Here is a 141,167-nt window from a genome sequence, read left to right as displayed (position 1 = left end):
TTAATTTAATGAGGCAGAAAATAGCACTGTAGAGAGTGCAGCTCCACTGACCCACCTACTCACCTCATTTTCATCCTCAGAGTGCTGGGACAGCTGGTCGTGCTGGATGATCTCAGCCTCATCTTCCGTGGGCCCATTGCCAACCCGGATCGAACCAAATTTCTGTGTGCCCTGTTGAGTGATTCCGGTGCATGATGAGGACACGGTTGTTTGCTCTAAAGATTCTAGATTCTCAGCAGGGCTTTCTTCCCTCTTCTGGGACTAAATACAAAATCCAAAAGTCTTCTTTTGGCTTGGGGCATGCCTTGGGTTCATTTTAGTGAGAACATTCCAGGCAGTCATATATAAACATGACTACATGGATAGTGCTCATAACTTGCCAGAGAATGACAATATAACAAAATTCATACTACAATCCTAACAATTTGCTGAAATTCTGTTTCAAATTTGTCTAATATCTATTTTGAACTACCCAAGGGATGCAACAAGCATTCAGACAAACCCAGTTCCAGGTTTAGCTGCAATACTTTGAAGAGCCTTGTACAGTTCTTTTAAAAGACAAGGATGTCTGGCTTATATACAGTACAGATGGACATACCAGGTGCTTCCTCCACAGGTACTGACGCCGAAGCACCAATGTTTTCACAATCAGCATACAGGGAACACATGCAAGGGCAATCACCACCAACAAAGACTGGATCCCCATCTATGGATTCAAATAAAGAGAGGTTACAGTTGGCCCTTATTGTTAATCAACAGATACTCCATGCCACTGGGCAAATGGACATACTGGGGCTTCCGGTCACCTGTCCTCTGTAGAGAGGCTTGTTTGTAGGGTCACTGTAATTAAAGAGACACATGTTGATGAAGGCGATGAGCAGGCTCGGAGCATCTTTGGAAGTGGCAGCATTATAGGCAGTCCATTTGTAGAAGATGAGCAATATCAGGTATCCAAACAAGCTGCTCATGAAGACAATCTCAGGGATGAAACCAAGGAAGATGTTCAGAGGTTTTTTGAAGTATCTGTGGAACAATGAGTTGTCAGGCTGAGGAATAACCAAACATTTATTTCTAACATTATGACATCATTAAAGCAATTCTACAATAAGAACAGTGTTATAAATAGGACTCTGAAGCCCTGAACTTACAGGTGATTGAACAAGCTGAGCGTGACACCAAAAAGCATGTGGATTACACCCAAAATCACTGACATCTTCATTTTGAAGGAATTGAGGAAGGTGAGCTTGTTTTGGGCTATGTTCCAAATCTGCAGAACAAAATGTCACATGCATGAGACACGTGTATCAGAATGAAATAATAGCCCCATTCCTTTGGGACAATAGGTGTAGTTTAAATATAAACCACTCACAGGGTCAATACCCAAAGGATAGGGTCCACCAAAGACTCCCTCTATTGCTGGATCCAACTGTAAAACAGGATTACCTTCAAGGGTTTCAAAGCTGTACAGAAAAAGGAGGTGGAAATTTACCATAGAAGTACAAAAAACAGTAGGGAAGGGAGGGGGAAAAAAAAAAAAAAAACACACACACAACAAGATGGGAGCGCAGTAACACGCAGCGGCCACTTTGAGTTCTTACGACATTTTTCTTCCCCCCCACACAGTATACAAGCTATATAGAGGAATGACAATAAAAACAACTTGACAAATACGTACTCGGGCAGAAGACAATGAGAATGTGATCACTTATATTTACATACATTTAGATTTATTAATTTAGCAGAATCTTTTCTCCGAAGCAATGTACACCTCACAGAAAAATACAATGAATACATTACATCAACAGAGAGAGACTTGGATTCTAAAGTACAGCATAAAGGTTTATCCATTATTCAACAATTATAAACACTTACACATTTATCATACACTTAAGAGGGATCACTTACGACCAGTTGCCTCCCTTTATGCCGAACATGGGCCTGACACTCCAGCCAGAGCCAAACATATTCAATGACTTTGAGAAGCAGTCATTATAGATAATCCCAGTATAGACGGAGAAGATTCCCATAAGAAGAATGATGTAGCGTCCAGCAAATACCATATTGAACATCTAGAGTAGGCAAAAGGTATATGGGAAATTACATTAAACCCTGAGAACTATTCTGGCTTTGCAAACATAGGTAATATACAGAAAGCTATTTGCTTTCACATTGGTGGTCTATATTGCAAATTCTGATCTCCTTTGCCAGTTAGTGCTGATAGCTTTTCCTGGCTTGACAAAACCCGGATTATAGTCATTAACATTTTACAGACATTATTAATGACATGTTTACAGCAAAATTTTATTCAGACTGAAAACATTTGTCAGACATCTGTCCTTGGTGATATCAAATGGAGGTTTCCATCGTCACTTTCACTCTATGGGTTGTTCATATGCAACTTTAAGAAATGAGGACTAACTACATATGCGTTTATATACTGATCTCATTTAAACCCTTAAGTGAAAAAAATACCATGGAAACCATGTGGTTTCATCTTGACTAGTGAGGTGTATCAAAGCTGATCTGTACCTCATTGTCACTCTTCTGGGCAAGTAGTCGGCTCTCCCTCAAGACTAGGTAGAGGGCAGCGCAGGTCATCAGCACCCCATGTCCCATGTCCCCAAACATGACAGCAAAGAGGAAGGGGAAGGTAATGATGGTGTATGGGGCTAAAGCAGAGAATGTGGGAGAGATATTTTTTCAGACTGACATTAAAAAAAAAAAAAAGGCCCCCAATGCAATACGCACATTAACCTCACTGTATATTGAAGTTGTTATATTTATTCATTTAGCTGATGCTTTTCTCCAATTATTTATCAATTTAAACAGCTGGACAATTTATCTGGAACAATTTAAGGTAAATACCTTGCCCAAGGGTACTACAGCTGGAGGTGGGATTCAAAGCTGCGAGCTTTGGGTCCATAGGCAGCAGCTTTAACCACTATGCTACCAGCTGCCCTCATTACAACCATATTTTACAAACATGTTTATATTTGCTGCATGACACTAATTACTGGTGATGTACAGACAATTCAATACATCACTGGTCATTCACAGCACTTACAAAACGACATTACCGAGTGCTAACAACTAGAACAAAAATGCCCAAGAAATTGGATTCTGCACTTATAAAACTGTATAAAATTTGTAACATATTCAGAAGGAACAACCTGGCATGAACCTCACCCTTAAAACTATTCAGGACAGGATGTGGGGCAAATGTTCATGTTACTGTATGAACACAGGTATGTGTGCATTACCTGGATTAATCTCCCTATATGTTCCAATACCATAGGCATCAACGATATTCTGGAAGCCTGATGTGAACTTGTTGGTCTTGTTGAATGTGGGTGGTGTTTGTTTAGTCTGCATCCTGTTGAGTATGGATGGCACAGTGGAGCCACTCCGCTCCTATGGACAGAGGAACAAATGCTAATGCGGGGGTCTCCAAAGACAAAGAAAACCCCAGGGAGATGGTTCAACTATTTACACACACACACACACACACACACACACACACACCACTTTGAATTTTGTTTAAAAACCTCTGTCTTTGGATGATCTCACCACCAAGTCTTTTCTGACACCCTAGCTGGGTCACTGTCTTGTTTTCTGGAAAACTTCATATGTGTCTTAAACTGGCTGTTTTACATTATTGGCTCCTTTTGTGCCATATACCCATACGCAAACCTAACACAACCCATGCCTCAAGAAACACTGTAATCCTGACACTAACCATAAGCATCAAGCAGTGAGATATGCTTCAAAACAGAATGACTGAAAACTGAAGAGAATTTATGTGTGGAATGTCCAAGTCAGAGGTGGCCAGACCTCACTCCATTTGAGATGCCATGGCATGACCTGAAGAGAGCTGTACATGCAAGGCATCCCAGAGAAACAAAGAATTTAATCCTGAACTCAGAGTTTTGTTCCTTATTCATCCCTTGCCTCACCAAAGTGCAGGAAAGGCTTTTCAAAATGGTCTTTGACAAAACCCAACTCAACATGGTTGGTTTTCATGCAGTTCTTGGGCAGGAAGTCAGCAGGCGTTGCCTGAGACACATGCAATGCTACATGGAATACAAAAGATGAAGAAGTGGCACCTACTGACATTTCCTGTGTTGGCCAGAATGAAAACTTTCTCTACAGCTAAGCCACCACATTTGTGCAGGAAGGGTTTCAAACCAGAAATGGAGAGAGAACACTGGGAAGACTATGAATTCCTCACAGCTACTTGAACAATTAGTGAGATTCAAATGCCCCCTCTTACGCCAACCTTTAACCTGAAGGAATTCCACTGTCACAGTAGCAAGCTCAACTTTACTTTCTATGTGCAATGTCTGTTGGATGTCTGGAAATGATGAAAGGGAACAACCTCAACTGACTTGTCGATACAGAATGGCTGTGAGTGTATTCCGAGGCTCTCTTGGATCAGCAAGCTCTTCACTCTGTCATGGAAAGTGAGTCTAGCAATCCTGTAGAGAAACCTTATTTCGGTTGCTTCCATCTATGATATTGCTCTGCTTGTCGTTACCAAAATTCATGACCATAAGTGAGGATAGGGTCGTAGATTGCACAGTACATCAAAACTGCCGATACTGCATCAGTTCCTGTTCTCCAATTTCATCACTCATGAACAAGACCCATACATACATAAACTCTGTCACTTGGAGCAGTTATTCCCTGGAGAGAATGCACTGAGAAAGAACCATGATTTTAGACTTTGAGACTGTGAGAATATGAACACTTAATAGGTATGTTCTTAATTAGGTTAGAAACTATTTCCAGATCTCCTCTCCTCCATACCATAGGTGGCCTGTGCCACAATGTCTGTTTTGTTAGCCTGAATCCAAGGAGAATTCATCACATATATACAATCTTGCAACTTCTGCAAAGGATATTTTAAGAACACACACACACACACACTTTCTGAACCGCTTGTCCCATACAGAGTCGCGGGGAACCGGAGCCTACCCGGTAACACAGGGCGTAAGGCCGGAGGGGGAGGGAACACACCCAGGACGGGATGCCAGTCTGTCACAAGGCACCCCAAGCGGGACTCGAACCCCAGACCCACCGGAAAGCAGGACCGTGGTCCAACCCACTGCACCACCGAACCCCCCCCGAATAGAGCAATTTAGAGTAGGCACCTTGCTTAAGGGGTCTACAGCTGGAGGTGGTAAGTGAACCTGCAACCTTTGGATGGAGAGGCAGGAGCTCTAACCACTACTCTACCAGCTGTCCTATTTTAAGAACATAAACCTGTAATTCACAATCAAACTTCTAATGAGAATAAGGTAATCCAAACAAATAGCTGATCGTCAGTTCTACAGCAGCACAAAAATACTGTAGAGGTGCACATACATTTATACATTTAAAAAGGCAGCACTTATAGGGGACATAATTTACATATGTGGGGGAAAAAAAAAAAAAGGCAACCAAGTTAAATTATGAAAATGATATACGGCATGAAGGCTGAAACACCCAATAAAAAGCAATCTGTGTATGACATACAGCTCACTGGCTCAATCAGGCTTTTTTTCCCCCAGCAGAAAAAAGTTAGCTTCCGCAAACACACAAAATCCAAAACAAGTTGCTTAGCCCTTCTGGACACTACATGGTGGAAATAAGGAACAGGAACACCCTACTGCACTTTTTCTGTCATTAGGACTGAAGAGAGATGTTAAGTGTCCCTGTATTAAGTACAAAACCCATTCCAGGGTCAAACTACTTCCCATTCTGTTCAACAACCTGTGCATGCTGAATTTAGACAATTTCAATTTGCAAGCTTAGCTGAACACCATCATACTTTATGACTTCAAAGTATATTTGGGTCTCAGAGGAATCATTAACCTCAGACTAGTTGTTAAAAAGTAAAACACACTGCCCATATACCATACTGAATAACTGGATGCACATTTCGGCACACAATAAACGCCGTTTGCCCACTGGTGTAAAAAGTAAATCCTGTCGCTGTGTGCTTTATAACACTGGGAGAGACATCTGTACTGTTCCACTGGGTAAACAGACTGCTGCAGCTGGACATCAACCAAACATATGACTAACATTCAGGATAATGCAAGGAAGTGACATGAGGTTGGTGAAACAATTGTACAATATTGTTACACTGATATGGCTTTGTTATCTTTGGCCACTTTTTTCAGTATTATTTGACAGCCTCCCTCTTCCTTTCAAACCTGATTTGGTTCTAAAACAAAACAAAGCAAGACTCAAGTGTTTTTTTTGCACCTAACACAAATTCCGCTGTGTTGCATTACTGAAAAAACACTTGATCTAGCTAATGATCTGTCATTCATCAAGACAGACTATAATACACACTGTTACACTGTGTAGCAAAAAGGTCTGGCTTGATTTTGATATTTTTTATATGACTTCAGGGTGCTGATTCTATTAGTGCCGTTTGTTTTTCTGTACGGGAAAAAAAGTTTTCACTGGGAACAGTGGAAACGTGTTTTCCTGATACTTTATAATAATTTCCCTTGTGGGATCAATAAAGTATATCTATCCATCTATCTATCTATATGCATGTGATTGAAATGATTTTGTATATGAATGGCCCATGGGAACAACAATCAGTCACAATTTTGGAAAACTATAGTTATCCCCCTTACCTTGTAGATCATTGGTTCTAGTTTCTTCCTAAAATGCTCTCCTAATGAAAAACAGTCATAGTTGTGCATGGCGAAGCACACACACAAAAAAAAAAAAAAAAAAAAAAAAAAGCAGCCTAATTCCAAAGAACAATCAGAGTCCAATTTTCCCCTAGCGAAAAACAAAAACAATCAAGGTCCAAGTGGTGTCAGCTAATTATTGTGACAAAAACTGACCAACTGTTTACTTCGGTTGTGTTTTCACTTGTCAAAATGGCGGAAGCCCAGAGCATTAGAGCTCACTTATAAACCAAAAAAGTGGAATTTAAAGCAAGACAATGCAACATTAGACAAAATTTCTAAGCTTTAAGAAATTTCTGTTGGCAAAAATTGCACATGCCCAAGACTTCAATGTTTTTCTGTGACCTCTGAAGAAGGAGAAGCAGCATTAGTGAGGTAAGTGAATGAGATGAAGACAAAAGATGAACAAGTGTCACACTTAGACGTTTGCCTGTGTCAAAAACGTAACCTGAGGCCAGAATCCTAGGTTTCTGTGCTGAATGAATATTCTTACAACTATGATGTTTACGTCAAGCAAAATGAAAAGTGCATTAAGGTGCCCGTATGTAGAAAAGCGTTAATCTCCTTATTCTGGATCATCAAAGAAAGACTGATGACAATCGAGACATCCCTGACTACTGAACGTTCAAAGCACAATATTTTGTCAGAATTGTTCTTTTTCAGTTTGCTTGGTGTACAACTTGGCAAATTTAGCAGTCTACAGAATACCAAGAGAGCTGAAATTCTGCATTAACTAACCATTCTGTCAATTTTTAATGTTCTGCTTCATAAAAGATCCTATTTACTGCTATTTTTCCAATGAAATTGCAGGTAAATAACAAAGGACTGGTTTTGAAAAGCGAATTTTTCATTCACAGAGAAAAAAGGGGAAATTGATCAGTTCAGATTGTATAAGTTTTAAAATCATCTCCAGTATCACAATTATTGACTAAATGCACCAAAATGTAATATCCTACTTTCAAATACCATGTGTGTGTGTGTCATCCAATTTTTAGCCGTGGTAATTCTATATGTGGAATAAAATATTGTTTCAAAGTCTTTATATTTAAAAAAAAAAAAAAAAAAAAAAAAAAAAAAAAATGTTTTCTCCATTTTGACATTTTGTGACCTTGATCATTCTTCCCATGGACTCTTCATATGTATGCTGTAGAGAAACGCACTAAGGCTATAGAAACTCTGAAGTGATTGACAGTTCCATGGACAGAGTTAAATGTGTTTCCAAAACTTTCAAGAGTGAAACAGGCCACATAGGTTCCAGGAGTAACGTAGAGCAGGAGGAGTAAGAAGAAGCCTACTGCTCTCGATATCAAGAGCAAATCTCTAGTTCCCTACAAAATCTTGTTTCCACCACTGCACATCAAGCAGTTTCTAACATCATAGGATCATAATGGTGAAACATATCAGAAAGTTGTCCTATGATAAAGTCAGTGGCAGCATATTTGTTGATTTCCAGGTTAAACAGATACTGACATCACAGGAATTGGAGCTGACAACCACTGTAGAAAATAACCATTTCCTAGGAAATAATGCAGAAAATGTCAAGGATATGGTTAAAATATTGATTGACAGCTACAGAGGTCTCAAAACGCAAAGTGTTACTGAAGCCCTAGTGTTTACATGCCATTTTGGGTTTTTTTAGGTCAACTTGAGTGCTGTTAGTGAAGAACATGGACAGCATTTTCATCTGGATATTCAAGCAATGGACTGAAGACATCAGGGAACATGGGATAAAGCAATGATTGGGCTTAGTCAGAGAGAGATGAATCTTGATTTCTTGGTTTCCCAATGCCTTTATCCAAAGCAATGTACAACACCCTGGGATTTGAATTAGTTTTCAGTTTGAAAATCCATGCCCTTGTCAAGTGCAATACCTGCTGTTCATCTTTTTTTAGCCCATATATACAGTGCAGTATTCTTGTGGTATGGACAAACAGGAGAACTACAGAAAATACTATTACTTAAAATATAAAAGAGTGAGGAGTACAATGGTCACAAAGACACTTACCGTTCCTCGGCGAAGTGCAAACTGGATAGAATCCAGGTCTGAAACGGGGCACCACACCTCAGCAATCAGACACTTTTGGGTCACATCAATGTTGCAGAGGTTGAGAGTGTGGTAGATAGCCTTCATTTTCCGGACCTTGATAAACCAAACCCTTATGGTCTTGGCGGCAGCCTGCAGGACTCTCTGACGATGGTCTTCTGTCTGGTTCAGCACCTGAAGGTACATGAAGGGCAGGTCAGTGCAGAACAGACTAAATTTTAGGACAAAAAGACTGAAATTACAAGAGTTAGCTACAATGACAAACGAAGGAAAAACAATGCTAAATGCCTGACTCACTAAAAGTTTTTTTTTTTTAATCTTAAGGTAGAGATAAAATAGAGAGATGTTTATATTTATACAGACACTGAATTAAGTGGATTCTGAAAGAAAGAAGAAAAAAAAAATTTAAAAAATCCATTACATTTGTTAAGGCTGGAGAAGAAAAAGAACCAGACTGATAAATTCAGTAATTACTCCAATACACACAGAACACAAGTGAAGGACAGATCACTTTAGGGGCGCTGCATATGGTTACCAAGAATCGACATTGACTCAAAGGCACTTAACTAAAACAAGAGTCCTGTCACTACAACAGATATTCTAGCAAATGCGTAATGATGGGTTTGCTTCACTTTGCCTTCATCATGATCTTCCAAGTTTGGCTGTGAAATACGAGGTTATACCATCTAGGACATATAGGATGTGGTCCATCTAGTCTTATCATTACAATCATTAGGGACAGAAGTGGCAGCAACAATGCTTAAATCCACCCACTAACATGGAAATACATACGATGTACAGTGTGTTGAACTGGGTAATAAAAGGAGCCATTTTGGTATGCCTGCAAACAGTCCTTTAGGCTGGTGTTCCTCCCCTGTGCCCAAGACAGCAAGACTGATCCAAGTGGCAAGAATGCTGATGAATCACAGCTGGCTCAGTGAATCATCCAAGAAAAAGCCAGAAGAGTGTTGTACAGTACAGCCATGATAAAAACACAACCCAAATTCCAGGGAGAAGATCATCATCATCATCATTATGCAGGAGTAGAGCAGAGAGCATTAAGAAGAATTGCTAAAAAAGGGATGGAATGGCCCTCTATCTGGGTCACAAGCATAACCCTTAGTTTTGCATGTCATAAAGGGTTCCAGATCAGATTATGAGGCTTCCACACCCTGTTTATTTCTTCATATAGCAAAAGCAACGGTTGGGGGAAGGCAGTTTGTTGCCTCACCCCTCCAGGCTCTTGTTGGAGGCAAGCATTGCAATGCTGATAAACCTATCAAGCTCCCACATCTGGGCTAGGAAGGGCCAGAGAGGGCTGGTTACTGACTCAAAGACTATTGTTCAAATTCAGCTGCCACAGATGTGAAGGCTGGCCCTTGCTTTTTTGTTTATACCTGTATTAATCCTCAGGCTCTTCTGCTGACAGAATATACAAGTGTTGTAGACAAGGCTTTGTGAACATGGAGTAGGTGCCTACTTATTAAAAGAGAACGCTATATGAACGGCAGCCACATCCCTTGAACTAGACAATAACAATTTTTGGATTGGAACTGTTCAGCCAGATTGCACCATTTGTTTCAAGATCCTAAAAAAAAAACATTCCTTTTTAGGATAGGTAAAAGACTCCCCTTCTTATTTAAAAATGTACTAAACAACCAACCTGACCTACAATGAGTTAAGTATGTTCATTAATAGGACTTTGGTTATTGAATGCATAATTAAGAGTAATGTTCATGTTTCTGAGCAGTATCTCATATTAAATATTTAGCTTCAACTGTTTCAGTAAATATTTCCTTTAACAGCAATGACACAACAAGCCAATACAATGCATGATGTGATATATTTAAAGATGTTTCCTAAATGGCGGAGTGGGAATTGAGACATTCTTTTTAATATATAGAGATTGCGATTCTCCTTGACAATTTTAACCATGCCTGACAACTGGTAACAATGGTAGTGTACAGTACTTGTTAATTGGTTACGTTTTAAAGAATGGGTCTACAGCTTTACTATTTTCTGTGAAACCATTGGTTCAATGAGAGAACAATCAACACTGAATAGTCAGAAAATGGCAGCATTCCTCTTCATGTCATCCTAAATGTCTATTTGGCCTTGTGCAAGGAAGCAGCTCTGTGTGATTTTTGGTTCATTGAACTATGCAGGGATAACATGTGTCCTTCAGAGGAGGTCACTATTCCTCACTTCAAAGAACTTCTCATTGGCCTAGTTTTAGCTCGCACCATCTGAAGGTCGTCAATACGGGTGTTGACTCCTGCTGCCATCTCCTTCCTCTCCTGGGGTGTCTCGGGGCAGGGATACAAGGAGGCACGGAATCTGAAGGACATAGAAATTGATTTTTGGCTTCACAAATCAGATCTTTGCTGTGGTGCATCATCATACACAATATGGGAAATGAAACAGTTCAAAAGTTTTAAAAAAATAAATTAAAAACAATTTGGAAAACAGCATTCTAGTTTTAAAAAAAAAAAAAAAAAAACACACCACACCTTTATTTTTACAGAGAGCCCTGCCCTTGCAAAACTCATTGGAAGTGAGAGTTTGAGTTACTTGAAAAGCCTAGAAAAGTAAGGAAAGTATTGGGGCAGCTGGTAGCATAGTGATTAGAGCTGTTGCCTTTTGACCCAACAGTCACAGATTTGAATCCCACCCCCAGCTGTAGTACCCTTGAGCAAGGCACTTACCCTAAATTGCTCCAGTGACATTAACCAGCTGTATAAATGAATAAATAATTGTATGTCTCTCTCTCTCTCTCTCTCTCTCTATGCACAGTGTTGTGAACACTAAATTTTCATTATTTAAATGTATTTATCATACAATTATTTTACTCCATTATAAATAATGGGGCAAGCACTTTTCAAAGACTCCTCCGTGAACCGCCACCTTATCGTGGTGGAGGGGTTTGAGTGCCTGAATGAGTCCAGGAGCTATGTTGTCTGGGGCTACATGCCCCTGGTAGGGTCTCCCATGGCAGACAGGTCCTGGATGACAGACGAGACAAAGCGCGGTTCAAAAACCCCTTATGAAGGAAAAAGCAAGGCGTCCGTTTACCCCGCCCGGTATGGGGTCACCGGGGCCCCACCCTGGAGCCAGGCCTGGGGGGGGGGCTCGCATGCGAGCGCCTGGTGGCCAGGTCTATGCCCACGGGGCCTGGCCGGGCTCAGCCCGAAGCCATAACGTGGAGCCGCTCTTCGGTGGGCTCACCACCTGCCGGAGAAACCGTAAGGGGCCGGTGCATTGTGAGTTGGGCGGTGGTCGGGGCCGAGTGCCCGGCCGACCCAAACCTCGGGCGCCAACTCTGGTTTTTGGGACTTGGAATGTCACCTCACTGGCGGGGAAGGAGCCTGAGCTGGTGCGGGAAGTTGAGAGATACCGTCTAGATATAGTCGGGCTCACTTCCACTCACAGCTTGGGTTCTGGAACCACTCTACTCGATCGAGGGTGGACTCTCCACTATTCTGGCGTTGCCCAAGGTGAGAGGCGGCGGGCTGGTGTGGGCTTATTAATAGCCCCCCAGTTCAGCCGCCATGTGTTGGAGTCTACCCCGGTGAATGAGAGGGTCATCTCCCTACGCCTTCGGGTCAGGGAACGGTCTCTCACTGTCGTTTGTGCTTATGCGCCTAGCGGCAGTGTAGAGTACCCGGCCTTTTTAGAGTCCTTGGGGGGCGTGCTGGAAAGCGCTCCCACTGGGGACTCTGTCGTTCTACTGGGGGACTTTAACGCCCACGTGGGCAGCGACAGTGATACCTGGAGGGGCGTGATTGGGAGGAACGGCCTCCCTGATCTGAACCCGAGCGGTGAGTTGTTATTGGATTTCTGTGCTAGTCGCAGTTTATCCATAACGAACACCATGTTCATGCATAAGGGTGTCCACCAGTGCACTTGGCACCAGGACACCCTAGGTCGGAGGTCGATGATCGACTTTGTAGTCGTTTCTTCTGACCTTCGGCCATATGTCTTGGACACTCGGGTGAAGAGAGGGGCTGAGCTGTCAACTGATCACCACCTGGTGGTGAGTTGGATTCGATGGCGGGGGAAAAAGCTGGATAGACCTGGCAGGCCGAAACGCATAGTGAGGGTCTGTTGGGAACGTTTGGCGGAGGCCCCTGTCAGAGAGGTCTTCAACTCCCACCTCCGACAGAGCTTCAACCAGGTCCCGAGGGAGGTGGGGGACATTGAGTCCGAATGGACTATGTTCCGCTCCTCCATTGTCGGTGCGGCGGTTCGGAGCTGCGGCCATAAGGTCTCCGGTGCCTGTCGCGGCGGCAATCCCCGAACACGGTGGTGGACACCGGAAGTAAGGGATGCCGTCAAGCTGAAGAAGGAGTTCTATCGGGCCTGGCTGGCTCATGGGACTCCTGAAGCAGCTGACAGGTACCGACGGGCCAAACGGAGCGCGGCTCTGGCAGTCGCCGCGGCAAAAACTCGGGCTTGGGAGGAGTTCGGTGAGGCCATGGAGGAAGACTTTTGGTCGGCCTCAAAGAGATTCTGGCAAACCGTCCGGCGACTCAGAGGGGGGAAGCGGTGTTCCACGAACACTGTTTACAGTGGAAGTGGTGCGCTGCTGACCTCAGCTGAGGATGTTCTCGGGCGGTGGAAGGAGTACTTTGAGGATCTCCTCAATCCCTCCGACACGCCTTCCGTAGAGGAAGCTGAGGCTGGGGACTCGGAGGGGGACTCGTCCATTACCCTGGCTGAAGTTGCTGAGGTAGTCAAAAAACTCCTCGGTGGCAAGGCTCCGGGGGTGGATGAGATCCGCCCCGAGTTTCTCAAGTCTCTGGATGTTGTGGGGCTGTCTTGGCTGACACGCCTCTGCAGCATCGCGTGGAGTTCGGGAACGGTGCCTCTGGACTGGCAGACCGGGGTGGTGGTCCCTCTTTTTAAGAAGGGGGACCGGAGATTGCATTCCAACTACAGGGGGATCACACTCCTTAGCCTCCCTGGGAAAGTCTATGCCAGGGTACTGGAAAGGAGAATCCGACCGATAGTCGAACCTCGGATCCAGGAGGAGCAATGCGGTTTTCGCCCTGGCCGTGGAACACTGGACCAGCTCTATACCCTCACTAGGGTGCTGGAGGGTTCGTGGGAGTTTGCCCAACCAGTCCATATGTGTTTTGTGGACCTGGAGAAGGCATTCGACCGTGTCCCTCGTGGCATCCTGTGGGGGGTACTTCGGGATTATGGGGTTCGGGGCTCGTTGCTACGGGCTGTTCGTTCCCTGTATGACCGGAGCAGGAGCTTGGTTCGCATTGCCGGCAGTAAGTCAGACCTTTTCCCGGTGCATGTTGGACTCCGCCAGGGCTGCCCTTTGTCACCGATTCTGTTCATTATCTTTATGGACAGAATTTCTAGGCGCAGTCAGGGAACGGAGGGTGTCTGCTTTGGTGGCCGCGAGATCTCGTCTCTGCTTTTTGCGGACGATGTGGTCCTGTTGGCTTCATCGAATCAAGACTTGCAGCGTGCACTGGGGAGGTTTGCAGCCGAGTGCGAAGCGGCGGGGATGAGAATCAGCACCTCCAAATCCGAGGCCATGGTTCTCAGTCGGAAAAAGGTGGATTGCTCCCTCCGGGTTAGGGGGGAGTTGCTCCCTCAAGTGGAGGAGTTTAAGTATCTCGGGGTCTTGTTCACGAGTGAGGGAAAAATGGAGCGGCAGGTCGACAGACGGATCGGTGCGGCGTCCGCAGTAATGCGGTCATTGTACCGGTCTGTTGTGGTGAAGAGGGAGCTGAGTCGTAAGGCGAAGCTCTCAATTTACCGGTCGATCTACGTTCCTACCCTCACCTATGGTCATGAACTCTGGATCATGACCGAAAGAATGAGATCGCGGATACAAGCGGCAGAAATGAGTTTCCTCCGCAGAGTGGCTGGGCGCACCCTTAGGGATAGGGTGAGGAGCTCAGTCACCCGGGAGGAGCTCGGAGTAGAGCCGCTGCTCCTCCGCATCGAGAGGAGCCAGTTGAGGTGGCTCGGGCATCTGTTCCGGATGCCTCCTGGACGCCTCCCTAGGGAGGTGTTCCGGGCTTGTCCCACTGGGAGGAGGCCTCGGGGCAGACCCAGGACACGTTGGAGAGACTATGTCTCCCGGCTGGCCTGGGAACGCCTTGGGGTTCCCCCAGAGGAACTGGAGGAGGTGTGCGGGGAGAGGGAAGTCTGGAGTACTCTGCTCGGACTGCTGCCCCCGCGACCCGGCCCCGGATAAAGCGGAGGAAGATGGATGGATGGATGGACTTTTCAAAGAAACCCACAGATTAAATTTAAACTAATCATTTACAATTAAACTGAAAAGTATACTTCATGATTGTTTTTATATCTCCCATGTCGCTGAACCTTACCCCTCACATATCTTCTTGACTCTGTTCTTCAGCTGGTCTCCTTGAAAAAAGATGATGAACACCGATTTGTGAACTTGGTCCCCCTGCAGGCTCAGAAAAATGGAATCATGTTAACACCAAAGCCCACACCTGGTGCTGAATCACAGCTCCCATTCTCTGTATCAATTCTTGATGATAGCTTTAAAAGGAAAAGTTACTCTTAAATACCTAACAGCTCTCTTTTCATGAGAAATGAATGTTCCCTTTCTCCTGAAAGGATTATCCATCTAACCATTCCACATCATTTTAAACTCAGTCATGTCTGGCTTTCAAGCATCCCAAATACTGGTTCTCCCTTCTCATCCATTTTTTGTTTACTGATCTGTAAGTGCAGCTACATCAACTCACAGCACACAGAAATGTTGTAAACATTTTCACAACAACCTTAAAATCATTTAGTTACTCTTCTGTCATTGACATGTCCTCCATTAGAACACATGGATGGTCACTGTCTCCATCATGTTTGACAGCACACTTGACCATTTAAAAAGTTGGTTAAGATGTTTACTAAGCAAGACATGTGACATATTTAGCTGTAATAAATACTCTTGCACTACTTCTGACCATAGAAAACAGGAAAAAAAGATTTAATTCAATACAGATTCAAATTTACAGTGGATATCAAGAGTTTACACACCCTAATTGAAATTTCAGATTTAGTTGATAAAAAGACTGATATCAAGACAAACCATGTCAGCAGACCTTCTTTCCCCATTTAATAAGAGATGGAAACAAAAAAATATTTAAATGAAAAATAAAAGATTGACTTTTAGGAAAATTAAAAATACCTTTGTCACATAAGTGTGCACATCTTGACTGACACTTTAAGGAAACACCCTTTGCTTTCATTACAACTAAGTCTGTTTGGATAGGTATTCATTAATACAGTGCACTGCAATTTTCAGTTTTACCCACACTTTTTCACAGTACAGTTCAAGTTTGGTTACAACTAACAAGTAGTTTTTATTGTCATTCCTCCATACAGCTTATGTACAGTGCAAGGTGATCTCTTGTTAACATCCCTCCTTAGGTCAGTCCAAAGATTTTCAATAGGATTGACATCTGGGCTCTGGCAGGACACAGATCTCCCTTTTCTTAATTCCTTGGTTGAGTTAGCTGTGTGTTTTCGATCATTATTGTGCTGAAAGATGAAATTCTTAACTTCAGCCTTCTGGCAGAGGGAAACAGGTTTTGCAGCAAAATCTTGTAGTATTTGAAGCTATTCACTTTCCCCTCTGTCTTAAACAGAGCCCCTGTCCAAACTGAAGAAATGTCCCTATAGCAAAAAGCTGCCACCATCAGGTTTTACATTGGGCAAGTGTGCTTTGGGTGATAAGCTGTATTGCTTTATGCCAAAGCTTAACTTTTGGAATTGTGATCAAAAAGCTCAATCTTGGTCTCATCACACCATGAGACATTTTTCCCCACACAATTTTTGGAGAGAATATACTGTATCTTTTAGCAAACTTGAAATGGGCTTGTTTTCATGAACATTGGCTTTCAACTTGCAACCCTACCCCAGAGCTCAGAATTGTGAACCATATGATAATTTATTTATACAGGAAATGGCTACTTTCTGCCATAAATTCCTGAAACTCCTTCAAGGTTGCCACTGGTGTTTTAATAACCTCCCTGAGTTTTCTGTTTGTCTAGTCATCAACTCCAGAGGAACATCCTATTCTTTGCAAAGTATGGGTGGTCCTATACTTCCTCCACTTTTTATTGATGATCTGGACAGCATTCCATGATATAGTGAATGCCTTAGGTGTTTTTTGAAGAAGAAGGGGAAAAAAAAAAAAAAGAAAAAAAAAATTTTTCTCCTGATTTCTATCTTTCAACAATAAGATCTGCCTCTAGATCTGAAAGTCACAGGTTCAATCCCCACCTCTGGCTGTAGAACACTCCAAATTGCTCCAGTAACAATTACCCAGCTGTATAAATGGGTAAACAATTGTAACCTTGTAATACCTGCACTTAAGCATTCATGCCATCCTTGCTTGTTAGCTCTTAAAGTAATACAACAGTTGTTCAATGTGAGATTACATGAAACATAAGGTTCCAATGAAATCATCAACAATGTTTCAATGTGACCGACACATTCAGCAGGTCCACAACTTACAAACTCTCGAGTAATGTACTTTTTGCCGCTACAAACATTTTTGGGACATATATTATTTTATAAACAAGAGCTTGCATAACAATTCAAACACCACTACCGTATTTCCATCTGTAGCACCCCGTTCTGAGCCTACAGAGCTGTGATGCTGCTTATATTTACAACACACTATTACATTATTTCATGAATAAACATTCCTTAGCAGACGCTTTTCTCACGACTTACAATTCAGAGTAAACAAAAAGGCATTTCACAACACCAGTACTGTCACTTTGCTGGTGTACATTACACAAGTAGCTGCATCTAGAATTGATACGGAGCCCCTTACCTGCTTAGTGCTGCATTTGACAAACTTTTTGAGTAATGCGCCAGCTCTCATTCCCAATTAAGCTGTTACGTAGGGGACCTACGATCACAGAAAGCTAGCTGAAGTTTGCACTGACCGTGGTGGGGTCCTCCAATGGGTCCTCAATCTCCGCTTGGCGCAGGAAAACATTACCCCGGCATACTCTCCACAACATCCTCTCAAACGTGGGGATGCGCTCCCTGTTGATCACCCCAGCTACAAATCTGCAAAATGCAGCAATACTCAAAATTTAAGTTCATCCAATCTGGTCCTATTTCGTAATGCAAAATTAAGACTCACCACAAACATTTGCAAACATAGGCAAAGAGATTGAAAGAAAACTGTGTGGCAAGTGGTGTCGCAACAGTACTGCATTATTAACCTAGGTAAAATGCGTTCAGACATCAGCTTCAAACCCATCAAAGGCTATGATGGTTTTCAGACAGAGATCAGTAGTGTAAAGTCTCACTGTGACAAAGTCTGTAACAAGGCCATTTTGTGCCACTGGCCTCAACTTCAGAAAAAGCCTATATCACACCAGGACACACATTGATTTAATTAACATTTCCAGAAACTGACTGTAGCATTCAGTGTTGTGTATAGCAAATAGAACCTAAACATCATTGTCCTATAACTCTGAAACCAGCTCAGTTCAAAACAAAGTGCTTAAACATACATCATTATAACCTACATGTACAGCTGGGGAGTGGACTGACCAGGGTGGAATCCTTTAAAGGAGAAGACATGTTGTTTATTAAAAAAAATGCTTAGGGAGAGCTATATGCCCAGACTCACCCTAGTCGCAGAGGCGCGCCTCGCCCTGCCTCATTTGGGTCCAGCAGGGAGGAGGATTCCTCCAGCAGACTGGGATCCTCCATCTGAACATGACATCATACGTTACGCAAATTATGGCAATGAAAACAATCAATTATAACTAATCAAAGCTTGGCATTCTACTAAAATGCAAATGTGCCACACTAAAATAGCAGCAACTACTCCTATGTCATCAAAATGAAAAAGTTAGTCAATAAGATAAAGTCCTGCAGAACAACGAGAAGCTGAGACTTGTGAACTAAGGGAAAGACAATGCACCTCATTGAAGAACTGCTGGGTTCGCCGAAGGATATGCTTCAGCTCTGTCAACTCCAGAAAGTTCTTCTTCAGGGCCTCCTGATTGGTATTGATCTCCTTCAGCTCATTCTCCAGCTTTTCAAAGGTGGCCTGTCATTATGTAGAGAGAAAAGAAAATGGATTCAATACTACTACATGCCATGTGGTAATTACAAAATAAGAGAATGTATTGTACCAAAAAGTTTACCTCCAGATCAATCATGTCCCTTGGAAAGGGAACTTCAGGATTCTCCCCAGTGTCCACAATTGGGATATTGGCTTTCTTGATCTCCTTTTCCACAAACCCTTTAAAAAAATGGTGTAATATTTTCATCAAAAGCAGCCTATTTAAAAAATATTAAACCTGATCAGTTGTATGTAGCAAAATTAAGTCTGCAGACAGTGACTGTATACAAAAGTGCCTTGTACCTCACAATTCAAAATAAAGCATAAAGAACTTTAATGGCAAAAGGACTGAAAATGGAACCATAAAACTCCAGGATAGCTATTACAATCTTAATCAGAGTAATCAATACAGATTCCTTCAATAACTGAAGACATAATAGCTTTTCTTCATTTTAAAAAACCTGGCAATACAACAAATTTGTAATGCTGACATGAATATTAACAGGGGAGGGAAAAAAAAAAAAAAAAAAAAAAAAAAAAAACTGACGACAGTTTCCAGACCGAAAACACTGCAAAGGTTTACAGGACACTTTTCTTTAAAGCCACTTACGATGTTAAGCTAAGTCACAATTATTTACCCATTTAGAAAGCCGTGTAAATTTACTAGAGCAATTCAGAGTAAATACTTTGCTCGAGGTTACTGTAGCCAGAGGTGAGATTCAAACCTGCACCCTTTGGGTTCAAAGGCAGCAGCTCTAACCACTACGCTACCAGCTGTCCCCCAAAGAAGTGGCCACTGGGCCACTTCACTTTACTCTAAAACTCCTTCAATTCTGTGAAACTCAGCAATCGTGCCCGACACATACTCAACTTGCGGTCCATCTCTTCACAGCGTCTCACTTCATTCACAAACTTGCGCTGGAAGACGTTCACATCAGGGTTCAGCTACATGTCAGAAAATGAGGCTGTTAATGGTATCAATCACAGCAATATCTCTTAAAAACATTCTAATATAACAGACCCTGACCAGCAGCAATGTGAGCATTCACACAGCCAACTTGGTAGCTATTACTAGAACTAAAGTGTAGCTTTCACTTTCCCTCCTTTTTTTGCTTTGAATTTCATATTCATTGTAACACTGCTACATGACTCATCTAAAAGCTGAGTACAGTTATCCCACATTAACCAGTCCTAATTCATTCCCGAAAGCAGACAGAATATTGAAAAACTGAAAATGAAACAAATCCCCTGCTTTCACTTGGATAAAATTTTCAATTTATTCCAAGCCTATCACTAGTTCACCCCAAAATCACCATGTTTCCTAACGTCATAAGGAAACAGTTGTGCAACACACACAAAAAAAAGGGATTACTATTATGATTTAACTTTTTCTTTATTTGACTGCATCTGAGTGCATTTCCAAATGAGCTGCAGTTTTACCAGCATGCAAAACTACATACATAACTAGACTGACAAAAATTTCAAAAACCAAAATAAGTAATACAGGCCAATGTGGATCTGGGGGGGGGGGAGGGAAAAAAAAAAAAAAAAAAAGATGCCCTTTCATATGAAGCAGTTACTTACATCACGGAATTGGACCATCCCCAGCTCCCCCAGTTCACTGACGCAGCAGTATGCAGCCTCTGACTGAAGGAAGAGCTGCGCGAGCGTCATCTCCTCACTCCTGAACAGCTCTCCCATGGTGGCAGTGTACACAGCAGATCAGCCGAAAGATCGGTTAACTGTAGTCATAAGGAGAGAGGACAGGCATTAAAACAAAAGGTACAATTAGTATGGATAGCCACCCTAACTGTTAACACTTTTATAAAAAATTTAAAAAAAAAAAAGAAAAAAAAAACTTGGTATACATAACTTTCTAAAACACAGTAGATACCTGAATTTCTTAAAATTTCTAACCTGTCCAAAATTTACAGCATATTTATCTAGTACAAAGCATTGACAGGGTTCAAACTTGGAAAAGCAGCAAAGATAACAGACATATACATTTATTCATTTATCAGAAGCTTTTCTTCAAAGTTACTTCCAATGAACTATTTAGTATTTGGCACCTTTTCAACCAAGGTCAATTACAGTGTTGGATACACTACCTACAGTGACTCAGTGAGTATTAAAGAGCATTTACAGAGGACATCTGATTTACTCTTTAATCTCAATAGTGACAGACATGAATTGTTGAGATTTTATTAAAAGTGCCTTCCACTGTTTAAACTGTGGGAAATCACTGTGCGTATCTAATGCTGTACAGCATAAACATACCTATGTAAACATTTACAGTAGTGAAGAAAATTGCGGTCAATGGAGTGTCTCATTTGTAAAATACTTTCTATATTCGATCGATGAACCTTGGTGCAACAAGCGGTAGGTAACGAACTAGGTTCGCTTGAGACTCATGTCTGCAGCTATGTCTCCTTCTCTTAATGTAATGCATAAATTGTACTTTTACTGAGATGTACATCACTTTGGACAAAAGCATCTGCTAAATGAATAAATGTAAGTCTATATTACATGAAGTATTTAGATAACTTTAGTCCAATGTGACTTACAATTTTAGATATACCACACTAAATTCCATAAAATCATTCTCCCCTAAGGGAATATACACCATTTCAATGTAATACACACCTGTACATAGACTACAGGCCACGCAGGCTCACTAGTTTACCTGAAACACACAGCTATTGACTGTGGGAGGAAACCAGAGCCTGGATGAAACCCATGCAAACACCACACACCAAGCATCTTCAACCTTGGTAATCATGGTCCTCTTTGGACTAGCCAAAGTCAATTCATTCATTTGCATTATTGTGACTGATTTGTGTGTTATTGCTCTATTTTTTTCTACATTAAAGATTGACTTAACACATAGCACCAAAAGAGCAGCACAAGCACTAGTGGACATCTGTACAACACTACAGTAATTAATAACAAAAAACTGCCTTGTTATGTTGTGTTATGGTAAACATTTCTAAGTATAAGGTAACGCTGAAGAAAATACAAATAAATCCTTTACAAATGCAATAATGCAATTATTTACAGGAATGTGCATGAGCAGGTCTAAACTGACACTTTAATGTCATTTTTAATGGGCAATAGCCATTAGAAATTACATTATAGACAATCATATCGTCAAACCTATATTTTGTATTTTCAGTTCCCCTTTTTTGCTACAAACATTGTATTGCGAAGTCCTCTTCATAAACTGGCTATACGTGTAAATAACACAAACATTTCTTCATTTATGTCAGTGTAACTGGATGCAGTACACATAGAAACTAACTGCAGAGCACAGTAATTTTTTTACGTGGTGCGATTTGTCCTCTAAAGCCTACATGAAAACAAACAAGGGGCATTTCCCAGTGCTCTGCATTTGTAATCCAGCGGAGATTAAGAGTGACGTCTGTTAAGAGTAAATGCATGACCACGTGACCTTAGATGCAAGAATCTGTCAGATGACAAAATTGATTTTATCATCATGGAGGCCCATGAAGTACAGATTAAGCAACGGGCTTTGGAAATGGCGCTGACTAAATAAATATATTGCGGCGCGCAGCGCCATGGGTTGGATGGGGCGAAGAAGGACGCGAAGGCAGCGTTCATAACGAACGATTTGTTCGAACACCAGCGCAAGGGAAATAATGCTCTCGGTCCGACGACCCCTTTTCCTCCAGGACCTGCACTTACAGCCAGCCTGCCTTAGCGCCCCTCGGCTCCCCATAACACAGTGGCAGACAGTCAACCCACCATTTCCCCCGAAGTGGCCCCAGCGGTTACAGACATTATTTACAGATTTCCCACAATGCAACTATTTACATTAAATCAGTAACGCGGGTCGTTACAATATACACACACACACACACACACACACTACTGCTATATTTTATACATAAACACACCTACCTTTAGCACATTACACAGTACAGTATATTTTACGACAGTGAGTGTTTTCTACAAAGAAAAGACGTGACGATTAAACTTATGTAAACTCCTCGAAAATGTTTATAAAAATGACATTTGGTTCGGTAAACACTGACTGACAGAGTGCCGTGTTCAGTAGCAGACAGTAAAGGAGCGGCTCCGAGCCCCACTTTTTGAACGCTTTCGAAATTTAAACGGGAAGACAGGTGCCCCCCCCCCCCCGCCGCCGCCGCCGGTGCACAAAGCGGAGCTGCTCTTCTTTGCGCAGCGGCACGAAGATGATCCATCGCTGCCGTTTCCGCACCGCTCTCTCGACCTTGTGAAGGGCGCCATTTGGAAGATGCTCGCTTCTTCTTCCCGGGCCGAGGACATTTTTCATTGCGATCAGCTGTTTTAACCCTTATTTATTATCAAGCTGAGGCAAATGTGGACGGATATTAATTAATCGGCTGTTATTTTTATAGATCGCGGCGGTATCGTAATCCTGCCAGGATTAGCATTAGTTAGTGCGGACTGACTGACTAATATTGTCCTTCTCGCCCTCGAATATTCGCTACGATTTGTTGTGTTTGACGCGCGAAAATAAGTAACAGAGAGGCGCAATTTATACAGGAGAATGATGACGAACAGAAGGAAAAATAATAAATAAAAAACACACACTGCAGCAGCAGTCAAGAGGTACAGACTCACTGACACTGAGATATCACAAACGTTGTCTTCTTACCAAACTGAACGACAGCAACAATTTCATTTTACATTAATTTCGAGGGCAGAATATTATAATTATACTACACACAGTTTGTATAATACTGATCAGCAGCCGAGTGCTTGACACTGACAGAGTCAGTTAGCAGAGTCGTTACCGCACGTCGACCTCAAATTTACACACATAGTGACATACCGATTAACACCGTCACTTAACACTGGGGACATTTTTAGCAATTAATTATCATTAAGATCAGAAGGAATAGTCCACGCAGTCAGTGCGTTCTTCTAGACTAGCTGCTGCTGTGTTAGCTTCATGAAGACCAACACAGATATAATAATAAAAAAAAAAAAAAACGCACAATGGAAAACTCTAGACATTCACACCACGACAGCCGAATATAATCCTTTTCCAACCTTATGCAGAGAAATGTTATTAATTTTATAATAAAATAAAATAAAAAAAAATGAAGCGCATACGGAAAAAGGAAGCGTCCAGATCCCACGGAGCGCTCGAGCCTGGAACCACCGCCGGTAGGTGTCCGCGGGGGCGCGCGCAGTGACGTCACACGTTCGTTGACCAGGCGACGGAGTTGATCGTGTATGAGCTGATGACGTCACAGCGATGAGAAGGAGTCGCTCTGTTGAGAAGTTATTGTTGCTACGTATCTCAAGAGATCGCTGACGATCCTCGGAGATATGAGTGCATCTCCCTCATTACTTCACTACCTGCTATCTTGCTTAGCAGAGAGACGTGATTCGGCACAAGAAACACGTGAGGCGCACAGCACGTCCCGCCATTTACACGTGTAGCCTATGGACTTACTTTAATTAATGATTATTTAATTGCTCCGAGCTGCTCCATCCAGGCAAGAGGAGAAATTAGCCGGTTCTGCTAAAAGGATATTTTACTTATTCAGTAGCCATTGACACCTGCATATAACTTTTCCACGCAAAACATCTACAACATGACCACCAGATCAGTACTGTAACCTGGGTGCCACGGTGGCACAGCGAGTAGGGCTGCTGTCTCACAGTGCCTGGGTGGTGCGAGGATGTGGGGTAGATCCCCGCTAAGTCTGTGTGGAGTTTGCACGTTCTCCCTGTGTAGGTTTCCTCTGGTTGCTCTGGTTTCCTCCCACACTCCAAAGACATGCTGTTCAGGTTCCCCCACAGTGTGTGAGTGACAGAGAGAGTGTGTGTTCCACTGATGTATGGATGAGTGACCTGTTGTAAGTAGTGTATCTAGCACTATAAGCCACTGCGGTGAATAAGGTGTGTGGGCTGGTAACACTACATAGAGTTCATTGGAAGTCGCTTTAGACAAAAGCATCTGCTAAATAAATAAATGTAACCCTAACAGTGACACTGCACTGTGTTCTTCACATCATACTGATTAAAAATTGAGCTGGAAAAAATAGGGCTGGTGATGTGCAAGGCTTTCCTTTTTCACGCCTCTGTCTTCATGCATCAAGTGCTTCAAAAAAGAAGTACAATTTGAAGCGATAGATTTGTACTCAACACATTGCTGCAAGTAACTGTAATTTGATATGTTGTCTTGACCTACGTTAACCTACATGGCTAAATGGAAGTGGACCATGTTACCAGCTTGCCGTGTGAAGTTGCAGCATCGCAACTAGAAATTAATATTAAGAGATGCCTGGGAATCCTGAAAAGACTTTCTTTATGATCTTCTGTTGCGCTCAACCCAGACCTTCACCCAACTATTTTACAAATTGGGTCTCCAGGAGTGGTTATTTAAAGAGGTGTTGGGTATGTCATTTTTACTCATAGATCAACAAATGGTGAGTTTCAACCTGCTAAGAAATAACTTTCCAGAATCTTCAACGTAAAGTCAGTCCTACTTTACGGAGCAGAGACCTGGAGGACCACCGCCGCCACCACAAAAAAGATACAGACATTCATCAACAACTGTTTGCGACAGATTCTCAGGATTCACTGGCCTGTGATCATCAGCAATCAAGAGCTATGGCAGAGATCAGGACAACAACTAGTAGAAGAAGATATCCTGCAAAGATGCTGGCAATGGATCGGCCATACCCTGCGAAAGCCAGCTGCAAACACTACAAGAAGAGCCCTCATGTGGAATCCCCAAGGCAAGAGGAAGCGAGGCCGGCCAAAAAACACATGGCGATGCCACCTGGATGCAGAAGCCAAGAGGATGGGCCACACCTGGGGACAACTGGAAAAACTGGCCCAGGACAGAGATGCCTGGAGAGCCCTTGTCGGCGGCCTATGCCCCAGGAGGAGTAGTAGGCATAAATAATAATAAATAATAAGAAATAACTTTGACCCAATACAAGTTTCTGTAAATAACTGCAATTGTGAAACTTTACTGCAGCCCTAGAAATGGAGAATAGACTGCAGGCAGAATTAACTAAAAATATGAAATGGCGAATTACACCAAACAGTTCCATAGGTGTGATCTCTGCATTATCACTGTATTATCAAGTGTCAGTACTGCTTCATGTAATTCATTGAGGGAAACATGGGAACAGGACCTGCTCTTGTCTTTTAGTGATTATTCAATTTGTCATGGTTCGGTTCCGGAAGGAAGTGGCGGACCCAAGTGCGGAGTGGAATGAGGGCTTTATTATGGAAAATTCAAGAGAAGTCGTCACAAGACAGGCGGAAAGGTCTTCGAGGCGCAGATGTCATTAAAGAGGCAATCCAAAATCGAGGTCGGTATACAGGCAAGAGGTCGTTGATTGTTAAGAGACACAGAGATTCAAGGAGCAGGGTAACGGGACAGGGAGAGGTCTAGGAAAGGGATGAATGGTCGCAAGGAGATCGCAGTGACAAGGCTGAACAAGGTTCCGCGTCAGCTCCTTGTCTGATGCTGCCTTTTATGCAGCCGCCTCTGCTGTGCCCCAGGTGTTCCACTTGACTCGGCGGCGTGGGCGTGACACAATTCAATTCTATTTATTTTTATAGAGCGCTCTTCTCACGCAGTAACACAGAGCACTTTAACACAGGCATAAAGCAAGAAAAACAGATACAAAGAAGACAGTTGACTAATGACTACTATAATAAAGTACTTTTATAGGGCTATAAGTATGCCTACTGGCCACCGGGGAAAGGAACAAAAACTCCCAACTGTAAGTTGAGGGAGAAAAACCTCTGGGGGTCCACGAGCCAGTGGTTGTCCGCCCCTCCTGGGCATTCTAGATTAAGTAACAATTGTAAGCCAGTTTAACAAGTAATAATGCTATTGTTGTTAAATGGTATCTTGGATCCCCAGCTCAGCATGGAACCTCTCGTTCATCATGGCAGATGGACATCATCCTCTGTCAGCATAGGATTCGTCTGTCACCACTGGCTGGCCTCCTCAGGTCTTATGTAGCGAGGTAGTGCTCAACAAAAAGAAAGAACAGAGTTAGTAATGTGTTTCTTAATTTGTTATGCATTTATATAATGGTGGTAAAAAAACAACCAAGCCAAATGGAATTACATTTCGAGGTGGAACGCCTGAGTGAACATGTAAGTCTTTAGTTGGGATTTGAAAACAAAAACGGACGGGGCATTTCTCGCAGTAACTGGTAGACTATTCCACAGTTTAGGTGGCCTATAACTAAAGGCGCAACCTCCTACTGAGGTCTTATTGATTACAGGTACTTTAAGGTAACCTGCATCTAATGAACAAAGATATCGTCCAGGGATTTAAGAATCAATAATCTCACGAAGGTAAGGCGGAGCAATGCCATGTATTGCCTTATAGGTCAAAAGAAGGATTTTATAATCAACTCTAAATGTGACCGGGAGCCAATGTAATGATTGAAGTACCGGTGTTATATGGTCGTACTTCCTTCTACTGACAATTCTCGCAGCAGCATTTTGTACCAACTGTAGCCTGGATACAGTCTGGTATGGGCAACCTGATAATAAAGCATTACAGTAGTCTAGCCTGCTTGAAACGAAAGCAAGAACCAGTTTCTCAGCATCCCATCTACATAGGAATCACCACAATTTAATTATGTTTAACTGAAGGAAGCACAACTTAGTCAAAGCATTTACATGAGATACAAATGACAGCTTTCCATCCAGCAGGACATCCAAATCCTTGACACAATCTGTACGCTTGAAGCTAATACCATTCGATGTAAAGATTGACGTGATTATGTCGAGAGTTTTAGCATCACCATCCACCACAAGTACCTCTGTTTTACTAGCATTTAGAGATAAAAAATTTTTACTCATCCATAATTTTATACTGATAAAATAATTAGCTAAAGACACCACATGTGATGGATCATCAGGCTTAAACAATACATATAGCTGTGTGTCATTGGCATATAAATGGAAATTCACATTGTGTTTGCGAATAATGTCACCCAGTGGTAACATATAGAGTGAGAACAGTAATGGCCCCAACACAGAGCCCTGAGGCACACCATACTGAACCATAGTTGAGATGGAGGGGGGGGGTGCAGTCATCAGATTTTAGTACAAATTGTTCACGGTTAGCTAAATACGAGTCAAACCACTTCAGAACCATACCTCTCAGTCCAACCAGGTGTCCAAGTCCACTCAGTAGGATACTATGGTCTAGAGTGTCGAATGCAGCACTCAAGTCCAGTAACATAAGAATAGAGATCTGAGCAGCATCAGAAGAGGTGAGAATATCATTAACAACACATCTGAGCATCGTTTCAGTGCTGTGACCAGTGCAGAAACCAGACTGAAATTTTTTAAATATATTATGATGATTAAGATATTTTACAATTTGGGAAGCTATGATTTTTTTCGAATTTTGGATAAAAACAGTAGACTGGAGATCGGTCTATAATTACATGGGTTATTACAGTCCAGATCCGATTTCTTTAGTAGGGGTCTAATAACGGCGATTTTAAGGGCTTTTAGAACACAGCCATTTAGTAACGACGTATTAATAATATTAACAGTAGGTTCTGCAAGCAGGGAAACTGCGGCTTTCAGTAATTTAGTGGGGACTGGGTCTAAAGGACAGGTAGTACCTTTCATAGAGCAAATTAATACGGTAATTTCCTCTACAGTTATTACGTTGAAGCTACTGAGATGGTGCTGACAACCAATATTATCATCGGCAGAAGCACTTATGCTGGCTAAGACTGAACTAGAGGGCACCATGGATTTGCGGATATTCTCTAATTTATTATTGAAAAATTACATAAATTCAACATTAGTAATGGTAGTAGAAATACATTGTTTATCTTTGTGTTCACCAGTTAAGTAAGCGATGGTATTAAACAGGAAGCGAGGGGTCTTCTGATTTTCATCAATTAACTTTGCGTTCGGACCAGGCTGCATAATGAACGTTTAGTTTAGTTGAACACTATTTACGCTCTCATTTACAACATTGACATTCTAACTTTATTGCACGAGTTGATTCATTGAACCACGGCGAGTTTCTTACAGTTCGAATAAGTTTGGTTTTTGGTGGAGCCGCAGAGTCCAGGGCCAATTTTATCAGCGAATTATAGTCTAGACTAAAACCATTTCATTTGATCAATATCTACGCTCGTTTCAAAATCAGAGCTTCTAATATAATCAACAATTTTGGCAGTAGTATTTTCATCAATATGCCGCAAGATTTTGGACTTGCTGTGGTCGGACAGTACCGGCAGGTATAGATTAAACTGGTTAATAAGTAATGATCAGAAATAGCCTCGTTTAAAGGAATAATATTAACATGATGGACACCGTAGGTTATGACGAAATCGAGCTTATGGGAATGATAAGTCAGACCGGTAACACACACACACGCATTTTCAGAACCGCTTGTCCCATACAGGGTCGCGGGGAACCGGAGCCTACCCGGTAACATACAGGGCGTAAGGCTGGAGGGGGAGGGGACACACCCAGGACGGGACGCCAGTCCATCGCAAGGCACCCCAAGCGGGACTCGAACCCCAGACCCACCGGAGAGCAGGACTGTGGTCCAACCCACTGCATCACTGCACCCACCTCGGACCGGTAACAACTTTCCTAAAACCGACGGAGGTTAAGAGAGACAGAAAACTATTAGCGAGAGTATCTGACGACATGTCTATACGAACACTGAAATCACCCATCAGGATAATTTTGTCATGATTAATGACTAAATCGGTTATGAAGTTGCTAAATTCCTCGAGAAAAGTCTGAGGAGTACAGTCCAGGTGGATAGTAGATACACACACACACACACATCTTCAGAGCCGCTTGTCCCATATGGGGTCACGGGGAACCGGAGCCTACCCGGCAACACAGGGCGTAAGGCCGGAGGGGGAGGGGACACACCCAGGACGGGACGCCAGTCCGTCGCAAGGTACCCCAAGCGGGAGGATAGTAGATAAAGGAATATAATTATATTGGGTTTTGACTTGAAATCTAGCTCTAGAACTTCAAACGAGGTAAAATTATCACGAGTCCTCAGTGTCACTTGTAATGTATTATTGAAAAGAACGCCGACTCCACCTCCATGACATACAGAACGAGATTTATGGAAATAATCATATCCGTCTGGAGCGGCTTCTGTTAGCGGAATCACATCGGACTCACCGAGCCAGGTTTCAGTAAGTAAAAATAGATCGGACTTGTAACTTGACATTAAGTCGTTTACTAGGACAGCTTTTCTCGTTAGTGAACGAATATTTAACAGACAGCATTTTATGGCAAGTTGAGAATGTTTGTTTTAATGTATTTTAGGTTTCTGGTGCAAGCACTCCTATCACTAAGTCTAGTTAAACACTATGGCCTTATAATGGTTTGTATGTTTTGGCTGCACTTAACGACTTTATTTAAAGTTTTGAGGCCCACACTGGACAAGGCACAAGAAACCCCATCACATGAGAAGCGACCACTGGTACCAGAACAAGCAACAGACCCATCAATACACACAGCTGCTAAAGGAGATGATCCATGGACCATGAGTCAGTCCTGCAACTTGCAGGCCAAGTTCTGGGATAAAACAAACGAACCCCTCCAATTGAGGTGTACACCATCACGTGTGAAAAAGCTGGGCCTTTCCCAGAAAGCATCCCAGTTATTAACAAATGATATACGATTAGAGCAGCACCACATCTCCGACCACCTGTTAAGGGACACCAGTCTACCTTACACTATGTCCCCCGTGTAGAGTCTAGGTAAAGGACCAGACACTATTAAATTATGACTGGCCATCTGTATGTATTAAAGTCTTCCCTGCCTGTACCTCCCTGAAACTACAAGTTCATTCAGCAAATGTACTTCATTCCATTGCACCTGAAATGGATGTTCCCTGGGACCTGTCAGTTACATTTCAAAAACAAAGACACTGGTACGTTTATGTGTGGAACGTGATCAGATATGAGTTTACTGGAATTGGGATCACACAACCATTAACACACCTTTGACAAGAACTTTGATTTTTCTTCATCTGTCTTCTTATTAAAGCACAACCCAAATTCTTCTTTGCTGATGTTATGGTGTGTAGGCTGGCTAGTCTTACATTCCTTGGCAAGGAAGTGTGTTTTATTGTTGTGGTCCACCCCAGAAGTTCCTTCTGTAAATATGTGGATGACTGAAGTGTTAAAACTTCTTCCTTTGAGAAAGATTAACATTTGATGTGCACGACGGTTGGAAGGAATTCTGGAAAGTTTGGATACTTGTCTGTAAGTTTTGTAACTGAGCTTGACCTTTAGCTCAATGTACAGTATGTGGAGATTTTTGCAATCCCCAAACTGTTGAATTCTGAATGTACTGCAGCTTTGTTATAGTGGATTTTGAGACCCCAGCAAGCTGAGCCTCATAGTAGTCGATTTCAGAGAAGACAAGCTAACTTTTCAGCTGTAGAAAATGATAACATAGTATGCAGGCTGGCAATGTTCCTCAGGTGAACAAATGCAGTGGCGCAGCAAGTTTGGCCAGGTCCCATTCTCCAGTGGGTCTAGAGTTCGAGTCCTGCTTGGGGTGCCTTGCGACGGACTGACGTCCCATCCTGGCTGTGTCCCTGTCCCCTCCCGCCTTGAACTCTGGTTTGCTGCGACCCTGCTTGGGACAAGCAGCTTCAGACAATGTGTGTGTGTGAAGTACGACATAAGGGATTAAACATTTACATTTAGCAGATGCTTTTGTCCAAAGTGACGTACATCTCAGCAAAAGTACAATTTATGCATTACATCAAGAGAAGGAGACATAGCTGCAGACATGAAAGTTTCAAGCAAACCTAGTTTGTTACCTACCACTTGCTGCACCGATGTTCATCGTTCAAGTAGGTGCATAAAGCAGGATAGACAAATCCCGATACCCTCCTACCATCTTTTTTTTTTACCGTACACTGACACCTTTTACCTACAATAGGTAACTTACAATGCTGGATATACTTAGTGTTAACCCTAACCCAACAATTATTTACCCATTTATATAGCAGGCTAATTTTACTAGAGCAATTTAAGGTACCTTGCTCAAGTGTAGGGGGTGCGGTGGCGCAGTGGGTTGGACTGCTGTCCGGTGGGTCTGGGGTTCGAGTCCCGCTTGGGGTACCTTGTGACGGACTGGCGTCCCGTCCTGGGTGCGTCCCCTCCCCCTCCGGCCTTACGCCCTGTGTTGCCGGGTAGGCTCCGGTTCCCCCGTGACCCCGTATGGGACAAGCGGTTCTGAAAATGTGTGTGTGCTCAAGTGTAGTACAGCTGGAGGTGGGATTTGAATTTGCCACCTATGGGGCCAAAGGCAGCAGCTCTGACCACTACCAGCTATCCCACATTTGTACACATAAATTTATACAACAGAGTAATGAAACAAAAACAAGGCTCCACAAGAAATGTGAGGTCACTGCTCCAGCTATTATGTACATGTAGGAGGCCATGGTTGGCAGTGCCATCTGCTGGAGATGTGGTCAGATCATCTTTTGCAGTGCTGTTAACTATCATGTTTATGATACACACGAGGAGCTGTTTGAGGGTATGAAGTACCACACTGCCAATGAAACCGTAGATTAGGGTCAGAGTTATGCACATGAAATCACTATTGCCAGACACAAGCAGAAAGAAAAAGGATATACACAGTTATTCACACAATTTTCCTTTAAGGCAATGCGTGGTAAATAGCGAGGAGTGCTGGCCTACATGCAGCAGGAGAACCCCTGCTTTACTTTCTGTGGAATATGCTGCTGTCATACTGACCCTGCTGGTTGGAAGCTAGGGCAGCTTCACAAATGAGCCTTTCCTTCGTACTTTGAAAACAATGGAAAGAGTTGCACTGGGCACATCTGACACTTCCAGCTTAAGCTACATTTTTTGCTGGTCTCCCAGTCTCTCTCATTGCTCCTTGTGGAATACCACCATCCAGTGTTTACTCAAACTTTGGTTCTAGTGCTCCTTCTTCACCCCATATCCTGTCTTTTCTTTTGTATACATATCCATAAATCCCTACAGTCACCCAGTGCTACTGTAGGAACAGCAAAGCTCTACATTGCATCATTTCTCAGTTTTATTGTCTGTTTCTCATTTAAAATATCATGGGAAGTGGGGGGGGGGGGGGGGGGGGGGGCAGAAACTCTGAGAAAAAGATTGGAGCTAAAGCATTACATTCCTCTTTTAGCTGTGCCTGTGCTTGCATGTGAAAGATTCTCGAAACTCCTTCCTAACTCTCCCGACCATTGTGAACAAGGGGCAGGGTCAGCGGGCCAATGGGGCAGGACTGACCGGAGCCTTTCGTTTCATTGGGCGAGTGAAGAAGTTTGGGAGAAACAGTGGGAGGGGCATAGAGAGGGCGTGTAAAGGGAAACTTTCGGGCAAGTTTGACTGGACGCGTTGGAGGGGAGCTGTGCCATTTCTCTACAGGCACACATGCTGTGAGCGCTGTCTTCTGTATCAAGCTGGTTGCCTCCCACAGGAAAGAAAGGGGTTACAAGAAAAGGGGAAAGAGTAAGGTAGACTACAGGCTAAGGAATAAAACAAGACATCTGGTGAGCACATCAGAAGAGATACATTATTAAAAATCTTTGCATTTACACATTGGTTACCCATAATTTTTTTTCTCTTTGCACTTTTGTGTGACAGTTGTTTTCGATAAACCGCTAGCAGCAATGGCAGATTCAAGCTTGCAGCTGGAGCAGGCAGCCATGAAGGAGATGTCAGATGATGAGGAGGTGGCCTTGGCACCTTCTGAAGATGAGGAAGAAGTCACAGTACCAGCAAAAGAGGAAAAGGAAGATTCGCAGATGAACGGGGTGATGGTGCTGGCACTGCTTGACAAGATCATTGGGGCAGTTGACCAGATCCAGCAGACCCAAAGTGGGCTAGAGACACGACAGCAGGAAATGGAGAGGTCCGTTACAGGCATCCAGAGTGAGCTGACCAAGCTCTCCAAGAGCCACACGACCACTGCCAACACCGTCAACAAGATGCTGGAGAAGGTGCGCAAGGTCAGCGTCAATGTCAAGTCAGTGCGCACCAACCTGGAGAAGCAGGCCGGACAGATCAAACGTCTAGAGAGCAATGAGAATGAGCTGTTAAAGAGGCGTAACTTCAAAGTCATGATCTACCAGGTAAGGGCAATCACTTGCAGACCACCCTGTAGGGACTTGTTCAGTACTTCAACAAAAAACCTGTTTATGTACAAAGACATTGGGTACGTAAGGTTTTTGTTTTGTTTAGGGCAGCAGGGTGGGTAGAGCTCGGAACTGTCGCCTTGCTTTTGAAGGACCTAGATTTAAAATCGCTTCTGCTCTACTAGTCTTGAGTAAGGTACTAACCCTGAACTCCTCCAGCTAAAAATTAACCAGATGTGTAAATGCGCAAACCTTTAAATAACTCAAGTATCTTAACACTATAAGTGACTTTGGAGAAACACATGAGCTAAATAAATAAATGCAATATAAATGATTGAAGTTGCCAAATGATAGAAAAATAAACAATTACCTTGTTTCATACAATATTCCCAATGTTCTGTACAAAGAGAAAGGCGATGAAGTGACTGGCAGGACAGGGCAAACAGAAAATATTTGTCTGCAAAAAAGCACAAATTCTTTAGTCCTTGTTCTCTATAGTAATCACTGGTAATCATAGGAATCATTAGTAATCGAATAGTAATCATTTGAAATGACCAAGCTGAATCAAAATAGAGGCTGCGGTACTTCTGTACTTTCCAACACTTTTCTCCCAGACAAGCAGCTACACTCTCATTTGCCTCATATTGTGCACACGACTGTTTAATGTGCTTCTCGGCCTTTCATGTCCCCAGGCTGGGATATGCTCTACATGTTTTATTGCTTTACCAAGCATTCCCTTGCCGTCTTGTCCTCTTTAACTCTTGGAGGACTTTTGGCTGTTAGCTGAGAGGATAACGCACACATCCTAGACTGATCACTTCTCTTCCGTAGAAGGGTCATATTGTTACAGTCATGCTATGTGTTACTGGTTAAATTCTGTGCTTTTGTTACTTATGGAAACTCTGTTATTTCACTTGCATGTTGGCCTTAATTATTAAGTCATAAGGAACCAATTCTTGAGTCTTCACAAAGATGGAAAATACCATAAGCCCCTGAGAGCCCTGGAAAAGCACAAATGGGTGGTGAGAGAGGCAAGTCGCTCCAAGTGGCGGCACTTCGATTGAAAAGCTACTCTGTAGTTTCGGCTCCAAAGCCCAGTCTTTTTTTAGCCCGGCATACTGTAATGTCTAACAGCTTGCAGCTTGAACGGTGGTGCGAAACGTTCAGAGTTTCCACCCAGGGTCTGGGAAGCTTTCAGCAGCCTTCGTCCTCCCATCAGTCCTAGCACATAATGCGGAGCAGCAGGGAGCCATCTACCGGTGTGCAGTTGTAGCCTCTGCTCCTTCTGTCCAGAATGTTAAAGATAAATTATCAGCTCCTCTATTCTTAAATTTCTTTTACAGACGTCACTGTTTTGAGCTCTACAGTTCGTACACAGTTCATATGAAGTTTCTTAAAATAATTACTTTTTATCGTTGATTTCACTAACCAAAGCCTCGTAATGTCTGAGGAGCTCAGAATGACACTGAAGTTTCTCATCTTCTGCGTTCTGGGAGCCAGTGCCTCTGTGTGCCCATATTCGGAGCTCCTCGAGAGCGTCTGTTGTACCTCACCAGTTACACCAAAGCGTCTTGCAAGACATGCAGTATATTCATCAAAACTTTGGTCGTCCGTGTTCATCCAACACTTAAACAAAGCCTGGTGAGAGAGGTTGTGCGCTGTCCCTAGGCTCAGAGGGTTCCTATTGCAGAACAATGCCACTGCATTGTTCTTATTTGTACCAAATCTCTTCCCGAAACCCAAGGTCAAGTTTGAACAAAGCCACTGTTGGTGGAGAATGGGTTCTCCTCAGGCTCTAAGTTTTGTGTCAGTCTCTTTTTTTAGCAGAAAACATTTTGCTGCCTTAAGCCTGCTGTACTGTAAACGGTGTGTGCGTAAGGCTCAAAGAGGTGATTTCTAGTAACTTCGAAGGGCAAACGCTGTCCTGGTGTCTTCCGAATGTGATCAAATAAAGGAAACAAAGACACGCTAAGCAACCAAGAATCAAGGACAGACTGTCAGAGGTTTATCTTTTGGTGTCGTTTGTACCGCTTGTAAGATTGCAGTAGATGTGCCTTTGAATGGGGGCAATTTAAAGAAAACAGGTCCAAGTCCGAAAGACTGTCCCATTATAAGCTGCAAGGTATGTAGCCCATCAGAAAAGTAGACCGAATCGCTCTGCGTCAGCGTGGATGGAATGAGCAATCAAGAAGCATGTAGAACACTCGCAGCTCAAAGTCGGGATGGAGACCAGTTGTGCTGGAATACACCACAGTGTCACAGCCAGAGCTCTGTTTCTGCCCCGGAGCCACAGCACAGCGTTGTGTTATTTTACGGAGGAGCTGCAGCTGGGATTTGCTGGTTATCACTGCAGCTGGCAGGCTTCCCTCTCCACTTGTTCCATGATGGGGAGTGCTAGGACAGTGTGTCACCGGAGTCTGGGCAGAGACAGGTTGCATGCGGTTCACATTACTTCACATTACGTTGCACTGGTGCTGTTGTATTCAGCTTTCCATCTTTGCTAAATGTTGGGCAACAAAACATGTTTTGAATAATCATAGAAGCAGCAGGATCCTGGAGGCACTGAATTCCAGACTCATTACGTTGACCTCTTCTTTGGAGGTTCAGTTACTCATAAGTTTGCTATGCTTCTTAAACGATTCTTTGCAAAGCTGCCGTATCATTCTGTAGCACGGTCATTCGAAGTGATAAAGTCTCATTGCATTTTCACACACAGCTGTATGTAGCAGATGGATTGTCTTCCGAAGGACCTCTCAAATTGATGCAGTTGTTAGGTCATGCGATACCAGGGAACACAACATCCTCATCCTTTGTGTGTGTCATCACAGTGCTGCTCTACTCAATGACTGAAAACATAGGATTATGTGTAAAATGCCTCTGGTGTGTTAACCATTGGTATTTGTTTAAACGTATAATGTTCACCAGATCAGGTTGTTATGAATGTCTGGGTAGTTAACTTGGTGAACTGTGATCGCAACTGCTTTTGTCCATCAGGCAGCTGATCTACACAGCAGAGCAAGGACCAAGCTCAACTCTGGAAGGTTTTTCATGAGCTCCAGCTATGGGTTGAGAGGCTGATTCATCCGTTTGGCATTCCATCCACCCTCACTGCCTTTCCCACACTAGACAGCTGCAGCAGCGGTTGACAGGTTAAGCATTTCAGCGCTGCCTGTCAGTGTCCGCGAAACAATCTGAAAGAGTCAGGTACACAGGAAGACAGGAGCACTGAGTTTTAGCTTGGCATTCAAAACGTTTACATGTCAAAAGAAAATGAGGAGAACCAAGTAAACATGCAGAGGAGTCAAACAACATGTTTTGGGTTCATAAGTATGACGTTTATCACAAAAGTATGTGGATGGGAAGTGCAGCCAGAAAGCTTTGTTGCAAATGGTCTAGTTTCACTTCCTTTAATTTTGCAATTAAATTTATTTTCAGTCACGTAACGGTTGCAGTTTGCTTTTTAGTTCTGTAGAAAGATTCACAAATGACAAAATGCCAGTAAAGATGAACACTGCAATGTGTATGAGAAAAGCATCATCATACTGTTACCTTTAAATACACTTAATTACATGATTTATCCTGCATTTTGATATTGTCCTTCTATAAAATTATTCATAAAGTCACCCCTCTTTGTAAAAAATGTTCTTTCTAGGCAGTTTCAGGAACTTGTGAGTTACTCAAATGCCAGCTGACACAGGTTTGTTTCTGGGCTGCTGGCTGACAATCTATCCATAAGTGTGAAGCAGTTCATCTAGGGAGCGCTATGTCAGAGGACAGTGGAATTAAGTTGTGTCAAACAGAAAAAAGACAGCTGAGCTTCTGGAGATTCGCAATCAGGAGGAAATGAAGGAGCCCAGAGTGAAATAATTGGAAATCCTGCATGCTTTTTTGATGGTGCGAGGGAAAGCCTTGTTATCCCCCCATCAATTGCATGCATTACTCAAGTCCACAGCCAACAGTCCTTTTTGCATTTTTGCATATGGAGCCAGTCTCCATAACAGTGTAAAATCAGGGCGGAATCTGTCCTTTTTATTAATTGTGTTGCACACATAGAGATGAAGATGCACAGCAAAAACTCAAGGAAGTATGCTGTGTGGGCCTCGTATGTCATTTTTAGAGAAAAATGACAGTAGGTCCCCATTTTCCTGCAATGTCTTAGAGTCCATTCAACACAGGACCAGTCCGTGGGCAGCCGCACGTCATGCAAAAGAACTATAAATAAAATGTGTATCATGGTGGAGCTCGTGGCAGTTGAGGCGGACTCAAATGCGAGTGCTTTTCGTTGTGGGGAATCCAGGAAGAATAGTCAGGGTCAGGCGATTCGTATTCGTCGTTAACAGGGCTAGACAAGAGACAGAGTCAAAGTATAAGCAAGAAGTCAGGCAGCCAGGGAATCGCAAATGGGGAGCTAGGAGTAAGGAAAGAAGGGAAAACCAGGAGCAGGTTGAAAGCAGGGCACACAGTACAGGGCAGTGGTTGCTCATGCTGGTTCCGCGGTTTGCTCTGGCTCGGCTGGGTCCTTTAACACCGGGCTCCCGGATTAGACACAGGTGTGGAAGTGGGCTAAGTGGCTGTGGGCGTGACAGTGTCTCCTTGCTGCCGACATTTATCCACACCACTACCACGCTTCATTTTGTCACTTGCTCTGTTTTCATAAGGCCATCTTAAGAAAAAATCATTTTGAAAATGATGTTTTTGTCAGGCTGGCAAAGTGATCATTAGGGCAGAGCCAACCCTCCGCTGAAGTTTACACACAGTTTTCCTAGTGTAACTTTACACCGTTCTTCCTTAAGCTGGACAGAGACATTTTCCTGTTCCAACATGCACTCGACATGGAGCCAGCATTTTCCTGCCCTTTGCCATGTTTTACTTTCCTGAACCCATCAGCTAATCATCCTTGAACACTGGACTATGGAAAACGAACCAGCCTGGCTTCTGCTCTTCCTGCTGAATGAATATGGATCAATGGTTCATAGATTTAAGAAGATTTAAGATGATGGGAAGATTCCTTCACGAATGCCTAAAAAGCTAAATATATGTAAAAATCCCTCAGTACATTAATTAGTACACAAGAATTAGGGAATTAGGGACATGACTTTCCAGGAATTACAGACAGTCCGTTTCATTTCATCATAGTGAGAGGTGTACCAAGATACCCCCCACCCCCTTTTGTTCAAGCAAGCAGAATGTGTTCTCAGTATTTGTGCATAACCTCACTGAATATTATCGGTAATCATTTTGATCCCACGATACCCGGCAGCCTGTTGGGAACATGTGTTTTATTTTTCAGTGACTCAAAACTGTAGGTAACAACGATAGAGACTTGAGAGTCAATATGTTTTTGATGGCATGAAAGTAATCCCTCCATGTTGAGAGTCGGATTTGGTCATATCCTGTGTTTCCAGAAGGGAAGGGACTAGAATTAGCTGTTAGCACTTTCAATACACACCAGTTTGTGAAACCTGTTATAACGTCAAACATAGCATTATGTTACTGGGAACATTGAACACGATCATTGCTATTTTATGTAGCAAAATTATTGTTATTTAGGGTGAAAAAAGTGTATTAAAAGTATTTTCTCAGGTTATTCTGCAAACAGTCCAAGTTCTTATCTTATAATTGTATGTTTCTGTAAGTTTGTCATTGAGATGTAAGCAAAGGAAGTGGGTTTTGGCTTTGAAACTTTATCTGTTTGCCCACAGTACACATTATACCAGTTCTGCAGATTTATATTAGAGTGCTGTCCTACAGAGGAGTCCATGCAAATAAAGGGCAATGTATACATATCTTACAATTAATCTATGCAAATAGAGCAAAGCAGAGAATGTCTCAGTGCTGTATGCATAACCAGAAAAAGTGCCAGTGTCCCTGAATATGGGTGACAAGAAGGGGCAGACAGAATGGATCAATCCCTGTGACATGTGGTTAAGAGGTGTTTATTAAGTTGTCTTTCTCTTGAGGGCAGCTGGCCTGTTTCCACTGAAGCCAGGTGGAAATAACTAGGAACTTGTGGCTGGCTCTGCTCTGCATTCTGCACTGCCAGGTTGTAAGATATAAACTACAGAAGGAAAACTTTTGAGGCACATGCTGTATGCAGAGTAAACTTTCAAATGTTATGACTGGATTAAAGAAAATAAAACAAATACCTTTATTAGACTACAAAGCATAACGCCAATAGCTTTACGATGTCTCATCATTTTAGGAACCTTTACGTATGATAAATTGTGGGAGTCCTGGGTGTTAATAACCTATTGAATCTCCAAGATGGGTTGAACTATGGAAAAGGAAATCCCCAAATTCTTTGTGGTCATAAATCTTCCAGCAGGACCCACAGAACTCCCTTCCTTGTTATTGGAAAGTTTGACACCAGTTTGCCATGGCAACTGCTGCTCTCCTGGCAGTCTGACTCACAAAGGCAGCACATCAGGACTCTACAATAATGAAGAATACAAGGAAGGAAAAAAGTAGATGTGGAATGTGTCATTCAGTTATTCACATGTATTTTATAGTCTCACACGGCATTAATACACTGGCAATGCTTTCAGCATCTAGCGGAGTGCTGACATGTAACGTCTTCAGTACTTTTTTCTGTCTGTTGTGGCAGAACCTTGTAAACAACAAATCTGTTTCGCATTTAAGCCACATGGTAACTTCTCTTACTAATAAGATGGGTTTGCCTTTCTTGTGCTTGAATGTCTCAAAGTCTCACTGTGCTTAGTGAAAATATTTAGCAAAAGCACGTTTAAAATGAAGCACAGTATCGCGAAGCGGCAAGCCCTGGCTTGCAGAAGCCGACGGAGGAAAGCACAAACCGGGAAAGACCAGAAGCCCTAAGCAGAGATGTGCCAACGATGTGGGTGGCTCCTCTGTGGAGTAATGATCTTGCAGGAACCACCATAGTCCTGCAGCAATCTGACCTATGTGATGTGTGACTCAGAATCAGTCAAAGGGTCTGTTGTCTAGTCCTGGAGGAGAGCAGCATCGAACTTGTGGTTCATGGCAAACTGCTTGCTAAAGTTTTCCCTGGCGTTTCCTCATCTTCTATTAGTGTCATAGGCAAATGATGGCAATGGAAGAAAGTCCAGGATTCCCTCACAGTCACCAGTCGGGCTTGCTCCGCTCTCTTCTAAGTTACCTCCTCTGAAGCTTCAGCTTTGCTGTCACATTCCGCTGTGCACAGAGACACATAGGTGTCAGCAGCAGGGTGGGAGCGACCGCTGACCCTTCCGTACACACTAGGACAATTAAATTAAGTTAAATTAAATTCGTCCTCGATCATGTTTTCATACTGGGGTGAAATTGAGAAAAGAGAGCAGCCTTGGTGTTTCTGTGTGCTTTGTATGACATTGCTGGGTCACATTTACCATGGTTATTTTTATTTCTTTTAATTTTATTTCTTATTTCTTTACAAGTGAAAACTCAACAGGAAGACCTTAAAGGCAAGACCCTCATGTTTTTTTTTTATAAAGCTGGAACACTCCAGTGAATGATAATCATAAAACTGTAACTCAGTGAAACAATGGCTTGTTGTGCTTCTTGCCTTAATTTTATGGAAAAATCAAGTGATAAGTCATGTGGATTCCCTCTTGGTATTTTTAGTGAAAACCTCGCCTTCTCAGAGTCCAGCATGAGCACTGATGGGGTGTGGCATCGTCAGTGCAACAGGGTTCGTGTGTTTTGGACGATTGCTCCACTGAGAGAAGCCCAGTAAACAGACTGATGTGAATGAATTCCAGTCATGGCCCAAAGAGGCATGTTGCCACCAGTCAGTGGAAAAGTTCCATGGTATGTTTCTGCATTTCTGGGGATCCTTCCCCTTCCTTCACCGGGACCTCCCCATGTACTCCACACTGGTCTTTCCTTTGGCCAGTCAGCGCAACCTTCCACATGTCTCATGACACACAGTGCTGAGAAAAGCAACCATGAATTTCTTGCTTTTAGTCCTACAACGTTCGTCAGAGATTTGCTGAGGTTGTGGTCCTGTTATTTTCACCATCATATTCACCTGGCATCTTGGGTCTATCCTAGGATAGCTGCTCTTTGCATAACATGTGATTGACCACATGCATCATCACTCGACTGCAGACTCGTACCTTGTTTCTAAGGAAACTGCCTTTGCTTTCTTATTCCTGCCATGAAATTGCAGGACAGCGAAAGTGGCCAGAATTTGGAAAATATCTGTGAGCTGTTTCAGAGGTGCTGGCAAAACCCGCGGGGCAAAAAAAATGCACTGCGTGATGGTTTTGTTGTAGCAACGGGGCTCCGTTTTAGAACGACACAGCGCTGGTGACTCAGGAGAGGGGTATTTAAATTGAGTAAAGACTGCAACCACCTCAACCAAAAATGCTACTTTATGATTAAGTATGTGCCTTCCAAGAGCATAAAAAGAAAAGCGCTCCAATGTGGGATTTACTGTGGTTTACTGCAAAGGGATCTTCCCATTGCTCTGCTTATTTCCATCTCTGTGGTCTTCATACCATGATTCTACTGTAAAAGGAAACTAATTTTTGATGAACATCAAAGAAGAACAGCTGTACATAACAATTCTTGAACTTTTTTTGTTTTTTTCAGCCTTTCGGAGAAGCAGAGTTAGAAGGTTCTAGACATTTACACTACCTTTTTTCTGCAAATCTTGAGGGAAAAACTGATCGGAACAGCACGGGCTTTTCTTAAATCATTGCCTTTTAAACCAGACTTTGTGTGGCTGCAGCTGTGATCCTGACCTCATCTGTGATTGATACTGGGAACTGTACACATTGCCATATTTGGTGCTCGCCTCCCGGTGCAGATGTGGCCCGTGTAGACACACACTGGCAGAATCGAGCATAGCTGGGACCGCGAGTGTATTCAAACAGAGCTCTCTAGCACTGTAAACACTGTCCCAACCACAAGCTTCTCCACAAGCAGTCTGTCTCAGATGGCACACATTACCCTTGGCAACTGGTGGGAGAGGGAGAGAAATCCTTCTGCTCCCCTGGTTGCAGAGAGGGTGACCTGAGGTGAAGAAGAGAATTTGCTTTGATTGTGGGAAAGGCTAATATGAAGCCGTCTAAAAATCAAGGAACGCATGTTGAAATTCCGAGAGGCGCTTGACGATGGTAACGAAGGAGGCAGCGCAGCTCAATCCACTTCTATTACTTTTACAGCAAATCAAGGCGTGCGCTCATGTAATGCAGTAGATATCGGGGCTGCGAAGAGATGGAGCCTCTGCACACGGCGCACGTTAACGTCTTGTGCTCGTTGCTTCACCTCTTTGCTTTTTACGCATGTTGTCTTTGTGGATTATCCCTCTTAATGATGTTTCTGTTGGACCACATCTGTTGCCTTTTCCACTTTCATGGATACGTCATCTACTCACTTGCTGCTGCTTCATATTTAAACGCCAAAAAACAACAGTGGCAACAAATAACTGCCTCGTTTTGAAACTGAACAACCTTATGTTCAACATTATGCACATTTTATCTGTCCTCTAGTCGAAGCTCTAGTAATGGAGTCATTTCTGCTCATATGTTCAGGCTGTTTAACTTACTCGTGATCTTGTAACTGACTTCAAACTTGAGAAAACACACATAAGTGTAGAAATAATTTTAAGATTTGAACGTGTACAAATTTTCTTCTCTTTGTAGGGAGGAACCGAACCGAAATTGAGACAAAATACTTGTGATGAATGTCAGTGCATAAGGTGGAAAGATAAAACTCTAATTTTACTTAAGAGTCAAGTGTCACTTTCTCCTAATGTAACAAACACACTGTATTTGTGTGACGTGTGTCACTTTGGAGAAAAGTGTCTGCTAAATGAATACATGTACATGTAATGATCACTAACATTGCCACGTGAAACCGCCTTCTGTGACATGTGCAGTCAACAGAGGTCTGTCATTCAAATGAGAATAATAAACCAGCTGTTTCTGCTGCCACGTCTGCCTCTGATGCCTGTGTGTTTCCAGCATGGGGGATGGTGAGAGCCATTGTTACCATGAGCGCCAAGGGGCTTTGTGTTTCTCTCTCTGTACCAGGAGCGGAATGCAGCGGTGGCTGATGTCCAGGGACCACAGGCAGGAAGGCTTGCTTCAAGTAAACATGCGCAGTGGCACCTGCAGTTCTTGAACACAGCAAAGCACATTCACGTGTATTCATTTAGCTGATGCTTTTCTCTAAAGCGACGTACAATGTCGAGGTACTTACGATTATTTTACCCCTTTACATTTCTATGTTTACATTTATTCGTTTCCTGGAAGTACCAGATAAGGAGGAGCAGCCTGTGTGATGGTGACTTCAGTGCTCCGTGTCACAGTGTGAGAAGAGCACTCTATCAAAATAAATTGAACTGAATTGACTTTTAGGACCAGAGGAGCATGAGGGCCCAGAGCTGCAGGCCAGTTTTCAAGTTAGACCACAGCAATAACACGGACGTGTTAAAATGACTTGGTGGGCTACAAACACACACTTTCCGCCTTTTACCCTCTTGTTCATTAGCACTGCCTCTCAAACACCCGTTCTTCTTGGAAAACTCTACAGCTATTGGAGTGGCAGCGCTAATCAACAAAAGCATAACATTCGGAAAGTGCGTGTTTGTTGCCCACCCCAGGGGTCTTGCAGTGCTCCCCCTCCCCCATACGCTCCCTTACTGCAGCCCTTCTGGCTTGGTCATTATCTGCTGCCTGCCATGGAGCTGGAGCTCCCCTTCCTGTTCACCCTCCGTCTCCACAAACAAAGACAACAAGAAAACAGAGGGGAAGGGCTGGGTTGCTGGCCAGTCACGCCAAGGCGATTTCCTAAAGGGGCCTTTTCCATTTTCCTGGTTCCTCACATCTGCAGGTTCAATAAAACTTTATCATTATTTATCACAGTGATCTAATTCTCTAGGCCTTGGCAACGCTTGTGAGATAGATCAAATGTTTACTGTTTTCTGAGCAGATTTATTGTGTGGCAGGTGGTTTGGATAGATCGTCCCAAGTGCAATTGTACAAATCATTTTCCATGCTGCCTTCACTAAATAAATGCAAAAACTAAAAGAACTACAACAAAATAGTTCCATTTAATTAATGAATACTTTAAATACAAAAATGCAAGATGCTGGACTGAATTAAGGTCATCGAAGATCTGAAAGCAGAGAAGCTGGGAAGAAAGAACTCCTAAAGTAGCACAGTTCTGTTATATATGTATATATGTATAATAACGTAATGTTATTAATGGAACAGCAACACCTCCTACTGCACTCTGATCTCCACCCAATGAAGTGTGCAAAACACAGACCAAGCTGTGAGCCAGAATGCCCTTTATTAACCGTATTCTACTTTCGCACTAACTTTTACCCATTGTCTCTCATTATTCTGTCAGAGCAATCTTTACTTCTCCTGGGTATTTGCTGAACTGAAAAATCATTGAATCTCTGACCACTTGTTTTACAGTTAGTTATCCATCCCCTAATGAGTACCTCAAACAGACTAGTGCCAGCGCATGTCCTGCCAAGAGCTGTTCCTTTACAGCTAACCCTCATCTACCCATTTGTACCATCACAGCACCCATGGTGCCTCTGGTCAGAAGCATCTGCAGAACCCCATGGTTGTGTAACCTCATTGTACATACTGTATCTGGAACACTAGAATGCAGCCGGATGACAAAGGCTCCTGTTACTCTTCTTCCTAGCCCTAGGACATGGACCCTCCCTCTCTGTGGGCCACATGTTTTGCAGCTGTTCATGCTGTGTCGTGCAGAATAAAATACCTGCACTAGGCCTGTCCGGACACTCAGGTTTTCATTTTTGAACCGAACCGGCTCGGAACCCTAAAAAACCTCATATGCATCGGTCAGGAGTGTAACCTTTTCCTCCCTGTGAACTTGCTTGGGTGCGTTGGCCTTCTCAGGAAGGGAAACAGATGATTTTCCATGTTTACCTTTGGACAAATCACAATAGCACAAAGCTTGCAAAGTCACTTGTGGTCTAAGCCAATCGGTGTTTTTCTCATTTCTGCAATAATGGCTTGGGTGTTCCTGTTTTCTCTCAGAACAATGCGCAAAGTGGGCTCGGGGTCCACCAGGGATGGTTTTACAGTGGGTGTGCACACCAGAGCAATGACTCAACGGCTCAGGATGGTGGAAAAAAGGTGTTGTTTCCACAAACAAGTCAATACGTTGAATACAGCCTGAGCCCTGGAAGGACAGACACCTACGAGTGGAATGTACAAAAGGAGGGAGAGGCTGCAGGGTTGGTGCAAGCAGAGTACACACGGACGACACGGGACAGGGTGGGGGGTGTGATTCTGCTTTTCAGCTAGCCGGCTGCAAAATGAATATTTTCCACAGGAGTGTCACAGGAGGTGGACGTAGGTGTCAAGATGCAAGGAGTCCAGCTGCTTCTACTTTCTGTGTTTTTGTAAACCTGAGCGTTGAGAGGGATCTCCCTCCCACTCTTTGCATCATGGGTACTATTGTCAGGAGTGCTAAACAATGAAGTCATTAAGAGAGTATAAATAGAAGCTCTTCATTGTTCTCTTCACACTACTGGAGTCATGGGATCCTTTATGCAGAGTAGGTGGTAAAATGCTGGTAATTTCTTGGCAAGGGACACAGGATGGCATGAGGTTGTAGGGTCATCTAAGTGCCCCAGCATGGCTGGCATCCAAGGGAATCCCATCAAGGTTAGCCCTCCACATGTTCACCTTTTTCCCAGATACACATGTTGGGCTTTGGCAGGGACACAGGAAGTGTGTGGCTGGATAGTTTTACTGGACAGTATGACCAAGGGAAAATACGCACAAGCGTTGAGCTGAAAGAAGAAATATGATGTTTTAGGAAAAGAAAAATAGAATGTTTTCAAGACACCAAATGTCAGGCAATAAAGCAGAAATCATTGTATGTAGTTTTTGAGGACTCAGTTGTTGTTTACATGCAGGGAACCACAATTAAACACATGGATTCATACCATAAATTGTAAAATACCCTGCATAAGCAGCTGAAATAAAGTGATTTGTTTTGAAGAATAGCGTCAGCTAAGCAACATAAAATCTCTCTATTTTGAACATTCTAGTTTGGTTTCATTTACTGTTCTTACTACTTTTTATACCCAGAAGTATACCAAAACATTTATTTCTCAACTTTTAAATGACTATGATAGGAAACTCAAAGATGAATAATTTTATTAAATCAATCATTAAATGGTTATGCACTGATTAATTCTAAAGATCAAGACCATTATCTGGAAAGACTGTCTTGTCTTTATTTAACCACAAGAAGGGAGGCTTACCTAATACAGGTGGTCCCCGACTTACAATGAGGTTACGTTCTGTGAAACCCATCATAAGCCGAAAATATCGTAGGTTGAAAATATATTTAACACACCTTTGCCATCTGGCCGGCGCTACAGAGCATTGAGCACCAGGACAGCCAGGCACAAGAAAAGTTTCTTTCCTCAGGCCATCTACCTCATGAACAGCTAAATCCCCCCCCAGAGAGTACACCAGTGCAGTACATAATGCTATTTATATTTATATTTATAACTTTTATCACATCATATCTCTTACTCACACTCCCTTGCATTTGTAACTAGTGACTATTTTTGTATATAATATTGGGTACTGTATATTTTTATATATTTTTCATCCCTTATTCACATACTCTATCTTCTCATCTGTCTTGTCACTGTCATTCTGTCTGTGCTGTGGAAGTTCCTGTCACCAAGACAAATTCCTTGTATGTGCGAACATACCTGGCAATAAAGCTCGTTCTGATTCTGATTCTGATTCTGATACACACCGCTGCGTGACAGACTGGAAGATGCGGATCACCGTCGCCGCCCAGCATCGCGAGAGAGTATCGCATTGCATATCGTTTGCCTGGGAAAAAATAAAAACTCTAAATTTAAAGTACGGATTCTACTGAATGTCTATCGTCAGCTCACCACAGTAAAGTCGAAAAAATTGTAAGTCAAACCATCGTAAATCGGGGACCACCTGTATAGGGTTTCTGAAATAGCAACCAAAATGGAGTAAGAATCTCCAGGTTTGATGGAAAACCACTGTAATTTTCGGAGACTTAATAAAATAAATTTTTTATGCTGACTGCTTGATTCTCACAAAAACTGAATTTTAGGCTTCAATTTAAAGTATATTTTTTCTATATGCAATCAATGAGTGAGTTTGTGTCCCTTCATCCTCATGAAGGTCCTAGCGGTTGCAGAGCAGGCAGATGCAGGTCTTCTTTTACTCAGCAAGTCTCCAGCTCCTGCAGAGTGATCTCCAAAGATGTAATCTCTCCAAACGTGTCCTTGCTCTACCAAGTGTCCAAGACATGCCAGGTATAGCATTTTCCCAACATGCCCAAACCTCCTCAGCTGAATATGCAAGATTACGAGAAATATGCATTCCTCCACTAGGAGCAGTTGTTCCACCTTCTCCTGTAGAAAGCAACCCTCTTTTCCAGGAGAGGACCTTGACCTCACAATGGGTCGTGTGGAATTTCATCTCAGCTGCCGGCCTTTCAGCAGCAAACCATTCAAATGTATGCATGCTGAAGGTCATGGTCATATGAGGCCAAAAAGGATAACATCATCTGCAAACAGCAGAGATGCTGCCCTCAGTATGCCCAGCTATATACCCCTGAGCCTCAGTTGCACCTTGGCATCCTCTTCACGAAATCAGAAACAGGAGCGAAGACAAAATACAATCTTGGTGACAGCCGACACCCACAACAAAAGGATTCAAGCTAAAGCCCGAAAACGGGCACAATTCGTGCTGCACTCATACAGGGATCATACCGCACACATCAGAGCCTCATATTCCTGCAGTACCTCCTATGACACATGCCTTTGCAAATTCCACAAAGCACATGCAGATGTGGATTAGAATATTGTTATATCCCTTCAGATAGCTGCACCAAAAAGAAGAGCTGGTCCATAGTTCCACAACCAGGAAGATACTGTATACTATAAATACGACTCCTAAATTTGATGCTCGGCTATGGAGCATGGTGGAGTCTCATTTCCAGGTGTCACCTTGTACAGGGACAGTGGAAAGCATAGTGGTCAGAACTTCATGCTGAAAGAACCAAGGTTCAAATTGCACCTCCTGCTGTAGTACCCTTCAGCAAGGTACGTACCTTAAAAATGTATCCTGAAAATATCACCAAGCTCAGTAAATTTATAAATCAAGGTAAGTAGTTTAACGTGATAAGTCATTTTGGAGAAAATCCATCCACCATCAACAACCGCTTGTCCCAAGCGGGGTCATGGCGAACCAGAGCCGAACCTGGCAACACAGGGCGCGGCCCTGAAGTGGAAGGGGACACATGCAGAACGGGGCGCCAGTTCATCGCAAGGCACCCCAAGCAGGGCTCGAGTCGCAGACCCACCAAACAGGGGGCCCTGGCTGAACCTGAAGAGTTTTCTGAAAAGGGTATTTTTAAAAAGTGGCAACATATCAACATAGCCTTTATAAAATTTGACAGTTAAAATGAGGCCTTGGTTTATGTGGTCAGTAAATTGTGATTGCTTTCATTAGGTTCCTGGATATTTGATGGAAGCTACAGGGTCATGCAAGGCTTTGTGAGATCCACTCCGCCATCAACCACCTAAAGCCATTAGCTGAGTGTATGCATTTGCATAGCTTATGCATGTTAAAATAAATGCGGACATGGCCCTGCCCATTTCAGTACCAATAAGAACCAAAGAAATTTTTCAGTCTTTTCATTAAAATAATTTTCTTTGCGAACTTGCTTCTGACCAAACATCATGATTCACCCTCATATGAAAACGCTTTACAAACAGTGAACAGTCTGTATCTACTCTTGTAGTCTTGCAATTCTGTTTTGCCATAAGTAAATAAATTGAAGTTAGTAAGAATTTTAGACTCAAGCTTTTCACTCGGGTCTTCACAAAATATTGTTTTGTCATTTATGTTTTTGCAGGATGATGTGAAGCTGCCCTCAAAATTGTCTCTGTCTAAGTCCATGAAAGTTTCAGAAAGTGATGTGGCACAAGGGGAGCCAGAGCTGAAGGAGGGGGCTGAGGAGACTCAGGAGGGTGGTGAAAAACTCAACCTTGACCTATCTTCTGACGAAGAGGTAGAGGTTGAGGAGATCATTGAGGAGTCACGGGCTGAGCGCATCAAGCGCAGTAGCCTGCAGAGAGTAGACAACATCAAGAAGGTTTTCTCCAAAGAAAAGATGGAGAAGACAAGGCAGAAGACCAGGGAGAATCTGGAAAAGACAAAGCAGAGAACCAAGGAGAATTTAGAAAAGACTCGTCAAAGGACCCGCGAGAACCTGGAGAAGACCCGACAAAATATTGAGAAGAAGATGGGCAAGCTGGGCACTCGGATGACAGTGAACCCAGAGCGTAAAGAGAAGCTGAAGTCATCTAGGGATAAAATGAAGAAGTCCTTCACCCCTGACCATGTTGTATATGCCCGTTCAAAGACAGCAGTCTACAAGGTTCCACCCTTCACTTTCCATGTGAAGAAGATCCGAGAGGGAGAAGTGGAGGTCCAGGGCACTGAGATGGTCGAGGTGGCTGGTGAGGAAGAGGAGCCTGTGGAGGGGGGTGAGCTGCTGACTGAGGACAGCCCGGAGATGCAGGTCTTTCTGGAGACAGCTGAGGATTCAGAGCTACCTCTAGATGAGCAGTACCATGAAGATGAGAAGGACAGTGACTAGGCTGGGTACCTGTTGAGGGTCAGAGGGGTCCAGAGGGAAGGTTGTCAGGAGCTTCAATACAAATACAATACAAAAAGCCAATAGGGAAAACAAAGCAGGGAAAAAACAAAGAGCATTAAATATGATTCCATTTTGACTACAAAGTATGAATACAAATTAGGACACAGCTTCTCTCAGTTCTATCAGTGCTATCAGTAGAATTTAGTGTTATTATTTCAATCATATTGTCACCCTTATAAGAGAAAGTTTCTCTCATTCAGTAGGAAATTAAGGATACTTGCAAATGACTCAAAAAATGTTACTGTTCCTCCCCATGCTTTCTCTTTTTCCTTCATATTTTGTAAACTTTTTATGAAACATCCTGCAGATTCCAGTGACAAATGATTGCTTAAATTGTCAAAACCTCCAACATGGCATTGCAACTATAGGATTCCCCCATCATATTTGGGGGCTTGTTGTCAGGCAGAATGAAAACAAACAGAAATATCTTCATCATAAATTTGGAGAGTCTTAGGAAAAGGTCTCAGGCTTTAGTCTAGAATGCTTCATTTATGAAAAATACAGATTGTGTCCTCCTGATGTGAGCATCAATATAACCTGCAAAGCAATCCATCCCATTCAGCAGTTTTTGTAAAAGTGCTTCTACTTGACCTTATGGTGGATTCGCAGTACAAGTCCAGCCATATCAGCTGGAAAATGTTGCTTCATTTGACAATGATCTTGCATTTAACATGGTTCTATACAGTGAAAAACTGCTAACAGTTATAAAAATACATAGGCTTACCCTTTTTCAATACCTCAGGCTTACTAATCAATAAATCAGCAGGGTTTTTGCCCGATATGAGGTCATTGTAATTCCGTAACAGATGGAAAAAGAGCTGATGTGACAATGCCAGTCACAGTGGCTCCATGTCATGTCAGCCGGTGACAGGTTTTTGTGACATTGTTTCAGGCTCCCTTGCACACTGGTACAAAACAGTTGAGCAGTCACAGGAAGTGTATAATAAAGTACATAAATAAAATAATAACGGAAAGCCAATTGTCTACGTTCGGCGTATCAATCAGTAGTTTTTAGGGAAATCGTTCTATGGGCAATGCAGTTGCTGTTGAGCTTTCAGTGAAGCTGATATACAGACAGCTTGATAAAAACAAAATTAAAACATTAATAGTTGGGTTTTTAAAAATAGGTACAACACTTTCTTTTAGGAAAAAGCTATGTAGTTGTTTTTCATCTGGTGTTCAAATAAGTGAAAGAAAAAACTAAGTATTAATACAATATTAAAACAAAAACAATAAAAATATTTTGGTGCCAATATCATGAAATATGTTAGCGCTCTTGTCACCTATTTCTATAGATGACAAGAGCGCTAACATATTTTTAATAAATTTTTGGTGGCATTTTTTCTTTGGAGTCATTATATTTTCCGTAAGAAACAATGGTAATTCGACCATGTGAGCAACGGCTGTGTGTCTTTGCGCTTTGTTCATTTTCTTGGAAAAAGAACACGGAAAATGAGCACGTTGACCCACTTCATTCATAGGATCAATTTTCCTTTTGAAGACTGAGAGCTGTTAGTGATGTTAGATTTATACTCAGTTGTTGATAAAATGTTTGATATTTGACACTGCTGTGCCCCTCTTAAACTAAAGAACAGAGAATGAAGGATCGATGAAGGACCGATGACCTCTGTGTACCAACAACACACGTCCACGTTTCGGTGTCATGTACCTACTGTACTGTGTCATTATGCTGTTTAATGTACTTTTGCAGGATGGTTATGGGTCTAGTGGGGTTAGGGCCAAAGTGCTATTAGTGATTTTAAAACATTTAAAATATTGGCATAGTAGCTCACCTGTGAGTTACCTATAACATCTCATACATTATAGGAAAGACTACAAATAGTTAAATATCTAAATAGATAAATATGTCTTGAAGAAATTCTTAATTGGTTTTTGGGAGCTTTTATCTGGATGTCCTTAGACTTGGTTGGTTGAATAAACTTTGATCTTCTAAACTCATTAATACCAAGTGGAACAAATTTCCATTTTAATACTTGGTTGTTACACTGTATAGGTGACACTTATACAAGAAAACTTTTCACCAGTCTGTAAATATATAGCATGTATGCATGCTCACTTTGACAATGCCAATCTTGTGCATACAGCATATACAGTATACTGTATACAGGGTTAAGTGCAGTTTGTTGTTACTGTACTCTTTCTTACAGTTATGGTTGCTGAAAAGTGATCAGTTGCTACAAACCACAGCATCAGCCTCAAATCAGTTATATAAAACATGGCAGGAATATCTACTTACTGCTTTGTTTACTGTTATGTTTCATGTCTTCTTTATCCTTGATGTTTTTTTCTATTTTTATGGTGGCTAGACCTGAATATTCCTGAAAAGGAATGTAGTACAGTATATTGGCAGTGTGAAGAATTTCATCCATATTCACAAAATTAGTGTTATTCATTTTATATGTTTGATCTGAGTTTTTATGAAAGGTAAAGGTCGTCTTGTACTACTCACAGGACCACAGATTTTTTGCTCTTCAAACCACGTTTGTGAGTCGTTGTGCTGAAATTCCATGGAGCTAAACAATGAGAAATCATAATTCAAGTAACAGAGTTTTTTTTTTGAGCCTTCGGAGTGAAAGATACTACTTGGGGTCCATTAGGAAGACAGGACAGAGAAGAGGCTGAGCTAAATATACTTCAGATTACTATGCTTCCTTAAAATACAATAAGAAATATAAGTGTGTATTAAGAAGCTTTACTCTTGAGAACACTGGCTGTTTACAATCAGTACTTTAGTATTATATTTTATGTATGCATTTATACATTTACGTAATGTGAATCACTGCCACTACACAAAGGCTACTACAACCTTCTTACTCTTAAATAACAGAGGAGGACATTGTATTTTTCAGTTCTGTTGGTCCTCTTTGGCTCTGCTGAAGGGCTGCGGTTTGTCACTTTTCAATATTCAGAGAAATGAGTTACATCACATATGTGAGTTGCTTGGAATAATAGCAAGTATATGAAAAAGCAGTAATACTGCTCAACTCAGTTTCCAGTTTACTTCTTTCTAATTTAAGTTCTTCCAAAAACGTGTCACATTAAAGCATAGAAGAGCAGTATTTATATAGAAGATAATATCTGTATTCTTCATGACGTAAATAACCATTATTTATCGTAATTATAATGCAATGTCAAACTGTGCTATGTATCTATGTATGTATGATCATCATCAGGTGGGCAAAACTATAATCTTTCCAATGAGGAATAAATACCGAAAATGGTAATGAGCCAACAAACAAACAATGGCTAAAATAATCTTTCCCAAAAAAGATGGATGTTTAGAAATCAATTTCTTGCCATGACCTCATTACACAACGAACACCTGATGATTTTACTTCAGCAAGCTGTACCGATTTCATACATATAATACGCAACATTGTGAACTTGTCAGTGCTATTAATTTCTTTGATTTATCTCGTATTTCATTTAATATTCTTAGCTTTATATTTTTTTTAAATATACAAACCCTGAAACTAATTGGTAGTGACAACAAGGAACAGAGAAACAGTGCTAAAAAATCTGTTGTTTGGACCACATTCTTAAACAGCCTTTTATTATGTGTCACATAATCAGATGATGCATTTTGCTTTCTATTGTATGTCATATAATGCCATGTTGCCTACTCACCAGTATTTTAATAAAAGTATTGTGATTCACCAAGATGTTTCTCTTTGTCCCTCACTGACAATTTGATTCAGCCTTTGGTCTTATACATTTACATTTATTCATTTAGCAGACATTCTTCTCCAAAACAACATACATCTCAGAGAACAGTACACGGGGAGCATAACATCAACAGAACAAGCGATCTGGATGCAGATGTGATTCTAAAGTACAGTCAATTTGTCTCATCACCATATGAAGAAGTGTACGTCATATAGCTGCATAAAGGCTTGTCCATTATTACACAAATAATTGTTATTAAAAGTAAACACGTACATGTTTATCATGCACTTATGAGATCAGGAAGAAGTGAGTCTGAAAGGTGAGTTTTGAGATCCTTCTTAAATGTAGAGAGGGATTTAGCAGTTCTGAGATTTGAGGGGGTGGGGTGTCATTTCACCACATCAGAGTCACAGCTGAAAACCTTTGTGCTTTTCATTATGGAACTTTTGCTTCAAGAAGCAACATATGTTAGTATAATGATCAATTTTCCTATATATAGTGTCTATGTGGCAGTCTTTCTGTGCCATATAAAAAACCAGCAGTCATGGTTGTGTTAAGGGGTCCCTACAACTTTCTGACATATTTGATGCAAGCATCAGATTCATTTAGGTTGTCTAAAAGTTAGCTGCAAAACTGAGAGAATATGATCTTTAGGGCCCAATCCCTGACACAACTGACTGGTGATCGCTTTTCCCTGGAAAGGACTGGGTTCGGGTTATTGATGAGTGAACAGTGTACAATGTTCACTAAGCAATGCCTGTACTAAATGCCCCGTCTGTTTCTGTTTTCAGATCCCAACTTAAGACTTATATGTTCACTCAGACATTCCACCTCATAATGTAATTCGACCTGCCTTGGTTATTTATTTTATCACCTTTACAAAAATGCATTTTAAATTTACTGAAGTAACAAATTACTAACTCTGTCCTATCTTCTCGTTGAGCACCCCCTCGCTACATAAGACCTGAGGAGGCCGGCCAGTGGTGACAGACGAATCCCGTATTGACAGAGGATGATGTCCATCTGCCATAACGATCGAGACGTTCCATGCCGAGCTGGGGATCCAAGATGCCATTTACCAACGTTACCATTATTACTTCTTACACACTGGCTTACAAATTGTTACTTTCTAAAATGCCCAGGAGGGGTGGGCAACCACTGGCCCATGGACCCCCAGAGGTTTTTTTCTCCCTCAACCTTCAGTTGAGAGTTTTTGTTCCTTTCCCCAGTGGCCAGTAGGTATAATTATAGCTCTATAATAAGTTCTTCATTATGGTAGCCATTAGTTGACTGTCTTCTTTGTTTGTATCAATTTTTCTTGCTCTATGCCTGTGTTAAAGCACTCTGTGTCACTGCATGAGAAGAGCACTTTATAAAAAATAAAAATAATAATAATAATAGTAGTGGCAGGAGTGCAGAGAAAGTGTGAGACGAATGTTGATGGCTGCATGATTTACAATGTTCTTATATTGTTTCCTGCAAGTTATACTCCTCTATAATTCTTGTTATATTTGACCCACGAGCAGAATAATAACACAACAAGGACATCAAACAACATTTGCGTATTTGATGTGTGGAAGTAATTCCATACGTGAAGTATGTTTAATAATATAGGCAAGCAGTTTATGTTGCACTTACAAAGTTATCTTACATTTATATTTATTCATTTATCAGACACTTTTCTCCAAAGCAACATACATCTCAGAGAAAATCCAATTTGTGCAGGAGAAAGAGACAAAGTTGCAGATGTATGATTCTTAAGTACTGTAACAACCCCGTGTTACTGTTTTAGGAGGGAGGGTGTGCTTAATGTAAATAGTTGCATTATGGGAAAATTGTAAATAACGTGTGTAACCACTGGGGGCGCTTAGGGGGAAAATGATGGGGTGACCGTGTTCCCCAATCTCTTGGGAGGAAGCTGGGGGCGTTGAGCGGGCTGGTTGCAAGCGCAAGTCCTAGAGGCTCTAGGAACCAGAGGAACGTGGTTCTCGGAGCGAGAGCATTATTTTCCTGCTCCTGCAATAAATTGTTCATCATGAACGCTATCTCCGCGTCCTTCTTCGCCCCATCCGAACCCGCAGCGCTATGCGCCATAGTATAGTTAGTTTGTTTCTTTCCACTTTGTGCACAGATGTTCATTCTGCCTTCTTGATGTCTTCACCTTCCTCTTGAGTTCTGCTTTAATAATACTAAAAAAAAAGACAAATACTGTGGAGAAAAATATATGATAATGATAAGGGTATAATGGCTTTTCGGGTTTTGGTGGGGTGACCACAAAATAGTGCCGATACTGTAGTACTGCACACAGTAACAGTTACACACAGAAACTGTAGTGACGCATTAGGCTCCTTGAACATTACAGATACACGTCACTTTGTGATAGCTGTGACTAATAATGTAAGATGTGTATTATTTATAGGTGCATATATATATTATATATAGTCAGTACTGCAATACACACACAGAGTATACTGTATATTGCGTAATAATCACAACAATAACACAATGTAGCGTTTTCACAAAATAATATTATTACAACCCCGGCAGCTAAAGCAGTATAATTATTAATATACAAATATATACTACAATCGACACCCAGCTATGAGTTTCAGGGACTGATGATGTGACTCGTTCCGCCTTTCCGTGCCGGTATCCAGTTCGGTGAGTGAGTTCTACACAACAAACACCAGCGTAGTTTACATTTGTCTCATTAATCTGCTGCTGACGTCATTGCTGCCAGTAATTCAGATGACTTCCAGCTAGGCTGTTCTAAACTGAACGTACGGCCTCCCACCGTAATAAGACATGTGTAGTAGCAATGTCACTTTAAGGCGGCTGGGGTTAGCCCGAAGCGGAACAGCAGAAGACGTTTCGACCATAAACACGGAGCAAGACCAACCTTTGCTTCGCTGAATCCCGCCTTACGTCTCCTTCTGAGGCACCGATTTGTTTAGACGCACGCACTTCATGAATAATGGAGTAGACGGGGAGGTTTGTCCACTAGTGATTGGAGCGCAGGGCTGTCTGTTAAAAAGGTGTCTGCACTGTCCTGTTTGGTTGTACTTGCAGCACTGGAGACTCACAGCGCCTCACAGCCCACTTCCGACCCCCGAGTGGAAGAAACATTGCAAGAAAAACACATATATTTACAGCGTCGTGATATCGTCCAGGGTTAGAACGGAAAACTTTAACTTAAGTATAAAGTGAGACAAGTGTTGTTCATCTAGTACTGTACTAAGAGAATTTAGACTTGGACTTGGAGGTAAGTTCCCTTTTTAATTATACTTTACTTATCGACACACACACAGCACAGGACTGACAGGTGACGTCTGACGAGCGTCGCTTTCACTCACGGTCACGCCGGGCAAAAAAAGTTTCATGACGGCGGTATTTCTTCGGAATACAACGCGTAACATCCTTTCAGATTTAAGACGCTACTTTTTTGCCATTGACATCTTTAGTCAGTGCTGTGTAATTCTGAAACTAACTAATGGTGTATTACGATGATGGCTGCCGCAGTGAGAAGAGCATTTCCTCCTCTTCCTCCTCCTCCTCCTTCGTGCCAGTCGTTCGTGCAGCAGCAGAGTCACAGTGTGTGTTCGCAGGATTGATCACATGCATGATATCATATGGTTAAACACACTCACTGGCACTTGATTTATGAAAGCGGTTACAGTGAGTCAATTGAGTCCACTGACAGTGGTGGTAGACTCAGACTGGGCCACTGGGTGCTGCTGCTTGCTGGCTGGGTCAGCGGGCGGGCGGTCTTGCGCCCACGGTGACGGTGTGACGGGTGTCGCGGCGCGTTTACGCTCACGCTCACGCTCATCTCACCTGTCGGTTACTTATTATTAATTAATGAATCACTCGCCTGTCAGTCAAGTCAATTCAGTGTATTTTTAATGAGCTCTTCTCACACAGTGACAGAGCGCTGAACAAAGACGTAAGCCTAGGCAAAGAAAGAGGACAGTGAGTGAGTGACTGTACACCAGAGAAATACTGTATCCATGCACTTACAATTAAGCTGTGTGTATGTGTTATTGTGTACTACTAGTACTGGCCACGGAGGAAAGGAACAGAAACTTCCAACTCAAAGTCAAGCCAAGGGAGGGGGGGGGAGGAAAAAAAAAAAAAAAAAAACTTCTGGGGATCCGAGTGCCGGTCTAGTCGTTCTAGGTTAAGAAAGATTTTTAAGTCAGTTTACAACTAATAATAACGCTGTAGCTCACTGTTAACTTGATCATGGTATTTGTATTTTATTCTTTGGTTGGTCTGCCAAGTTTGTGTTATTGTGCAGCTCTGTTCTGTTACATATTTGAGTTCTAAAAAAAGTGCTGTATTGCTAACCTGTTCCTCATCTTCAGGCAGGGTGTCACTTTCTCCGTGGGCCTCCTCCCATAACGAGTACATAACTGTGTTAACAGTACAAGCAGAACGTCTTTGTTCAGCCAGTCACCATGATGGATTTTGTAGTATTACATTTTCATGTTTGTAAAGTAGGAACTACAGAGCCTAAAATGTAGAAAGCAATTACTCTGTATTTGTCAGCTCATATAGCACAGCTTTCCTTACTTAGCTTGATACAGGGGTTCGCACTGTGTGATGATGATGATGATAATAATATGGACCAAATCTTATAGTAAAACTATACAGCAGGGATATTTTTTAACATAAGAATGGGAAAACTTTGCTGTGGACCAAGTGTAGTGTTTATTGTAATATGTGTTACAATCTGCTGCTTAACCACTTGCTCTTTGCAGGGTTTTGTTGTTCAGAGCCTATCCTGGAAGCACAGGCTGCTAGGCAGAGTACACCCTAGACAGGATGCCAGCCCATCTTTGGACAATCACAGATACTCATTCACACATTAAAGGAAGTTAGTCAGGAACTCACTTGAAACGGGAGTCTCTGGACAATAAGAGGAAACCAGAACCCGCAGAGAAATCCTCTGCCATGCTGTTGAAACATATAAAGTCCTTAAAGACTGAGCCGGATTCGAACCCTCACGCAGACTTGCAGCCCACAGGCTGTTAGGCGTTACAGCTGGGCCACTGTGCTGTTCCCTTAGGCAGTATCCAAATGCCAGAAATGTTAAGAAAGAAACACTGAAGAGATTTTGATGATTTGTACAGTAAAAATATATTAATGATGCAACCTGTACATTGTGTTAAAGTGAAAGGAATGCATTAGTAGCAGGAGCAACAAACACAGTACTGTACTGTAAAGATATGTACTTGCAAAGTATTTTATAATCATTAAACTTCATATATAAATAAAATTATGAAAACATTTTTGTGTTTTTACCTCTAGATTTTGGGATATAATGTATCCCTCTGCAGGCCCAGTCACATATTTCTGGGGGTGAGGTATCTTAAGGAGCAGCCTGTCTCCACAGAACAAGTTATAGTGGAGCATTATGGGATTTCTGCACATAACAAACTACAGGAATGTGCATATCAGGAATATAACACAGAACCCAATACTTCATGTAATGTAAATGATTGGTTGATCTGCAAAGGAAAGATCATCTTCAGCATGGATTTGCTTGAACTGTAGAATGAAGCATATTGGTTTTGACTTTACAGACATCAGTGCACAACCTCAGCAAAGCCATAATGAACAATCAAGGATCAGCTAAGCCTAATCCTTAACTCTTGGTATATGCAGGAAATACTGATGAACTGTTATTAACTCTGGATGTCAGCTAACGCATAAAATAATGTACAGCCTGAAAATTTGATATGTATGCTTGAATGTTTGCATTCTTCAGCAGCCTGGTGTTTTCCTGCTTTCTTTGGTGTGGCTGCTGCCTGAATAAAATGAAGCGGTCACTACGGAATGGTCATTGTACCAAAGATGATGTTAAAGGTTAGCCGTTCCTTCTATTGGAAGAATTTATCTGTATCTGTAGAAGGAATCAGAATCAGAATCAGAACGAGCTTTATTGCCGAGTATGTTCGCACATACAAGGAATTTGTCTTGGTGACAGGAACTACCACAGCACAGACAGAATGATAGTGACAAGACAGGTGAGAAGATAGAGTATGTGAGCAAGGGATAAAAATATTTAAAAATATAAAGTACCCAATATACAAAAATAGTCACTAGATACAAATGCAAGGGAGTGTGAGTAAGAGATATGATGTGATAAATAGTTATAAATATAGATAGCATTATGTATTGCACTGGTTTACTCTCTAGGGGAGAGATTTAGGTGTTCATGAGGTAGATGACCTGAGGAAAGAAACTTTTCTTATGCCTGGCTGTCCTGGTGCTCGGTGCTCTGTAGCGCCGGCCAGATGGCAAGGGTTCGAAGAGGAAGTGGCCTGGATGTGAGGGGTCTAGAATGATTTTGCTAGCCCTTTTACTGACTCTGGACGAGTGCAGTTCTTGGAGAGCTGGGGGGGATGTGCCGATGATTCTTCCAGCAGTCCGAACTATCCGCTGCAGCCTTCTGATGTCTGACTTCGTAGCTGAGCCGAACCAGACAGTTATAGAGGTGCAGAGGACGGACTCGATGACTGCAGAGTAGAATTGCATCAGTAGCTCCTGTGGCAGGTTGAACTTCCTCAGCTGGCGAAGGAAGTACAACCTCTGCTGGGCCTTCTTCACAATGGAGTCTATGTGGAGCTCCCACTTCAGGTCCTGTGAGATGGTGGTGCCCAGGAACCTGAATGACTCCACTGTTGCCACAGTGCTGTTCATGATGGTGAGTGGGGATAATGCTGAGGTGTTTCTCCTGAAGTCTACGATCATCTCCACTGTTTTGAGCGTGTTCAGCTCCAGGTTGTTATGACTGCACCAGACAGCCAGCTCTTGGACCTCCTGTCTGTAAGCAGACTCACCACCATCCCGGATGAGGCCGATGAGTGTGGTGTCGTCTGCAAGCTTCAGGAGTTTGACAGAGGGGTCTTTTGCGGTGCAGTCGTTGGTGTACAGGGAGAAGAGCAGTGGGGAGAGCACACATCCCTGGGGGGCTCCAGTACTGATTGTGCGAGTTTTGGATGAGAATTTTCCCAGCCTCACTATCTGCTGCCTGTCTGTCAGAAAGTTGGTGATCCACTGACAGATGGAGGTGGGCACAGAGAGTTGGGTTAATTTGGACAGGAGGAGGTGTGGGATGATGGTGTTGAAGGCTGAGCTGAAGTCCACGAACAGGATTCTTGCATAAGTCCCTGGTTTGTCCAGATGTTGTAGAATGTAGTGCAGTCCCATGTTGACTGCATCATCCACAGACCTGTTTGCTCGGTAAGCAAACTGCAGGGGGTCCAGCAAGGGTCCAGTGATGTCTTTCAGGTAGTCCAACACCAGTTTTTCAAGTGACTTCATGACCACAGATGTTAAGGCGACAGGTCTGTAGTCATTAAGTCCTGTGATCTTGGGTTTCTTTGGGATGGGGATGATGGTGGAGCGTTTGAAGCAGGAAGGAACTTCGCACATCTCCAGTGATGATGTCAAAGATGATGTTAAAGGTTAGCCGTTCCTTGTATTGGAAGAATTTATCTGTATCTGTAGAAGGAAGACTTGGTAATTAACTTATAATAATACCTAATATTAAACATAAGCAGAGTAGGACAGCTGTGATGCAGCATTTTTGAATATCATCATAATATAGCTTTTTGAAATTCAGATGTTAGATGGTTAATATTAAAGTTTTAATGTTAATATTTGGTCTTTTTGGATTTAATTGTAAAGCAGCACCTAGTACTCAGAATGATGTTCTGTCAGTTTTTATCTGAAAAAAAGTCTTCTTCACAGCACCATTGTTAGCCTTGAGTATGTTCTTAATGACATAACCAGGGTTGCTACAGCAAAACCTCAGCTATTTGCAACAGTGGAATGAAAGTTGTGCAAGCTTTTTAATTTGACAGATGCATAATATCACTCATTACTCACAGGTTGTGTTCACAGTGGTTATTAAATTACAGGGTTTCATTTGTGCCGTGATTAATTGTTTCAACTCATCCATTGCTGAAACCTGACAATCGAAACATCCAGGAAGGGTGTGAAAGTAGAAAGCATCAGTTCCCCTTTGTTCTCAGATCAACGTGGCATGTGAGCTTGGAGTACTTCCTCATGTATGGAACACAGCAACATTACTGTAATGATAAAAACCTGCTCCACAGATGTGTGTGTCTTTATATAAATACACGCACACAGTGCTGCTTGAAAATATGGGAACCCAATAGGGATAGTCAGTATTCTTGTGTACAATATTAAAATAAACTTGTAAAATGTGAATCTTAAACTTGTCAAATGAAGGAATAATTCTGATTTACACATCTCATTCTACCTACCCTCCTGGTTTAGCCAGTGCAACTTGAGGTTCAGTTAATTTTGCTCCTGCACTACTTTTTTTTTTCCACTGCTAAATGTATGATTTCCTCAAAATGAACATGTTGAATTGATAAATACACACCTATGTCACATGAGAAAGACAACTTCTCATTAAATAATGATTTTTTTTTTTTTTTTTGGTGAAACTACAGGACACAGGGGGTTCACATACTTTTAAACAGCTCAGTCACTCACCCACTAATCCCTTTTCAAATGTGGTTTTTACCCTTGTGCTTACTTAGTGTATTGTACTTTTTAATTGGAGGGAATTACTTAAGCATCTGAAGTAGCTGAAAGTCTATCGACATAGACAATGATTTTATGCCATGGGAAAGTGAATAGTTGTAAATCAAGTTACTTTATACATTAAATTGCTTTTTTAGGAGTACTGGTGGTCCCCAACTTATGATGGGGTTACGTTTCACTGTATTTAATATACCTAATACACACCTCTGTGTGACAGACTGCGATGCTGGGCAGCAGCAGCACTCCACGAGACTGTATCGCACTGCGTATCGCTTGTTAGGGGGAAAAAAATTAAAATTCGAAGTCGGGCACCATCTGTATTAGGTGTCAAAGTTCCGATTTTGCCCACGTTTTGCTGATTCAGGGAAAGCTGAATGGGTTTCCCCTCTAGGGTCTTATCTTTGTCACTTCTCTTCCTCAGAAACAAGAGCGTAGGGAACACAGCTAGCCTTGTGGTTTACTATCTTTCTTGTAGGAAATGCATCATCCAGAGCTTAGCAAATATATCTGTTGGGCTGGCCTTTGTGTGTTAAAGAATCAGATAAAACTAACTCAGGACATGTACTCATGTCTTACTCTAAACAACGAACACGGTAGTTTTTGAAATTTGGTAAATAAAATGTGATGTTGATCTGTGATATTCATCTTATTTTGTGCAGCAATATGTTTTTCTGTACTCCATGGTAAACCTTGCATTTAATACAGCTGCCACACACACACACACAAAAATGCCACTGAAGTGTGTGTAAATGTGTGCATATATAGTCCCCATCTGTATTTAATTTTTGGCAGGAAGCACATGTTAGATATCTCCTTAAATGATTCAGCCATACATCTTAGCGAACTTCAATTAGAGAAGCCTGAATCATGTTGTTTTACAGGAACTGCCTGCTAAAAGCTGATGAGTACAGACAGTAAGGTGATATTTTTGACTTGGTGGAGCTTCACTGGTGGCGGTTGTTTGTTTTAGTCCGGAAGTTCCTGCACTTTTTTGGATGTAACACTGACTCTTGGCAGGTGGTTTTAGTGCTTGGCTTCCAGATTATTTGATCTTCTGTGGCTGAGCATTCATGTTGTTTATGATGGGTGTTATGGTTCAGATTAATGTTTTCCTTGATGTTTTGGATCTTGTCCCCCATCCCCAGGATACAGAAGGTCCTGGACACAATGGCCCAGTGGAATCAGTTACAGCAGTTGGACCCCAGATACCTGGAACAACTCTATCACCTGTACAGTGACAGCTTTCCCATGGAGCTGCGGCAGTTCCTTGCCCCATGGATTGAAAGCCAGGACTGGTGTGTACCATGTTTTGTGCCAAAGGCTCCACGCCTCCCTCGTTGCTCAGTGTGAAATGTCATAAATATGGTTGCTTGTGATGGCTGGCTTCTGTACACTCCCGACCTTTGGGTTCAAACGCAGAAGCTCTAACCACTACGCTACCAGCTGTCCCCAGGGGCATATTAAATACTGTTTATTGGCCCTGAGAACCTACAGAAGTTTGGTCTTTATAGCTTTCCCAACATCCACTTGGAAATTTATTAAGCCAGTTGAGTGGTGTTAGATTGCATCTCAAACTGCATTAACTGATCATGAGCTTTTAGCAGTAAAGCAGAAATTTACATTACTTAATTTAGCAGATGCTTTTCTCCAAACGGACTTCCAGTGAACTCTATGTAGTGTTATCAGCACACACCTTATTCACCAAGGTGACTTACACTGCTGGATAAACTTCTTAAAACTGGGTCACTCATCCATACATCACTGGAACACTCTCTCTGTCACTCACACACTGTGGGAGGAAACTAGAGCACCCGGAGGAAACCCACACAGGCACGGGGCGAACGTACAAACTTCATACAAACTGAGGGGGGATCAAACCCACGTCCTTTCAAACCACCCAGGTGCTGTGAGACAGCAGCTCTACTCGCTGTGCCACCGTGCTGTCCATATCTGTTTTAAAAAGACATTTTAGTCGTAAATTGTGTGTCTGAAGTGTCTAGGGACTAAGGAACTCTTTCCACTTATTCATTTCAGTAGGGAAAGTGGCAGCTAAGTTTGGAAAAATGTAGCGTAACTCTTGGCCCTCAAAGCAAGGTCCGGTAAATTATGTGCCTCTGCTCTAAATACTCTACTGAAGTACCAGTGCAGATAAGGTAAGAAGAGCTTTGTGAGGATGGGTGTAAAAGATAGTAAGGTGTTTGATATGGAAAACATGGTATTGGTGTAAATCCAAAATTCTGAGAGACAGGATGAGCACTTCTAGAACATGTAGCTCTAATTGTGTTTTGTTTACTTGGATTCAGCTTTATTTGTGCACTTTTTCTGCAACTGGCCTTTTACCAACTTCTTATCTAGTTGTCCTGCATGGTACAAAGAGTGGTGAACCATTAGGTGTCCTTGTATGAGTTCTGTGTTGTGAGCCACCTGTAGTACGAGATCCATCACAGAATGTAACGCCCATTCCTGTAAAGCCATGATAGGCCTGCAACTAGTATTGCCCCTGTTCTTTTTACCTGTACATGTACTAATTTAGCAGACATTTGAGTACAATGTGTGTATTGAGGACAATGAGTGCATCACCTCAAGAGAAAGAGAGACTTAGATGCAGATGTGTGATTCTAAAGTACAGTTAATTTGTCACTGTCCACCATTTGAGCTCATGTACATCACACAAGTAAAAGGTTTATCCTTTAAACCACATTTATTTCCCTCTGTGCTGTTAGACTGATTATGTTGCTTTCTCTTTTGTAAACTCATTTTCTGCTTTTTATACATGTTTAAAGCTGTGTTCTCTCCATAATGGGTATACGTTGTTCCACATATTTGTGCAGATTTTTATACTTCTCAAAGAGTAGAATGATGAAGACCTTCCACAAGTTTCAGTGCTGTGGTAACACTGCTGTTTTGGAGAAATGAATGGGATTAAACACCTGAGCACCAGTGTGAGGCCATGTAAAGCAGACCTGTATTCCCCAGGGCTTATGCCGCCAACAAGGAGTCCCATGCCACACTGGTCTTCCACAACCTTCTGGGTGAGATCGACCAGCAGTACAGCCGATTTCTGCAGGAGAACAATGTCCTGTACCAGCACAACCTGCGACGCATCAAGCAGCACCTACAGAGCAAGTACCTGGAGAAGCCCATGGAGATTGCCCGCATCGTTGCCCGTTGCCTGTGGGAGGAACAGCGCCTGTTGCAGACGGCTGCCACAGCTTCCCAGGTAGTGCTCCAAGATGCTTGTCTTTGTCCACCTCTTGCACAGCCTCCAACACCTTCACTCAGTTCATAGAACCACATGAGCTGCTATTCCCTTTGCATCTGTCTTTGTACAAGTGCTCTGGATGTATGAAATAGGTGCATTTCTAGTAAACTGATAAATTCATGTTATCTCATTGATAGCCAGCTGCCTAGAGCTCTGTTGCTTAAATTGTAAAGCAGACAAAACACTTTGCTCATGCATAGATTGCCTGGGAATGTATGTCTTCCCTTTTCAGTACATTTGTCATGTTATTTCTGCATTTATTGACACAATAAATTCATCTAGTGTTTACTTGGGGTGGTCAGCATATCTCTATATAATTAAGAGATATGCTGACCACCCCAAGTAAACACTAGATGAATTTATTGGACTGAACAAATGGACTGTATTGGACAAATGGACTGAGCTGTAGAAGAGAGTGAGAAAACGGTATTATCCTGCTGAGCTGAACCTTTCAAAGTTATATCTCTCAAAATGTTTTGTAATAGCTGTTTTTGTTCCTAGAAGTGCAAATAACATCAGATTGCTAAAATTTGAATTTACAGGATGCTGTTCTCAGTTTTAGGGGGGTGCAGTGGGTTGGACCGGGTCCTACTCTCCGGTAGGTCTGGGGTTCAAGTCCCGCTTGGGGTACCTTGCGACAGACTGACGTCCTGTCCTCGGTGTGTCCCCTCCCCCTCCAGCCTTATGCCCTGTGTTGCCGGGTTAGGCTCCGGCTACCCGCGACCCCGAATGGGGCAAGCGATTCAGACTGTGTGTCTGTGTGTGTTCTCAGTTTTGGAGGAATGATGCTCACAGTGGGAGGAACATGTCAGCTGTAGTCGTAAGGGGAAAAAAAACGTAGTTTTTGTTAACAAGTTCAGTTTTATATGGTATTCTCATTTTCTTTACTCATGGTCCTTAGAAGATATGTGACTTAGGACAGCTGTTCCATCTTCCATATTGTATTATTTTTGAGACTGGATGTTTAGACAGCTGCTCCATCTGCTGTACGATAACATCGACTGGCCGCACTGCTGCAGGAACCACATTTCTTGTTGATTCGCTCAGTTTGTCTATCAGCAGTTGCGTTCTCTTCACAAAAATGTTGTGTTATTTACAGAACGTTGCAATGGTGATTCCATTCAAGTTATTTTTTATTTTATTTTTCACAATGTCTAGCAAGCAGAAATGTGACTTTTTTGGTGGGGCAGAAAAGAATAAAGAAATGAAACAGATTCAGAAATGAAAGCAATAGTGTGGCAGGAAAAAATTATTATAGTACTTATCTTATTGATATTTCTGTTCTATTTTGGAATTATTTTTAACGCGAATGATTTGTGAAATAAGTGAAAAAACACTGGAGCCAATGTTTGTTGGGTCAGTCTCATGAACCAGTGATAAATGATCTCCTGATGATTTTTTTTTTTTTTTTTTTTTTTTAACTACAATCAACATTAAAATCTTGTTAAAATCAGCAATAAAACTGTTTTCGGTGAATTCATGGTGTCTGGTCACGTTGGTGATTACTGTTACATTTGAAGCAGCCATCGTAGTTACAGATAAGGCCTGAATAAAGTTTGATTCTTCTACGCTGCTTTATCAAAAATTAAACATTAAAAATGAAGGCAAGGTGTTTTCCTCTATACCTCCTGTAGTACCATAAGCTCTCATTTCTACTACATGATATTGTTAAGCTTGTGGAGGTTAAAATAATTCAGCAATGATTCAGCATGTCAGAGTCCTGAGATGTTGCTGGCAACATTTTTGCTGAATCATCATGGCTGTCACCATTGTGAGCCAAAATGCAAAGGACTTCTTCTTACCGTACTTGACAGTCTTCTCATCTGGTTTGTTTTAAAGTTAGTGCAACTGAGTGTTCTGCAGTTCAGCGTTCATGCATATTAACTCTTTATAGATCCTTATGGTTCATAAAATACAGCATAAGGAGATTTTGGACTAACCACGAACTTCCGACGATGTTTTCGACACAGAACCCTGTCATAAGTCAAGGACTACCTGTCGGAATTTACGTGGTGGTTGTAGTTTTTGTTTCCTTGAAAGTGTTAGTTGAGTAATTGCAGTAAAGCTGAAGACAGATCATTGCTGAGGTAGAAATCAATGTAAATTGCAGGAGCTATGCTGTGCATCCTATCTCTATTCGGGTCACATTTGATTCTGTCACATCAGTGTCACTAGAGTTCTTTAAGGTCTCCTCCACAGCAGAGTTGTGATTTGATTTTTGGTTGGAAAAAAATGTTAACCGAGTTATACAGCCTTTTGTGAACAATTGGATTTGTGTCTGTTCTCTCCAGGATGGTCAGGCTGCTCACCCCACAGGGACAGTTGTGACTGAGAAACAGCAGATGCTGGAGCATAACCTGCAGGATGTGAGAAAGAGGGTGCAGGTGAGGAGCCTGAGAACAGTGGTGGGCTTGTCCATCTTTACAGATTGCTGCAGCGTGGAGGGATCCTGGCTTTAACCCCTGTCACCGGCTTGTTTTCACTCAGTCACTGGAACATGATGCAATAACCATGGGTGTACACACTTGTATATACAGTTGTGCTTCCTTTTAATACTACCCTTCACTTACTGCATTTCATTTAAATGCAGGATATGGAACAGAAGATGAAAATGTTGGAAAACCTGCAGGATGACTTTGATTTTAATTACAAGACCTTGAAAAGTCAGGGAGGTAAGGTTGAAAAATACAGTGTCTGTTGCTAAGTGAAAGGGTATTTAGTCATAGGGTATTTCACTAGGGTAGATAAACCGTAAGTAAGTGCGGTTAAAAGTGTGTTTTGGTTGCGGTCTCTTTTGTAGTTAGTTTTGTAATTAGTTTAATGTCAGTGTCATTATAATAAACAGTGTTTCGGTGGAAGATGCTTTGAGATCTAGTTTGTGGAGAACTTTCTAGAAATGAACAGCAACTGATCTCCTGGCTACTGGGTTCAGAGCTGTCCCAGGACCTCAATGGAAATAGCCAAGCAGCAGCCACCAGGCAGAAGATGGCCCAGCTGGAGCAGATGCTTACAGCACTGGACCAGCTCCGGAGGGTAGGACTTCACAAACAAAAACATGAAGCACATGCAAAAGAGAATGTGTTCACATTTGTATCTCAACTTATAAACATGCTAGGGGCTGGGAGTCTGTTCATAACTCAAATTGGTCAATTATTCAGCTTAATCCTTTGATTTATTCATGGATTAGAGTCTGTATATTTAAAAAAAAAAAAAAAGAGTTGTTTATTTACTCTGTTTCCATAAACTTTTCATTCTAGGCAGGGTCTCAGTGCCAACTAGAAGCACAGGGTATAATGCGGGATGCAGCTTAGGCAGAACAGCGGTTTATTTTATCATCTCTTATTAACATGCGTTTACTATTCGTTATAGTATTTATTAATATTATTAATATGGGGCAGCTGGTAGTGTCGCATAGTCATTAGAGCTGCTTCCTTTGGGCCCAAAGGTATTAGGTTTGAATCTTGCCTCTAAGTGTAGTACCCTTGAGCACAGTGCTACCAATCAGTTGTTCCAGTAAAATGACCCAGCTGTATAAATGGGTTGGTAATTGTAGGTAACACTGCAAGTCACTTTGGAGAAAAGTATCAGTTGAATGAATAAATGTGAACATGATGCGAGACTACAGTGAGTACTACTTCAGTGACTTGGGGGGGGGGGGGGGGAGTCTCTTCAGCTCAGAAATAAATGGTATGAAAGCTTGAAAGCATATTTTATTAATGTGCTCCATGATCTCCTTTTTAATAGCAAATTGTGACAGAGATGGCAGGATTGCTGTCAGCTATGGACTTTGTGCAGAAGAACCTGACTGAGGAAGAACTGGCTGACTGGAAGAGGAGGCAGCAAATTGCCTCCATTGGAGGAACGCCCAACATCTGCCTGGATCGTTTGGAGACATGGTACGCCACTTCTGTCCGCTGTTCTTGGCAAAGTACCAAAAATTTTCATCTTTGATGACATTTTGTATAGGAGGATGCCATGAGACTGCAATTTTAAAGTGTTTCTAATGAGCAACACTAAGTATTATTGTACCAACAGTGTGTAACAGCCACACTGTAACACACCTTTATAAAGACTGTTGCGCTGCACCTGTTGGCTACTTGGAATTGTGTTTTAACTCACTTTATTTATAGCATGGTTTTGTAATCTGACTTTTCAAATTCAAATTTTGTCACATACACAACCATACGCAGTACGACGTGCAGTGAAATGCTTTATGCAGCTGTCCGACATAACAATCTAGAAAGACAAATAACAGGTACTAAAATCTAAAGGAAAAAATGGATACAATCTCTTTATGCATATGTAAGACCAAAATATATAAATATCTAATTATAAAAATATGTGCGGCATAAGATGTAGTGCAATATGGTGTGCAACAGTGCAATGTAATGTGCAAGATCGCGCAGGTGGTTCAGTTTGAGTTTGTATATGAAATGGAATAGCAGAGCTGGAGTGGTTCCTGGAGGTGACTGGTATTTAGTCCTAGGTGTTGTATTGGTTGAGGGCCCGAACAGCCTGAGGGAAGAAGCTCCTCTTCATCCTTTTGCACTTCTTCATGTGGCAGAAGTGTAAGCATGACAGTGTCAGTGGTAATCACAGACTCTTCTTTGTTTCTCTGACAGGATAACCTCCTTGGCTGAGTCCCAGTTGCAGATTCGCCAGCAGATCAAGAAACTTGAGGAGCTACAGCAGAAGGTTTCCTACAAGGGAGACCCCATCATCCAGCACCGGCCTGCCCTGGAGGAGAAGATTGTGGACCTCTTTAGGAACCTGATGAAGAGGTGTGCCTCACACACAAAAAACGAATTTTGTCTGCTGTTGTGAAATGCCCACCCCCCAAATTGTGTACTTTCTTCTTGTTCTGTAGTGCTTTTGTGGTGGAGCGACAGCCCTGCATGCCCATGCATCCTGACCGGCCACTGGTTATCAAAACTGGGGTACAGTTCACCACCAAAGTTAGGTATGTGATGTGCTTTCTGTGAACTCTTCACCAATTTGCAGTAATATGAACGGTCATTGCCTGTGTTGGGTTTTTCATTCTGTTTTATATTGACTTCTGTTTCTGTTTATTTCAGGTTGCTGGTAAAATTTCCTGAACTGAATTACCAACTTAAAATCAAAGTCTGCATTGACAAGTACGTTTCTTTGCCAGCCTTACATTTTCTATGTGTTTTCTAGAATTCTCATATCGATGTGTGTAGGTCAAAGGCTTTCAGCATTTACATGGCCTTGTCTTTAACTTACTGTGCAAACATAGTGAGGAAGGAATTCACAAATTCTCCTGTTTCAGTTCTGTATTTAAAACTGCTGAAATGTTTGTTTGTGGTTTTCTTCAGAGAGTCAGGGGATGTAGCTGCACTGCGAGGGTGAGTAGCGCTTTCTTGTGATGCTCTTGCGATATGTGAAGTAACCCTTGTGCTCTCACTCGCTTGATCTTCTTGAAAGCAGTTGAGTGTTTCATTTTATGACAGTTCTAGGTTTTCCAATGTCTAGGTCACGTAAGTTCAACATCCTGGGGACTAACACAAAGGTCATGAATATGGAGGAGTCCAACAATGGCAGCCTGTCTGCAGAGTTCAAACACTTGGTGAGTCCTAGTTATGATGTACAACCTTCAGTGATTCCCAGTTTTCCTTTTATCTTTGTTTAAAGAGCATGTCTCTTCCAGACTCTAAGAGAGCAGAGGTGTGGCAATGGTGGCAGGACCACCAGTGACGTGAGTATCTGCCTTTTCTAACTGCTGCATAGTTCTGGCCTCACAGATGTCTTGTTGCGATCAATGACTGTTATTTTTCATATCCTTCAATTCACTACATTATTTTCTAGTGTTACTGTTTGTTACAGCTCTTACTCAAATTCTTCTTCTTTTAAAGCTCTTTATGCAATTATTGCTGTCGTATTGCATTTCAGACAAGGTGCTTGCAAAATGGTCAATGTGTATGACACTTCACTAACATTTCATCACCTTCTCATTCAAGGCCTCCTTGATTGTAACTGAGGAGCTCCACCTTATTACTTTTGAGACGGAGGTCTACCACCAAGGCCTCAAGATAGACCTGGAGGTAGGAATGTTGCCCAGAAACGGGGCACACAAAAGGATGTGAAAAGAAGTGCTAGACATGTAGCAGTGCACTGATCTGGGACGGTAAACTTTAGTGGTTGAACAGTAGCCCTGGTCTGGACCAATTCATGATAAGCGGTATTAAGAGTAGCAGACTGGATATAGTGGGAAACCGAATACTGGAGGGAAGAACGCACAGTGAAGTTTTTCAAGCCTACAAAGGAAATGCAATTTTTTTTAAAAAAGCTAAAATAGGTTTCTTTGAATTGTCTTAGTGTCAATTTTACAAATGATTTTATTCTGTATGTTTACTCTTTCTGAGGGGGGTGCGGTGGCGCAGTGGGTTGGATCGCAGTCCTGCTCTCCGGTGGGTCTGGGGTTCGAGTCCCGCTTGGGGTGCCTTGTGACGGACTGGCGTCCTGTCCTGGGTGTGTCCCCTTCCCCCTCCGGCCTTACGCCCTGTGTTGCCGGGTAGGCTCCGGTTCCCCGTGACCCCGTAAGGGACAAGTGGTTCTGAAAGTGTGTGTGTGTGTGTGTGTGTGTGTGTGTGTGTGTGTACTCTTTCTTTATGCCTTTTTATATGAATAAACTTCAAAAGGGTTTAAAAAAAGTTCACATTTCTCCCTCTAGACACACTCTCTCCCAGTTGTTGTGATCTCCAACATCTGTCAGATGCCAAATGCCTGGGCCTCTATCCTGTGGTACAACATGCTCACCAATCACCCTAAGGTAACATAGCGTCTCCAGATCATGGTGTACTTTGTCGGTCCAACAGCAGTGCACAAGGCTTTACTGCAGTGTTACTGGGTTGGTGTGATTGAATAATTAATTGCCTTACAACAAACTCCTATATAAAGCATGTGTTTTCTTTTTTTTTTTTTTTTTACTCCTCTTGTTATTGTAGATCTGTGTCTTTTGTTACAGATGTGTGTTTGTAGCATGGTGTGCCAGCCAGTAGATGGCTCTTTAGTAAGAGCTTAGCAGTACCATGTTGTTGCAGTGAGGTGTAATGTCCCTGCCTGCTTCCTGACCACAGAATGTGAACTTCTTCACGAAGCCACCAGTGGCGACATGGGACCAGGTGGCAGAGGTGCTCAGCTGGCAGTTCTCCTCGACCACCAAACGAGGCCTGAACATCGAGCAGCTCACCACCCTTGCAGAGAAGCTGTTGGGTAAGGCATGGCAAAATGATGAGGAAGACCGAGGTGCTCAAGTCATTTTTGTATTTCACTCTCCTCCAGTGTCATTGACGACTTCAACTGTGAGAGCTGCGGTGTTTGCTGGTTTACATTCTTCTTTCTTCACAAGCTTTTGTTTAGTCCTTATTTCAACATAAACTGAGCTCATGAGTTGTTTTTTTATTATTGCTAATTCAATTCAATTTAATTCAGTTTATTTTTATAGAGCACTCTTCTCACGCAGTGACACAGAGCGCTTTAACATAGGCATGAGGCAAGAAAAACAGATACAAAGAAGACAGTCAACTAATGGCTACCATAATGAAGTACTTTTTATAGAACTATAAGTATGTCTACTGACCACTGGGGAAAGGAACAAAAACTCCCAGGTTGAGGGAGAAAAAAACCTCTGGGGGACCACGGGCCAGTGGTTGCCCACCCTTCCTGGGCATTCTAGAAAGTAACAATTGTAAGCCAGTGTGTAACCAGTAATAATGATTATGTTGCTAAAGGGTAGCGGACTGTGACCTAATTAAATGGTAAGTACAGACAGTGGGGTCCTCAGGCTCAATTACAACACCTTTTCTCTTCTCGACCCAAAACTTTTCCCATTGTTTTGTTCTCCATTGTTCTTGGCACTCTTCCACCGTATTATATTTTTTCTCTGTTTGCATTCCATGATCACTGCCTCTAGCTACAGTAACTTTGCAGTCCTTGTCTTTTTTTTTTTTTTTGTAATGTTTGTGTGTTTTTCCTGGCAGGACCATGTGTGAACTACTCTGGATGCCAGATCACCTGGGCCAAGTTCTGTAAAGTGTGTAGCTTTGCCATTGCTGACCATCTTAGTAATTTTTCCAACAACGCTTTCATTGGTTTTTTTATATTAATGTATATTTCCTTTCAACAACAACTCAGGAAAATATGGTTGGAAAAGGCTTCTCCTTCTGGGTTTGGTTGGACAATATCATCGACCTAGTAAAGAAGTACATCCTAGTGCTCTGGAACGAAGGGTAAGAAAACAATAGAATTTTATCAGTTTGGTGTTGGACTTGTGTCTACAACAGGGGTGTAGATAAGATGGCAGATAGTTGAATGGGTTAGAGGGGTTTGGCCAAACTAATGATTTCTACATAGTGTGTGTTATTAGTCATGAATCTAAGGTGCAATATAAGAACAGCACTAAACAAGCAGGTCCTTCAGCTTAGTGACTTTAAGAAAGGAAAATTTGCAAATGACAAAGCATGTTAAAGCATGTTAAAAAAAGCTTCCAAGCTCTTCCATGATGAGCAGTACTAAAATGGGAATGGCTTACACTGCAGGTACATCATGGGTTTCATCAGCAAGGAGAGGGAGAGAGCCATCTTGAGCACAAAGCCTCCGGGGACCTTCTTACTGCGCTTCAGTGAGAGCAGCAAGGAGGGAGGCATCACCTTCACCTGGGTGGAGAAGGACATCAGTGGTCAGTGCTGGTGGCATAGGGGATAGGAAGATGATCGCTGCTAGAAGTTGAATAAGTAGCAATATATTCTGCAACAGGCAGCACCTAGTGAACTTTCCATCGTGTACAATGGAGAAAGCTGTACACGATTGGACAACTTTCAACTTTGTACACAAGATTGAGATATTAATGTCAATGAAAGCTTTCACTCAATTTTAATGGCTCTGAAGTGCACTCATACCCTGGTTTACAAGACTCCAGTTTATGGGGACTTGCTTCAGTAACAGGTGAAAGTTGCTCTTTTCGTTTATGGTCTGCCTTTTGCAGCTATTGGAAATGCCTTGTGGCAAACTATAGAGAAGCTCACTGTGTAGAAGTGGAGGAGTACAAAGAGATGCCAACATCATGGCGGCTGCTGCACAAGGCACTTTCGTGATGCACAGCAATACACGAGGACCAGGCAGCTCGTATCAAAGCCACTACAGAAGCGTATTCTTTGCATCTCTCTTGCATTTCATGTGTAGGCCTCTTGTGTTTATTTTATGTTGTTTGATTTTTATGAATAATTCCTTGTTATACCTGTGTTTTACAATGTAAATCTGTAGTTTGTTTCTCTTTGCAATTATTTTTTTTTCTCACAAATCAAAGGCAGTGTGTGAACTTTATGAGGTACTAGAAGTGCCTTCTTAATTTTTTTTCTATAATAACCAGCATTCGGTAGTGAACTATTTCTTGTTTATGTAATCACCTGATAATTTCATGTGTTTGGAATGCATTAGGTTTGTAAACTGCACGGGTTTTCTGCAGAACTTTAGTTTTACACCAGCTGTAGTCAGTCTGTTTATAATGGCTGGGAGTTCATCTTATAAATTTGAGAAAATTGACATTTAAATTAAAATCCATAACCATAATAGGATTTGTCATTTTATTGATAAAATATATTTAATAGATTTTCAACATGTCAAGCAGTTTTACCAAAGAAAAAGTTTTAAGATTGATGAAATGATGGCTATGTAATTATTTGGCCTTGCTGACGGCTTAATTGCATGCAGTAAATTGCAAGCTTTGGTATTAACTGTAGTCAATGGTATGAGCGAGTGATAATCATTTGCATTTATTTGTATTGGAAAATGTACTACAGGTTGTTTCAGTGGTTCTCTGTGGAAATGTTACACCAGCTTGCACTAGACTGTGCCACTTGAGAGCAGAATGAATAAATCCTATAGAATGCAGTGAGCACAGAATTGTGTTTCTGTGGACATTTGCAAAGGTATTCATTTACCCAAGCTGACAGTCCTTTGCTTTTTCTCTGCACTCTCTCACCTGGATTTTGCAGGCAAGACACAGATACAGTCTGTGGAACCCTACACCAAGCAGCAGCTCAATAGCATGTCTTTTGCTGAAATCATCATGGGCTACAAGATCATGGATGCCACCAACATTCTAGTGTCTCCACTGGTCTACCTTTACCCAGACCTGCCCAAAGAGGAAGCATTTGGGAAGTACTGCCGGGCTGAGGCCGCAGAACCTGACTCTACAGACCCAGGTAGTCGTTGATTTTCCTTTTTGATGAAGTTAAGCAGCTTTCACGATGCAGCGACTTGAGCGGTAAGTAAAGTTTCAGAGGCAGTTAATGTAAATTAATAACATCATAACTACTGAGACTGTATCGTGGTGCCAAAACAGCGTGTTCAAACCCTTGCTCCCCAGTTTGCACTTTTCCTCTGCCACCTAGTTGGTGCTGTTTAAATAACAGTACAAGCAGTCTGCTCATGGCCTGTTGGGCTTCTGAAGTTGTTTTTGCTTTTGTGCAGCTTTTTATCTCAGGGTTATTTTGGCAAATGCACATTTGACTGTCAGATGTCCTCTTGTAAAAGGGTTAGCTATTGGAGCACTTTTCTGTAGCTTATGGAATAACGGCAAATTTTCAAAGTACTGAAAGTATTAAAAGTCTACATCTGAAGTTAGATGTGCTTGGAGTCCCCTGCCCCCCCCCCCCAGGTGCCACCTGGATTACTTTTTTCCCCATTTTTTTCTGTTAGTTTTGACTGAATTATTTTGATGCACAATTGTTCAAAATTCTGTGTCATTGCACTGGAAAATTGAATTGAATTTCTTACTAACGCAGTCAATTTAGGAAGAATTTTGACCATTTCGTTTTGTTCTTTCTAATAGGTGCAGTTCCATACCTGAAGACAAAGTTCATTTGTGTTACGCCGTAAGTGTGTTTTTTTTTTTTGTTTTTTTTTTTTTTTTTTAAACGTACATTTCATGTGCAGATACAATCAGTTTGAGGTATTACACCTTTGTGTGACACATTTTGCATCTTTTGCTAGTGGATTATATGCATTAGCCTGTGAGGAACACAGACAACTTGGGCCTCACTTATTTAACACAGCAATACACAAGTATTCAGTGTGATACTTATATAGCACATAAACAAGGCACAGTTCAGTGCATTTAAAGGAAGTAAAACAATAATCGAAACTTGCAATTAAATGAGAAAAACACTAAATTTGGAGCATGATCTATAAAATAAACAGCAGAGGGATTTAAAACATGACCTGTAAAACATGACGATAACACTGCATGGAGTTCGTTGGAACTCGCTTTGGAGAAAAGCGTCTGCCAAATAAATGAATGCAAATGTAATGTAAATGACCTTATGAAAATGGCAAGACGGCAACACTGATAAAATGCACAAGTGGCAGGTCTGTAAATTTGGGACTAATCCGAGGGAGCTTTGCAGGGAAGCTGGCGAATAGGTGTACCGTCGGCGCGGTGTGAGAAACTCGCCTGTCTCCGTAGGTGCCCCTCTGTGTTCATGGACTTGCCGGACAGCGAGCTCCTGGCGAACGGATTCCCCGGGTAGGGCAGGGCTGTGGCATGGAGAGAGCTGTGTGTGGGTTCACCGCTCGCGGCGCATGAGCACACGAGCGTCCCAGAGGGCGAGGGCAAGGGCTGTTGTGAGCCTCTCGCAGGCCATTCTCTCACTCATTGCTCTTGAGTTTTTTTTTCTATATTTCAGCTTTTTCACATCCATCTTTGTGTCACCTTTTGCAAGATTGTCTGTTTTCTTGTTTTTGGTTTTTAAATTCACATTCACCCTGCTCTGCAAAATTACATATACATATGTGTATGTATATGTATGTACGCAGGATATGTGTAAAACCTTGAAGCGTTTGAGTGAACCATTGCTGTATGTAAATCCTACATATAAGTGTGTGGTGATGGTGAAAGGCCAGGAATGTTGAGAATGACAGCCCTTTGGTGCTGGGGCTCTGCAATTTTTGTTTACCCTTGTGCCTTAAATGCCAAAACTTGTATAAAAATAAGCTTTGATGGTTTTGTTGTTCAGCCAGAGAATGAACTAGGGTGCAGTGAAAATGAGATTGAAAAAATATTTGGTGCATGAAATTTTCTTTTTTTTTCTTTTTTCAAAATAAGAGCTTTGACGTTTTATTGATTTTTCTTTTTTTTAAAACTTAAAAGTGACTTTGGAATTATGAACAGACATTCGGTCACAGTTGTTTGTAAGTTTAGGAGCCAGCATATAAATAAATTTGCTACTACCCACCTATGGAAAGAAGAGAACTGACATCTTATGTATTAAAAATAACATTTACAAAGGTCCTCTATATTTTTCATTACAACAATATCAGTTTTAAATTTTGGGATGGGTTTGATCTGTTGTGTTACTGATCTTTTGTTTTCATCTGATCTTACTTATCTTTGGTACTTTGATATCCAGCCACAAAACTCCTTTCACTAACAACTTTCATCATGTTCTCCATTTTTCTGGAGTTTTTAATCTTTGTAATGCTGTGTGTTAAGTTTGGATCTTAACACATGCTCCTTGGATGAGGGGCTTGTGTTCAGGACCAAGTTTGGCAATGCCTAGTTGGGAATGATGGTAACTGTTAAAACTGTATATGATCCCCAGATTAAAGGATGACTGTGTATTTCATTTGAGAATGATGCAGAATAATTCACATTTTACAAGTCACAGTTCACATCTGTCCTGATAGTCATTGTAAAACAGCTTGTTGTGATATCTTATTGCAGCACCAACTCTGGAAACACGAGTGACCTCTTCCCTATGTCCCCTCGCACCCTTGACTCACTCATGCATAATGATGCTGCCGAAGCCAATCCTGGGCCCTTAGGTAATGTTGAGCTTGTCTTTCTCTTCATCACAGACATTTCCATTGTGTGAGAGGCCTTGCAGAACTTCAGCTAGTGTAGCTTTGTTTAATGTGGTTGTTTAAAAAGTACTCACTTATTCGTTTTTCTCTGTATATTCCATTCCATACTGGGGGAAACATATGCAAATGTTTTATATCGTTCTTTCAGCCCATGTCTTGAGATAGGCACTTGTGTTATAATTTCATATAAACCTGAGATGAGTGGGGCAAGTAAAGTCAGGTACCATGAAAAACAGATAAATTGGATGTCTTGTCTTTTATTTTTTTCCTTCCCAGAATCTCTGACTTTAGAGATGGATTTCAGCTCAGATGCAGCAGCTTCGCCCATGTGATGGTTGAATCCCAGTACTGAGCCATAGGATCGATATTCAGTAATTCTGTCAGCTGTTGGCTTCTCATCCACCAGTCATCTTCTGTGCTATAGCATTACAGAAGCAAAAAGCTAGGATGTTATAATCATTATTTTCTGGTTTATTTTTTCTTTTAAATGCTAACGTTAGCATTTTTGTCCGAGCACCACAAATCTGTTAAACCTAGTGATGTTTTTCTAACTAGTGCTGACTCTAAAAATCAGAGATTAGTCAGTCATTTCACTGGGTACATTTCTACAGGAAATGATTAGCTTGATGATCTGTCACAGGTGTTAGCACTGCCACCTTTCTAATTAACAAATGTAATATGAAATGTATACTTTTTTACTCTGTGAGACTGAAGTGTCTTGGTTAGATTTGTTTGACGGTTCAAACGTCAGTGTGTTTCAACATCTGAAGCCAATGCAGCACAAAGAGAATGACCAGTGAGGGGACAATGAACGTGAACAGTTTATGTGGGTTATTGGCTAAGAAAAGTGTCTGCTTGTTGCTTGCTCATAGTAAGTCCAGTAACACTGAGCAAATGACCTCCTGAAACGCCTAATTGGGTTTCCCCTGTCTCTCTTTTTCCCCTCACTCTGCTTTCAACATGTGCCGTTTTCCTCAAATGCTTATTCTCCCAGGGAGCGTCCCCTGGGAATGCCAACGTCTGTTGTGTTCGGTGTAGCTGGCGCATTCACACAACATTTAATACTGTGGAGAGGGTCTGGGCATTTTGGGGTTTCCAAAACAATTTTAAAGCTTACTGGTATTTCCCAATATTTTTCAACGTTAATTCCATGTTGTCATAGGTTGAATATTGAATTGAATACTTGAGATGAGAAGATTTTTCCATTACACAATCACAGCTGTTAAAGTAGTGTTGTGAAATCTTGTGTAAACTTTTCTGTTAACTGGGTGTAATATGGTGCTCGTGGCTATGACTAGAGATTAATTTCTCATTCAGTGTAAGTGCTCTTCTGGAATCAGTCTGAAAAGTTTGTCATTCACTATACTCATGAGTAAGGGAGTATTTGTCAGTATTCGTACAATTCCTTTGTGTATCATGCACAGTATGTTATGTCCTTCCGTTTTGTTCACTTTGTATAATCTTTTCTTTTAACACGAGATTGCAGAGGTTTGCACTGTATGCAAACTGAAAATATAATTTTGTTTTTCATAGTTGGAATCTACTTTGCCTCATGACCTTGATCAGGTCTTTCTGAATGGTAACAGTGGTTTGGTTACTCCTTTGCAAACTTAGGGCTGCTAGTGATTTAAATGTAAATGCAAAGATGGAGGAGAAAGTTCTTCGGATAACTTGGTTGAATATAAAACTACTGTCTTGCACTCTTTTAATATAGCTCTTAATGCTATGTACATTTTGTGCTTGTCTCTGCTTATTGTTGTTTTTTTTTTTTTTTTTTTTTTTTGCATCAGTTCCAGTAGTGGTATTTAAGATATGAATTCATAACCATGTATAACTTTTAATGTCTAAATTATATTAGGAAGAAGATGGAAGAGCACACAGAGCTTACCAAAATAGGTGTTTGTTTGTAATAACATGGATCATGTCGTCATGAAAAGTAAAACCAGATTTTGGTGGGTTCTGTGTGCTCCCCCATTTGCTTCCTAATTTTGTGTTTACTAGCAGGATTTCAGCACATAGGCTCTTAATTTGACCTTTATGTTGAGCAAAAGTTTCTGATTGTTACTAAATGTCTAAATCGGAATAATTTCAACAAATGTCCCAAAACCAGACGTGTACCATACATGAGTGAGCGCTGTTCAGAAGCTGTGGGTGGAATATATATATTTACTGTAAAAACATTTAAACATCATGACTAAATAGATTAGTAAGGTAAGTGTGTTTTACTGAACTCAATTATTATTCTCATTTACTGTTTTGTCAAACTGACGCCATTAACGCAGTCCAGGCCGTGGTCATTTGGACAGTACAAGTTCAGGTGCAGGACCTGGTTAGGGTTAGATCAGCCAGTCTTTGGAAAGCAGAGGAAAAATGCCCTGATAACATGGGAAGAACATGCTCTCCTGGAGGAGTGAGACAACTGCACTTTTCACCACCTGTTCCAAAGGCAGACTTCAATTTGTGATTTTTTTTCTTTTTTTTTTTTTAAATAAATAATGATGCCACTCTTGCCCCAGTTTACCAACTGGCTTTCATTTGAACATTCAAGAATATGAAAGCAACGCGTTGTGTCCAAATTGGAAGCCAGGTGGAAGACAAAGCAGAAAAACCAACAAGCTTCAGAATTCTCGGCAGAAGCTGCTTGCATTGCAGGATCAATTAAAACAGCGGTCGACTGATTTTGCGACGCCCCAGTGTGGGTCACGTCCACTTGGGTGGGTGTAAAGCAAACCTGTCAGCTGCAAGAAGTTCATAATTGTAAAAATTGCATATAAAGTTTTCTGTAAATAAAGCTGTAATAACTTTTCCTAGTAATTGCCAAAAACTCTCTCGCTGTTAAAAGTACGTTCCCAGGTGCTATACAAGGTATGACAAGTGAAGGAAAGCTTTATCTGGAAGGAACGGGTCAGCCTTACTGGCGTTAAAAAAATAATTGCATGAATTTAAACGAGACTGGTTTCATTCCATTATTCTCTTGCTTTTACATTCTATCCATTACATGAGGCCGTGCAGAAGCACTGGCAACAGCCTAAATGCAACGCAGTAGAGTGACCTTGAGGAGGGGACAGCTGCACGGCCCCAACCCACCGTGGTAAAGGCCAACGGGAGGTGTCTGCAGACAGTTTCCAGCCTCGTTTGTGTTTTTAACTGTTAATTGTTGGATGACCATTGAAGGTCTGATAAGGGAAGACTGTGTGTCCGAGGGGGGAGGCTGAATGCTGAGACATTTTTAAACCCCATGCTGTATAACTGATAGATTCAAGGGTGTTCGGCTGAACGACAGCAGGATGTTTAAAAAAAAAAAAAAAAAAAACAAATCCTGTACACTTTATGCTGCCATTAGAGTCCCATCAAACAAGAAATGGACAAAGACCTACTTTTGTATGACCTACATTTATGAGTAACCCAGTCCCAAAAGAGCTTCGAATTCCAGCTGTACCTGTAGCACTAGATGTTCCGGACCATAGATTTTAAGACGTGCTTATTGACTTTAGCCATCGCAGTTCCTCATTAGCTGCTTTTCTCAGAATTTGATCATCAGTTTTGTACTTAATTGTCTGTTTACTTGCTTTAGTCTAATAAGATTTAAACGAAACATTTGTTTCATAAAATTCAAGATATGGCAAGGTCTGCCTCCTTGCGCCAGTAAATAAACATTGACATTTTTTGCGCAGGATCTGAGGCCAAGCACATTTCTCTCTTGTTTATTTTTCTGCAGGGATGTACAACTCTGTTTAATTTATGAAAAGTGCTCATCTCCCTAAAGTGACCCAGACACAGCTCTCATCCACCAAGTCTACGCTACGAGTTCTTTCACCTCCAACTGGGCGTTTTAATCACTAGAGACTGTACTAATCAAGAACCATTTAACTGTAATTCTTAATAGTTCAATCCTTTAAAATACATCAAAGTAAATGTGGCTTTATTGTCATTTCAACCATATATAGCGAGTACAGTATACAGTGAACCAAAACAACGTTCCTCCAGGACCCTTGTGCCATATAAACAACACAAAGCTACCTATACAAAACAAAAAACGATAGACACAGAAAAAACAAAAAGATATTACAATATAGTAATACATTTTCTGATGAGATTTGATTTGGGTAAATTTTAGTCTTTATTACAGCAGTATTTTCCCATCATAAAATGAACGATGTCGGACAGCAGCATAAATTAGTATATCATTTTAGGAACCTTGGCATTACACAAATATAACACTTTAAACTGCGTTGGACAATGTTGTCAGCTAAGTTAATAAAAACAGTCATGATTATGACATTACTTGTGCAGTACAAATAAAAATGGGTTCAGCTACAGCGTGCATGAACGACAGTCAAATAGTGCTATTCAGTCTGAAAAGTGTAATCTAGTATACATGACATGAAATAGTGATAATTTGTACTCTTACACCAGAGATATGCAGCTTTACTTGTCCATCTAGCCTTGAGACAAGTACGTTTTCAAGCACCTATCTCACTTCCACCATGACATCAAGGCCTGGATGGGTGTCAGCTGTCTTGCCTTGAACCCGGATGAAACTGAGGTCTTGCTCCCGGCACCAAAGATTTAAAGCAGTAAACTTTCTCAGTTGAATTTCATGGATCTCAATTTCAGCACTTCATCTTCTCCGTGGAATCTTGCAGTCATCGTCAAGCCAAACCCCGTATAAACTGACCTATAAAGACTTGCTTCCTTCACCTGAGAAATACCTCCAAGTTAAAGTGCTTCTCTCAACCGGACACCAAGAAGCTGCTTTGTGTCTTTTCATCCAGCAGACTTGTCTACTGCAAGTCTCCGTTGTCTGTCCGCCCTGCCTACATCTTGCTTCCCACCAGATCGTCCAAAATATCGCAGCCAAAACAGTCGCTGGTTCCCAGCAATTCTCCCATATCACTCCAGTTCTTTCATCCCTTCGCCGGCTGCTCATCGACTTTCCGAGTCCCAGGGATTTGTGTGAACGCTGCAGGTGGGAGAGCCCCTGAACTGCGGAATGCTCTTCCTAGTACAGTAAAGCATTAACCTTCTGTTATTAGACTAAACTAGAGCAAAAGCTCGTTTGTTTAAAACTGTGTTTCAGCTGATGAACACAACTGATGTGCTCACGAGTTTTCCTTTTTTTTTTTTTTCCTCTTTCTCCCTGAGGTATCTTGCCATCCTGGAACACCTGTGCTGCTACTCCTTGGTCAGGCCGTGCCTTCATAATTGACAGCCACACCATTCGGGATCCGTAGTTAGGAGCGCGTAATCGCTGAGCACCATCAGAGAGGACTGGACAAAGACTTAAACACACTCAGTTTTTAGCTCTGCCTAGGCAAACATATTGGATACACACACAGTTCCCATGTCACCACTGTGGAATGCCCAGGAGGGGAGGGACAGCCACTGGTACCTGGACCCCAGAGGATTATTTTTTTCTCTTCTTTGGGATTTTTTTGTTTTCCTTTCCTCAGTTCCCAGTTGTCTTATCTAATAGTTTAATTATATCTTTTACTGTAATAACCAAAAAAATCAGTGTGTCCTGTGAAACTTTGTTCAGTGCTCTGGAGAGTAGAGCACAATACAAATATAACTAAACTATAACTGCCGGTCTGCTGTGAGAAAAGCTGACTTCATACCAGCCTATGCCTCCCATCTCTCACTGGACCTCCTGGCCCTCACTGAAACCCGGATCACCCCAGACAACTCAGCCACACCCAGCTCTCTCCACTAACTACTCCTTCTCGTTCCTCCGGCAGAGGTGGAGGCACAGGCTGCTCATCTCTCCCCGGTGGGAATACCCTATTCTTCCTCTTCGCCTGCATGATCTGTCCTCCTTTCAATGGAATGCCGTCTCTATCACTGCCCCAATCACTCTTGTTGCGGTTGTCCTTTATCGCTCTCCTGGCCCTCTTGGCCGCTTCCTGGATGACCTTGACATCTTGTTGAGCTCTCTGCCAGGGGACAACTTTCCGCTGATTCTCCTGGGTGACTTCAACCTGCATGTCGATGGCATTCATGCAAGCGGCCTTCTGTTGCTCCTACAGTGCTTTAACCTTTGACCTCTCCGTGTCCCAATCCCCTGCTACTCACAAAGCAGGCAATTGTCTTGACCTTGTATTTTCCCGCAACTGTGGCTGTCCCGTTCTCTCTGTCACTCCACTGCATATCTCTGACCATTTCTTCATTTCCTTTCAACCCTCCCTCACCACTAACTCTTCGTCTCTTCCTGCACCCGTTGTCACCTTTCGCCGCAACTTAAAATATCTCTCACCTTCCCGCTTTGCCTCTGCTACGCTGTCCGCTCTCCCTTCTGCTGCACAATTCTCAGATCTATTTACGGATGATGCCGCTAACACTTTCCCCTCTGCCCTGTCATCCACCCTTGACTCACTCTGTCCGCTGTCTTCTAGACCAGCACGCCCCATTGCTACCCCATGGCTGTCTGATACGTTACGTGCTAACGGGACCAAACTGCGGGCGGCAGAGGGAAGATGGCATAAGTCCAAAACTCCATCGGACCTGGATGCTTACCAGTCACTCTTAGCTGCTTTTCAGCCTGCTGTCTCTTCAGCTAAAACCTCCTTCTTCCACAACAAAATACAGTCTGCATCCAAAAAACCACAGTCTCTTTGCCACCTTCTCATTCCTTCTGTGTCCCCCGCCACCGCCGCCTCCTCCTCCCTCTTCTCTCATTGCTGAAGACTTTGCTTTGTTTTTCAGAGACAAAGTCAAAGCAATCATTGATAAATTCTCACCATCAACCTGCCCGGTTCGCGTTGGACCTCCCTGCAAAGCTATCCTCTCCAACTTCAAGCCACTCTCTGAATCTGAAGTTGCTGACCTCCTGATATTGCGCAGAGCCACCACCTGCTCGCTTGATCCGATCCCGTCGTCACTCTTTCAGAACATTTCCCTGCAACTCTCCTCCTTCATCTCTTCTATCATCAACTCCTCACTCTCCTCTGGCTGTTTCCCAGCTGCCTTCAAAACTGCTCTAATTTCACCTCTGTTAAAAAAAGCCCTTCCTGGATCCCAATCTGGTTGAAAATTACAGATCGGTCTCTCTCCTCTCCTTCCTGTCCAAAACCCTTGAGCGGGCAGCCTGTGATCAACTGTCCGATTTCCTCACCCGGAACCATCTCCTTGATGGTTATCAGTCTGGTTTCAAAGTTGGTCACTCCACTGAAACCGCCCTTCTGGCGGTATCTGACGCTCTCCAAGCTGCTAGAGCTGCCTCCCTCTTCTCAGTCCTCATCCTCCTCGATCTGTGCAGTGTTCGACACTGTAAATCACCGGATTCTACTCTCCTCTCTTAACCAGCTTGGGATCAAAGGTGAGGCACTAAGATGGTTTGAGTCCTGCCTCTCTGACAGATCCTATCAAGTCGTCTGGCGGAGCTCTCGTTCTTCTCCTCTGCCTCTCTCAACCGGTGTTCCGCAGGGCCTGGTATTGGGTCCTCTTCTTTTCTCCATCTACGCCTCCTCCCTCGGTCCGGTCATAGCCTCCCATGGATTCAAATACCATTGCTATGCTGATGATACCCAGCTCTTCCTCTCCTTTCCATCTGGTGCGTCAGATATCTCCGTACGCATTGCTGCCTGCCTGTCGGACATCTCTTCACGGATGTATGATCACCACCTCCAACTCAACCTCTCCAAAACGGAGATTCTTCACCTCCCAGCTGGCCTGTCCTCCTGTCACGACCTCTCGATCAAACTGGACAACTCACTCATTTCGCCTACCGCCTTGGCTAAGAGTCTGGGAGTAACGGCAGACTCACGTCAATCATTGTCTCAGTACATTGAAGCCACAACCCGGTCCTGCAGATACATCCTGCATAATATTCGTAGGATCCATCCCTACCTCACTACTGACTCCGCCCAATTACTTGTCCAGGCCATGGTGACTCCCGTCTGGACTACTGCAACTCTCTCCTATGTGGCCTTCCTGCTACTGCCATCAAACCTCTGCAGCTTCTACAGAATGCTGCTGCACAAGTTGTGTTTGATTTGCCAAATTTGTATCTCTTCTACTCATCTCTCTGCACTGGCTTCCTATAGCTGCCCGTATCAAATTCAAAACCCTGGTTACTGTGTACAAATGCATCAATAGAACTGCTCCCGGCTATTTACAGGACTTGATCAACCGGTACACCCCAGCCAGGCCCCTTCGCTCATATACTTCTGCTCGCTTGGTGGACCCGCGCACGAAAGGCAAAGCTCGGAGGTTCTCGGTTCTGGGTCCGTTGTGGTGGAATGACCTTCCCCTGTCACTCAGAACTGCGGAAACTCTGTTTTCAAGAAGGGTCTGAAAACCCACCTTTTACCCAAAAACCACTTTGCCCAAGATCTCTTCAGATCATCTACGGTGAAACTGTTTACGCATCGTAACTCCAGAAGCATCCCCAGGTACAACCTTTATTCAGCCATTACTCTGGTATCGTACTGCTCATTTGTGTATCTTATAATACACACACACATTTTCAGAACTGCTTGTCCCATACCGGGTCACAGGAAACCGGCACCTACCGGTAACACAGGGCGTAAGGCCGGAGGGAGAGGGGACACACCCAGGATGGGATGCCAGTCCGCCGCAAGGCACCCCAAGCGGGATTCGAACCCCAGATCCACTGGAGAGCAGGACTGTGGTCCAACCCACTGCGCCACCGCACCCCCTCTTATCTTATAATACACACACACACACACACACACACACACATTTTCAGAACCGCTTGTCCCATACGGGGTCACGGGGAACCGGAGCCTACCCGGCAACACAGGGCGTAAGGCCAGAGGGGGAGGGGACACACCCAGGACGGGACGCCAGTCCATCGCAAGGCACCCCAAGCGGGACTCGAACCCCAGACTCACCGGAGAGCAGGACTGTGGTCCAACCCGCTGCACCACCGCGCCCCTCTATCTTATAATACACACACACACACACATTTTCAGAACCGCTTGTCCCTTACGGGGTCACGGGGAACCGGAGCCTACCCGGTAACACAGGGCGTAAGGCCAGAGGGGGAGGGGACACACCCAGGACAGGACGCCAGTCCGCCGCAAGGCACCCCAAGCGGGACTTGAACCCCAGACCCACCGAAGAGCAGGACTGCGGTCCAACCCACTGCGCCACCGCACCCCCTATCTTATAATATTTTTTTTTTAAATAAAAAAAAAATTGGTGTAAGTATCGGGATTTGTCTATCCTGTGTCTTATGCACCTACTTGAATGATGAACCTCAGTGCAGCAAGTGGTAGGCAACAAACTAGGTTTACTTGAGTCACATGTGTGAAGCTGTGTCTCTTTCTCTTAATGTAATGCATAAATTGTACTTTTGCTGAGATGTATGTCGCTTTGGACAAAAGCGTCTGCTGAATGAATAAATGTAAATGTAAATGTAAACTGAACTGAATAAAGCTTTTTGAGACTTCTGATATCACTCGAATGAACTGGTATGAATTGCACATAGGTTTACATCATGCCAACAGGGAAAAAATATTTTTGTAAAATTTATTGCACTTATGTTACTTCTTCATTCTCTGCAACACTTTCTCTATATATTTGAACAAATGGACCGATACACCTGCAATTTGGGCACCGACTATTTGGGCTCTTTGGAGACTGTTAGTTGCTTTCTGTTGCTTTAAAAGCTCTCACAGCTTTTTTTTTATAGTGACACACTCACACGCACAGTTCTATTTGCAATCAACCTAATATAACTAACTTTTACAGCTATATTTGTAATTGTGATTTACTTACTTCAGTGTGAAGCTGGTCAATGTCATGTGGTATCTGCATGATTTTGTCCTCCTCCTGTGTATTTATGAACTTCTTAACTAAAACCATGTCAGTGAAGCACTGAGCTGATAGCTTTGAACTGGTTTGCACTCTAAACGGTTACTTGTGCCTTCAGCAGTTGGAGTCTCGCAGACAGACACACACTCTCTCCTGTCTCCCGCCTCTCGCTTTGCTTGCTGTGTACCTTTGTATTTTTCACTACCACAGACAGGCCTTTAAGCAAGAGCACTTGTATCTTTCTGCCAGCAGATGTCAACATGCCACACTGCGAAAGTATGAAAGGTTCTCGGAATTGATGCATTATTAACTTAGAGCTCATCAATTCCAGCCACACAAAAGACTTTCGAGTGTTACATTTCCCCAGCTCTAAATAATAGAGCTCATGTCAGTAGGCTTGTTTGTGTTGTGTGCCTGTGTAACGGCCACTGAAACTTTGTGTTGTGTTTAGGACAATTCATCTTTAAAACAGTGCAAAGGACACCGGTGAACTCGACCGAATAAGGCAGAAACTCGGCACAAAGCGATCATTTATTCAAGGTGTAAAGTAGTCTGCGTGTCGTGTGTTTTGCATATCTTATTTCTATAAACCTTGCAGCTGCAATGTACTATGAAGGTACTTGTAAGTAGGCACTGAAAAATGTACAGTTTTACTAAATTGAGAGCGAGGAGCATTTAACGAGTCCCGGTGCGGCCCCTGACGGAGCAAGAGCCGGACTCCGGTAATCCTGACCGTTTACAGCCACCGCCCACGTGTCCTGAACATCTTGGTATGAAGCTGTACTGGAACAGAGTGAACACATGTCACACACCTCAGTATGAGTTCAGGCATCCGCAGGTTTCGTCTGCTCCTGAAGGATCCTTCATGTCAGTTTTTATTTAGATGAATTTAAACAGGCGTCAGATCATGGTCATTTGTGTAAATCTGGAAGAATAACCAGTGAGAGGTTAAGGTGGAAAATATGGGGACATTTTATTATTAAACATTAACATCACATTATCTGTGTATTGTCCAGATGTATCCAGGCTACAGTTAGTACAAAATGCTGCTGCGAGAACTGTCACTAGAACTAGGAGGAAGTTTGACCATATAACACCGGTACTTAAATCACTGCATTGGCTCCCGGTCACATCTCTTGTAGGTCGCGCCTTTCGTAACTTACTCACTTACTGGGCGCCTGAACTGTGGAATACAACTTTGCCAGTTACCTCCTTGCTTACCGTCAAAAATGCCCCGTCTGTTTCTTTCTTCCTGTCTTCAAATCCAGTCTAAAGAGTTACATGTTCATCATGATGCAGGCAAGATTCCACCTCGAAATCACGTAATTCCCCTTGCCTGTGTGTGTTTGTTTTTACCACCAATTCAATGCAGCGTAGACATAGTAAATTGACTTAAGCAACTAACCTGGCCTGTTCTTTCTTCTCTTGAGCACCACTGACTGTGTGTGACTCGCTACGGTGCTGACAGACTCGACTCACCACGGAACACCCCCCTCCCCATGATCCATGCCATGATGATCATGCTGACTGAACTGAAGTGAAGATCAAGATGATGACCGGCAGTTCAGCTGCCGCCGCGACGACGACGACGACGACGACGTACGACACGTCCGACGCTGAGCTGGAATTCAACGAGGCTCCGGACGAATTTCCAAAAATGTCAGGAATTCCAGCCAGGGCTGCGCGCACGGCGCGCCCCCCGCCCGGAAGCAAGGAGCCGCCTCGCGCTCTTCGCTCCGGCCGGACAGCTCGCGGAAAGAGCCGGAAGTGGGCGGCCGGTGACAGGTCGCGAGAGCGCGCGACTCGAGCGAGCGAGAGAGGAGAGCGAGGCCGAGGGCAGCTGCTCCGTGGCTGTGTGCGGACCCTGTCGACACCTTTATGGTGGAGCGAAAGTGCATTTGAAGAGCTGACGTCGAGGTAAGAAGTTCATCTCGGAGCTCTTCCTCGCTTCACGTCGTCGTGCCGCTGCCGAACCTAACGAGTGAGTCACTCACTCACTGCACTGACTGAATCATCCTCGCTGCATTGATTAATAATTCATTCACGCGCTGCCAAGTTGTTTGTTTTCTGAAGTAGCACTTGTCGTCTTGACTCGGTTCGTCATTTACTGCTGTTCTGTCGTTGGACTCACTGACTCACTGGAGCTACAGCGCGCGCCGCTGCCGCAGGCCTCACGTTCGTTACTTTCATTTGTTAATAATAAACACAGTCAGCGCTACTCTCTTTCTTTGTGCTCTTTTCGCCGTCTGGTGCACAGTAAGAAGCACTTTTTTTTTTTTTTTTTTTTTTTTTTAAACCCTCTTCGCCAGTGTCTGTTGTTGACAGTATATATTAGGGTCTCACACTACCACCCCTCGTCACAACTGTTTGTTCGAGAACTCGCTCGCTCGTGTTACTCGGCGGAGCGGTTCGGTTCGGTTCGGTTCTGTTCTGTAACAACCAACGACTTGTGGACTTGTGCGAAACTTTATTCTATTATACTATAGAATAAAAAGGCGGGGAGCGCTTTCGGCTTTCGCTTTGACTCTGTCTGTGTTTCTGTGCTGGAAGTGGAGTCGAGGACTGGAACCCAACAACAAGTTGTTCGCGTGCGGTCGCCCTTTTTTCAGCGCCTGCTCGCGCTCCTTCGCGGCCCGTCACTGACTCGCTCCGCCTCGCGAGCTGCTGCGCGAGGACGCGACCTCACGTTCGTGTCCGTCTCGTGGCTGCGCTGCGCTCGTAGATCAACGATGCAGCTGCGCTCCTCGGTCTTTTTCGGCGAACTCTCTTCCTTCTCGCTTGAAACAGCTTCTTCTCCTGTCTCTGTCAGTCAGCGTTGACGTTTCGCGCTCCGGGCACATCGCGTCGCCCTGCTCTCCAGCAGCATCTCCTCCTCCTGCTCAGCTGCTGCTGCTGCTGCTACTGCTGAGTGCTGTGCTGCTGCCTTTGCCGCGCTTGTTTGCACCCCTCCTCTCCGGCGCTCCGGCCACACAGAGAGAGAAGGTTCCAGAAAACTTCTCGTGCCGTCACTCTCACTTTTTGCCTGGGTCTCCGGTGTCCGAACGTGTCTTTAGGCGTCTCGTCTTCTCGCCGCCCTGGACAGAACGTGAGCCTGTTGTCTTCCGCAGGACAGACAATTTCTACTCCTAACTAACCCTACTCTAGACTCTAGTCTTACTCCCGCTCCCACTCCTAAATCTGCTCCTACTCTTGCTCCTGCTCGTACTCTTAACTCCTGCTTTTACTCCCGCTCCTACTCCTAACCCTGCTCTTACTCCTAATCCTGCTGGTTTGTGTTCAGTTGTAATTAGTCACTTGGGCACATCTAGTTTTGTTGCTACAATCACATATTAATATTATTTATAAATATAAAACATGTGACCTGGCCTTAGATGACTCTTCTTTCAGACTGGGCCTGTGACTCACCAGTGCAACAAATGTTGTCTGTGTTTTTGTCCTGGGGACCCCCGTATGTTTTTAACCATGGCATTGGCAGCTATCTGTCTGAAATAGCCTTGAGAAAACCAAGTACGGTATATTCCACCACGTACTAAGATGCCTTTATGTAGGAGTCCACAAATAGAAACTGGACAGAGAAGTTTCAACTTGTGTTGAACCAACATTTTATGAAGACTCAGGTTCAAAGTTGCTTTGTACGCTATTGTTTTATTGCATTTTTTCCCAACAGTGGGATATGTATAAACAAATTGAGTAATAATTCCTATTTAAATCTATTAACCTTGTCTGTATTACTTGCATTATTATAATAATTTACTGAATGGGAAATTCCATACACCTGATGTTTCAGTGTCTGGTCCAGAGTTGCAGAGTTTAAACATGCAAAATGTCTTAAGTCACTACAGCTTGTTTGTTTCTTTGAAGTGGTTATGCTTCTATATTAATTCAGTTAGCTCGTGCCTTCTGCCAAGTCGACTTGCTGTATTAAATTGTTATTGTAAAGTGCCGTCAAATTGGTGTCGACTCACGGCAACTTTGTGGACAGATGCCTTGAATTGTGTTTGGTATTGATTCAAACAGCTAATGATTAATAGAGGGGTGTCCATCGTTAGTCATTGTATCAATCCGGTAGTCCAGGCTGGATATCACTGTGACTTGGACAAGTAGTTGGGCAGAGTCTGTTGTTGGATAGGAACGGATCCTGAGGATGTTATGCAGGATATATCTGCAGGTCCAAGTTGTGGCTTTGATGTGCCGAGAGAAAGAAAGACTTGAGTCAATCGTAACTCCCAGACTCTTAGCCGAGGAAGTAGGCAGAATCAGTGAGTTGTCCAGTTTCATAGAGAGTTCACAACAGGAAGACGGGCCAGCTGGAAGGTGAAGGATCTCTGTTGCAGAGGTTGACTTGTAAGTGGCGATCGGATATCCAGGCAGAGATGTCCGGCAGGCAGGCAGCGATGCGTGTGGAAATGAGGAAGAGGTGGGTATCATCAGCGTAGCAGTGGTAGTTGAATACGTGAGAGGTGGTGACAGGGCTGAGGGAAGAGGTGTAGATTTAGAAAAGTAGGGGGCCCAGTACCGAGTCCTGTGGGACACCAGTTGAGAGAGGCCGAGGAGGAATAGGAGCCCTGCCAGACCACTTGGTAGGATCTGTCTGATAGGTAGGACTTGGACCATTTTAGTGCTGTTTCTTTGATGCCAAGCTGACCAAGAGAGGAGAGTAGAATCTTGTGGTCGACAGTGTTGAATGCTGCGGACAGGTCGAGGAGGGTGAGGACCGAGGACAGAGAGGTCACTTCATCAACTTGCTGCTGTTCTGTGTGCCACATATTGTTATGTTGAACAAAACTTGTTTCTGAGGTATTTACTAGATTTTTTTTCCTCCATGCTCATCCCTGACACCCTACCTGGAGATGATGGGCACATTTTGGTAAAGTTTACAGTCTGATTGGGCAGCTTATACTCTACAAGTTGTGCTGCCACGGACAGAAAGAAAGAAGGTATGGCCCAGTGTTCACCTTGGAGGCACGCTGCACTCAACAGCTGTGGTCACAAATCATTGCACTTCGTGTTGCTCCCTTGCATGGCCTAGAGAGGATGTGGAAATCGCAAGACTGCAGGGCTTTGTGGCCCAGGTGAGACTAGCAGTAGCATTTCGAGGATTATGAGGAAGCTGGCAGGAGCAGCTTCACCCCCAGAGAAACATGTCAGCGTGTTGTGAGTCGATTGCAACTGAAGCTGAGGACCTGAGGAGTTAATACTTTGGTGGCTTTTGTTGTATGGTCCGGCTCCACCGCTGGGTGTTCCGCTCTGTTTCCTCTGGGGCATGAGTGTTCTTGTTGGGCTATCTTTGCAATGTAACATGCCATTTTGTTTCTAATGGCATGTATTGATTTATTTTCCCCCACTCCTTACTGTCTTTTTTGCTTCATATGTGGTTTTAAAAACATTTTGGTAGATATTAAAGGATTCAAGTCTACAGAGGATGTCCAAACACTTGAAGGAAGCATCTGCAGCCTAGTGTGTAAAATTAGCTGTGTAAAACCCTAACCGAGCAATAAAAGCCTGGATTAATTCATTATGCAGAATTGTGTACTGGTTTGAACCACTATTGTACTGTTGTGTAAGGGCCAAAACTTCAGAAACTGAGGCATGTTAGAGCATTATTTATATTTTTTACATTTGTTCATTTAGCAGATGCTTTTCTCCAAAGTGACGCACATGTAGATGTTTCCTATAGGCTGCTCGATGGTGGTGTGTTCCCATAAATATTAGAAAATTGCTTTGTTCATTGAGGATTTGTCCAGGTTCCTCACAAATGTTTTTGTCCTTTTATCAGTCGTCTAGTGCAGGGTCTTGGCGGTTTACTGTATAGGCAATCCCAGAAGCACAGTGCATGAAGGATGTCAGTCCACTCAATTTAAATCATTCTCACACATTCACTTACACATACTATGGGCAATTTAAAATGAAGAATTCACCAGAAACTTGTCTTTGGATTGTGGGAGGAAACCACAAGAACATCTGGGGAACTTGTAAATTCCACAAAGACTGAGCCAGGTACAAACACGGGTCTGAATCAACAACCGAAGTGCCATTGCTACCTGCTGCACCATTGTTCATTGAGGGCTCAATTAATGCGTAAACGCTGAGTGTCATATATATGTTTGTGTTTCTGCGTATGGTATGCAGAAACAGAGCGCTGAATGAGTGAGTACAGCATAATGATAGAAGACAAACTATTTTTGAGTAATGAATGAAGGGAAACTGCTATATGTTGTGTTTTGATTACAACCGCTAACTGTGAAAGTAATCGTCTGTTTTAATGGAATTTGGTGATATTTTAGCATAACTGGATGTCACTTTTAGGGGGCTCAGGAACACATATTAACTTAAGTTAATCTGAATTATGTGTACAAGATACGAAAGTTTCATAGGACTGTGTGATTACGGACAGGTAGAAAACTATGGCAGAAGAGGAAAACAAGTACTTTAGAAAACACAAAGTGAGATGATCATGTCTAGATTTAACATCTGGAGTTGATAAGTACAACTTTACAATTTTTACCTTTTTTCATTATTGAAAATTTTTGCATATCTGTAAGAAGTTCACAAATGCCGAACTTTCAATTTGTCAGGACAAATTCAGGACAACTCATATCGGATGCCTTTTAACCTATTTATTTTTCCTAGTTATTGATGTGTTTTTCACTTAAATATTGCTCAGTACAAAGTCTTGTTAAAAAAGGTCTGACGTGATTTGTCTTTATGGTCGATAAGCATGTACATGTAAAATTTTTCTAAATAATGCAAAAGCCTGTACGCAGCTATTCACGTCATGCAGTGTTTGCTTATACATGTGGTGGTATGTGACAAATTGACTATACTCAAGAGTAATGTGTCTGCATCCAAATCTCTTCTCCGTTGATGAGACACCTTTTGTATTGTTCTGAGATGTACGTTGCTTTGGTGAAACGTGTCTGCTAAATGAATAAATGTAAATGTGTACATTTCAGCCTGTAAATCAACAAAAACTAAAATTTCAGTGAGGATATGTAAACTTATGTCTGTTGTAAGCAGTTCTCAACTACAATTCAACTGCTAAACAATTTGTGTGTGTGTTATAAGTGTACAGGTTGGGCAAAATACTAGCGAGGAATGGGAAAGCACAAATTAATGTTTGTGTTGACACTTGCTGTGAAGTTCTTGATTGCAAGTCACTCCAAATTTATGTTTTAGCAATAATAATTGGACAGTTTTTTTCCATGAAAAAAATTCAGCTGCATTCAGTTGAATTTGTCATTGTCTAGCAAAGCAGTCTTCGTTAATGATGGTTATTTTCTAAAGTATTTTTTTTTTTAAAGCCTGATTTAGTTGTCTTTAGGTAACTTGATAGTTGACTCATGAAGAAGAAAGTAGACCCTCTTTCATTTCAGTGATTCTACATATCAGGGCATAAATCATCTGGTCCTCAACCCCCTCCTATGATTTAACAAATGTAGTTTGTAGAGGAGTGAGCACCTCTATAAAAGCAGAACTTTTGGCAGTTTGGTTGTCTTTGTGACACCGTCTATCTGATACCTAAAGTTTGGCTGAAGTTGGGTCATGCAACAAGATGAGGATCCCTGACACAGCAGCTTGTCTACAAGCGAACAGCTGAGAAAGAAAAGGATCAAGGTGTCAGAACGGTCAGGTCAAAGTGCAGAGCTCGGTCATACCGAGATGCTGTGGGGGGTGTGGGGCCGAGAGCCACGCATGAAGAAATAACGTGAAACGTCGATGATGCGAAGCGATGTCGTAAAGAAGAGCGGGCCGAAACTCGTAAACGATGCGAGAGACCGATGAACTCGTAGACAAAACGATCGCTTCGAGTTATTGCTGCTGCTCACGGTGCTTCTACAAGCTGCTCGGTCAGGAGGGGCACTTAGCTTTTCACTCATGGCTTCTGCACGATGGCTACATTTTTATAAAAATAATCACACAGCGGGGTTGTTTGTCTTTTGTCACCTCTACTGAGTTTTACCTCATTTTAGGACTGATGAGGAGCAGATAATTTTTAATGTCCTGCTCTATGCAACCATAGAATTAAGTGTACTTTCTTAGCTCTGCATGACACAGTCAAACAACTTAATGACATGAACTACATGAAAATAGTTAACATTGATGGTATAGTGGTTAATATATCTGTCCTCCAAGCAGTTCCACTTAGTTTGATTTCCAGTCAACATGCAAGCTGTTCTTTAATTTTAGGGCAGCTGGTAGTGCAGTGGTTGGTGCCTGCTGCCTTTGGAAGCAAAGGATGAAGGTTTGAATCACACGTCCTGCCCTGTGTCACTGTGTGAGAAGAGCACTATAATAAAAATCAATTGAATTGAACTGATTATCCTTGAGTAAGGGTACTACTGAATTTCCCCAGTACATGTACTTAGCTCATTCATTTAGCTGATGCTTTTCTCCAAAGTGACTTACAATGTGAAGGTACTTACAATTATTTACACATTTGTATAGCTGGGTAATTTTACTGGAGCAATTTAGGGAAAGTACCTTGCCCAAGTCCAGTAAAAAGTACTGTGTTGTATAAGTGGGTAAATAATTGTAAATCCCCTAACCCTATTAGTTGCTTTGGAGAAAAGTTTCAGGTATATGAATAAATATAATTTTCATGCTCTATAGACAAAGTAGACTGCAGTCTCATGCATATTTGATATATGCAGTCTTAGCTTGACACAGGTGACTCAGTTTTTTTGGCTTAATTTATTTTTTCATATTTTTCAGCCGTCCTGAATGCATCACATGCCAACTGAATGAGTGATTGTCATCAACCCTGTTTCAGGTGAATCGTTATAGTCCCAAGAAATGTCCTCAAGGACATGTAAAACGGTGATAGTGTAAATATATAAGTATGATGCACTGAACTCAGACATATATACATATAGAGAAACACATTTTTTGCCAGTACAAATTTTTTTGAGAGGTTAAGAAGTATTTTTCATCACATTTACTATTGCATTTTTTTTTTCCATTTTGCATGTGTGTTCCCCCAATGTGATGTACAACTGAGTAAACAATGGTGATTTCACCAACAGATTCACAATGTACAATTAGTTCAACATGATAAAAAGAAAAAGGTAAAAATATAAAAAGACAGCTGACGTACTAATTCAACATATTGCTTGATGTCCTGACATCGATGCAAACAGTTACTGCTGCCTTCAGTTTTTTCAAAACAGTGGAGAAGATTCTAGAGAAGCAAACAGATGCTGAACAAGCTCTCGCACCTTCAGTTTTGAGCCTTAAGTGAAGTCATCCTCCACTTGATGCAAGACAGGGTACACCCTTAATTCCTTATCTTAATTCATATAGCCATATATACAGCGGGGTATTTTTTCCTGGAGCAATTCAAGGTGAGTACCTTACTATAGTTGGAGCAGGGACAAAAGTGAGCAACCGTACAGCATGGATGTAGCAGTGTGGCATCTGTGTGCTTTGGAGAGTGGAAGACGCACAGTGATGTAGTGCTTTGCAGTTTAGCAAAGAGGAAATTCAGTTTGTTAAACTTGTGAATTCTCTTGTTTTGTTTTTTAGTGACAGAATGCATTGAAGCCTGAGTCATTGTAGCTGCCTGTGTGGTCAGTGCCACTCAGTCCTGTGCATGTTTATGTTAAATAATTTAATATTATCTTATCTCTGCTCCCCTCTCACAAAATATGGGGGAATTCATATGCAACAGTACTAATTAGTCATTTTAGCAGTGTTTCATTGTTATAAGTTCAAGTTGAGCTACAGCAAAGTAGGACTAACAGTACTGGTCGAATCACTACTGTTTATTGCTAAATGCTGCTGTCAAATGGCATAAGCATACAGTGCAAATAATTCACATCATCCTGTTCCTTCAATTTGAAAATATGTCAGTAAACTAAATTACCTATAGTACTAAATAAGTCCTAAACAACTTCTGGGAAGTCTTTTCTGTCAAAAGACAGAAACCAACTTTTATCTAAACAATCAATATTTAATAAAGTTTAGTGACTTGTAATTCCTCAGAGTGTCATTGTCATTATTTTCCTTAGATCTGTTATGACTTGATAGCTCATCACACCAAGATTTCTTCAGATGCCATTCGAAGCAAATTGTAATCTCTGTAATGATATGTTGCACGTGAGGGTTCGGCATGCGGAGCGAAGAGCCGGACTCCAGGTTCAGTAAGAACAGGATTTTATTGTTGTTGGTTGTTACAGATGAAGAGCCATGTGTCCCCTTCTGGGTAGGGTAGAGCCGAACTGCTTTGTCTTTGGTTTGGGTCTGTTTGGGTCCTGGGACATGGGGTTGCAGGATCCAGGGTTCATGAGCCTCTCTCCTCTCACCTACTAATTGAGGTAGTTTATTTAAAAAAAAAAAAAAAAAAAAGTTACAGGTGTGTTTTGGCAGTAATTGAATAATAAACGGCAAATACCAGCGTCATCTGCGGTAAAAAGACAACTCTGATGCTGGCCTTAGAGGCAGTGTTTCATTAATTTCATTGTCCAGTTTTTTGATATTCGGCCTGCTTTCAGAAAAGAACCAGATAACAGGATACTTGTAACAAGCTCAATATATTTTAATTATATAAACAGCTTTAATAACATGACTACTACTTTTAACATAAATCAAGCCTTCAGTCTCTCAATAAAATGATTATCTAGTATCAAATGCTTGTTAACACCACAGATAGACTGTACATACTGAAAGGAATAGGCAGTGATTGTGTGAATTTTATTTGTTTACATTGTTGCTAATCCAAACTGTCAAAATGTCTCCGTCCAGCATGTCCCCTTTCTCATACTCTGTTTCCTAGATAGACTCTGGATCTCTGGACTCGTATTTATTAAGGATAAATGTATGAATAAAAACATAACATTAAAAGACAAGTTAAACAATTTGAGAACTTGTTGTTCAGTAGTACAAAAATATAACGCATAAAAATACTTTTGTTATTTCTGATTAATTTTAGGTGACAGTTGTCAACTGGAAAGCAATCTTTTTCTCCTGTATAAGAAATAATACTACTCCCTCACAATGAGAATTTGTCAAACAGTACTTTCGTGGAACGAATTAACCCTGTAATGTGAGGGATTGGTGTACTTTGCATGTAATGCAAGGCAGATTATACACAGGTCTTCACCAAAGAGCAGCAAGTAAGAACCCTTCCATGTATTATTGCATCGCCAATGTTTTACCTCTCATGTAAAAATCCTTTCATAGATTTTCACTTTTAAAAAGTATTTTTGGCATCCTAAGCATTGCACAGGAAATAACCCTGCCAACCTCAGATAACACGCCATTTTCAACAGTAGCGGTGGGCTGCCTTCTAGACACAAGAAAGCCTGTGGAGGTTCAAGCAGTAACCCCAGAAATGTTGTAGTGCAGCTGAACGAGCAAATCCTTGAAAGTCCCGGGGGAGGGGGTGGGGTATACCACCTCTGTAGAGCTAACTGCCGCACTTGTGTTCTGCCTCTTATGTAGACCTGATTGAATGAGAACGGTGTGCATTAGTGATTAAGTACAGGGGTTGTAAATTCTTCTGAAGAACGATTTCTAAACTATGGTATCACTGTAGGAGTCGCATCATTTTACATTTATCAGATGCTTTTGTCTAAAGCGACTTCCAATGAACTCTGTCATGTTATGAGCCCACACACCTTATTCACCAGGGTAACTTACACTGCTAGATACACTACTTACACTGGGTCACTCATCCATAAATCAGTGGAACACACACTGTTACACACTGCGGGGGAACCTGAACAGCATGTCTTTGGACTGTGGGAGGAAACCAGAGCACCCAGAGGAAACCCACGCAGACTGAGCGGGGATCAAACCCACGTCCTCGCCGACCCCCAAATGCTGTGAGACAGCAGCACTACTTACTAATTTTAGTATTAAAGTAACATGTTATTGTTGTTTGTGCTGTGCACTTGTAGCTTGCAGTCCTCACGATGAAATTGTAGTATCTGCTCTAACTGAAATGGCTTGGTGTACCACGGTGCAGAGCTAGCTTAAAGCCTATCTGTCGTATTACACCAACTCAACCAGGCATGCAAGGCTTTTAAAATGACTTCAGGGAATGCCTGCGGTTGCCCGTGCTTTTATCAAGACGGCTAACAAGCCTTGGGCTGACTCTGCCACTTTTTTTTTTTTTTTTTTTTTTTAAAGAAATTTCTGATAATGCATTGCTAACGTGGTAATAAGTCATGTTCAGCTGTGAGCCACAACGGTAGTTTCAAGATGTTAAGTTAATTTGATATAATTGGTTCATGCTTTAGCTGTAGTCCATGTTTTAATCGGTCTAAACAAGTGCTCAGCTTGAGGATGAATGGAAATGGAGGAAGTTAGGGAGAATTAAAAGTAGAAGTACAAAATACTGCTTCATTTTAATCTTACGTGGTGATATTGCTTTGTCACAGTCGAGTTGCAGGTGACCCTCTACCCATATGAGCTGACAAACTGATGTTCATATGGCATGAACTAAAGTTGACAACCTCAGACTCTGGGTGATCAGGCTTATGAACCTGTCAGTTTGGATGAGAAAAAGCTGAGGAGCTGAAACGTATGTTGAGGGAGAGCACCTGGGAGAGCAGTGATCAGTGTGTACTCAGGGAAGATACTGTAGCTCTACATCATATGGCCAGTCCTTCTACTCTAACGTCTGAGCGTTGACTTGTGCTTGGAGGTCAGCGGGGATCTTGGGACACCGCACGTCTTTATATCCCACTAATCCCCTTATAGCTTTAGTTCTTGCACTTTCTCCCAGTCCTTGTGGCTTTTTTTTTTTTTTTTTTTTTTTTTTTTTTCTTTCCCCTCCCTGTTGTCTTTTTTTTTAGAACCAAGGGGTGTCCAGTTGCATTTTAGGGAGGTCTCAGTATCTTTATTAGTCCTCAAGAAACAATGGCTTAGATAATATTCATTCCTTAGAAAATTGCATCACCTGCAATAAATGTCATTCTGACTAAAAAGTCAGATATCAAACAGCTAAAATAAATCATCGATATTGATCAGGAATTGTAGATATTCTGATAGTTTTATGCAGCTATTCGTGTGATGAACATCTTTGCATATGGTGGAAAGAAACAAACTTAAGAATCACACGTTTGCAACTGTATCTCTTTCTCCTAATGTAATGCACAAAATATATTTTCTATGAGATGTACGTAGCTTTGGAGAAAAGCGTCTGCTAATTGAATAAATATGCAGGTAATTTTCGGTGTCAAGATCTCGAATGCGGTGAAAAAGACTATGACTTGACAGAAGTATATAGAGCTTGTGGACCCTCCTACATTTACATTTATTTACTTAGCAGATGCTTTTCTCCAAAGCGACTTCCACTGAACTCTATGTAGAGTTATCAGCCCACACACCTTATTCACCGTGGTGACTTATACTGCTAGATACACTACTTACAATAGGTCACTCATCCATACACCAGTGGAATACAGGCTCTCTGTGACACTCATACACTAAGGGGGACCTCAACAGCATGTCTTTGGACTGTGGGAGGAAACCAGAGCACCCGGAGGAAACCTACACAGACACGGGGAGAACATGCAAACTCCACACAGACTGAACGGGGATCGAACCCACCTTCTCTCACGCCACCCAGGCGCTGTGAGACGGCAGCGCTACTCGCTGTGCCACCGTGCTGCCGGGTGCCTCCTAAATTCTAAGTAACTTCTACTGGAGCAATGGGTAAGTACCTTGCTCAAGATTACTGGAGCTGGAGGCAACACTTGAACGTGCAGCTCTAACCGCCACGGTACCAGCTGCCCCCAGTGTTTCAGAAGCATGCAGCCTACATTTACGGTAGCTGCTAACTGCTTTAGCACGTTCTGAAGGTCATTGGCAAGACAGTGAGGCTGATGTGTGTAACTGCTGTACATTCATTACCAGGCTGCCCCCTCCACCTCCCCCATAACCCCACAGCTGATTCTTCATGTCTGCTGCCTAGTGGCAGGTCCCATGTCCTTCTCACAGCTGTCATGTGCAGGTCGGTTGATCGGCTGGTCAGTCGCAGTCCTCTGCCCTCCAGCCGTGATGTGACAGGTTTGCAATCCAAAATATAAATATTTTTGCCAAATGATGTTTTCAAAACAAAGCTGACACCCGGTCAACGTGAATGTTTCTGAGAAAATGAAAACTAACTAGCTGACTAGAAGATGACAACCTCAGGCTGTGGATGATGGCTCGTGAACCTAGTTTCCTTTTCTGATCGAGAAGACAGATATGAATTAAAAGGACCGCGGTATACAGCGAGGTCTGAGTTCTACTCCGGATGGTAAACGTCCCTGACAGTGTCCGCTGAGGTCGAGTGTAGAATGAGGTGGGTGTTTTCAGTGTCAGTACCGCCCTTTATATTTCTCTTCGTGAGTTTAGCTTGCATTGGGGTTTTTTTTGTAAATGGCATTGGTTTTGCACTTTTCTTTCAGAATTGTGTAAATGTTAATTTTCTTGCACTAGTGATAACTGCATATTTACTTTAATGTGCAATACAAATTTATAAAAGATTCGGTGAATTGTTGCTCATCAATAGTGTGACTTTTTCCTCTTCGTTGTTAATGTTAGAAAACATATAAATATTGGCAACAACGAGAAAAAGTAGTCAATATTTGGTTATACAAATAATGAAATTCTTGCCCTTTTTGCCTTATGCAGACATTTTTGCAGCGAAAACTCGGGTAAGAGGCAAACGAACAAACACACACACACACACGAGTAGGCGCTGAACTGGTTTCGCTTGAGTGCTCTTTTCAAATCGTGTCTTTGTCTCGTGGGAACTTAGGAGTCTTGCTGTACCTCAAATCTTCTTTCCCAACGCAAAGACACTTTCTTAAGGGAGTCATTGCTGATTTTGCTTTTGTTTTCACACACTCCCATTTGGTAACAAGTTGATGGCCTGTACCGGAACGCAGACTGGGAAAGCTGAACAACACACGTACCGGTTGACGTTGCGGACGCTGCTGGTCCGTTTCTCTGAAAACCAGGATCTTTCGCAGCTTCCTGCTGCACGGTCACTAATCCTAGCAATGGGAGCTGCAGAAGGTGGGCACCTAGTGACGTGTTTCGGGACAGAGGGCAGAGCTGCCTCGCGACGGCTTAGAAACGCTGGCAAAGGTGCCTACGAAACGCTTTTCAAAGCTGCCTACGAAACGGAGAAATGAAAAGCGGGACAGAGGTTTGTTTTAAAAGAACACCTCCGTACATGAAGCTTTTAAACGGCTGCCGTGTCGACTAGGCTGACGAAAGGAGCACGGCGGCTCTCCAAATTACCGCAAGGGTAATTGACCTTTTGCCGTTACAAACCTTTGTGAGAGGTGTTTAGCATTGAATAATTTTTAATAAATGGAGCTAGCGTACCAATCGAACTCGCGCCCGGAGCTTCAGCCGGTGTGCGTAGAGTCGGCGATCGCGAACGGGAAGCTGTGCCTCTACTTCGTCCGCACCCGATGTGGCTTTGTGTGAAATTCTGCAGCCGCTTTCCTCCGAATCGACTGAATTCCGAGTGAACGGTTGTGCATTTCACGACACACAAAGACTTCGAAATGCAGGCACGTCATTCTCTTACCGCGGTAAGACCTTTCCTGCTTTGTGTCCCAATCGACCAACAGTCTTTGGCAATAGAAAAGCGCTCTTGGTGGTGCCACTTCAGCCTCTAAGTAGGAGAGGTGCCGTCCTCCATGCAGGGCAGTTTGCTAATCCGTACTACACCAACGCTGACGTTGCGTCCCTCAGCGGACGCCTGGAACTTTCCAGCCAGCGGCTTCTCTTTCGGGAAAGCAGACCTCTCCTTTTTACCGTCATTTTTCTCCACGAGTACAAAGAATGCTTTTAAGCTAAATCGGTTCATATAAGTCAGAGCCTCTACGGATGAGATTCACCTCTCGCGCGGCATTGAATCGAAGCCTAAAAGCCTGCCCTGAGGAAGGAGGGCGCTGCCACACTTTGAACAGATGAGTGCTTTTTAATGGTAACCGGATGCGTCCTCTCCCGGCCCCTCGCCTCCTGCATGTCCGGTTTTTCCCCGCCGCGTTTGTCTTTGTGCTCGCTGTCCCTTCGCTGACATATCGGTTAAGCTCCCTTGCGTCTGATTATTATTGAAAATGAATAAGCCTCTTTCCTCCCCCCGCAACGTTCGCTGCCGTCACTGTCGTGTCTTAGTGGCGGTTCTTAAATCGGTGGCTCTGGCACTAGCGCTCGCCGCCCGTCCCCAGGGCCCGTTGCTCTCTGGCCGCTGGTGAGAGCTTCTTTGAACGCGCAGAGCCATGATATATGCATCTGTGTGGTCCTCCTAGCAGCTCTCTGCTCTGGTGGTGTACTCTGGTATGTCGCTGGGGAGCCAGGTTTGAATGTTGTCTCCTGCCGTACCCCAGTACGCTTGAGCGAGGTCAGAAATGGCCCATCTGTATAAATGGGGAAACCATCGTACGTCGAGCGGCTCCCCAACTTACAAGCTTTCGAGTAATCGGTGGAAATTCCAGTGTCCCGAGTCATCCTGGAGCCGCGGATGGGCACCGACACCCTAGTTCGGCTCTGAGCCGCTGCTCCTTCTCGTACTTTTAGAACTCCTGCCGGGGGAGTCGAAACGCCCGGGTGTGTGGACGTCCCACCCTGGCCGAGAGAGACACGGTGAACTTAGGCTCCTCTGTTCCCATCCAAAATGTTTCACAGCCCACATGCGGTTGTCTGGGTTGCTGACATTTGCATTTACTGTGCGTTTTACTCAAGAACGACGTATGACTCTGAGTTGAAAAATGAAAAGTGTCTTTGAATAACAGCCGGAGAGGTGCAGACACGTTACTCTCGAAGTACGGGCTCAGTTTTTGCCCGCACACATTGCGCTAATGCCTGCATATAGAATTGATGAGCCCTTCGCTTGCTTTGTGTTACGTTCACCTTCTGAACTTTTTGAGGGACCAACGAGCTCTTGGCCTCAGCGGAGTTCGTAAGTAGGGGACCGACTCCAGGTAATATTTAAGCCGCTTTTGAAAATACTAAGTCTTTGTAATTTTGTACTTTATGTTCCGTTTTCATTGTCCGTGCTGAGTCGGTATAAACCACCAAGTTCGCAAAAGGGGGCAGAAGGTTGGCGTATTAAACTTCCCTTTTTCCCGTCTTTTTTGAGGCTGTAAAGCCTACAGTAGTATTTGTCTACAGTGAACTCAAAGGTGTAAAGGTCTCTTATTCCTACAGCCCCTCTTCCTTTCGCATCCATTCGGATATTAAGAGCTCGGCTACTGTGCCCGCACACAAACGTACGCTTATGCACACACCACGCACAGGGAACAGTGCACTGGCACCGTTGTTCTGTTCGCTCGATGCGAAGGTGCTTTCGAGTTGACTTTGGCCGCCTCTGACCCTTCACAGACTAAAACCGCTGTATACGTCTCCAGTGGGTGTACAAAATTGTAGCGCGCAAACGGTCCCTGCGTACACTGATCCGTTCCTGTTCTTGCTAATTGTCAGCATTGTCCGTAAGTTGACGTAATTGAACATTAACCTGTTTTATTTACTAACAGAGGAGGATGATGGCATGGAGAAGCTGAGTATTAGGACTTTGGATGCTAACATTTGATGAATCAACACCCACCGGTCTCCGTCAGCTGCATACCTGGTAGTGTTTTGATTTGACCTGTAGTATTTGGTGATTATTTCGTCAATGTCTTTTCAACACCATTGCGACTGAGGTATCAGTTGAACCCCCCCACTCAGATGCACCAAGGTCCTCGACAGCCATGCGCTGTCCGAAGGAGTCCAGGATGTCACTTTGCTCCGTTTGCCTACTGACACCCTACTTTTGTTCCGATCGTTGTTTGAACTGCTCAGCCAGATGGTCCTTGGAATATCCACAGATGCACAAGCTGGACAAAAGACTCTGTTGACTCCGTTTGCTCTGTTGCTCACACGCATGCGCACACGATCAATTGGACACGAGCTCAATGACATCAGACTGCTGTGCTCAGCCCCGATTAGTGAAAGACTGCAAAAGCAGGCGCATGTCTATTGGGACGGTAAGTTTTTGGAAGTCCCTCGGACTGCGTGTGCATGCTCGCTAGACAATTTAGCTAGTCAGCCAGCACGTACGGGAAGTGCTAAGTAGAGGCTATCGATATTCGTCCGTGCTGGGCATGAGAGGGGGAACTCCTTGGACTGGAAACCACATTATTTTATTAACAAGAATTAAAATTGAATGCTCCACAGTGTTGTTCTGTACATAGATTTTAATCATGATTATCACACCTCTTACATGTTGTGTTAGGGATGCAGTCTTAATGGAACCCTGGTCCATTTCCTGCTGGTCATTTCTTCCTCTGGACATGTGCTGCATCTCTTCTCTCACCATGGTCTGTAACCACCTTCAGAGCTTTCGCTGAAATTTCACTGTATTTTGAAAAAGTGCAGGGAGAAAGCAAGTTCTTAGTTGGAGCACTTGTACGAAAATCTGTTGTCAAAGTAGTTTGGCTTGTTATGCAACCAGGACAAAATAATGTTCTAGAAATGCAAGCCCTGGAAACTCAGTTGTCTATCTTTTACAAACAGTAATATTACTGAGTGACTACATTCCAAATGTAACAATCTTGTACTGCACGGAGCAATACCAAGAACTTTTGTTGTGTTCACCTCATTGCTTTGGCATAGGCCAACTGTACTGAACAGAGTGGGTCAGAACCCCTGCGACCCTCCTTGTCCTTGGCTCTCTGCAGCCCCCTCAGGTCACCGGTTTCACCATCCCCTTGACCTGAGCCTGCAGCACTGCATTGATATTTCATATTTAATGTCAGATTACGTGAGATCAGCATGGTACATGTTGTAGCACATACCTTGTCCATCCACTGAAAACATCCAGTAACAGGAGAACTGTTTCCATGACATTTTTATGACTCCATCCATCCATCCATTTTCTTTCCCGCTTGTCCTGCTAGGGTCACGGTGGCAAAAGGGAGAGCAGAGCAGCCCAGACCACTGTCCCCCACAACTTCTCCAGCTCAACCTGGGGCATCCCCAGTCGCTCCCAGGGCAAGTGGGAGATATAATCCCTCCAGCGGGTCCTGGGCCGACCTTGGGGTCTGAATGGTTTGATTCTGTGAAATTTAATCATTAAAAAAGAATTATTTTCTTAAATATTAGTCTTAAAATTGCTGAACAAAAAATGTACACTTATTTAGCAGACGCTTTTCTCTGAACCGACTTCCAATGAACTCCATGTAGTGTTACCAGCCCACACATCTTATTCACTGCGGTGACTTGCATTGCTAGATACACTGCTTACACTAGATCACTCATCCATACATCAGTGGAACACACACACTCTCTGTCACTCACTGTGAGTGAACCTTAACAGCATGTCTTTGGAGTGCGGGAGGAAACCAGAGCACCCGGAGTAAACCCACGCAGACGTGGGGAGAACATGCAAACTCCACACAGACTGAGTGGGGATCAAACCCACGTCCTCTCGCACCACCCAGGCGCTGTGAGACAGCAGCGCTACTCGCTGTGACGCTGTGCCGCCGAGTAATCTCCATTACTTCCTAGTTCAGTCACGGTTGTTGACCCTTCGTCAGCTTTCGGCCCCTTTCTCTTTCTTCGTCTACACGGTCAGTAGGAGCTTAATGATGCGGGTGTTAGCTGTGATAGATAATTTAACTCTTATAATATGGTAGCTAGTCAGCCAGCACATACGAAAAGTTTGACTGCTAAATAGAGGTCATCATAATTATCTTTTGTTGGGTTTGGTTGATGGTTTTTTGTGTTGGTGGTTAGCCTTGGTTTGGTTCTTTGGTGGTGGATCAGACTTGCTTTGTTGGGTGTGGTTTGATGCTGTTTTGTGTTGGTGGGTTAGGCTTGGTTTGGCTATTCGTTGGTGGGTTAGATCTGGTTTGTTGGTTTGGTTTTGTTGGTGGGATTAGTTTTGGTTTGGTGGGCGGGTTGGGTCAGTTAAGCTTCTTGGTCTCGGCATGAAGATGTACGTTAGCTATGCTGGGTGTTCTCTGTGGCTTCAGGTTGGTGGTTGGACTGGGTCCTTGTGTACAGCCGTTGAAAAATACGCAATGGAGTATACATCTTTTCCTGTGTACCTTGAATGTTCCATCTCTGACAGATTTATCCCATCACCATGCGAGTCGTCTGCTTATAGATCACCGGCACTCACGAACAGCCGACGCGAGCTGTAAACACTGAACACGTCCACCTTAGAGCAGGGTAAAGCAGGAGCTCGCAGGACAATGGAGATGTGGGTCAACAGAGTGAGTTCTCACTCAGGTGGTAGAAACCATGTTTATTTATAGCCCTTGGCCCAGGGAAGGTGTGATGATGCATCGCTGTCTTCTTGGGATCAGATTGCCCAGCTCACCTAGACTCCAGTATAGTCTGAATAGTTTTTCTCTCTCTCTTTCTTATTAGAAATGCAAGAAACTTCAATAGACTTAATTCTCCATATTTGTGCCCTACATTGTTTGCGATACTTTGTACCTCCAGTGTTCTTAATAACCAGTACTGCCGAAACCAACTAAAGCGAGGCTCTCATATCCACGTTACTTGATTTTATGATGACATGATGACGTGATTATACACGCAGTATGGATAAGATGTCTTATTTGCCCACTGGTTTTGATAATATTTATAAAGTCGATTTGTCTTGTACATTGACAAAGAGGCTGGTAATAAGAGCAACCAGGTTTACTGTACTGTACTATTTCCACATCAAAGGCAAAACATCATGCTGCTCGGGTGTCTGCTGTGTCTCATCATTTTCTCATCATGTTTACCACAGGTACTGTACCCCTCTAGTGTTCGACTTCAGTGTGCTGAGAAGTTCGTGAATTCTGGGTTATTGTGGGCAATCCTTTTATACAAGGTGTGCGGCACTGCTTTTTAAACCGATTGCAAGTCTCATTATCAGCAAGTTTGGTACCATGTACTTGCCCACCAGGAAGAGGCAAAGATGAGAGGGGTAGAATGGGAGGGGCACAACCCAGCCTAGTAATGGCACTTAATTTTGGCCTTTTCCCCTTGATGTGTGCTGTGCCTGTACTGTATTTTAGTGTAGTGCATGCTGTAGTGTAGTGTACTGTACCGTAACGGCCCGCCTTACTGTGTTTGAGCGGGAAACGTGTTTGTTGTAATTGGGTGGCGTTTGGTGACGTACGGGGAATATAAGGGTGTGATTGGAGAAAGAGGAGAGAGCCTGGGGGCGCTAAGCAGTCTGGGAAGGCTGGCGGGACACGAAGGTCCTGGAGAGAACGGGGTCCTCGGCCCGAGAGCCTCGTTTCCCTCCACCGCGTGTTCAAATAAATCGTTCCAAATGAACGCTGCCTCTGCGTCCTTCTTCGCCCCATCGGATCCAAACCCGCGGAGCTGCGCGTCACGCTACTGCCTTTTATTGTAGTCTACCGTACTGTATTTTATTGTAGTCTGTGGTGTACGAGGTCACGGCACTCGGTGTGCTCCACACGCGCTCTGGGTTGCGAGGAGCCTGTTGCGCGCGCGCACGTTTACACCCGTCGCTTGCTAAAGGAGTGTTTTTCTGCGGGCTTGCCGGAACGCGTGCGCTGGGGAGCGTCACTTCCTATCGTTTCTGCACTTGAGGTTAATTTGTCCGACGAGGACGGAGGCGGGGCGCCCCTGCTATGTTGCAAGTAAATGTGAGAAGTCGCCGGAGTATTTCCTTGCTCTGCTCTGGACTGTTTACTTTTGTTCCGGACTATTTATAGGCACGTGGCGGGGGTGTGGAGCCGGAGCCCTGGAGGCAGAGGCCACGATGTGGCTGCATGCCAGCGAATGTGTACAGACACACACACACACACACACACTCACTGATCTAATGCCCTGTCACAATCACTCAAGTAGATAGATATTGTGTGATTCTGCGTAGAGGCTGCAGCAGAAATAGACTCTATGATGGTTGAACTAACTGCTGTACTTGGTGCTGCTGGGTGATTTAGTAAAACTCCTCTGGCTCTTTATTTTCAGTTGCTCACACCCTTAGTGTTGTGTTGGTAACAACATCCCGTTTTGTGTCAATGCATCTTAAATTGTTGCTTTTGAGAAAATTGATTTGAGTTTTATGTAAAAAAAAAAAAAAAAAAAACATTCATTGCATTTGAACTAGTGTGGGTGGTTCTGTTCTCCCCCCCCAATAGGGAAAGTAGTTTTTGGTTTTGCATGTGTGTTCATGACTCACTGGAACGTTCTTTCTCAGTTGAGTTCTTTGTTCTGGATCATCTCGTTAACTTAGACACGGAATGTTTTTCAGTTCCGGGAGATTTTGCCAGCGTTCAGTTGAACTTGCCGGTGTTTGTCTTTCCTCTTGAGGGCAAGCAAGTGGTTCCCTTTAGGATTTCCAGTTTGTGCCGTTTCCCTTTAGTGTTTCCTTCAAAAAAATCATATGCTACTAATGGACACAAGATTTGATCCCCCCCCCCCCCCCCCCCGACACACACTTAATTTATTTTTGCTTGCGTGAGTCTGACTGTTCGTTTCAGACCTTTTCTCAGCACGCATTTCTCGGCACGTGCTCATAGCTACACGGGGGCGCTCAGGTTCATACAAATAAGACTTGGTTAGTTAAAACTCTTGCTTTATGTCTTCCATATCTAGGCAATTACTAGGAATTGTAAGCGCCGTGCTGAAATCATTTCCACGTCCTCAGACTGGGACTTGGGACGCTGGAATTTCCACTGAATTTCAAATCATCAGTTTTATATGGGTCCCTTAATTCCTGCAGCTGCAATAACTCCATGATTTTGGCTTTTTAAATAATATTTTCATTTCATGAGCACGCAAGTATTTTGAGCCGTGTTTGTTTTGTGAAAATAAAAACTGTATAGGTCACTAATTAGTGCTCAAGCCAAAGGAAAATCGCCAGATGCAGATGTGCTCGTGACACGATGCGGGAGACAGCCGGTGTGTGTTCGTGCTCATTTTGTTTACAGGTCTCGCGGACAGTGCAACGGGTCACAGGGGAGGGGTACAGAGAGGGGGGGGGTCTCGTCGGGCCTGCGGGGCTGGGCACGGTCGTCTGCGCTCCTTGCTCCCGGCGTGGCCTCGCTGAGGCCAGTGGATGTGAAGGGTGAAATAGCCAGACGCGAGCGGGATTATGTGACGAACGGTCGGCTCCGCTTCTTTTGGCAGGCAGGCAGGCAGGCAGGCAGGCAGGCAGGCAGGTCCGGGATGCTGTTGTGTCCTTCTCTCCAAACGTCCGCTTCCTTGGGTCGAGCAGACTGCAGCTTGAGGCACTTTGACCCCTGGGGTCTCTCAGATGCGGCTTGATGACCTGTACTCGGTCTACCCAGGTACCCCATTTGGAAAAGTGCGTGTTCGTGCTCCCCCCCCCCCCCACTTTATATATATATATATATATATATATATTGGGGGCAGTGGGTTGGACCGGGTCCTGCTCTCCGGTGGGTCTGGGGTTCGAGTCCCACTTGGGGTGCCTTGCGGCGGACCGGCGTCCCGTCCTGGGTGTGTCCCCTCCCCCTCCGGCCCCACGCCTTGTGTTGCCGGGTTAGGCTCCGGCTCCCCGTGACCCCGTACGGGACAAGGGGTTCAGAAAGCGTGTGTGTGTGTGTGTGTGTGTGTGTGTGTGTGTATGTGTGTGTGTGTATATATATATATATATATATATATATATATATAAAGGCAGAGTGCAACAAACACCACCATTTAGCTCCCAAAATGCTACCCTTCTGTACCTCTTACACACGCTAACATCTTATTTTGCACACCAGGTTTGGGTTTCCTGCGTTTTTGGGCAGTATCCATCACAATTAAAAGGCTGTTTCCGGAACAAATTTTTTTTGCATTGTGAAGAAAGAGGAATTTATCGCATTCTTCCCGCTCAAACGCTACCTTGAAAGTGTGCTGAATGGAAGAAATAAGGCTTTAAAGTGATGACGGACAGGGTGACATTACTCTTTTCTCTCTGTAAAAGTGGCACACGCAGTCTCGAACCACTGTGATGGGCAAATCGAGGGCTCTTTCCACCACAAAATATTGGATTCGCATTTTCATATCAACACAATAAGAATGGCTGGATGACAGCAGAAACTCAAGGAATGGTTTCGTAAGCTTTTGTTTCCGCGTAATCGTTTAAGGAATTCAAAGATTGGACGTAAAGCACTCGTCCTGCTGGAAAACTCTCTTATTCATGTCGCAAACACTTTTCTCCAGAACGACGTACATCTCATAGAAAATACAGGGCGTTCATTACATTAGCGGGAAAACTCGATTCTAAAGTGCTGTCAGTTGACTTTCCACCATATAAACCAATATACGTCACACGAGTAGCTGCATAAAACTCTATCCGAGTAGCAACTATTTCCACCGACGTCCCAAATAATATACGTTTACGTTATATTGGGTAGCCGTAGTCTCGTTCGCGTTATTTCAGTTTGGGGCAGCGCAGCGGTGCAGTTAGTCGCGCTGCTGTCTCTCAGCGCCTGCGTGGTGGTATGGGAGATGGTGCTTTCGATCACCGCCGGGTCCGTGTGGAGTCCGCACGGGTTTCCTCCCGCAGTCCACAAACGTGCAGTTCAGGTAAACTGGTCATGGTAAAATTTCCCGTGTGTGTGTGTGTCTGGCTACCCTGCGATGGGTTTGCATCCTGTTCAGTGCGTACCTCCCCTCTGCCTTGCTCCCAATGCCCAGCGCGTCCGAGATCGGCTCCAGGTCACTTCAGCCCTGCTCGGGGCGAAGCAGATATTGAGGGTGGGTGGGTGGGTGGATGGATGGATGGATGGATGGATTTTGTTTGCTTCAGTGTTACAGAACCTTACAGGCAATAGTTTTAAAGAGGCTGTTTTTTTATCACTACTCCCCCATTTTTCCAAATTTTTATACACGATTCTTATAGGTTAAATTTGTCAGGGATTTAGTAGGCATCATGTTTTTCAATGACAGAATTCAGCAGCTTAGCTCCCAGCACATTTTATGTAGGCTCATGATCTAGCTGTGTGTCGTTCTCTGATAGTTAGGACACGGAGTCCTGCGGCTGTGCTGCTAAATCCGAGGCCAACGGATGGAGGTCTGAAGGTGGAATTGAGCGACTGCGAAGGCCCAGGAGCATCGATGTGCGAGCTCACATTGGGTATGTGACAAAAATTGGGCACAGAGCAGCTGGCGCACAATGATAGCTATTTCTTTGTAGTTCCCACGTGGCTGTTTGTTTTTTTTTCAGAAATTGGAGCGAAGAATGAAATGTAGGAAAGAGATGGCTGAACTGTCGAGTCTTTTGCAAGCAGTTGTCCTATTAGAACCGCCCTGTTGCCTAAGGGTTGTGGAAATCCAAGCACTGGGATGGGAAGTTAATAAAAGACTAAAAATGAACCAGGTACAAAGGATGCGCTTTCACTTCCCATTTAAAGTGGCCACTGGGGCACCTGGAAACGTGATACTGTGGTATAGCTGTGCACTCATCTTACCGTGGTCCTTTTATTGTGACTTCTGCCATTCTCAGTTATTTTTTTTTTTTTTTTTGTTTGTGTCTGTACCTTGTCAGTTCAAGTTGCTGCCAATTTGTAAGCAGGTACTCTGACCCTGTAGACATAACCCCTGCAGGTCCGAGTTGTGGCTTCAGTGTGCTGAGAGAAAGACAGACTTGAGTCGATCATCACTCCCACACTCTGTGTGTGTGTGTGTGTGTGTGTGTGTGTGTGTGTGTGTGTGTGTGTGTGTGTCTGTCTCAAACCGCTTGTCCCGAGCGGGGTCGCGGCAAACCGGAGCCGAACCCGGCTACACAGGGCGCAAGGCCGGAGGGGGAGGAGGCACACCCCAGATGGGACACCAGTCTGTCACAGGGCAGCCCAAGCGGGACTCGAACCCCACGCCCACCGGAGACCAAACCTGGCCAAGCCCGCGGCGCAACCGCAGCCCCGTTACAGTAATACTGTCTTGACTAAATTTAGGACACGAAAGATATTGGAAAAATATTAAATTAAAAATACGTATTTGGTATTTTATTAAAAATCTAAAGTACTGAGAAGGATGTGACTAAAATGCACCTTTTTTCAATTTAAATGTGAAAAGCCTAATTGGCCAAAACTGCTCTGGAAATGGCAATTTCTCCAGAAATGTACTTAAGTAGCAAAGAAAGCGGAACGCATTACTCCCCACCTATGGGTATAGGGCAGTACTTTTTCTCGGGAAGAGAGCCTTTACTGTCTTAGCTGTACGGCACACATCCGATTAGCGGTAACACTGTCTAACAGGTGCAGTTGTGCTTTCAGCACGTTGAAGATGGCATGATTGTACTGTGCAGTTTTATGCACGAGTCCTTGCTCGGCTTGTCACGAACCATTTGCTGTATTGAAACCTTTGCTATTAATAGACGACATAATTCTTCCATCCGGATTCTTTTCCCCCTCCTTTCTCTTATCCTCATCCCTTCTCCTCTCACTCTGCATGCTTTTCCAGGGTTCTCAAGATGTCTGTTTGGATCCAGGCTCAGCAACTCCAGGGGGAAGCCCTGCACCAAATGCAGTCTCTCTACGGCCAGCACTTCCCCATCGAGGTGCGCCACTACCTGTCCCAGTGGATCGAGGCCCAGCTGTGGTGTGTACAGTACACGTGCTTCCTCCCTGTTGAACTAATAGCAGTACCCAGCACCGGGCTTAAGAACATATCTCTTCTTGTAATGTTTCACTCACCGTTCAAATTTAGTAGCTGTAGAAGCCATAGGATCATCTACAGTTGCTTCACTCTGCCTGCTTTTGCACACTTTGGAAAAGTGCAATGTGATCGCTACTTGTCGGTGCATCAGGTGACTTTTTGGCATGCGATTCGAATTGGTAGATGAGCTGTCTTCATGAAACAATAAATAGAGTAAAATTAACTAGTCTGTAGGTGGAGGAGCCACTGTAATATAAACCACAAGTGTAAATCTCAGCCCTCTGTCTACTGTTCTTAACTTAGGGACTCTGTAGACTTGGAGAACCCACAGGAGGAGTTCAAGGCAAAGCGAATGCTGGATAGCCTAATCCAGGAGCTGCAGAAGAAGGTAGAACACCAGGTGGGCGAGGATGGTTTCCTACTGAAGATTAAACTGGGCCACTATGCAACGCAGCTTAAGGTAAGCAGAAACGAGCTCTTAACTAAAGCCCCTTCGCCTGCTGTTGAAAGAGAGTGATGCACATGTGAGAAGTGCATAACTGCTCACTTTCCTCAATTTTTCCTCATTCACTGCCACTTAGCAAGCTTTCCTGCCTTCATTTGCATCATGAGCGAAAGGCAAGGTGAATGATTTTTCTAGAAGAATGGATAGCCCAGACGTGGATCTGAAGTCAGACTTAAAATAGCGTGTCTTGCATGCCCTTGCACAGAATGTACTTTATGCTCAGTGCATACTGTTATCCTGACCCATGCAGTGGTGAAAATTTAATTGCGGCGAATGTGCGTGCGAGTGGAACGCAGCTCGTAGCGAGAGCTCTTAACTCGCAGACTGGGAACGACACCATCCTTTGAGCCAGATGACACATCACAGCAGGATGCAGTGCGCACTCCTGGTCACACTGGAGGAACTGTAATTGTGCAACAGACCAGTGGAGAAGCACGTCTGGGGCGCTGGGGATTTTCCTCCAAAAAATGTGCTGAGTGTGTGGCCCAACGCTGGCAGATCGTTTTTTTCATTGTATTGGATTATTAACATACATTACATTTATTTATTTAACAGACGCTTTTCTGCAAAGCACTTTCCAATAAACTCTATATAGTGTCATTAGCCCACACACCTTATTCACCAGGGTAGCTTACAGTGCTAGATACACTACTTTCACAGGGTCACTCATCCATACACAAGTGGAACACACTCTCTCTGTCACTCACACACTATGGGTGAACCTTAACAGCATGTCTTTAGACTGTGGTAGGAAACCAGAGCACCCTGAGTAAACCCACTCGGAGAACATGCAAAGTCCACGCAGACTGAGCAGGGATTGAACCCACGTCCTCTTGCACAACCCAGGCGCTGTGAGACAGTAGTGCTACTCGCTGTGCCGCTGTGCCACCATGCCTCCACTTTGGGCAAAGGCTTCCCCTAAAGGCTCAAATTGGCCCTGCTTTTGGTTTGCTTTTGCTGAGGTGTTTGCATGCATTTGTGGCTTTTACCCATTAACACAAGTGTTCGTCTTGCAGAACACCTACGACCGATGTCCCCTAGAGCTGGTGAGATGTATTAAACACATACTGTACACAGAGCAGAGGCTGGTGCGGGAGGCTACAAATGTAAGTTCAGACGAATGTGTCTTATAAATTTCATTCTCTTGCATGGTGTCTTGACTGGCTTTTGAGACTTATTAAAACATCATTAGTTAGCTTCATTAGTTTATTGGATTTATTTATTTCGCATCATTGAACATCGTGTTAAAGGCTGGGTTAGTTCCTAACTGTCACTTTAGTAACAACGGCTTCCAAGAAATGAGTTCGGCTTTGAGAGTTTTGTCTTCTCTTGATTGGTAGGCAAGCTCTCCTGGGGGTGGGATGCTGGACAGCATGTCTCAGAAGTACCAGCAGCTCAACCAGGCCTTTGAGGAGCTTCGTCTGTTGACACAGGACACAGACAATGATCTACGCAAGCTGCAGCACAGCCAGGAGTACTTCATCATCCAGTATCAAGAGAGCTTGCACATCCAGGGTGAGCTCGCATGCTATATGGTGCCATCTTCTTGGCTGTGTGCTTCGTGGTCAGCCATCTTTAAGACCATCAGACTGTACCGTAGGTTTGTTTGTGAGTTTTTTGCCTGCAAGAAGCGGTCTTCCAAGGCAGGATCAGAACAAGAGGCGCTGACTCCATCCCCCTGCTGTCTCAGTCCGTCTCTTTGTCCCTTCGCTCCCTTCCAGCGCAGCTCGGCAACTTGTCCGCCCTTCCGCCATCTGACCGCGTGCTAAGAGAGCCTGCTCTGCTGAGCAAGAGGGCCACTATGGAAGCCTGGCTCACCCGAGAGGCCAACACACTACAGAAGTACAGGCTGGTACGTGCCCACTCGTTGCGTCTCGGTTTGATACATGTGCTTTCCATACTGTTAGCCTTGTGAACGATTTAAAAAGGATCATGGTCAGACAACCCTTTTGCCTTCACAAATGTCTCGACTCTGTCCCTAAGCGAAATTTGTTGAGATTTTTTTTGTCCCTTCGCCCAAGTAGGCGCCACTTTTGTGTTTTTACACTTGAACTTCAGTCCTACGTTGCACATTTGTGAGCGAGGGAGCAGGAGGAATGCGATAGGAGCGGTGTTGTTGTTGTTGTTTGTTTGCAGCAGTAGTACTTGGCCATGTTCATGTGGATGCATGTTTAGGACCTGGCAGAGAAACATCAGAAGACCCTGCAGCTCCTCCGAAAACAGCAGACCACTATTCTGGATGACGAGCTCATCCAGTGGAAGAGAAGACAGCAGCTGGCTGGCAACGGCGGCCCACCGGAGGGCGCGCTGGACGTCCTTCAGTCCTGGTGAATCAACAAGACGCTGTTGGTTTTGCACGGTCACTTCTGTCCACCTCTGAATTCTATATAAACGCCTTTTTTGTTTGTGCATCATAGAAGAGATGACGTAGTATCTTTCATCTACGGGTTCATCCATTCTTTACTTTGTTTTTTCTTTTTTGCATTTTTAGGTGTGAAAAGCTCGCGGAGTTGATCTGTCAAAACCGACAGCAGATTCGGCGAGCAGAGCACCTGAGGCAGCAGCTGCCCATTCCTGGCCCGGTTGAGGAACTGCTGACGGAGCTCAACAACACCATCACAGACATCATCTCTGCACTGGTTACGAGGTACACGCGCGCGCGTGCGCGCGTGTTCTTCCTCTCTGTGATAGTTCTAACCCTGAAAAGCAGACCTTGGAACAACCCTAGCTAAATGTTTTTAATTTTAACTTATTTCTTTTCTTTGAAAAATCTGTGCAGATGTAAGAATGATTCCATGTTTGAAACAACTAGTAGTCTGAAGTCGGCCATAAAGGTTTTTTTTTTTTTTTTATTTAAAAAAACATAAGCACTTTCAATAAAAATATGGCTATCTTCCTTTTATGCTAATTATGACAGAATGCCATCACTGTTTGAACGAGCTGGTAGGCAGTCACTGCTGCTGCAGACCTCCAGGTGCCTCTGTCCTCTTGCCTCCCTGTGCGGTCGCCTGCATGCGGGGTGGACAGTAGCTGATATTCCCGCATCCCTGCTCTTGCCGTTAGCTGAGTGACCGATGAGCCCGAGAACACTTTCTCGCCAGTGATCCGAAGCTAATGGAGATGGACAGAAATGGACAGTGAGGGAGGGAGCTGGAGACAGCAGTGGCTGGGGAGCGTTATACCCATGATAGATCTGTCGGTGTCGATCAGTCTCAGGCTCCAGACGCAAACGTAAGCGCCGAGCGTTCATCGTGACGCGCTCCTATCTAGGCCCAGAACGGGCTGTAGCATCCAGCCCTTCTTTCTGCCGTTAGGCTGCACGCAACATTGGTTTCGCGTCGCCTTCTGCTCCTGCCCTCCTGGTGGTGTTCTGTAGAAAATGTTTGTTGAACTTGCTGCTGCAGGAAGAAGGAAGCGTGCGAGACACTTCAACAGCGGCACGGCTGAGGTTATGATTTTAGGTTTGACAGCGCATCGCTGAGCCGCATCCTTTTTGTCAGTGATTTTGTTTAGAACTCAGTGCGGCGTTCTTAATCTTGTCATTCTACAACCGCTGTCATGTGATGTTAAGCTCTGTTAATTTCCATTTGAAGCATTCCACTAGAGACATGGACTTGGAAAGAAAACAGCTGTCACTGGGGTCAGAAACACTTCTAGTGACGTGGGCTGTGCAAGCATAACGTTCTTCTTGGCTTCAGCAGACTCCATCATTAACCCTAACTCGCATTTTTCAGGCTTTGCACATGGGATCGGCAGGGTGCTATTGTTACACTCTGTGGAAGGAAGGAAATTAATTGAATTTCAGAATATACTTAAATTCTCGTACGAATTGTTCAAGTTCATGTTTAGCTCACACCCTTTTCTGTTGTTAAAGGGGAGAAACGGCGACAAACACACACCACCTGCTTTTTCAGTGTGTGTTCAGTTTTCCGATGCAGGAGAAAGATCAACTTCACTTATGAATAATATCAATAGTTTCTGGTTAATTATTAACCATGAAACTGCATACTTCAACTGCTTGTTTCAAGGGACACTGCCTTACAGTACTGCATTGGTGCATTAAATTATTACATGATACAGAAAAGCAGAAGTGGAGAGCATTTAGCTAAATAAATAATAAACCATAAAAGTGCCTGTACACTGAGCAAACAGTAAGACTCAATGCATTTTTTATTTGGGAACAGCCACATTTGGTAAATCAAACATTAACTCATGTTGTGTCCTTCAGAATATGTTTTGTGGGAAACTTATGGTTGTTGGCATTTACTGTCTGCAATGTGACGTTTGTACCCTGTGATTAAAGTCACTGGGGAGAATTTTCATCCTTATTGTTTGTTAATACCATTATTACTTGTTACACACTGGCTTACAATTGTTACTTAATCTAGAATGCCCAGGAGGGGTGGGCAAGCACTGGCCCTTGGACCCCCAGAGGTTTTTTTCGCCCTCAACTTTCAGTTGGGAGTTTTTGTTCCTTCCCTCCGTGGCCAGTAGGCATATTTATAGCTCTATAAAAGTACTGTTTTATGGTATTCATTAGTCAGCTGTCTTCTTTGTTTCTTTATCTGATGTGTGTGTTTCTTTGCCTTATGCTTGTGTTAAAGTGCTCTGTGTCACTGCGTGAGAAGAGCTCTATAAAAACACATCGAATTGAATTGAAGCCATGTGGTGCCACCGTTCTTGACTCTTCAGTGCAAACGCCTCTCTTCTGTTCCCCTCCGATGTACTTTTTGGTGCACTAATAGGGTAAAGGTGCTCCAGTTCTTAGCGAAATGTTATGTGTAAATGTCGATGCTCAAAAGTTTGTGATTACATCTGTAGAATAATGGATCAAGTTTTATTGTGCTACTCGTGTGATGAACGTTGGTTCAAATGGTGCAAAGCAACAAACTGTACTTTAGAGTCATGCATCTGCATGTAAGTCTCTTTCTGTTGGTGTGATGCGCTCGTTGTTTTTCTGTGAGATGTACATGCTAAATGAATGTTAAAAAAAGGAATGATGTGATAATGTTCATGTTGAATTGTTCTAAGTTGAAAACATTTTCAAGTTATATGCTCCCCATTGCTATTCATCTGAATCTGGCCCTCTTTTTATTTATTCCATTCATTCATTTATTTAACAAACATCCCCCCCCTGCATTCCCCAGCACCTTCATCATTGAGAAGCATCCCCCACAAGTGTTGAAGACACAGACCAAGTTTGCTGCCACTGTGCGCCTCTTGGTGGGGGGGAAGCTCAACGTGCACATGAACCCACCGCAGGTGAAGGCCACTATCATCAGCGAACAGCAAGCCAAGGCACTGCTGAAAAATGAGAATACGAGGAAGTAAGTCTCAGACCTTTTGCTGTCCATCTCTTTGTTCCTTCATTGTTCATTCATCTCCCTCTCTGTGAAAATATGTTCCCGCTTCAGTTAGCGATTCATTTTTGTCACATACAGGACGGCGCGGTGGCGCGTCACGGAGAGTGGTGCCTCACAGCTCCTGGACTGTGTGACTGCACATAGTTTCGGTATCTGCTCAGTCTGTGCATCCTCTCCCTGTGTTCGTGTGGGCTTCTTCCGGGGGCTCCGGTTCCCTTTCACGGACGCGTCTCGTAAATGTGTGCCCGTAGTGTGTTTTAGCGTTTTAATTAGTCTGTGTTCGGCTACCCTGCGGTGGTCTTGCGTCCCGTCCGGGGTGTATCCCGGTAGGCCTAGCGCCCGACGCTTCCGTCACTCTTGGTTGTCGATGGGCTTCTGGGTTTTCGCTTGGTTGTGATGTATGGAAATGGCCAACAACCTGCAGTGTGCTCTCTTGCAGTGAGAGTAGTGGGGAGATTCTCAACAACAGCTCTGTGATGGAGTACCATCAGACCACCGGCACACTCAGTGCCCACTTCAGAAACATGGTATGCATGGAGGCCGCTGCAGCTGCTGCTCTCACTAACTGAGCATTTTGTGACGGAGACACGGGGAGGAAGCCGGTCCTCTAATGTTTCTGTCCGAAAACACGTGTAAAATTCTCCTTTGTCACGTGCTGTGCAGCCGTGTTTCTCAGTTGGATGTTCTAGGCTTGTTGTGGCTGCTGGACTATGGGGTTCATTCATTTTTGTTCCTCTGGAATAAATGACAGCTGGCAACATCTTTCTGAAGGCCTGCTCTAAGGCATGTGCTGTCATTTAAAATGTACACTGGAAATGTGCTAAGTGGCATCGACATGCATGTACATTAAATACACTTGCATTGTTTTTCTCATTCTTACCCAGCGCTGTCATTCTGTTTTTTTTCTAGTCTTTGAAACGTATCAAGCGTTCGGACAGGCGTGGAGCTGAATCGGTTACAGAAGAAAAGTTCACCGTTCTCTTTGAGTCACAGTTCAGCGTGGGTGGTAATGAGCTGGTATTTCAAGTCAAGGTAAAAACATGGAGGACGGTCGCAAAAAGATATTTTTTCCTATGTGCTAACACAAGTCGGGTATTCGGATAAAGTTTCGCGTAGTTACTCGTACGATGAACGTTGGTTCATATGGGGGAAAGAAACAAACTAACTGTATTTAATAATCACACGTCTGTATCTAAGTGTCTCTTTCTCCTAATGTAATGAAAACATTGTATTTTCTACGAGATGTTCGTTGCTTTGGAGAAAAGTGTCAGATAAATAAATACATGTATGTAAATGGGTGCACTTGAATTTATGCTTTTTTGCTTTTAATTTTTATGTATTTAATGCATTTATTTAGGGTTTTACTTTACACTGTGCTTAATAATGTGTTGCTTCAATACTAAAAAGGCAAAAATGGGCTCAATGCTCATCTTTTTCATTTTTATTAATCATTATTGCTTAATTACTTCCATGTTTTTTTGTTTCTGCTGCACTCTTTACAGACATTATCACTTCCTGTTGTGGTAATTGTCCATGGCAGCCAAGACAACAATGCCACTGCAACAGTACTTTGGGATAATGCTTTTGCTGAGCCAGTGAGTATCATTTATTATTGCTGTGGTTATATTTCAGTGTTAATAGTGTTTTTTTGCATCCCGTCCAGGGAGTACCACCCTCAGCCGTGCGTCCAATGTTTCCAGGACAGGCTCCGGATCACGGCGCTCCTGCTCAGGACAGAGCGCTTATTGATTGATGGATGGATGGATGGATGGTCATGTTTCGTGAATATGACAAAATTATAATAAAATGACAATTTGGATAAAAGCATCAGCTAAGTAATTAGAGTACAGCTTTGTTATTTTAGTAGAGTAAAGTGCTCTTCTCAAGGGTGCACCAGCAGTAGTGTCACCTTCAGAATCATGTTATTAGTTGTACTGTCTGTTGCCCCAACCTAAAGCATGGCAAAGAATTCATGGACTGCGATGTTCTGACAAAAAACCAAGGGTCTAGTTTTAATATCATAAGTAAATAGTTTCTTTCTGTTTCCTTCCTTCTGTCTTGTCTCTCCTTGATCTTGTATGATTCAGCATAGCTGTGTAACTGCAGACTCCTGTAGAAGGAGTCAGCAGAAGGATGCCTCACATGTAGCCCTTTGTGAGCATTATTGAGGGTCAAGAAAGAGAAAACAGTTGCACACACGAGGCACGTGGTGCTATGGAGATTCAGTCCAAACCGAATGCATTTTTTTGCACGTTTTGCACGTGCTTATTTCCTCTATGGTGTGAGTGGGCGTCTCTCCTGTGCTTCCCCAGGGCCGAGTGCCCTTCGCCATTCCGGACAAGGTGATGTGGCCGCAGCTGTGCGATGCGCTCAACATGAAGTACAAGGCTGAGGTGCAGAGCAACCGTGGGCTCTCAGAAGAGAACCTGGTCTTTTTAGCGCAGAAGGCCTTTAGCAGTGCGAGCACCAGTCCGGAGGACTACCGCAGCATGACCATGTCCTGGTCACAGTTTAACAGGGTAGGTTCAAGAGTGCCAGCAGTCATTTTTCCCTTCGCTTTCTTGGTTTAACAAACAGGTTCATTTTTTAATAGATGCTGCTCTTTTCTGTCTCGACTGTCTTTATTACCCACCTGTTGCTGGAGCATACAGTCTTTGCTCTTCTCTTTAAACGTTGCTTTGCTTATGGCCCTTTACATGGCCAGCTTTCTGACAGTCCGCAGCAAAGGGGATCATGCCTATTAGTTTTTTTTTTTCTTTCTTTTTTGCTATTTTTCAATGAATAACTGTTGTTCAGTTCATTGTGGTTTCCAAGAGACGACCTCTATGCCACTTAACAGGAATGACGACGACGACAAACAAAATCAGATATATTTGAAATATTTTAGTGGGCTTGTATTCACATCTGAGTAATAAGACATGCTGAATGAACGAAGCACTTATTCAGTCTTCTGTTTCTAAGTGTGTGCTCTTCTGTTTGCCAGTGTGCTTCTAAATAAGTTATTTGTGATATTATTAAAGTCCTTACACCCCCACATCACAAAATTGTTTCTAATAAGCTTGATAACTTCATTACAACTTGCATTTGCCTTGTCATTGTGGTGCTGGTCTCCACATTGCCAAGCTGACTAAAAGGTGTGGGGTGGCACAGTGGCACAGCGGCACAGCGAGTAGCGCTGCTGTCTCGCAGCGCCTGGGTGGTGCGAGAGGATGTGGGTTCGATCCGCACTCAGCCTGTGTGGAGTTTGCATGTTCTCCCTGGGTCTGGACTGTAGGAGGAAACCCATGCAAAGACACGCTGTTCAGGTTCACCCATCGTGTGTGCGTGTGTTCGTTCGTTCCACTGGTGTATGGATGAGTCACCCAGTGTAAGTAGTGTATCTAGCAGTGTAAGTCAATGTGGTAAATAAGGTGTGTGGGCTCATAACACTGCATAGAGTTCATTGGAAGTCACTTTGGAGAAAAGCATCTAAATAAATAAATGTAAATGACTCCCTCCCCACTGATGCTGAAGAGTCCATCCAGCCAGTGCATTTGGACCCCCCATTTGCCATGTCACTTCTCAAATACTGTTAATTTTGACTTTGTTCTCCATGCCGCAAGTGTTGTGCCATCTTTCAAAGAGTGAAACGAATGAAACAGTGGTTGTATTTTTAGCAGTTAAATTTATTCAACAAAATCCATTTCAGACTCAACAGAAGCACTTATTTCACAGGAGAGCTTACCTGGCCGAAACTTCACATTTTGGCAATGGTTTGATGGAGTTATTGAACTCATGAAAAAGCACCTGAAATTGCACTGGAATGATGGGTAAGAGAATATTTCCATTCTTTCATGCAACTCTTAATGCTGGATTGCGTGTGGAAATCGCTGTTTGGCTGGAGTAACAATCATCTCTTTATTTGTACTCAAGGCTAGCACAAAGTACAACCTTGTCAAAACAGTGCAATCACATTAAGATCTGAATGTTAAGAAACAAGGGGGGGCGCGGTGGCGCAGTGGCGCAGTGGGTTGGGCCTCGTCCTGCTCTCCGGTGGGTCTCGGGTTCGAGTCCCGCTTGGGGTGCCTTGCGACGGACTGGCGTCCCGTCCTGGGTGTGTCCCTTACGCCCTGTGTTGCCGGGTTAGGCTCCGGTTCCCCGCGACCCCGTTTGGGACAAGCGGTTCCGACTGTGTGTGTGTGTGTGTGTGTGTTAAGAAACATAGGTTAGTGCATTACCTCCCATTCTTCGTTTTCTTGTTTCTCGATGGCTCTTTTTCTTTGCCTTTGGTGACTCACGTATCTGCACCTCTCTATATGTGTGAGGCAGGGCGATTCTGGGCTTCGTGAACAAGCAGCAGGCTCAGGACATGCTAATGTCCAAACCTAATGGGACCTTTCTTCTCCGCTTCAGTGACTCTGAGATAGGGGGCATCACTATTGCCTGGGTGGCTGAGAACCCTAACAAAGCAGGTACCATCTGTTTGTCTCGTGGATGAGTCACCATTATAGGGGCGTCACCCTCAATAGCAGTAAGGTCCTTTACATATTCCCGTGTATCTTTGGGTTCGGGGCCTGTCTCAGAAGGTGTTTGATGGGATTGCTGAACTGAAACCTTTCTGTGTTTCTCCTATATGCCCAGGGGAAAGGATGGTGTGGAATCTTATGCCATACACAACTAAAGACTTCTCTATCCGCTCCCTGGCTGACAGAATCAGTGACCTCAACCACCTTCTGTTCCTGTATCCTGACCGGCCAAAGGATGAGGTCTTCTCCAAATACTACACCCCGCCTCACTGTATGCACTTTTCTGGACTCTTGTCTGTAGCGTACCGGAGGGTTCAAAGTGCATTGTCCTGATGTCTGTACTGGTGCTGTAGGTGTACATTATGACACATGACTAGATAAAAGAATGATGCAAAATTCTAGATGGAGGACAGTGACTCTTTCGACTTATATGGATTTATCACGTCTCTCTCTCTCTGTACCCACCAGCAAAAGCAGTAGACGGCTATGTCAAACCACAGATCAGACAAGTAGTGCCGGAGTAAGTGCTGCTTTTTCTTCCATGCCTTTTCGATATACTGAACACAGCAGTCATCCTGCTCTGCAGGCTGCAGCTGGAGGTTGGTTTGGAAGCCGTTTTTCAAGGTGGCAGAGTGTTGCACTTGTGTGCCGTGCAATGAAAACGCGTGACCAGAGACGCAGGGTGACAGGAAATGGCTCGTTATCACTAATAGCGCCTTTTACATTCACAAGTTAGCTGCTGAATGGGGGCTTGGACATTGGGAGCGTTTATGTTTAAGGAGACGGGGGGGAGTTCTTACATTAGTTTTATTCACATTGGAAAAATTGTGCGACACATCACATTTTCAGCTCCTCCTGTTTTCTGCACCACTGGTGGTGATTACGCTGGAAGTTCTTCTTGTCTCATTAACTGGCTACTCAGTATGCATCTGGCTGCCTTAGCAGGGTTCTCAGTTACCCCACCCTGGGTCCTGGTGGCCTTCACAAGAGGTGTTAATTGTCAGTGAACCTTCCTGCAGAAGATCTGTAGAATTAATAGCTCTTAATAGCAATTGGCAATTAAGGGTAATCCAATAATCCCAATATTAATGGTCATTAACACATCAGCAGAGCACTACAGGGCAGGAGCAGTCTCCGAGGAGAGTACTTTTTCACAACAATTTCATCATAACATGTAGATTTATTCATTTCGCTGACTGTTTTCTCTCAAGTGAAGCCTGAGTATTAAGCTACCTACAATTATTTACCCATTTATACATTTATGTATACTGTAGTTACACTCCAATCTGTGGACATTGTTTGTCATCAAATGGAAATCAGATTAGTTCTTCATATTTTTCTGACAAGACCGTTCACTTTACTTCTTAATGTTGTGAACTGATGGTCTTCCAGGGTTAAAAAAACAAAAAAGAAAAATCACAGGTGCATAGCTTTACTGTGCTGCATGTCTGTATGTATAACTACGTGTGGGCGGTGAGCCCCGACCCACTCGGCCGAATATCAGGTCGGTCGCTGCTGCATCCACGTACGTTTGCTTGCGCTGCGCGGCGATGTCGGGCGCGCGAGAAGTCGATGGTTGAGGCTCCGAGGCCGCCCGAGGCGATTCGCAGCCTCCCGCGTACGCCGCTCGCGCTTTTGCTGAGCCGGTGTCTCGGCTGGCGTCTTTCGAATCCCGGAGGCCTCGGCGTGCTCCCTAAGGCTTAGTGCAGCTCGTCAGTTGCGATGGTTCTTTGCGTCGTGTTTGTCTGACATCTTTGAAATGTTTAATTCAACGATCTGCCTTCACGGCCCCAACCTCGGTCTAAATGAAGGTTTTCCTGCCGGCGCGATACTGAGGTGCTGACGTCAGCGCTATGACGTGGTTCGAACGTGATGACATGTAGCGCAACGCGGTGCAACTCCATAGCGAGGCAAATGTGGGACATTTTCGCAGCGTTGCCAGCTCGCTCAGGCTGAACCGGCAGCGGCCGTTCGCATCTCGTTTGATGCGGTTTTCCTTCCTCTGTCCAACGGTATATGCGCTGTCTCTCTGTGTCTTTTCATTTGCGAGCAGTAGCGGCGAGAGGGGTTGCATTTTTTCGTGACGGTCAATTCCCAAGTTACCCCCCTACCTAGTGAGAAGAAAGACGTATATATATTTATTTAATTCATTATTTCTCACTAAATTGTCATTATTTTAAAAGCAGAGGAGTAACACTTGATCGATGTTGGCTGACCAAAAATATAGGAACAGGCTATACACGTGCTGGGGGGCATATTAGACCTGTTGGAACTTGGGGGAGTGTGTGTCTCCCCCCCCCCCTTGTTATGGCTGTACTTAATAGGCTGTATAAAAGAAAAGGTGAAGGTGGTGACCATGCTCATTGCAGTGCAGATTTCCTCAGAAATGTTTTTCCTTGGGCCTGCAGGTTTGCAACTGCCAATCCTGATCCATCCAGTGGAAATCCCACCTACATGGATCATGCAGCTTCACCATCTGTCAGTCACCCTCATATCTATGGCATTTACCCACCCATGTGAGTGTTACAGAACCACACTTGTAAAAGACAGCGGGAGAGTCGGGCTCTTTGAATGGATTTTTTGCTGTCTTTTTGAAGTGTTTGTGTGAATTTTGTCTTGATATATCCTGACAGAAATGATTCAATGTTGGATGGCGATGGAGAATTTGACCTGGAGGATACCATGGATGTTGCAAGACATGTTGAGGAGTTGCTGCGCAGGCCGATTGAAAACCAGTGGAGTGGTCAACAGTCATGACTGTTCACCTCTAATCCTGCACCACACCCCAAAGGAAGAACACCCCCCCCCCCCCTTTTGCATTTAATTTTATAGTTTTATTCGTTTTTGAGTAACAATGTAAAATGTTAATGATCTATAGCTGGTTTTGTGACAACATAACTCGTATGTATCTGTGTCCCTGGGTACCTGTTGAACAGAAACAGAAAAAAGAAAAGGTTCGGAATAGAAAGATATGTTACGGACAGCACTGCTGAGGTACCGCTTACAGATGTGAGGCAAAGGTTTGTGAACTCTTTGGAGTTTATCTTGACTTCTGCATGAATGACTCCAAAGATGTAATCTCATCTTCACTGCCGTCGTAAGTGTTTTTAACAAACACACATTTTATATTGCCATGTATTTATTGAACAAATGGGTTAAAGTCATGGGTGGAGCAAGGGTAATGATAACATCTTCAGATGTCAGTAATTGGAGCCAGATCTTCCGGTCAGTGCGTTAGATGTTGGTATTGGTTAAGGTGTGGGTTTGAGCTGCCCTGCTGTGAACAAATAAGGGTTGCTCATAAAAAGCTCATAAAACTGGAACGGATTACGAAAGGATTTCTGAAGCCTTTGGCCTCCAGCAGGCCCCAGCCCGCCTGCTAGTTTACAAATATAAAAAAAAATTCAGCACTATTTCTAGTCTGCTTAGAAGGGGGGTGTCCTACAACGAACAGTGCACGGATGTGCCTTACAATCCTCACCCCGACAAACACTACGGTGATGGTACGTACAGTACGCAGGACAAGAGTGGTGTTCACGGGAGCTCACCACAGAGGAAACCACTGCTCTCCAACAACATTTGTATGTCTGCCTCATGTTTGCTAATGACCACCTGCATGTTCCATAACAATGTTCTGTGGACGGAGACAAAAATGTAACCTTTTGTTAACTAAACACAGTGGTGTGTTTGGGGAAAACAAAACACTGTTTACCAACACCTTAACCTCCTCCCAGCTCTGAAGCCTGGTGGAGGGATTATAATGGTGTGGGGTTTATTTGCTGCCTCAGGGCCTGGGTGGCTTAAAATGATTGTGGGACCAATGAATTTCAAGCTCTGTCAAGAAATTCTACAGCAGAATGTCCGGGCATCTGTCCCTGATGTAAAACTCAGAGGAAGCTGGGTCATGCAACATGACAATGGTCCAAAACACAGGCGTGTGTGGCCAAGAGAGTGTCTCCAACAGAAGATTTGGCGAACATTAGAATGGCCAATACTGCGGCGTGATATGAAGCAGGCTGTTCCAGCAGGAGTACCAAAAATATACATGCACTGAAATACTTTTGGGGGGGGCGCGGTGGCGCAGTGGGTTGGACCGGGTCATGCTCTCCCGTGGGTCCGGGGTTCGAGTCCCCGCTTGGGGTGCCTTGCGATGGACCGGCGTCCCGTCCTGGGTGCGTTCCCTCCCCCTCCAGCCTTATGACGTGTGTTGCTGGGTTAGGCTCCGGCTCCCCGCGACCCCGCATTTGACACGCGGTTCAGAAAGTGTACGTATGCGTGAGAAATACTTTTATACAGAGTATTGGGCCAAAATACCTCCCGAGCACTGTGCGGGTCTGAGTCGCGGATACAGAAGGTATTTGGGTGAGGCATTCCACAGGCTGCTAAATATAAAGGTTTACGTACTTTCTCCATCAGTGACCTTGATTGTTTAAACGAGTCCTGCAATGACATCGCAATGTAAAATGTTTTGTGTGTTGCTTCTTTTATCATGGTGACTTAGTCAATCACGTGATGCTGTAAGAGCCATTTCTGCAGAAATCCTGGTAATTTCAAAGGGTTCACAAACATGTTCTCACAAGTTTAAATTATATTTAAACAAGTTTATAAATGGCCTTTAAGAATATTTCAAGAACCCTTTTAAAAGAAGTACATAGTGGTGATGGGGCGATACAAAAATACCTTACAAAAAGTAATGTTGCCATGTTTCACACCAAAGGGGTCAGTAAATATCCAGAAATTAAAACTGAAATGCACCAGTTATTGGCACCTTTATTTGTCGTAATGGCTACAGTGTTGTGTATATTATGATATACATACAGGCTCCCTGCATATGATGAAAATTTAAGTGAATTCTGAATTAGGAGCAAAGTAATTTGTACCTCAAGTTTTGTGTTATGTGCTGTCAATTGTCAAGTGAAAACTTCTTTCAAAAACAGACATTTGAATTCGAAATAGGCGCCTAGGCGGTGTTGAGCACAACACGAGGCGAGTGGAATCGTCCACCACGTGGGCCGCGTTTCCTCCCGCATGTGTCCGTTGTCAGATACCCATTCTAGATCTTAGTCGTATACAAAAAGTAGCGAGCCGAGCTGAAACGTTCTTAAGAAAGCGTTACGTTTTTTAAAGGCAAAGAAAATGGAGCAAAGCCTGAAGTGATACAAGGCAGATTTTTTCAGAGAATCTCATTACAAACGTGTGTGATTTGACTTACTCTTCCATTATTGCCAGTGATGCTTTATAAATAGTTCAACAGAGATGGTTGTGAGTGACTAACTACAGGACTTGTGTGGTTTGACAGTGTTCAAATAATTGTTTTATAGAGTGCATTTAGACACATCTTCTCAAGGCACTTTACCATAAAGAAGAAAGATACAGTATATGGGTTACAACTCCGCAACAATTTACCAGAAATATCGCCATTAGAATATTACGATGAAAGAACAACAGAATCCATCCGTTATTAGTAAGCACTTGTCATGTCCACGAGTCCTGAGCCCATGTGGGAAGCGTAGGGCACGAGGCGGGATACACGCTGGTGCACAGAACGCGAGTTCACGCTCACAGTTCAAACTCTCTCAACCAACCGTTGTCCGCAACCGCTTGTCCGGAGCGGGGTTGCGGCGAGTCGGAACCTACCCGGCAACGCGGGGCGCAAGGCCGAGGTGGGGAGGGGATGCAGCACCCAGGACGGGACATCGGTGCGCCGCAAGCAGGACTCGAACCCCGGACCCACCGGCCAGCAGGCGCTGGCCAAACCCACCGCGCCCCCCCCCACACTTTCTCATATACACACTAAAAGCATATATGCAATAATATATTAAGGGCCCTGATTTAAAAAAAAAATTTAAGAAAAAGGCAGTTACACTTGTACGTTAATAAAGACTTATTTATTCTATTTTCATGAACAGCTCATACAACGCAAGCTTTGTCCCCCTCTACTGGAGGCATCAGAAGGAGTCAGGATGCAGCATGGATGTGTTTTTTTTGTTACCTTTTGTTACTTTGAAAAAGAAATGAATGACAATAAAAAGAAATTTACATCATTTCCAGAACCTAGACTAAGCTGATTTGTATATTGCGGTAGAGGAACACATGTGCTCAATGAACAAATGTAAACATGTAGGAGAACTTTCACTCATTTCCAATACTCCGCTCTGTAAATAACGGACTAAAGGAGCGGGCGGCCGATAGCGTGGCGGTTCGAGTTGTGGCCTTTGGATCCGCGGGTAACTAGTTTAAACATCACGTCCAGCGGCAGTAGCCTTGAGCAAGTTACGTACCCTAAATTGCTCCAGTAAAATTATCCAGCTGTATAAAATGGGTAAATAGTTGTAGGCAGCTTAACGTCGTAAGTTGCTTTGGAGGAAAGAATGAGTAAATGTAGATTCTTATGTTCCTGAACAGTAATGAGGAGACTAAAGTTTTATTGTGGGACAATCTGTCAAGGTTTTCCTGACGAAACAGCCAAGACTCTGCATGTAGTTTCACATTATTACTTATGGCCTTGAATTACAATCAGAAACGGTCGGCAGATGTTTTCTGTTATGTCTTAATTTTTCTGTTTATGTATCATTGTTTCATTTGCCACATTGAACAGCCTGTTTGGTCGGGTTTGGTGACACGGCACCTACATCACATGTCGTGCTTCGTTGTTCACCTGCCAGTGGCACTAAGGACCGGTCGGCAGCAGGTAACTCCTGGCCCGAACGCGAGTCCCACTCTGGTCCTGTGTGAAACGCGTCACTTTGGACGGTGGGAGGAAAGCGGAGCACTTGGATGAAACCCACAGGAACACGTACAGACTCGTCGCAGACCGAGAGCTGCGAGGTACCTGCCGCACCGCCGTGCCGCCCAGGAACAACAGAATGAAGCAAAGGGAGGTGGAGGAGCAGCATGTAAACCTGTTGTCTGTCAGGGATTTTGATCGCATGGGCCTTACGTCTGAATTTAAAGGCGACCCAAAGAGTTCTGACACTTTCTGATACTGTGAAGGATGAACTTTTCTTGTTCTGTTTTTAAAAGAGAAGGAATTTTGGACGCTTGGTAAAAAAGAGTGAACCTTTTGTGGTTCTGAAATCCATTGCCTGTGTTTCCTCATTTAAATCAATGGTAATGCGGAGATCTTTTTGTGAGGATTCTCTTTAAGAGCGGATCTTTGCGAATGAATTCCGCTCGTTATGCAAAGGAAGCCCGTGCTCTTAATTTACATTAATAAGGTTTCATTACTTGGTGTTTCATGATGCCCGTAGTCACAAAACTTGTGATTGTGCCAGATTTGCAAAGCTTGTTACACATCTCTCATCCCAGTAGCGCACTAAAGTAGCTCTTGCTCTGCTTGGACTGCTGCTCAGTGATTTTGACACCATTGCAGGTTCCTCTGCGTGCACGTGCTGCAGAGCAGGCTAACAGACTGAAACAAGGACCCTGGGACATGACTGGCTGGACGCTGCTCGGTCCACTGCCAGCTTCAGCTCACTGCTGTTCCCCGTCTTGAAGTCGAGGTTTCATCCATTTTTTCCTTTCGGGGTTCTGAAATAAGGCCCCGAACATGTTAGCTGTTCATTCGAACACATCGTATTTTAAAACCCGTAGACTTCCGCGGTTGGTGTCAACTGACTGGGAGTTATGTACTTCTGGATTAAATCGCATCGTTTGGGATGTTTCACTTCTTCTGTTGGAGGCATCGTCAGGGAGCTGCGACATCTTGTAAAGTTTACATGTGGAATGGAGTGTTTGACGAGGGCGTATTCATGGGCGGGAACGGATCGGAGGTCGTAGCGGGTGGTCCCGATAGGTGGTGTCCCCAATAGGTGGTGCCCCCGCTGTGTTTTCCACTTGCGCTGTTACTTTCGTATTACAGGGTTTTGCATTTTACATGCATGATGTAATACAGCTGGATAATTCCCTCTTGGATGAGTGTAAAGACCATCTCTGTCATGCGTGAAACTGCGAGTAAAAATATCCTAAAACTGATCTGCATGCACTTGCAGAACTGAATTAATTGCACTGTGCTCCTTTAGAGATATTATGAAGCAAAAAGGCTATAGGCATTTCTTTCTTCAAAAACGACATTTTACTACAGTTCTGTCTCATTTGCATACGGATTGTGTCTGTAACAAGAGCATGAGGGCTAAATAACTGTTTAATTATATGAGAAAAATCTTAGCAAATGTGAAAGTGAGGAAAACATTTCTGTGTTATGCTGAACATTTTTTTTTAAATCTTAATTTTGCCACTTCATTAGAAGATAGTGTCAACAAATCCCGAAGAAGTTGCTTTTTATTCTGCTGTTATTGTTATTTAAACTGGACAATACTTGGTTCACCTACACTGTGTAAAATGTATAACATTTGAGCTCGTGTAGATAGCAATGTGGTCTGCCCAGTAGTAAGAATTACTGTATAATAATGATAATTCTATAAATATCGTAATACTATACATATATATAATAATTCATCCATCCATCTTCCTCCGCTTTTATCCGGGGCCGGGTCGCGGGGGCAGCAGTCCGAGCAGAGTACTCCAGACCTCCCTCTCCCCGCACACCTCCTCCAGTTCCTCTGGGGGAACCCCAAGGCGTTCCCAGGCCAGCCGGGAGACATAGTCTCTCCAACGTGTCCTGGGTCTGCCCCGAGGCCTCCTCCCAGTGGGACAAGCCCGGAGCACCTCCCCAGGGAGGCGTCCAGGAGGCATCCGGAACAGATGCCCGAGCCACCTCAACTGGCTCCTCTCGATGCGGAGGAGCAGCGGCTCTACTCCGAGCTCCTCCCGGGTGACTGAGCTCCTCACCCTATCCCTAAGGGTGCGCCCAGCCACTCTGCGGAGGAAACTCATTTCTGCCGCTTGTATCCGCGATCTCATTCTTTCGGTCATGATCCAGAGTTCATGACCATAGGTGAGGGTAGGAACGTAGATCGACCGGTAAATTGAGAGCTTCGCCTTACGACTCAGCTCCCTCTTCACCACAACAGACCGGTACAATGACCGCATTACTGCAGACGCCGCACCGATCCGTCTGTCGACCTGCCGCTCCATTTTTCCCTCACTCGTGAACAAGACCCCAAGATACTTAAACTCCTCCACTTGAGGGAGCAACTCCCCCCTAACCCGGAGGGAGCAATCCACCTTTTTCCGACTGAGAACCATGGCCTCGGATTTGGAGGTGCTGATTCTCATCCCCGCCGCTTCGCACTCGGCTGCAAACCTCCCCAGTGCACGCTGCAAGTCTTGACTTGATGAAGCCAACAGGACCACATCGTCCGCAAAAAGCAGAGACGAGATCTCGCGGCCACCAAAACAGACACCCTCCGTTCCCTGACTGCGCCTAGAAATTCTGTCCATAAAAATAATGAACAGAATCGGTGACAAAGGGCAGCCCTGGCGGAGTCCAACATGCACCGGGAACAGGTCTGACTTACTGCCGGCAATGCGAACCAAGCTCCTGCTCCGGTCATACAGGGAACGAACAGCCCGTAGCAACGAGCCCCGAACCCCATAATCCCGAAGCACCCCCCACAGGATGCCACGAGGGACACGGTCGAATGCCTTCTCCAGGTCCACAAAACACATATGGACTGGTTGGGCAAACTCCCACGAACCCTCCAACACCCTAGTGAGGGTATAGAGCTGGTCCAGTGTTCCACGGCCAGGGCGAAAACCGCATTGCTCCTCCTGAATCCGAGGTTCGACTATCGGTCGGATTCTCCTTTCCAGTACCCTGGCATAGACTTTCCCAGGGAGGCTAAGGAGTGTGATCCCCCTGTAGTTGGAACACAATCTCCGGTCCCCCTTCTTAAAAAGAGGGACCACCACCCCGGTCTGCCAGTCCAGAGGCACCGTTCCCGAACTCCACGCGATGCTGCAGAGGCGTGTCAGCCAAGACAGCCCCACAACATCCAGAGACTTGAGAAACTCGGGGCGGATCTCATCCACCCCCGGAGCCTTGCCACCGAGGAGTTTTTTGACTACCTCAGCAACTTCAGCCAGGGTAATGGACGAGTCCCCCTCCGAGTCCCCAGCCTCAGCTTCCTCTACGGAAGGCGTGTCGGAGGGATTGAGGAGATCCTCAAAGTACTCCTTCCACCGCCCGAGAACATCCTCAGCTGAGGTCAGCAGCGCACCACTTCCACTGTAAACAGTGTTCGTGGAACACCGCTTCCCCCCTCTGAGTCGCCGGACGGTTTGCCAGAATCTCTTTGAGGCCGACCGAAAGTCTTCCTCCATGGCCTCACCGAACTCCTCCCAAGCCCGAGTTTTTGCCGCGGCGACTGCCAGAGCCGCGCTCCGTTTGGCCCGTCGGTACCCGTCAGCTGCTTCAGGAGTCCCATGAGCCAGCCAGGCCCGATAGAACTCCTTCTTCAGCTTGACGGCATCCCTTACTTCCGGTGTCCACCACCGTGTTCGGGGATTGCCGCCGCGACAGGCACCGGAGACCTTATGGCCGCAGCTCCGAACAGCCGCACCGACAATGGAGGAGCGGAACATAGTCCATTCGGACTCAATGTCCCCCACCTCCCTCGGGACCTGGTTGAAGCTCTGTCGGAGGTGGGAGTTGAAGACCTCTCTGACAGGGGCCTCCGCCAAACGTTCCCAACAGACCCTCACTATGCGTTTGGGCCTGCCAGGTCTGTCCAGCTTTTTCCCCCGCCATCGAATCCAACTCACCACCAGGTGGTGATCAGTTGACAGCTCAGCCCCTCTCTTCACCCGAGTGTCCAAGACATATGGCCGAAGGTCAGAAGAAACGACTACAAAGTCGATCATCGACCTCCGACCTAGGGTGTCCTGGTGCCAAGTGCACTGGTGGACACCCTTATGCATGAACATGGTGTTCGTTATGGATAAACCGCGACTAGCACAGAAATCCAATAACAACTCACCGCTCGGGTTCAGATCAGGGAGGCCGTTCCTCCCAATCACGCCCCTCCAGGTATCACTGTCGCTGCCCACGTGGGCGTTAAAGTCCCCCAGTAGAACGACAGAGTCCCCAGTGGGAGCGCTTTCCAGCACGCCCCCCAGGGACTCTAAAAAGGCCGGGTACTCTACACTGCCGCTAGGCGCATAAGCACAAACGACAGTGAGAGACCGTTCCCTGACCCGAAGGCGTAGGGAGATGACCCTCTCATTCACCGGGGTAGACTCCAACACATGGCGGCTGAACTGGGGGGATATTAATAAGCCCACACCAGCCCGCCGCCTCTCACCTTGGGCAACGCCAGAATAGTGGAGAGTCCACCCTCGGTCGAGTAGAGTGGTTCCAGAACCCAAGCTGTGAGTGGAAGTGAGCCCGACTATATCTAGACGGTATCTCTCAACTTCCCGCACCAGCTCAGGCTCCTTCCCCGCCAGTGAGGTGACATTCCAAGTCCCAAAAACCAGAGTTGGCGCCCGAGGTTTGGGTCGGCCGGGCACTCGGCCCCGACCACCGCCCAAATCACAACGCACCGGCCCCTTATGGTTTCTCCGGCAGGTGGTGAGCCCACCGAAGAGCGGCTCCACGTTGTGGCTTCGGGCTGAGCCCGGCCAGGCCCCGTGGGCATAGACCTGGCCACCAGGCGCTCGCATGCGAGCCCCCCCCCCAGGCCTGGCTCCAGGGTGGGGCCCCGGTGACCCCATACCGGGCGGGGTAAACGGACGCCTTGATTTTTTTGTCATAAGGGGTTTTTGAACCGCGCTTTGTCTCGTCTGTCATCCAGGACCTGTCTGCCATGGGAGACCCTACCAGGGGCATGTAGCCCCAGACAACATAGCTCCTGGACTCATTCAGGCACTCAAACCCCTCCACCACGATAAGGTGGCGGTTCACGGAGGAGTATATAATAATTATTTACATCAATTATAAAAAGAATTATATGGATTTTCCACGGGTGCGGACATACCCCCCGACCATACCGAGGTATTCCTAATGTATCCCCTGTAGGTTTGCATAACTTCATTGGCAATCGCTGTTAATATGATGCCTGTTTCATAAAGAACAAAGCACATGTCCGTAAGTCTCATTCACTGTGCGATAACCCTCAATACCACTGTACCTAAAATTGTCTTTTGATACATTCAGTCTTGAAATACAATCTCTTACAAGAAGCCTGTTCGGTTCCGCTGCATTTCGATCATTGATACCAGCTAGTAAACATGCTGCCAGTAAAAGTCCCTGGAAACCAAAGAAAATGTGCATCAGTTTAAAGTTTCCAGCTGAGTGAGAACTTGAAGAGAACAAGTGCTTGTTCATCACTCATCACTACAGCGCTGCTCTCAGGTCCCCCTCATCCAACCTGTCCTCCCGGCTGCTGCCGACGGGCCGTGGAGCGTTAGACTGCTAAAGACCGCATTTCCTTTGAGGTTTCGCTCACGGAGCAAAGCAAGACATTCGACTTGTCCGTAGCAGGCCGAGCTCTTCGGAAACGTACTACCGCTGTCTTTAGGCGGAGACATTCTCTGCTCGGATCTTTCTCGATTGCTCGACGACGTCCTGCGTGTAACACCGGGGCAAGTGGCCCAAGGCGAATAAGCGTTGTGTGTCGCATGCGCGGGACAAGAGAGACGCAGGCTGGCAGAGAGTAAAAAGTACCCTTTTCTCCGCCCTTCCTTGCCGTTTGGCACTTTTTCGTTTCCTCTGCTCTCCGGCAAGACGGCTCAAGCTGCTGCTGCCCAAATTTGTTTGTCTCAGTGTATTGAACCGAGTTTTACCGCAGTCTTGTTTGGTGCTCTATAAAAATTAGCCCTATAATTATATAAATTTACATTTATTTATTAGATGCTTTTCTTCAAAGTGACTTCCAATGAACTCTATGTAGTGTTACCAGCCCACACACCTCATTCACCGCAGTGACTTACACTGCTAGATACACTACTTACACTGGGTCACTCATCCATACATCAGTGGAACACACACACTCTCTGTCACTCACACGAAATGGGGGAATCCAAACAGCAACATCTTTGGAGTGAGGGAACACACACACGGGCACACACTCACTCACAAATTTAATCCAACTATTACAGGTAGGACATTTTTGCAGTATCGAATAAATGATGGGACATGTGCATTCTTGAAATTGGACTTTCTGAAGAAACTGCAGGGGGTGCAGTGGGTTGGACCGGCTCCTGTGGGGTTCGAGTCCCGCTTGAGGTGCCTTGCGATGGACTGGCGTCCCGTCCTGGGTGTGTCCCCTCCCCCTCCAGCCCTTTGCACTGACAAGCGGTTTCAGATGAGATATATGTATATGTGTGTGTGAGAAGAAAGCGCGATGCCGAGAGGTTTCGAACCCAGCGCTGTTCGTAAGTCGAGGACCCGCTGTGTCGCGAGAGCGAACGCCGCTCTTTCACTTTCGGTTTCGCGCTGCGGAAGGACGCGTAAACGTTGGTTAAACGCAGAGCCGTGATGTGGCCACTTAGTCAGCGCTCGTGTGCAACCGGGGGTGAGGAGTCGGCGGCGGAAAAATTGATCTTCTTTCTAATTCTTCACACGATTTTCAGCGATCATCGAGAGATGCCGGTGCGTGCAGCCGCAGCCGCCGCGCGCCGGACGCGCGCCCCGTTGTCGTCGTCACTCGCGCTGCTCGTCACGTGCGCCGCCGCGCTCGTGGCGCTCGCTCACGTCGCGGGTGAGTCTCCGCGGCGCGACCACCGACCGAGGCTTCGAGAAACACGATGACATACATATATATATATATATTGTGGCGCGCAGCGCCGTGGGTTTGGATGGGGAGAAGAGGGACGCGGAGGCAGCGTTCATAACGAACGGTTTATTCGAACACCGGCGGGAAGGGAAATGATGCTCTCGGTCGGAAAACCTCTTTTCCTCCAGGACCTGCGCTTACAGCCAGCCAGCCTGCCTTAGCGCCCCTCGGCTCCCCATAACACAGTGGCAGACAGTCAACCCACCATTTCCCCCTGAAGTGGTCCCAGCGGTTACAGACATTATTTACAGATTTCCCATAATGCAACTATTTACATTAAATCAGTAACGCGGGTCGTTACAATATGTATGAAACAACCGCGTGTAGTGTCGCTTTAGTTTATTTATTTGTTTATTATTGTTCCTTTGACAAAAAATGGCAGCGCGTTAAACTAGTAGGGAACGAAAGAGCGGAAGGAAGGACAAGCCTCGCTTGGATTGGAGGGAGGGAGGAGAGCGGTCAGTCGGTCGGTCGGTCGGCCGGTCAGTGAGTGAGTCGAGCGTTCGCTTCCTTCGTCTTCACACAGGGCTCCTCCCGCCGCTCTTCTCGTTCGCGGGCTTCGTCGTGTCTCTGCTGCTGGGCGCCTCCGCCTCCTCCTCGTGCCTCCTCCTCCTCCTCCTCCTCCTCCCCCTTGTGTGGCGCGGCGCGAGCCTCGCGCTCCACCGCCGCGTGGCCCGGAAGGCGCTGGAGCTGCTCGGCCGGCGGCAGAGGAGCCGCCTGGACGCGGACGCGCTGGACGTCGGGAGGGCCCAGGCGGAGACCCTCGTCGGACGACTGCGCAGGCACGCGCGCACGCGCTACGCACGGAAGTACGAGTTCGCCTCCGTTAAAGGTACAGTGCAGTACGGCGTACGTGACGTCACGCTCCCGCGCCCTCGCGTCACAGCGACCTTCGTCCCTGCTCCTAACAAGGGGTCGCTGTCATGAGGGTCAGTCAGTGAGACCTGAAGGAAGGAAGGAAGAAAGGAAGGAAGGAAGGAAGGAAGGAGGGAGGGGGGGAGAGAGAGAGAGAGAGAGAGAGAAAAAGTTAGTGTTACAAATTATACATCCATTGCCATTCTATTGTCAGTAACCCAACATGACGACCCAGCTCCTCCAGCCAGGGCAGGTCAGATGCTGTGCGATGCGATGATGCAACGATGCGATGGATGCTCTCGGTAGATCGTGTGAGCTCTTTGAAGTAACACTTTTGCTGTTGACTCTCTATATGTTACATAAGCATCCTCTTCATACCACTCTCACTTTCAGCTTCTTCATCATCTGCACTGTGAGCAAAAGCTCGTCGGAACACACGTTCTCCGTATTTACGTGTCACATATCAATATCTGGCTCTAGACTTGTCGTTACACCATTATTCACTTTGTGCTACATGGAAACAATTTTGAAAGATCTGCCAGTAAAATGACACACTTTCTCCAAATGCAAACTGAATGTCAGCTGTTCACTTTCTCATCCTCACTTGACTGCTTCTGGATTTCCATTAATAATACCGCCAGCTCCGTACTAATGCACAAAAAATAATAATATACGACATACGTTGTCTTTTAAATTTCTTATCCTCATATTTCTTATAAATATGCTTGTATTGGGTTCAGGGGGTGCGGTGGCGCAGCAGGTTTGGCCAGGCCCTGTTGTCCGGTGGGTCTGGGGTTCGAGTCCCGTCCCGGGT

At 43.9% G+C, this 141,167-nt stretch overlaps 4 protein-coding genes across 21 annotated transcripts in view; 3 read left to right on the top strand and 1 right to left on the bottom strand.

Annotated features, from left to right (window-relative positions):
- LOC108919860 (V-type proton ATPase 116 kDa subunit a) overlaps positions 1–24,023 on the bottom strand; it is a 35,250-nt gene extending 11,227 nt beyond the window's left edge. For 2 of the 4 annotated variants that reach the window (XM_018728160.2, XM_018728169.2), the window contains exons 1-18: positions 23,948–24,023; positions 20,411–20,568; positions 19,693–19,771; positions 18,909–19,006; positions 18,683–18,811; positions 18,386–18,468; positions 17,688–17,814; positions 15,090–15,172; positions 10,980–11,073; positions 8,698–8,910; positions 3,261–3,411; positions 2,530–2,669; positions 1,906–2,069; positions 1,370–1,460; positions 1,149–1,267; positions 807–1,023; positions 599–706; positions 64–261 (exon numbers count right to left, since the gene is read on the bottom strand). In XM_018728160.2, the coding sequence (XP_018583676.1) occupies positions 64–261; positions 599–706; positions 807–1,023; positions 1,149–1,267; positions 1,370–1,460; positions 1,906–2,069; positions 2,530–2,669; positions 3,261–3,411; positions 8,698–8,910; positions 10,980–11,073; positions 15,090–15,172; positions 17,688–17,814; positions 18,386–18,468; positions 18,683–18,811; positions 18,909–19,006; positions 19,693–19,771; positions 20,411–20,527 (2,211 nt within the window). In that variant the 5' untranslated portion in view covers positions 20,528–20,568; positions 23,948–24,023. The remainder of the gene's footprint in view (positions 1–63; positions 262–598; positions 707–806; positions 1,024–1,148; positions 1,268–1,369; positions 1,461–1,905; positions 2,070–2,529; positions 2,670–3,260; positions 3,412–8,697; positions 8,911–10,979; positions 11,074–15,089; positions 15,173–17,687; positions 17,815–18,385; positions 18,469–18,682; positions 18,812–18,908; positions 19,007–19,692; positions 19,772–20,410; positions 20,569–23,947) is intronic. The other 2 variants (XM_018728180.2, XM_018728189.2) reach the window with 1 other exon arrangement.
- Positions 24,024–33,219: 9,196 nt separating this feature from the next.
- LOC108919876 (caveolae-associated protein 1-like) lies at positions 33,220–54,154 on the top strand. 2 transcript variants are annotated; one of them, XM_018728203.2, is made up of 3 exons: positions 33,220–33,389; positions 33,484–33,971; positions 49,878–54,154. In XM_018728203.2, exons 2-3 carry the CDS (start codon positions 33,510–33,512, stop codon positions 50,622–50,624), a joined length of 1,209 nt encoding a protein of 402 aa, XP_018583719.1. In that variant the 5' UTR covers positions 33,220–33,389; positions 33,484–33,509; the 3' UTR covers positions 50,625–54,154. The 2 variants fall into 2 exon arrangements, with proteins under 2 accessions (XP_018583719.1, XP_029102637.1); XM_029246804.1 differs by lacking the exon at positions 33,220–33,389 and having other exon boundaries at positions 33,397–33,971.
- Positions 54,155–57,417: 3,263 nt separating this feature from the next.
- Positions 57,418–82,771, top strand: LOC108919563 (signal transducer and activator of transcription 3). 6 transcript variants are annotated; one of them, XM_018727629.2, is made up of 24 exons: positions 57,418–57,633; positions 64,100–64,249; positions 65,931–66,174; positions 68,508–68,600; positions 68,807–68,888; positions 69,149–69,249; positions 69,961–70,112; positions 70,839–70,997; positions 71,084–71,176; positions 71,292–71,351; positions 71,553–71,582; positions 71,710–71,803; positions 71,885–71,932; positions 72,195–72,278; positions 72,908–73,006; positions 73,314–73,449; positions 74,217–74,269; positions 74,371–74,465; positions 74,775–74,914; positions 76,230–76,439; positions 77,069–77,111; positions 77,702–77,761; positions 78,959–79,059; positions 79,375–82,771. In XM_018727629.2, the coding sequence occupies exons 2-24, from the start codon at positions 64,122–64,124 to the stop codon at positions 79,428–79,430; spliced, it is 2,361 nt and encodes a 786-aa protein (XP_018583145.1). In that variant the 5' UTR covers positions 57,418–57,633; positions 64,100–64,121; the 3' UTR covers positions 79,431–82,771. The 6 variants fall into 6 exon arrangements, with proteins under 6 accessions (XP_018583145.1, XP_018583136.1, XP_018583165.1 ...); XM_018727620.2 differs by having other exon boundaries at positions 76,230–76,442; XM_018727649.2 differs by lacking the exon at positions 77,702–77,761.
- A 6,986-nt stretch (positions 82,772–89,757) lies between these two features.
- On the top strand, positions 89,758–129,947 carry LOC108919537 (signal transducer and activator of transcription 5B-like). Of its 9 annotated transcripts, XM_018727578.2 has the most exons (21): positions 90,723–90,792; positions 113,810–113,926; positions 114,017–114,169; positions 115,252–115,389; positions 115,750–115,906; positions 116,968–117,057; positions 117,292–117,466; positions 117,673–117,803; positions 118,127–118,278; positions 118,443–118,598; positions 121,099–121,278; positions 121,739–121,841; positions 122,224–122,346; positions 122,817–122,909; positions 123,627–123,833; positions 125,029–125,123; positions 125,623–125,765; positions 125,935–126,090; positions 126,288–126,339; positions 128,228–128,335; positions 128,453–129,947. In XM_018727578.2, exons 4-21 carry the CDS (start codon positions 115,262–115,264, stop codon positions 128,574–128,576), a joined length of 2,373 nt encoding a protein of 790 aa, XP_018583094.1. In that variant the 5' UTR covers positions 90,723–90,792; positions 113,810–113,926; positions 114,017–114,169; positions 115,252–115,261; the 3' UTR covers positions 128,577–129,947. The 9 variants fall into 9 exon arrangements, with proteins under 9 accessions (XP_018583075.1, XP_018583127.1, XP_018583055.1 ...); XM_018727569.2 differs by lacking the exon at positions 114,017–114,169; XM_018727587.2 differs by lacking the exons at positions 90,723–90,792; positions 114,017–114,169 and adding an exon at positions 97,630–97,645.
- Positions 129,948–141,167: the final 11,220 nt, after the last annotated feature.

The sequence above is a fragment of the Scleropages formosus genome, chromosome 20 (genome assembly GCF_900964775.1).
Source record: "Scleropages formosus chromosome 20, fSclFor1.1, whole genome shotgun sequence".
In the NCBI taxonomy this organism is placed as follows: domain Eukaryota; kingdom Metazoa; phylum Chordata; class Actinopteri; order Osteoglossiformes; family Osteoglossidae; genus Scleropages; species Scleropages formosus.
This window is presented reverse-complemented; position numbering and strand designations above follow the sequence as displayed.

What these genes read in the sequence shown, in the direction of transcription:
- LOC108919563 (XM_018727620.2), top strand. Translation starts at nt 64,122, where the DNA reads ATGGCCCAGTGGAATCAGTTACAGCAGTTGGACCCCAGATACCTGGAA. An exon ending in TGGATTGAAAGCCAGGACTG is followed by an intron (nt 64,250 to 65,930) that starts GTGTGTACCATG and finishes TGTATTCCCCAG; the next exon opens with GGCTTATGCCGCCAACAAGG. An exon ending in CTAGTGCTCTGGAACGAAGG is followed by an intron (nt 74,466 to 74,774) that starts GTAAGAAAACAA and finishes CTTACACTGCAG; the next exon opens with GTACATCATGGGTTTCATCA.
- LOC108919876 (XM_018728203.2), top strand. Translation starts at nt 33,510, where the DNA reads ATGGCAGATTCAAGCTTGCAGCTGGAGCAGGCAGCCATGAAGGAGATG. An exon ending in TCAAAGTCATGATCTACCAG is followed by an intron (nt 33,972 to 49,877) that starts GTAAGGGCAATC and finishes ATGTTTTTGCAG; the next exon opens with GATGATGTGAAGCTGCCCTC.
- LOC108919537 (XM_018727539.2), top strand. Translation starts at nt 90,425, where the DNA reads ATGATGACCGGCAGTTCAGCTGCCGCCGCGACGACGACGACGACGACG. An exon ending in TGGTGCGGGAGGCTACAAAT is followed by an intron (nt 117,058 to 117,291) that starts GTAAGTTCAGAC and finishes CTTGATTGGTAG; the next exon opens with GCAAGCTCTCCTGGGGGTGG. An exon ending in CCTGGTCACAGTTTAACAGG is followed by an intron (nt 123,834 to 125,028) that starts GTAGGTTCAAGA and finishes CTTATTTCACAG; the next exon opens with GAGAGCTTACCTGGCCGAAA.